We start from the raw sequence: 120,746 nt of genomic DNA on the forward strand, positions 1-120,746 counted from the left end.
ATAAAAGCTAGTTTTAGAAAAGAAAACAACAAATTATGCAAAATATTTTTGAAAAGGTTTATGTAAAGATCATAATTAAGCGTAAATGTAATGTTTTCATTAGTTTGTGAAATCATAGTTAATCAGCATAAAAAGTGTAGAAGATGTCTTGAGTGACAAATTCAATTTCCTGGCTTCCGGTAGAACTAGAAATTGATTAGATCGCTGCGATATGATCTAGAGGTGGTTCGTTAAGTACGATTCATGGGCTTTGCCATTTTATCGTTGCTCTGTTAATGTTAATGGGCCTTCGTGTGCTCTTTTGTGAACTAGAAATGGATTAGAGCCTTGGCTAATTATTACTGGGCACATTTATCCAAAATTGAAATTGAAGAACCGAATAAAAAAAACAAGGTTTGGATCTTACCAAAATTTTCCAGTAAATCATATATACGTACAACCGGAACCGAACAGAAAACTAAATAAATACCTGAATATATATGATATAATTTATAACCGAAAGAAGTGAACTAAAACCGAATAGATACTCGAATATTTATGATATAATTTATAACTAAGTGAACCGATAACCGAATGTCCATGGCTAGCTTTGGCTATGTTTATGGTTATTTTTACATTTTGTAACAAAACACAACTGCCTTTAGTGTTTTTCTAAATTAAAAATAGTACTTAATATTTGATGTGCAGCAACAATATATAAATTGTATTTTTATAATTTATATGTTAAATAGTCTTTTTTTGCTCTAGAAGCCTATAATATTTGATGTGCAGCAACAATATAAAAAGTGTAGAAGATGTTTGAGCCAGTCCCTGCAATTATATATTCAAATTTTCATAGATGTTGTTGCTTTTTTTTTTGGTCAACAAAAATTGCATTAATAAAAAGGGGAAATAGGGATTTAGCCCATAGACTGACCCATTACATGGTTTGGGTTTTCAAGAATGTATTTGGCTAAGGCATCAGATGCTGTTGCTTTAGTTGTGAAAAGTATACATTGATGATGACATGAGTCATGAGGTGTCCAAATTGGTTCTTTGATATTTCTTCGTACGAACCATAACCACTATTTAGTATTTACAAACAACTAGAGTAACTCGTTATCGTCAACGATCATAAAAAAAAAAGTATCCCAGGAATGTTCTCAAATTGTATTGTTGTTGGAATGTTTTAAATTTATTTTTCTTTAAACTTGAAATAAGGGAAGTTTCTACAAATGGACACGTAGTTAAGCTTTGCAACAACTTCCATGTAACGTAAGCTAATAGCCATGATGTAATGAATTGGATTAAAAGCAAAGAAATGTTGCTAGATAATGTAAAAAAGACAAAACAAATGTAACTTTTGAATATGGATAGTACTGGTCTATTTATATTGCTTTGTGTATTTGAGTACACAATGTTACTATAAAACAGTATGCTTCTTTCTGCATGTGGACGTATATCTATATACTACATAAAATGTTGTCGGCAAAGATTCGTGAATTTAGGCATATGCATATCTATATAATCACAAGGTCCGTATAGTATTAGACTATTAGATTGATGAGTGATGGTGGCGAGATGGAGACATCAACACAATAGTTTATTATTTTTATTAACCAAATCTTAAGCTAAGCTTTAAAGCTGAGTAATTGCGTCACACGTGCCCTCATTTAATCAAAAATTAGGGAAACACTTTCATCAAACAACCACTGCATGGTTTCACTAAAATAAGTATACAGTCTTAAATTAAATCAGAAGTTTCCCCTCTGTTTTAAATAAAAAGTTGATCACGGAAATTATATCATAGGCAGCAAGGAAACTGCCTTTTAATTATAGTTTTTGTGATCAGTAGCCATAATGTGAACGTCGGATCGAAATAAATTTACTAGATTCATTAGTTTTTTATACAATACTTCAAATCATTATTTCAATGACACCAAATGTTCAGCTGAGAATGTTAAACTGCTAGTTAAATAACAATATGTTATAGTAGTAAAAATTGAACGTGCACATACATGATTTGATGATTTCCAAGTCTTACCGGGGGGTGGGGGGGTGGGGGTCATTATATCATTTGCTAAAATGGTATCCTGAATGTAAAGATTAAGAAATGTGGTTGGTGGGTTAATCATTAAAATATTTCCATGAAAAACATAGGATGAAAAATAATTCTATATAAATACAAAAGCTGGTGATAAAACGCCAAGAATGTAATGGTACTAATATGTGATCGTTACTCAACAAAGGATACTAAGTAGGTACGTTTATTCGGTACCTATTGCGCTGTTCCTTTTGGATTCATCTCCCTGTTGATCTCTAGATATTAAATTAAACAAACTCAAATGCGACTGAGTTGTTGCTTGCAATCAATCATACAATGTGAAACACATATATGTAAAATGTCACAAGCGTACAACACATTATGATTTAGAATATTCCATCGACTTTTCATTACTTATACAACCATCGAAGTTGATACATGATAAATCAATGAACGTTAACCATCAGTCACAGTTGATCAATCAGTCAACATGAAGCTGGTTTAAGAGATACTGCTTCTTTCTTCTTCTTTTTTTGAACAACCTGCTCTTTCTTCTGTTGTAGAAAATAAATTTTATTTTATTACATGTTTAAGAAGCTGATATCAATAATGTCTTTGTTTGTTTATATTTTTTTATCAATTTAATTATGATGCTCAGAATGGAGCATATAATAAATGTTACTTTTAAAAATAAAAAGAAATTTGAAAGTTTTGGCCGGATTTATAATTAAGCAAAAGGGACTTATGGTTTTACGCTCTTGTTGGGTGCCAATGACACATACCAACTCGACAAGAAAACGACATGTGTGTTCTCACCCTCCAATGCGATGGGCCTTGTTTATTGCGTAGAAAACTACACGGTGTTCATGTTTTAAAAGGGGAGAAGACTAAGCATAAAAGGAAAGACGACAAAAATAAGTTGAAATCCAACGGCTGAAGATTCATCATCCTGTCTCGTAAAGTCAACAATATGCGGACTTTTTTCTAAAAACATGATTCTTTACTTTGGCCCCTGTACTATATATGCATCACTGTTATCCTAACCCTCTATTATAGTACCAAAAATTTACTTCATGGGGTTTGATTCGAAGGGAGAAAAATGAGTATTCTGAATTACTTTCTTCTTTATTTCTATTTTTGAGCATATTATTTCATAGGGATTGATATAAAATAGCATTAAATAAAAAAAATGAAGTAGCGTTTAATTTTCTTAAAATGCTTGTATAAAATGAAAACAGAAAAGAAAATTACAAATAGTGGAAAACGAGGGTGCCGACACGTTTTGGGTTTATAAATTGCAGTAGAAAAGTCGTAGTATCAATTGCAATGATTAAGAAAATATAGGGTGAGAATGTAAAGTTTAGAAGGAGAAAGAATGATAAAACTGTCGGTCCCTTAACCAAGGGTTAGGCTGATCAGGGTATATAGTTAGTCCCTGTGATTATGGGTTTGCAGGTCCTACATTAAACCCGAGTCGACCGTCGGTGACTCATCGAGTTTCCCTATATATATTTTCTAAAACAACAAGAAGTCTTCTATTTGTAAACAAGAAAAAAAACGAAGATAGACATTTTTGTGAGAGAGAAGAGGGAAGGCCATGGAAAGAAGATAATAACTCTCTGCTTATATTGAAATATACAGAGGAGAAAGAGAGAGATGGGAGATTCAAGCGGTTCTGTCTCCATTGATATGGAGGCATTGTCTCCTAGAGGACAGGTAAATTATCTTTACGATTTTCTTTGTTTTTTTTTTGTGTGTTTGTTAAAGAGCTTATTGGATTATGTTTAATACTTTAATGGTTTCTGCATTCTTTGGGCTGCTACTTTATTCCTCAAAAAATATTTACTCAATTATCTGGATTGTAGTTTTAGATTATGCTAAGTGTTTTTTTAGCAATTTCTTGAATCGTTTTGTAATAAAACAATGCTAGAAAATATTTCATGTTGCTTCATTACTATGTTTGGAGCTGAAACTGGAATGATCAATGATGCTTTTGTTGTGTCGGTAATAATATCCAAAACTACGAAATGTGTTGTCTCGATAATCTGATTCCACGTTTCTGCTTTACGTTTGATTTTTTTTTTTAATTTTTTTTGTTTGATTTCTACGTTGTATTTTCTTAGTGTCTTCCTCGATTCATATGCACTTTCATTTTGGAACGTGTGAGTGAATTTGTTGATATGATTCTTGTTTCTAATAGGAGATTCCAAGTATATATACAACTCTTCTTGGATCATTTTCCACATTCCTTTCCTCATTGTTTCTAATATCTCTTAAGGATTTATTTATTTATTTATCATCATTGCGAAATTCCATAATGAAGTTTTTGTTCTTCTATTGGTGGTAGTTCAGATTTTTAATAATCTCTTTTGTTTGACCAATCCGTATTTGCTGGTTATGAGTATATGATTTTAATGGGAAACTTTGCTACTTTTATTTTACTTACTTCCTAAACAAGTAATATTACTCACAATGGAAATGAAGGCTATAAGTGTGGTCTTCATCTATGCATGTTCTTACTTTTCATTTATTTCGTACCCTTTCTTGGGTTGATAGGAGCACCTTGTGGAGACTACCTATGGCCCCGTATGTGTTGCCGTTTGTGGAGATCCAGATAAACCTGCTCTTATCACATATCCTGATCTAGCTCTTAATTGTAAGTCAGATACTTCTTCATCTCTACTTATCAAATAAGCCTTAACTTCAGTTGTACACTATCCAAAATAAAACTTTTGAATTGATGCTTGTTTTTAATATTTTGTTTTGTCATGTTGCAGATATGTTCTGTTTTCAAGGATTATTGTTTTGTCCAGAAGCTAGTTCCTTGTTACTCCACAACTTCTGCATATATCACATAAGTCCTCTAGGCCATGAGGTTGGTAACTCAAGTCTCATCTTCTTACAAACTTTTTTTATTTTTCTGCTATTTTACTGTTTTAACTGCTATTCCATTTCCTTGATAATACAATTCATGTTCCTTATTACATCTATTTTTTCAAGAGTTATTGCAGTTGGGAGCTCCGGTGATCAGTGTTGATGCTCCTTTGCTCTCAGCTGATGACTTAGCTGACCAGATTATTGAAGTTCTTAACTATTTTGGGTAAGATTTCACCTCCTGCATAAGTTTTATCTAATCATTGCTTCATTAAGGTGCATATATTATTTTTATATCGTTTTCTTGTTTTTTTTCTTGTTTTTGTTCTAAATTCTTTTAACTTTATTTCTTATTGGCTCTTATCCAGACTTGGTGCAGTAATGTGTATGGGTGTCACAGCAGGAGCTTACATTCTGACCTTATTTGCTGTAAGTATTTTTTACCTACAGTAACAATACCTCTCTTACATATTATTCTATTTGATATCATACTTAACTTTTCCTTGAAACTTAAATTCTTCTAGATGAAGTACAGGCAGAGAGTTCTGGGATTAATACTCGTCTCTCCACTGTGCCAAGCGCCTTCTTGGTCAGAATGGTTGTGCAATAAGGTTTGTTTCTTCTCAAAATGATAACTTCGTTGGTTCTCACTTGTGGCTATGACCTTGGTTATCAAACATTTCCATAATTTTATGCAGGTTATGTCTAATTTACTTTACTACTATGGCATGTGTGGAGTGGTTAAGGAATTGTTACTCAAACGGTACTTCAGCAAGGTATAGTCTCAGTTCTCTCATGCACCAATTAACAAATATGGTTTTGGTTTTAAAAAGTTTTTTATGAATAGTGTTTTGCATAAGACAGTTGATAATGTTTTGACATATGATAGGAAGTTCGTGGATATGCTCAAGTTCCAGAATCAGATATTGTTCAAGAATGCAGAAGAGTTAGTAATACCTTCCTTCTGTTTTATTTTTATCAATTCTCTGATAACATTTTTTCGAAGTAAAAATTTAATTTATATGTTGTGTTCTCTACTATCCAGTTACTTTGCGAGCGGCAGAGTACAAATGTATGGAGATTCCTTGAGGCAATCAACGGGTAACTATAGTTGATCTCTGTTGTTTTTCATTTCAAGATACAAGTGTTTTCTTTTTCATTGTTACGCTGGAAGTCTTATCTTATCTTATATTCTGGTTTGGTGTGAATAAAGGAGAGTGGATCTTAGTGAAGGGTTAAGGAAACTGCAATGCAGAACTTTAATATTCATTGGTGAAAGTTCTGGTTACCACTCAGAGGCCGTTCACATGACCACCAAACTAGACAGACGATACGGCGCATTAGTCGAGGTATAATATAATACTCAATTCGTTTGAAAAAATATGTTTTGGAATGTTCAAACATATTCAAAAATATTTAAATTTAAATTATAAATACATTATTTTTAATGATTAACTATTTACCACAACTTTTAATCAAAATGTTTTGTATCATTTTGAAATGGAGAGAATACATAAATAGTATAATGTCTATTTCCTTGTTAGCGGTTTGGTTCTAAATCATAGTTATGTATATAAAATAGGTACAAGGAAGTGGGTCATTGGTGACTGAAGAACAACCTCAGGCGATGGTAATACCAATGGAATACTTTTTGATGGGATATGGCTTGTATCGTCCTACACAGAGCATAAGCCCAAGAAGTCCTTTGAGTCCAACCAGAATCTCCCCTGAGCTTCTCTCACCTGAAAATATGGGGTTGAAGCTCAAGCCGATTAAGACAAGACTCTCCTTATGACGACGCTGCCTTCTCTGCTACGGAAAATATTACAACATTATACCTGATGATACACTACGTGAATCGCCATTATTGTTTTGGAGTTTGAGCTGCTCTTGTGTTATGATTAAAGCTGTAGATATAGACAGAGATATTGATCATCTATATATAGAGAGAGCTAAGAGTTAAAAGAGGAATAAGGTAAGGGATTGATATATAGTAGAGAGAATACAGGTGTTTATGTTTTTGAGTTCTTTATAGTAGTTGTCTTCAGTGAGTTATGTCTGTACATTCGGTTGAATAATTATTTAAGGAAAAATCATTATAATATTTTATGTCAATTCCCAGTAACGGTGTTACTTTTCATGTTTTAATTGATTTTTTTTTTTTTGTGTGTTTGCCTAGTGTGCTTACATGTTGTACTAGGGAAGACTCTTTGCAGCTCACTATTCAGAAAGATTAAAGCAAGTTTTGAAAATTTCAGAATAACAAATTGAGAGATATGAATATTGATTAAATATTTTCATTACAGATTACAATGAAGGGACAGAAAAACAATACTAATTACAAGTGAGACAAATGGTGAAAAAAGGCAGAGGTTAGTGGGTTCCAGGAAACAAACAATGTTAGGGTTCCACATAGATTTTTTGTGTTTAACAAAACTTTACATGAGAAGAAAACATTGTGGTTTTAGGAGTTGTGGGATTGGCGTGACATCAGTATCATCCGTTGCTTAGCACTTTCTGATCTTACTATCTCTCCTTTCTGCTCCAAACCAAAACCAAAGCATTGTTTATTTAGTTATTATTATTACATATAAACGCAGAAATAACATAACATTCAAGACCAAGCTTTACCTCTACAGAAGTGTCTGGAGAAAACCACCTTAACAGTACTCCAAGATGCACAACCGCTGGTATCACTTTGAACACCAGAGGTGTTGTAACCTGCTCAAACCAAAACCAACTCAGCTACTTGAAAACACATATATAGAGAGTAAATGATCTGATCATACCAGGCTAAGTGCGGTTGTCCCCAGGAGAAGCAAGTAGAGTTTCCCCTGATAATGTTTCAAACCTTTTAATATACATTATACTCTTAAATACGATCCAACCAGAAGCTGTTTCGTTACTTACCTCGATAAGGTGAAGATTGGAGGCACGGCTGAGTAGTACAAAGGCAAACTCCCCTATCTGAGCCAGAGATATTCCAACCTGTGCCAATTTAACTAAGGTTAGTTGAATCACGGAAGCAAACATGATCGTAAGTATGGTTTGGAATAAATATTTTTCTTACCAGAAGAGCCGTTTTGTTGCTGTATCCAAATCCCTTGACAACTGTTGTAACTATAGTTGTCTTTATGATGATTACTAATATTACAGAAGCTAACAGTATATCCACATGTGTCCAAAGAAAATGGACATTAACCAACATCCCAATGCTGGCTAGGAAAAGAGCAGCAAATAAGTTACGGATTGGTTCTATCTGCAGCAAAAATATAAAAGCACCTGCGTCGTCAGGCTATGGAGTCTTTAAGGAGTTAACATCAGATACTTATCAACTGATTAGTATGGTCAAAACTTACTTGCTCCAACGTATGTTCAGCGAGATCAGTAGTTGATATCATGACCCCTGCGGCAAAAGAACCTAGTTCAAGACTTAACCCCAGCTTATCACTACACTGAAAAAACATAAATCCCCAAGTCAAACAGATATGTTGACAGCAGAGTTCTCATTTTTATTAGAAAATGTAGGAGAAGTAATGAACAAATGAGAATCCTGATGAACACACAAAGATAAAGTAGACTCACCCAGGCTACGAGTAGGCAAAACGCAACAGCAGCTAACTGATAGAGTTCATTTGTCTGTTCAATGAAGAAAAAAGATTAGGTTAATAATCTACAAACTTAATTTTAATGGACAGAAAATGTAGGAAAATCATGTACCTGTGATGATAAGCTGACCATTAGCTTCAGCAACCAAGGAATGCATGTCCGTGATAATATTGTCAAAACAGCCAAAAACGAAAGCAACACAACCACCCTTTTATAAAAGAAAAAAAAAAGTATGATTAACATTGATACTTAGAATGCGCTTTAGGAGCAGTTAACTTTTATGAGTCTTTTCCTCACACTTTTGCCATTGACAACACTCCCTCAAGAACACCAGAGTTTCCTCCAAGAACTGGAAGCAATGCAAACAGCAAACCCACAGCACAATCCTAAAAACATATGCTAAAATCAAAACTCCAAATCATTTTGGAAAAAGAGAGCAATACTCTAACCACTGAGTTAAATAGGCTATTTATCACGGTAAAAGAGAAGGTAAGAGGATACTTATCACATCGATTAGAGTATAAATCCAATTTTATTTCTAAGGAACAGCGAAGTCTACTTACTGCTAGGCAAAATGAATATAAGAAACTCAAAATGATATAACACTATACAGTCTAGAAAGGCAATGGACGTAACATGGTGATGAAAATAATAATCAGATACCTGAAGAATAAGGGTTCCAATAGTAACTTGGCCATGAATAGAATTAGTTGAATTTTTTTCCATGAGAAACTTCAGCACCTATAATAGTTTCAAGGCAGACACAGAAGATGAACATAAGAAAACAACAATAGTAAAAAAAAAAAATCTTACTGATAAGGTTATAAACTGAAATTACCACAGCAGTTGATGACATTGATAAAAATGCTCCAACAAATACTCCCTCTGAGTGTTTACCACCACATAACTGCAAACAAGACCAATTGAAAACATGTCACAAAGAGTATAACTGGAGAAGGTTTAGAGCGTGTATACGTGATAAAAATGACTCACCGACACTGTGATTCCACACAAGAACATGAAAAGAAGAATTTGAAGAAGGCCTCCAAGAACAGCAACTGATCTAACCACTCGAAGCTACATAGTAAGAGGGAAAGGTCCTTAAAAGAGTTGGTTATACTAAACTTTCATTTCAACACTAAGCAAACCAAAGACGTTGATCTCACCTTAGCAGTGGAGAACTCTAGACCCAATGCAAAGAGCAGAAACACCACACCAAATTGAGCTACTGTTTCAACCTACATACAAAATAAAAGCGCAAAAAAACACATGTAAGATCATAAACACATATATAAACATAAACATTCATCATCTCACCTGGACCATCTCACTGATGAAGTTCAAACCTCCAGGGCCGATGATAGATCCTGCTAGTAAATAGCCAGTTATCACCTGCATTAAGTACAAAGTGATTCACAACAGTTAGACGACCGAGACATTATATACTGAAACCTAAATTATATTAACAGAGACAGAGAGTAGAACAAAAAAAATTCGGACCGGCTGTCCAGCACAAGCAAAGGCGATACCACCACAAGTTGCAGATACAATAACAACCACCAAGTCTGATATCAATCTACATGCCACAGGAAAAGCAAAAAAAAATCAGATTACTAACTCAGAATATTAATAGAATATCATATTGAAACACGAAACTTGCCTCAAGTCTAGCTGCAATACTGGATACTTGGATTTGAAATTGGATATGATGAAGACATTGTCCTAACACAATACCAAAAAAATTGCCATGTAAGAACAAATACAACAGAACCAAACTAATATATAACTTACTTTTCGATCAATGAGAGTAGGAGTGTCTTCAGCTCTGTTATCATTGTCCAAGTTGAAAACATCATGGAGTTGAAACCGCCTAAAGAGGAAAATTAGATAACACTTTGAAACATTATAGAATGTCATATAAGAAATTTTAGAGAGATAGAACAAGAAGTAGAAACTGAATATTGTACTTGTCCTCTTTTGTCTCGTTTTTCTTTGTTGACTTTACTCTGGCTACAGTCTCCAGAACAGCCTGCTCACCACAAGCTACAAATTAGATAATCAAATATGAGAGAAATGATAGACCAGCCATTGATTATAACAAAACCTGCTGTCCAGCAACACTGTTGTTGAAGCTTCCAGGATCAGCCACTGCCAATTGTATAACCACAAGATAATATTATTTGGCCTTTCTAAAAGTAGAAGCTAACAAGAAGACAAGATCTAGACACACTTTCCATTTCAGGAAACGCATGTCTTTATTCTTGATCTTGAAGATGCATATTATTCCACATTGGACTAAGTTACGGATCCAGTTCAAGATACCTTCAGTCTGGTCGCTTTCATTGAACTCTTTCTCGAGAGCACGATCAATGATGTCAGCGAAGCTGCCTTCCTTAGGCTTACCAGTTGAAGAAGCATTGAGAGATGCTACGGAGGAGTTGGCGACGGTTTCCTCCTCTAACAGATCGGGATCAGAGAGAGAAAGAGAGAAACAGAGGAAGAGTGAGAGTAAGAGGAGAGCAGCTAGTTCAAAGAAGAGCAAGGATCTACTTCTACTTCTACTTCTTCCTTCCACCACCATGGCAGAACTGAATCTAGATTAAACCGAAAGAAGAACACCGTCGCGAGTGGTTAGGGGTGATCCAGAGTGCGCAAGTGGGGAGAGAGAGAGAAGAAAGTGACAGTGGGAAGAGCGGGGAAAGAGAGATATTGCAATGGTCAACAACTTAGTCCATACATACACAACATAACAAGAAGATGTGATCAGTATTATTATATCTTAATATATTACTACATACAATATCGGATGTTGTGTTGTTTTCTTGTAATAAACAAGTTGCAGGGACCATGTGGAAGATGAATGATAATGGGCTTCGTTGGCGATATTGATTTCGATTTCGATTTATAGGACAAAACATGATGTTACATATATATATTCAACTTTTTGGATATTGTTTGGCTAAGATGTCCACGCCATACTCAATATAACTCTTTTTATATGGTTTATTGTTTTTCTCAATTTCATACAAATATGTTCGTACTCAGTGAGAGCCTCGTCACCCGTGTGATGGCTAGTGCGTTAGCTTTTTGTATGTTCCAAAATCCAAAGACTTGTTTACTAATTTTGAAATCTACATATTTCTTTTTTTTTTACTTTGGCTTCATAGGATGATTTCGCCAAATCATTTTCGAATATAACTTGTATTTTTCTGCTACTTCAGCTCAAACACAATTGATTTTAAAATTCTTTATGAAAAAATAACAAAAAAAACATGTGTCAATCTAAAGCTACATTATCATTTTAAACTCTAGTAATTTCAACTTAATGAAACTTTTGTTAATATACAACATGGCTTGTTTCAAGCATTTTTGTTTTTCCATTGCAACTCTCTGGAAATCTTTGTTAGACTTTGCTTTCAAACTTTGGAAGGCCCCAAAATATGGAGCTTGAGCGAAAAAGAAAAAAAAAAACTTTCAGGTAATTTATTGTAATCATCTAAGCCCGAGTGAACAACATGCTCTTTTCATTGCTTAGAGTTGATTCTGTATTGATCTCGAATTTGCTAAGTATACATAAAGAGGAAAAATAAATAAAAGATGTTTGAAAAAATAAAATAAAATAAAGTAAAAAACAAATAGAAGATGTTTGCTATTTATATGGAAATGTTAATGATTATTGATCCTCATAAATCGGGAAGTAGTTAGTACCACCAATCCAAGCCAGCTTCAATGCGTCTTCGTAAAGCCTTTGGCCTTTATCATCCCTTGTGATCTTCCTTATATATAACCCTTCTCTCTTCACCACCCAAATGCACTCTTCCTCCTGATCATCGCATTCGTACCTGAATTTTCTCTCACCAGCAAAAACAGTTGCGACCTGACCATCAGGCGAGCCAAAGCCGACGAAGAACCTGCACTGAAAGTACGTGTACATGAACGGTAACTTGATGTATACCGCCTTGAACGACCAGCTTTTGGATTCTCCTGGTTTGAGAGCATGCAAGCCTAGATCGTTGGTAGTTGACCAACATTCAAACGAGAGTTGTCGGTTTCTTCCCGGGAATTTGGTTATCTCGTTTCTTACCTCAAACCGGGCTGCTGATGTGGTGTATGGAACATAGGTTGATGCAATGAGAAGGCACCATGTGAATGCGGTGGCTAAACGGAGACTTGATCCGATCTTGAACCCGGACCCCATAGCTCTCTTGAATAGTTTTGTTTTTCTTAATTTTGTTTTTGTGACTTATATGTAAACGAAAGTGGTTGTTTGTTTTGGATGTTTATGTTCGATGAGCTTTCTTTTCCCCTTTTCATCGGTTTGGTTTTGTAAGAAATCTAACTAAATAACAAACTTCTGGTAACATTTAATTTTCTTCTTTAAAAATTTGCCATGGGTTTGTAATTTTAGAATATATATATGTTGTATTTTGTAAGGGTGGTTAAATCCAGCTTTTGATTGAGGTTTTGTGAAAGGTTTTTTTCACAAAATTTATGTAATTGATAAATAATTTTTAAGGAGTTGAATATTTTTCTTTCTGTTTATAATATATAATTTTTTGGATGTGAAAAACTGAAATCAGATCGTTTCTTATTTTCTAATTGAGTTAGTCTTTTAGTCTTAGGCTCTTGGCGGAGCTACACGTACCAACGTCGAGTAAAACGCTAACACCATTTTAGGAACGCATGCATGATCTTTGGTCAAGTAGTAAAGCTAGGATGACACAAGGATGCTCCTCATTCCGATTTCTTGATTTAGCTCTGTTTTGTTTGTTTTGTTTGTTTTGTAGTGAACTCTTGTGTATGTTTTTATTAATAAATCGGCACAAGTTTGTAGGCTTAGGTAACAGATCAACATGTGACGATGAAATCTATTTGAATGGTGGAGAGTACACCATTAAGACTTATCTATTCCACGTTGTAATAGTAGTGCTTAATTATACTGAACAAGTATACACTAAATTTAATGCAACTGAGCCTAACCAACATATGATAAACTGATTATATGTGTTTGATCAAAAAAAAACTGATTATATGTTAAAACTGAAGTTTATTTTTAAAAAGTGTATATAGCAAAAATACAATACAAATTCACTTATATTTCTTTTATCCAAAACCGAACCAAACATATTGAATTCGTTTACATCACTTACAAATGAATTCATTTATCAATAATTTAATATACTGGCACTCCAAGGATCCGAATCAAGAATGGTTCTGCTTACTACGGTTCAAATCTCTCAGTTGATGCGGTGACCAAGGCGTCCACGGCTCAATTAGCTTCTCGACAGGCCTAGACAGCTCAACAATCCCTCCAAAGGGATAATACAACTCATAACCAATGAAATAAATCCCGTTACGTCTAATCGCGTACTTGCATGTCTGCCCGTCGCATAGAATAGCCGTAGTAGACAACGTCTCGATCTCAATATTCGCTGTTCCTAGCCTCGACCTGAACTCACAGTTGTGTACCATCACGCCGTTACCAAACTGAGGAACTTCGAAGCTCCAACGAAACTCGGAAGATGGTTGCGACTTGTGCCATCCGAGGTCTTTCTTTGAGGATCGGCAGTGGTAGAAAACGGAAGGTTTTTTGAAGTTGTACATTTCGTTTTTTATTAGTATGGAAAAATCAACGTCTCCTTTCTCGGCTGAGTTTCCCGCTAAAATGATTGCTTGGGACACAAGGCACCATATTATTAGGGTTTTCATTTTTTTCAGCCGTTTCTTGTTTAAAGGTCCTCTCTCTGATGTTCAATATTTAAAATGAGAAGAAAAAAATTAGAATTTATTGAAACGGTTTGGACAATTTTAGAAATCGCGTAACCGTGTGTTATAAGCTATAAATTTGCTGTCTTTGTCATAATACTAATCTGTGTGTTTGACTTAGATGTTCCTATCACAGTTGACTTGACCAATTTGTTAGTTATTCGGATTGACTCACATTCCTTCCAGATGCACAGAAATGCATTGCTAATATGTGTGTATATATTTATATAATTTTAGATTCATAATTTGTAATTATCGAAAATAATTTTGGTATATGATACAAACTTACAAATTATACAAACTATCAAGATTTTTGGATGCAACTCGTCAAGATTGGTTATCTCGATATACACAAGAATGTAGTACATACATATATTTAGTATCAGAAGCTGTTTGTATGATTAGCCTATAGCTTATATAAAGCTCTTAAAACATTAATCCCCACATGTTTTTACATTTACCAGATTTTGGGGTCAAATCTCAAACCAAAAGAAATAAAAAAGTCCGTAGGCTTATTGTATTCTTTTCATCATCTTTTTTTTCCTCTTCTGTTCATTTACCTAATAGCAACAATAATAATAGTAATTACAAAGAGGGGATTTTAATAGGGCTTCTTTTTTTTGATGTTTGTTGAGCTCCCACTTCGATTGAACTCCACAAGCTTTTTTCCCTAACCCAGCAATCTTTCTTTCCTCTCTCATCATCTTGACCGTAAAAGCAACCCAAAAGAAAAAGCAAAAGAAGAAAAATAGTGGCAATCCCTCACCAATTGGCTCTTTGAACCAGACCAGGTGATGCATCAGAAGCTTCGGTCTAAAATATCTTTACATCAAACTTTCACTTGTGTTCCCTCTGTTGCTTATGTTTAGTCCCTGTAGCCGCTTCAGACTTCGCATCAGTTGTGTAAACGATGGCCGTAAATGCGGTTCCCTGTTCAAGAAATAAATAACTCGACGTCTTAACTTAGTCCCATCCAAATGCGCTAAACTTAAGGTTCGGAGTTTATATTCGGAACATGATTCATACTATCATACAGCTCCTTGCTAGATTTTAAGGATATTTAAGGAAGTGAGACTTACATTTGCCAACAATCACGGATTATCTGTGCAACGGTTGGATCAATATCATTTGGGATTTCAAGGCGTCGATTCTGGAATCCCACAGCTCCAACGACTTGCATCGGGTTTAAACCTTTCCAAGGGATGCGTGAAGTAGCTAGTTCCCACAATATAACACCAAAGCTGTACACGTCACATCTGTGCATGCAAGCACACCAGTCAAATACTTTTATACTAAAATGTATAAGATTCTCTTAGCTTTGAAAATTTCACTCACTTCTCATTTGCTGGTTCATTCCTCAACACTTCTGGAGCCATCCACTCGGGCTGCACAGCCATTAGCAGAACATTTTCTCAAGTAAGTTACCATGTTACATTTTTTTTTGTCAAACTAACGCAGAGATATAAGGAATGGTTCTATTTGAGTTATAACTGACCGTTCCTGCAGTTGATTTTGAAGACAAATAAGTGTGGTGTTTCATGCGCGACAATCCAAAATCACAAACCTTGACGACCCAGTTTTTATCAACAAGAAGGTTTGGAGATTTTAAATCTCTATGTACTACAGTTGGGTGGCTGGTGTGCAAATAGTTCATACCCTTTGCCTGCAATACAATCAGATAGAGAACCAAGTGTCAGATGATTTATGCTAGATAGCAGTAACTTTCTAGAGTCTTCTGTTCAACCAATGAAACTCATGCATACCACATCAAGTGCCATCCGCATTCGTCTCTTCTCATCAAGCTGATGATTTGGTCGATGGAGTAATCTATACAAACTCCCCCTGCATAGTATCATGAACGTCTAACAAATTAAGTCAAGAAGAAGAATATTAGAACTATTATTACGAGAACTCAAACTAGCAGACTAAGTGATTATTTACGAATTGTAAAAGAAGAGCATGAGGATCAACCTGGGTAGGAACTCTGTCAGGATGGAGAAATTTGGCGGCCGAGTTACTGCTCCCATGAAAAGAACAACGTTTGGATGCCGCAACCTCAACATTATTTCAATCTATCAGAACAAAATAAAAAACATTCATAGTATGATTAAGCAATGCAAGTAATTCGACAGAATTAGATTTATCTATGAATAAATGATTTGGAGTTACTTCAGATTTGAACTGTGTCAATGCATCACCAGAGAAATCTTGATCCAAAAACTTCTTAACAGCCACTTCCTGAAATAAAATAAAAACACAATTAGTCCAAAAAATCCATGTATCAGACAGCATTCTCCTTCACTGGAAGGAAATGGGTGAGAGGGTTTTAGAAACCGCAGACTAAACATCATTTTCAAGAATCAGTGAACTGATACTCCAAAACATAACTTACAGTTCCATTCCACTCTGCACGGTAAACTTCTCCATATGAACCTGCAACAAATACAACACAGAGAAGGGGCACATTTTAGTATATAATAAAGTTTCCAGCTGCTAGGGAAATCTACTATTTGACAGACCAAACCTTACCAATACCAATCCGCTCGCCAATCTGAAGATCTTCCCACATAATTTCCCATTTTGCAGCCTCACCGAGAAATGGATTAATTCCTTGGTCATGTCTATCACAAACAGAGGGCTCCCCATCAGCAGTGCTCTCCATCTTTTCCGGTGAAGAAACTTTACCCGTATTATCCACATCAAAGTTTCTCCCCATCAAAAAATCTACCTCCCCTGGTTGTTGGCAAGTCTCAGCTGTTGGAAATGAGAGAGGTTCACAATTTCGTTGTCATTGTACAGTTGCTTAAAGGCACTAACCGTACCGCTAAGGAAATATTATCCCTTACCTGAGGTACAAACAGCTGGTAGTTGCAATGCTGTGGGGCTGCTTTCAGATTCAGCTAATTGATATCCAACCTATTCAGTGCGGATGAAAATAAATAAAGACTTCAGAAATAGATCAAGTGGCAGGTGGGAAAGAATTAAAAGAAACTTGTGCTCATTTAGTGAAAAAGGATATGTATCCTAAGATTACCTTTTCTGGGTAGCATGGAACAGCAGAACTGCTACTTTCTTGCCGAAATTCTTGAAGCAAACTCTTCCCTTTCAAGTTCTGTGGATTGACATCCATAAACAAATCTGGGGGAGGTGATGCACCACTTTCTAACAAGACAGCATGTAATTTCTGCGCGAATTCGGGGTTCTTTGCTGCACTTATGACATATTTCGAGACATTCTTAACTTTTACTTTCTGCGCACTTGTCGGTTTCCCAGAAAATGGCGGCAAGTTTTCACCAGATATCTGCTGTGTTTGCATTAGCTTTCCAAAGTCATGCTCAAACCTCTCCGTTTGATGTTTCTCAACAGCAAATCTGTCACTGTTCTCTTCATGGTTTCCAGTGAATAAGTTTGCCACCATACCAGAAGGTCTGGAATCTGTTTCCTCGAGGACTGAAAATGCAGGCGTTTCAGTTTCTTTCTCAAGAACAGGGCAAGAATGTTGCAACAGATCATCAGGAAACACTCTTGTATCGGTGCAAGCAACTGGAAGAAAGCTGCTTGGAACCTCGGCAGGAATTAGAGCACCAGGAGCACCCATTAAATCAATAATGTATTCACTGCAAGTAAAGAATGAATTAGGACTCTGCAAAAGTCACTACCATCACATACAAAATGAGCCCAATATCAGGAATCTAGAATATGAGCAGAAGGCAGCTGATTAGAGTAGCAAAAGAAAACCTTTTGTCATCTAGTTTAATCAAATTAACAGCCCCATCATCAGTTCCAGTGTAATAGCTGCCTTTTACCAGCATACACGGGAGATTAATCCTATCAGCAAGCACCTAGAAAAAAAAAGGAACTATTTAGATTCACCATACATCTTCTAGCAACGATCAAAAAGAGAGCTCATTGATGGAACCCTCAAAACAGAGTAACCAAGAGGTCCACGACCAAAACTAGAAACAAGTAAAAACGTGTTGTTAACTCAACGCAAACCTTGAAAAGCAAAGCCCTGTGACGTGCAAGACCAAAATTAACTCGTCCAAGTGGAATAACAGTAGTGCTCAAAGAATTCCTCAGCTCATAGCTTCGATGCATCCACTTCCTCAACGCTTCATCAGCATTTTCCACGCGGCCACCCATCTGCTCCACAACTATATTTGCAATTTTCTGAGTTAAAACACTCGACACCTGACCGCGAGCAAAGTCTGGACACTCCAAAGACAAAGCGTAGGCTCTCCTCTCCAGCTCTTGCAGCTCAGGATCGATCAACCGGTTCACCAAAATGACCTCATAATCAACATTGTCTGAAATAGAAATCGCTTGAAGATCCACGAGAAGCGGCATCTTCCCTTGTGAAAGAGAATTGGATGTGATCCCATACACGTCGTAGAAACCATCCCTGACTTTCTGATCATAGTTAATAACCTTATGTCCCTACAATAAAAAATGAAACATCAGCATGATAAGCCTAAGATTCCTAATGACAAACAACTGCGGTGCAGTTCGTAATAGTAACAAAAACATATAGATATATAGAAATAGTTTGTTACTATTATTAAGTGCGGTGCGGGCAGTTAAAAACATTTGGAGCCTAAGTATCTCAATTCCTCTAAACTACTGAGAATTGAATGATCAGATTCCCTAAACCCCCAAACTCAAATTTATTACCTAAATCCAATATTCTAAAAATAGCTAGGTGGTGGTTACGCATATTATAGAGGATTATTATTGTTTAGGCCGGCGCCTAGGCCAATTTTTTGAACGCCTAAACCGATTTTTTAAAATAGTTTCGCTCATATCCGATTTGCTGACTAGGCAGAGGCTTTGAGAACACTGCCTAAATCAAACTTCCTCTAAACCAAATGATAATCAAATGATCTCTAAACCCCTAAACTAGTCAAATACACAGTCTATACCCAATATCGTAGCGATAGAAAGTCAACGGCCGAATCCGCGTCGGTGACCGGAGCTGAAACGCCGAGGCTAATCCTCTTAGCGGCATCAAGCTGAGCCGTATCTGCATTCTCTCTCGGATCAGGATCAGACACGCTGATCGCCATAGCTAGCTGGACCTGGTACTCCTCCTCCATCAGATTGAAATCGACACCGTCCCCAGCCGCCAGATCACGCCCCGGCGGCTCGAACGGTTCCAATCTCGGCATTGTCGATGAGGCGTTGCCGAAGCCTGACGAAGAAGAGACGGAGGAAGTGGAGGCGGGGCTAGGGCTAGAGCTCGGAACAGGGCTGGGATCGATGATCGTCGTCGGTCTAGTGGAATCGTCTAGCCGGTGATGGTCGCCGAATCCGCCGCTGCTGCTGCTTCCGATGTGGAGCTTACGGAGAAGATGCTTCATCTTCGACATCGAATCGTCAACGACGGAGTGATCTGTTGTTTATTTCTCTTTCTCTCTCTAGGAACCTCCGGTTTATCTCTCTAGAGATGAACCTTCCTTTCGCTTAGTTTTTTTTTTCTCGGAAAATAAAATAACTGAACGTCCAATGAAAAAACGAAGAAAAATAAATACTTCCACAGATAAATAATAAAATAAATGGATAAATACTAGAGGTTAACGTGCGCCGACATCTTCGAAAGTAAGTAGGATTCGATTAAAAATGCGCACTCTTATTCGGCAAGCCATCTCCACTTGGTTAGAATAGCTTTGACCATTTTTACAACAAGTCCAAACTATGTAAGACTGGTATCAATAAGATTTTTAATGTCATTTCAGACCTCTTTTCTGTTTATAATTTCTGATTTTCCAACTTTTTTTTGTTGCTAAAAACAGAACAAAAAAAAGTCACTGTTGTAATCAGTAACTTATGTGTATGTGTATTCTGCAGTTAAATTGTATACAGGCTATCATGTCTTCTTTGGATACCAATTTCTTTATTTGACTAAATCTGATTTCAGAAATTTAGTTTGTTAAATATACTATTTAGTCCTCTATATATGTAAGATGATATTTAATTTTTATTTATTGTAACTTTATTTTCATGTCATGATTTCGCGATTAAATGATGATTTCTAATCAAAGCCATAGACTTCCATGTATATGTTGATTAAAAAAAAAGACTTCCATGTATTCAGTCCAATTTTCTTTCCCTGATCCAAAAAAAACTTTATCTTTTTCCTTTTAAGTTTTAGTTCAATAGCTATAGTCTTAGCTTATATCTAATCAAAGATAGCATTTTCAGTATTGATCCTGAATAATTCATCTAAGACAATAACAAAATGTCAGATTTTATAGAATCATAGACCTTCGGAAAAAATCAAATGGTCTTCGAATGTCAGCATGTGTGATCTTAGTAAAATTAAGGTTGTCAAAAATTAACAAAACTAATTAAGTTAATTCCTGTCAGATACAGTATGGATATCTGCTGATATGAGCGGTAATAATTAAACCGGTGGTATGTAAAACGTAAACTTAATGGAACAAACGGGGAAAATATGCTGAAAATTTTGGCTAACCTAAACCTTGAACTATGTGTTATGTTTGATTATTTATAAATTTTATTGAAGATCTATGAGTTCTGATACCTCCTAAGTGAAGATGAAACAACACTATATAACTAAGAATCACATTGGAGTGAGGTTAATGTATATGTTAGCCAGAAGCTGTGCATAGAACAAGTGTACAAGAGGATAGAACAAGTGTACAAAAAGTTCAAGGCCCATTGATATTTAGAAGAAAAACTACATATAAGGCCCAAACATTTTATTTCTTACTATGCCCAGAAACTCAAGTCTTATGCTAGTCCTAAAGCCCACTCGATGGAAGGGTAAGATAATGGATGGACATTAAGTGTATATTAAGTAAGTATATGCTAATCTTGGGAATTGAGAACTCGAAATTAAGGATTAACATCATTGAAATCATAGCAGCATTACCGATGAGGCAGTGAAGTAAGTACTTATTGACTTGGGATTTACTCTCTCTGAACAAAATGACTTATTCTAATTATATCAACCTTCGGATCCATAATCTAGTATTTATTACAATATCTGCACTCATTTAATTTTACCTTTTTTTAAACCTGCACTAACTTTAAATTCAAACTCATTCAATTGCGTGCACTCCTTTTTTATAAGAAAAAAAGTGAACTGCTACCACTAACCTGTCGGTGGATTACTATTTTACAATTTTTCTTTAATTTTAAAATTTTATTACACTATAATGTTACTCTTCTACCCATCATTCCTCATTTAATTATTTTCTCAATAATATATCATAACAATTATTCATATTTTACTGGAAACTTCTTTATTGAAAAACTGTATTTACTTTGGGGCAACTTTTTATGGAATAATACATTATTAATTATTTCTTACCGCCCAATAAAGATTTCACAGACTTGGCATGGAAGTCATGAACATTCACAACAACCTAAGAAAAAAAAACTGAAAACCAAAAAGCAATAAAAAAAAAGAATTCTATAATTAATGAATATCACATTTAAAGCTATTAAGATTCCATAAAAAACACTGTGTTGTCCCTCTCTCTACCTTGTCTGCTGCTCAGATCTGTCTAGGGAGAGAAAGAATCTGAGAAGAAGAAGAAGATGACTGACCGAGTCTTCCCAGCTTCCAAGCCACCAACCGCCACTAACGGAGTTCCACCAGCACCTCCTCCGGCTCCCACTGCCGTTAACGGTAACGGAACAGCAAACGGCACAGCTAACCAAAAGCCTCAAGTCTACATTCCGGCTAACCGGCCAGTTTACCGTCCGCAGCCTTACAGCCGCCGCCACCACCACCAATCACGGCCAAGCTGCCGGCGAGTTTGCTGCTGCTGCTGTTTCTGGTCGATACTCATCTTCCTCCTCCTCGCTCTCATGGCCGCGATCGCCGCCACCGCCGTGTACGTGATCTACCGCCCCCGTCCTCCGTCGTTCTCCGTCCCGTCGCTTCGTATCAGCCGCGTTAACCTCACCACCGCGTCGGACACCTCCGTCTCCCACCTCTCTTCCTTCTTCAACTTCACTCTCCTCTCGGAGAATCCCAACGGCCACCTCACCTTCTCCTACGAGCCCTTCGCCGTCACCGTCAAGTCCGCGAAGTCCGGCGAGACGGTCGCGAACGGGACGGTTCCGGCGTTCTTTAGCGATAACAAGAATAAGACGACGTTTCGGGGCGTGATCGCGACGTCCACGCCGGCGCGTGAGCTGGATCCGGAAGAAGCTCGGCGTTTGAAGTCGGATCTGGCGCGTGCGCGCGTGGGGTTTGAGATTGAGATGAGGACGAAGGTGAAACTGCGAATGGGGAAGGTGGGGAGTGAAGGAGTGGAGATCAGAGTGACGTGTCAAGGGTTCGAAGGGACAGTACCTAAAGGTAAAACTCCGACCGTAGCAACCTCGAAGAGAACTAAGTGTAAGTCTGATCTGAGCCTCAAGGTTTGGAAATGGAGTTTTTAAATTTTCACAATTGGAATTTTTATTTTTGGTTTCTTCTGGATTTTGTATTAACTTTTGGATATATCCAAAAGAAGATTTGTTTCTCAGTTTTTAGTTACGAATTTGCAGAGAAGAGTCAGTGAGAATTCACAGCTTCTAAAACCTTTCTTGGATGTTTTTGTTTTGGGAGTTTCTTATTTAAAATTATAAATGTAATATAAGGAATTTGAGTACTAAAAACCTGGAGATGGCAGTGATTGCATTAGTTGAAAACAACTAAATGCTGAGCATTGAAGTAAGATCATAATATACTAACATTGACAGAACCTTAAAAATGCAAAATAGAAAGTGACAATATTGAAGAACAGCAATTGAAGAGATGTGTTAAATGTTAGATGCTGAACCATCTGATCCACATATTATCGCCATCTAAAGAGAACGTGCATGGTCTCTTTTTGTGTTTTGGGTTCCATGATGTAATCAATAATCACACACAAGAAAAATCATATTTCACCATATTGATTAAAGGTGGGGATATATTTTCAGTGAATAAACTATTTGATCTAGCAGTTGCATGTTATATATATTCAATGTAGACTCTATTCATAAATGGTATGTAGTTTAATATTTTCAAATGTTATTTCATAACATCAACATGTGCATTGTAGTTTAACTTTACAGAAAAAAATATTTAATTTGTTATATAATTGTCAGGAAATACTTAAATTTTAAGATACTTTCAAAAAAGCCCGCGAACAAAGAAACTGATAGATGTTCGAAACCAGGCCAACACATGTCCGAAAGCTTTACGCTCGTGTTCTCTGTTAGTTACTGACATCTTTCGCTTCGCGGGGCAGCGAAGAACCAGCTTCAACTTTGCTACACAAAAGTATCGTTTAGGCTTCATCATATACGAGTATCATCATCAATCTATGGCGGAGAAGCTTGAGCCGGCGAAGGTTTTGTACTGTGGAGTTTGCTCTGTACCTGCGATTACTGCGAGTTCGGTCCTGATTTCGGCAGATGTAAGCCATGGCTCATTGAAAAAGCTCCAGATCTCTATCCTGACCTACTCAAAGGTACACGCCCAAACATGTGTTTAAATGGCTGGAAGCATGTGTATGTAAACATACACATTTGCAAGTATACATAAGGCTGTGAAGATGTGCTTAGTACACGTACGTTAGTGCTATTGCACATTGCTATTTAGAATTCCAACCATATATTAGTTGCTTAAATGGCTGGAAGCATGTGTAGTGTTTCCCTTTCACTGGGGGAATCTACAGTCGAGCTGTTAAACGTGATAGAGATCTAGAGTTACTGATTGGTGTTGATGCTTAACATGAAAATAATTCAGCATTTAAAAAAAAAAAATTTAACCATGGGATTCTCCATTATGTAGGAGGGACATCCAAGAAGGAGGAAGTGAAACGCCTTCCTGGAGGAAAACTAAAAAAAGAAAGTAAGTCTAACTTTCCCCCTCCTACACACATTTGAAAATGGACTTACTTATCAATGTTTTGCTTTTTCAATCTTATTTCATACAAACATGCTTGTTCTTGAATAGGAGAGGCAAGAAGTTATTATTGAAAAGGTTGTCCGTAACAAGCGAAAGTGTATCACCATTGTGAAAGGACTAGAACTCTTTGGTGAGTTATTTGCTTCTTTAGTAGTGTGACATCTTAGTTATTCCTCTTACTGGCTGAAACAAACCTCACTGCTTAAAATTTGTTCATCAGGGATAAAACTCAGTGACGCTTCTAAAAAGCTCGGGAAGAAGTTTGCTACTGGAGCATCAGTTGTCAAGGTATGTAGAATATGGATTACATATCAAAATATAAAGTATAGGGTATGTACTTAGATATATTAGTGATGCTGAGCTCTGGTCCAGCTTGTGACGAATGGGAACAAATATGATCAGAACGACTTATGTTTATTTTCTTTTCTTCTTGTTATGACTAGTTTTTCTATTAAAAAAATGCGTTTCAGGGACCAACTGAAAAGGAGCAAATAGATGTTCAAGGAGATATATAATCTATGATATCGTTGAATTCATTACAAGACACTTGGTCTGATGTAGCATAACTATCCTTCTTTGTTAGCTTTTCTCTGCATATTTTAAAACCTTTTTCAAAGTCCTTCCTAAAAACTATTGACTGTTACATTGCCTATATCCAGGTACCTGGAAGATCCATTTTTTTCATCGAAGATGGTAAGAAGGTTCAGGCTGGTTGATGATGATCACCTCTAGCCTGTTTTTTTTTGGGCATGGTAGGTTCATGTAGACTTGCTGGTTTACGAATCTTCCCATGTGTTTGGAGGAGATCACATCTCTACAATAACTTTAAAACATAACTTATAGTTGGATCATGGTACTATTTTCTTCCAACATCTCTGTTTCTGGTGGCTCTTTAATATTTTTAAAATGTGCCTTGAAATGGGTAATGCTTTCTTGATTCTTACACTTGAAATGATGAATGGTTTCATACACTAAGCTGATCATCAATTCTTAACAAATATTTTTAAATAATAACAAATAATATATAAACTATATTTTAATGACTTGATCAAGTTAAAATTACATAAATATTTTTTTTATCAGTTCAAGTATCATATTTCTAAAAAATTTAAATTAAAATATTTATGAATTTTATATGGTTTATAGTTTAATTTAAACAATATTATTCTTTATAAGTTATTTTGTGATAAAAAAATTTCAGAGATTTTCTAACTTAGTGGCATGCTTTAACGAAAGTTTAGAACCTAATAATGTAACCAGAAACTAAGCCAGACGATATTATTAGCTACATAAGTTAACGTAATCAGAAAGTAATCTTAATAATAATTTTTGTTTTAAATTAAGGAGATGTATACCAGAAAAGTAATTAATTTAGAACCTAATAATGTAACCAGAAACTAAGCCAGACGATATTATTAGCTGCAGTAACGATGAAACAGAGAAAATAGAAAATATTGCTTTAAATTAAGCAAATACCAGAAGAGTAGTTGAGTTTTACAACTTAATAATGTCAGAACAAGGTAAATAAGTCGTTTCCGAACATAGCTGTTTTTTATTTTTGTTTTTAGACAGAAACGTTGTTATAAATACAAGACAATTATTCCTTTTTGTAAATCACATTCACCAACCGGTGAGACATTGACTGATCTCTTGAATATTTTTTCCTTTTAATTTCTAAAAGGAAAAAATGAGTTCTCAAGTCTCATGGTGGGTTTTTGGGATGATGAGTGTTGTGTTGATTCTCAACTTGGAGTTTAGCGTTGTGGAAGGAGGAGCCTCTGAGGAGACTAAGGTATGTAATGTGTCACAATTCTGATAATAATGGAAACATAAAATCTATCGGGTGAAGGAATGATTAATATGCATTGCATATATATAGATCCACATAGTGTACCTTGGTGAAAGAGAGCATAATGACCCGGAGCTTGTAACGGCCTCGCATCTCCGCATGCTAGAATCATTACTTGGAAGGTACCAAAAAAGCCCATATATATTTAGAAGTGCAACAAAACGTTGTTGAAAATAAAATCAACTAACGGGTTTTGTGGAAATATGCATGGTTGCAGCCAAAAAGATGCAAATGAGTTCATGGTTCATAGTTATCGACATGGTTTCTCAGGCTTTGCCGCCCATCTTACGGATTCTCAAGCGAAAAAGATCTCAGGTGCGCACTTAAAAAAATGCATATCATACAAACACACATTTTAAATTTTAACTATAGTTTACGGATTTGAGTTTCTCATAAATATGTTTAGAGCATCCGGATGTAGTTCAAGTCACACCCAATACTTTCTACAAGCCTCAAACAACAAGGGCATTTGAGTACTTGGGTCTTTCTCAAAGCTCACCTAAAGGACTTCTTCATGATGCCAATATGGGTGAGGATGTCATCATCGGTATCTTGGACTCAGGTAAGTTTGCATAGAGGTCTCTCCAAGTGTATAATTTTTATTTGACACGACCTATATTTATATATATATGTATGTTGTCTGCAGGCGTGTGGCCAGAGTCGCCGTCCTTTAGTGACAAAGGGTTAGGGCCGATCCCGAAACGATGGAAAGGGACGTGTGTGGACGGTGCAAAATTCGACTCAAAGAAGCATTGCAACAAGAAGCTGATAGGAGCAAGGTATTACATGGACAGCCTCTTCAAAAACAACCGAACGGACAGCGGAATAGCAGACACCGAGTACATGTCAGCCAGGGAAGTCTTCGCTCACGGGTCCCACGTCGCCTCCACAGCAGCAGGAGCCTTCGTCCCAGATGTGAGTGACAACGGGCTTGGAGTGGGCACAGCAAGAGGCGGGGCACCTAAAGCACGTATCGCCATGTACAAAGTGTGTTGGCAAACTCAAGATGGCTCATGCGCGTCCGCAGACATACTAAAGGCCATGGACGATGCCATAGCCGACGGGGTCGACGTGATATCAATTTCTTTGGGAAGTGCGATCCCTATATCCCGTGAAATCGACATCAGTAATGTGTTCTCGTATGGAGCTTTCCACGCGGTCTCCAAGGGCATTACCGTGCTCATGGCAGGTGGCAACTTCGGACCAGATGCTTACTCCGTCCAGAACATAGCTCCATGGATTATAACAGTGGCTGCCACCAGTCTTGACCGGTGGTATCCCAAACCTTTGACACTAGGAAACAACGTGACATTATTGGTAAACAAAAAAAAAAAAAAAACTAGTCAAGTTTTACATGTAACATTATCCTAATGTGTTACTAAATTATGTAGGCACGTACACCATCCGTGGACCCTGAACTCCAAGCAGAACTCATATACGTAGACAGCTCAAAGGAGATGACCAGTGAAGCAGCAGGAAAAATTGTGCTAGGATTTACAACTGCTGAAAATGGAGAGTCTGCAACTGATTTTCTAAACAAACAAATGGAAGTTCAGGCGGCTGGTGTAATCCTTGCCGGTAGAAGAAGTGATAAGATGATAGTTTCCGAAGGTCTGATTAACCTCAACATCGACTATCAGCAAGGGACTACAATTTTGAACTACATAAAATCCACCAAGTATTATTTTATTTATTTATTTATACCACTGGTTAATTAAGTTGATCACTTTTGCTAGTTGTTTAAAGTCTCACTTGTGATTATAGTAAGCCGACCATAACAGTGAGTCCTTCAATCGCACTCACTGGACCACTTGTAGCTACTAAAGTTGCTGAATTCTCCGGCAGAGGGCCCAATTCTGTATCTCCATATGTTCTCAAGGTAATAACTTGGTTAGTCTTTCTATATAATATATAGTTTAACAACATTCTCTTTTTTTTTTGCACTGAACACCAAACGTTATGTATATAGCCCGATATCGCAGCACCTGGTGTATCCATAGTGGCAGCTTGTACCCCAGAAAAAATAAACTACGAGAACGGGTACACGGCTATGTCTGGTACTTCAATGGCAGCACCTGCCGTTGCCGGTGTGGTTGCTCTACTCAAAGCTGTGCATCCTGATTGGTCTCCTGCCATGCTTAAATCAGCCATCATCACTACAGGTAAAAATTATATTCATATGATTTTAAATCGGTACATCAACCATAATATAATAAATCTCTATACTATATGTCCTTATCCTACCATAAAATAAATTTATTCTTTTGCATATCAGATAAATATTTAAATACTTATTTAGTGATCTAATCAATTGACTCCTTACTTGGTTAAGCTTCATCAACGGATCCCTATGGAGAACCTATCTACTCAGAGGGATTATCACGGAAACTAGCTGACCCTTTTGACTTCGGGGGAGGACTGGTGAACCCAGAGAAAGCAGCAAACCCTGGTCTTGTCTATGATGCAGACGTACAAGACTACATTCGTTTTCTATGTGCTTCTAGTTATGACGAGATGTCCATCACCAAAATATCAAAGCAAACAGTCAAATGTCCGAGTCCAAGGCCATCTATGCTCGATCTCAATTTGCCGTCTATCACCATTCCGTTCCTCAAGGAAGATGTGACTCTCACTAGAACCGTCACCAACGTTGGACCCGTCGACTCTGTATATAAACTCATCGTTCAGCCTCCTATGGGTGTCAAAATCTCCGTCACGCCCCAAACATTGGTCTTTAACTCCGGAGTTAAGAAACTCAGCTACCAAGTCACTGTCTCCACAACTCACAAAGCAAATTCTATTTACTTTTTTGGGAGTTTGACTTGGACGGATGGCACTCACAACGTCGTCATCCCATTATCTATCAGGACACAGATGGTGAAGTACTTTGACCAATAAGTTTACACTATTTCCATTATCATATTGTAACTCATAATGATTTTCAGTGTACTTCAACCATTGTGTTTACATTTGTTTCTAAGGCCTTGTAAGTAAGTGCAGACCTCATAATATCAAAGTTTAAAACTTGTCTATGATGCAGATGAATTTAATACTTCAAAGTTCAAATACAACCAACGTCATCATATTCCTATCATTTGATACATCTATATTAATCATCTACTAAAATTTTGTTGATGACATGATGTCAAGAAAATAGAAATAGAAAACTCAATGTAAAAAATGCTCTCCTGCTTTAACAAATGCTTACAAGGCCATCTGACCTTTTTGCCATCATTAGTATTCATGGAGGATCATTTAAAGGTAAAATGTATATAATAAATTTCACAACAAAGTAAACCTTAAGGTAAAAACTGTAAAAATCTGCTACAATAGTTTGTCTAAATGGGAAAGAACTGAAGAGAGATTCATTACCAACAAATTCCTTCAGTGAGTAGATGTTTTCTCCCACTGAAGCTGCTTTAAACAAGTGCATGTTTCTTGTTGTAATGTTCATTCTGCTTCCACTATCCAAGCCATTCTAGAATAACACCAGCAAGCGTTCTATTAAGATTCAGAACCATCAATCCGAAATCAATAGCTAGATCAAGAAACCATTTTGAAACCTAGTAATCTAAAAAAGAGAAAATGGGGAGTGTGGCATTTTTCTCCTTATCCTTTTCAACTTTATTCCTGCGGAGGTGGTTGTGGCGGCGCAGGGGTCTACCATGTTTTCCAAGAACAACAATGAATGCTAACAAACCAAACGCCCCCAGAAGTGTCTTTAAACCCATTCCCATTTTCCTGTGAATCCCAATGACAAAAGAAGAGACAAAAAAAACTCCATAAGGTCAAAATCATACTGTGCAGTTCTCTTTGTTATATGGTATTAACTATAACATACCTGGGAGGTCTTCTTTGGCTTTCATCTGTGACTAGTTCATCATCAACTTCATCATCTATTTCTGTGACTAGTTCATCATCAACTTCATCATCTATTTCTGTCAGTTGCACATTTGGGACTTCAATGACTTCTCTGTAAGCAAGAGTTAGTCCTGTCTCAAGAATGGTGACTTTATCTCCAAAATCCACAGAAACTTCAACTTCATCCTCTGTTTCTAACACGAAATCTTCATTTGAAAAGTGCCCTTGCCAGATGTGTTTTTCACGGTACATACGAATGAGATCTGTTGCTGGATTGCGGCTCCACACATCTCCCTTGGTTTGATTCTTCAATGTGATCTTTGGAATGTATGCAGACATCACATCATCTTGTTGACTCACGTATGTTGTCCATACGGTAAACCCGACCAGAACAGAATTCAAAGTTGGTTCAGGGACAGTAAAAGAGATTGAACGTGTCCCATTCTTGAAATTGACCCACTCTGGAATGCTCGACCCCGGGACAAAAACTCCCCCATTGGCACCAACAGCCCATCCCTGTAACACAAATACCATCAATATAAATCACAACCAAGGACACATTCCTAGTCATCATAACTGAGTGAAAATGAGTAAGGTTGCTAATCAAGAGGGGCTTAGAGAATAACCTGCATGATTCTTTCTCTGTGTGAATATGGTATTCTGTTGCACATTTCCATGTGGATGACTCCAACCGTTTTCAGTTCCTCCAGCCCTGGGGTCTCAACGAGGTTGTAACAATTTGTGAGGTGCAGTGATTGCAACACCGAACACTCCAGTAAGTCTGGAGTTCTTTCCAACACAGTACAGTTTCTCGCGTATAAAGACCTCAACTTCTTTGGTAAACTAAACATGGATCGAAGTTCTGAGCAATTATCCAATTTAAGAATCTGTAGACTTGGAAGACCAGCAAAATCGGTTTGCAAGTTACGAAAGTTGTTGCCTTGAAGGTCAAGTTCCTCAAGGGAAGACAAACTCCCAAGATTTGCAGGAACCAACTCATCAGATAGATTGCAGAAACCTAAATGCAAAGTCCTTAAGCGGATTAAACCGTTTAATGAGAGCGGGCTTAACCGAGCCACTTGAGAGGTTTCATCAGAGTTGGTGTACTGTCTGTCCTTCCTTAACTCCTTGCAGCCATGAAGAGATAACTCTTTCAGTTTCTTCAGTTGATCACTCGAGGAAGGGATTTGCGTTATAGCAGTATAATCAGCTTTGAGAATTGTCAAGGACTCTAGTTCACCTAAAGCATCATCCAATCTCTCAAGTTGCGAGCATCCGGAGAGAATGAGGGTTTCTAGCAACTTCAACGTATAGAGTTCCAACGGGAGTTCACCAAGCTTGATGCAACCACTCAGATTTAATAGAATCAGGCTTCCTTGAAGAACCTTTATGGACTCGTGAACTTTAGCCAATCTTTGACAGTTTATCAGGAACAGCTTCTCAAGGTTTGGGAGATAAGAGAAGTCTGGAGTCTCTGTAAGCTGGATAGAGTGACTGAGGTCTAGGTACTTTAACTCCTTAAGGGACTCATGAGGCTTCTCCAAAAAAAAAAGAAAGAACAAAACTCAAATAATCAAACCTCGACAACTACGGATAAACATTCTAATTTCATAGTAACCTTAAAATTATAATAATATACTTTTACCTTTTGATCCCAAAGTCGTTTAAGGTTGCTGTTCTGCATGTTCATGACAACTAAACTTCTCAAATGTAAGTTTATGGGGAAAGATTCCTCAGGAAACCCAAGCCAACAAAGCCATCGTAAACCTTTTGGAAAATTTTCATAGCTTCCGTTGAGTACTACATGACTGAGTTGTAACAGTCTCAGCCTACGTAGATTTGAAAACGCTTTAACCTCCAAGTTCTCAACAGCCGTAACTTCAGCCTTCAAGCTGAGTCCTTCAATTGCATGATTTGGATGATTTGCATCTGTTCCCTGATATAGAACAAACAATTTCATTAGTTAAATGTTATTCCAAGTCTCCCTTATAAGTTTTGGTTGAGACGGAGAATGCATAGAACTTTTGTTCCTTACGGAGTAATTTTCCAATACATCTATAACATGAACCCGGTCCCACAATCTACTCCATTTCTCACGGTTCTTCACATGTTTCTTGGATGTTCCTTGGACAATATATCTTCCCATGTCTCGTAGTAAGTTATGCATCATCAGCCTGTTATCATGGATCGTAATGAGACACCTCTCCTTTAACACCTTGAGTCCTGCGACAGGCTCTAATTCGCATCCATCCAAGATGCAATCTACATAGTCTTTATCCATCCCAATGAAGAAGCAAGATATATCCAAGAATATGTCTTTCTGTAATGCGTTTAGCGCATCAAAGCTGATCTGAAGCTTTGCTTGAATGTTATCATCCGGTATTCTTTTCAACGCTTTCAACGTGCTTTTCCACTCCGAAACGCTTCTTTTGTAGAGAAAAGCACCCAAGACTTCCATAGCCAAGGGTAGTCCTCCACAGTATTCAACCAATCTTTTCGGGAACTGGAGAAACTCTTCAGGAGGTTCACTGCTTCTAAAGGCATGCCAGCTTACAAGATCAAGAGCTTCATCAGCGTTAAGTTCCTTGGGTGAATATATATTTTCTACGTCAAGCTGCTCTAACAGATGCTTGTTCTTGGTTGTAATGATTATCCTGCTTCCTGGACCAAAACAGCTCAAATATATTCCGACAGAATGAAGCTGAACTATGTCTTCAACATCATCAATTACAACAAGTACCCTTTTGTTGCGAAATCTTTGTTTCACCGCATGATCCATGTTGTTGAACGCAGCTTCATCCTTCCTTAAGATATCCGAAAGAAGCTTCTTCTGAAGATGAAGCTTCCCATCAGGTCTCTTGAAGTAATCTCTAAAGTTTTCTAGGAAACTTCTTCCTTCAAAACGATGTGAGAACTCGTTAAATGCAGCCTTGGCTAACGTTGTTTTACCAATCCCAGCCATTCCCCAGATTCCAATAATCTGAACATCATCCAAACCAAAGCACATTAGCTCTTTGATACGACCTACACGTGGTCTAATACCAACGGCATATGTTGGTAAATGCAAGTATGAACTAGGCAACACTCGGAGAATGTCTCTAGTCAATTGGTCGATCAATTCTGCATCACTATCCCCTGCACAATCCACATCATTGCTGGTTAAATATGGAGATAAGAAATCCATTTGGTGCCTAAATAGGCAACAAAAATTTCAGATATAAGCGACAAAACGAACCATTACTACTGTGATACCCTTTCAAATTTGCAATACTGGTCAAAGCTTTCCTCCACTGCTTCAACTTGCTCTCTCGATGACGGCTACGGTGTTTATGAAAGGATTCACCAAATGGTCCACTTTGTCTGCGTACATGCGACGGCTCAATTTTGTAGAAAACTGGGAAAACCAGGTGTCCGGGGTTGTTTTTCAAGCGCCGCATCATGTGCACGAGCTCATCAAGGCACCACGATGATGAAGCATAGCTCTCGGATAAAACAACAAGGTGAATTTTGGAGTTTTCAATGGCCTTCCTCAGCTCCGGGGATATGCTTTCTCCTTTTTCTAGTTCTTCATCGTCCTTGAACGTGTATATACCAGATGTCACTAGACTCTGGTAGAGATGGCTTAAGAAACCGTTGCGCACATCTGGTCCACGGAAACTTAAGAACACATCGTAGCTCCATCGCTCCCGAGTTTGTCCACTGGAATCACCCATACCTGACAAAAAAAAATTGGGGATATTGAGTGAGAGATACTCGAGACACACATAGTATATCCGATTCTACAAAGACGAATCTGAAACATCGTTTGCTTACTTGCTTTGAACCTCTTCTTCTTGGCAAGTTAGTATTCTCAGACCGCAGAACCTGACACAGACAGATCTAACAATCAAAACCAGAGGAAGTTTGAAACAAAACGGATCGGTTGAGAACATTCAGATTAGCAGGTGCATCTAAAACTAGCGTCTACTTCCGTTGACTTTGAGAAGTCACAAGTGTAAATATCAGGTTCTAATAGTTGTGCAAATGCATCGCAACGCGTGTGTACTTGGTAGGATAACCATGGTTCCTAATATTTTTAGTTACTATATTCTTCATCTCATTTTTATTTTATTTGTAAATAAAAATAAGTAATCATATCATTCATACTAAAATAAAAATTTTAAGTATATACTATAAAAAAAAAAAAAAGGTCAAGAGTATAACATATGACTTTTGGTTAAAACCAATAGATGTTTGTATTTGTATGATCATGCGAACAAGTAGAGCTTAATATTTTTATGACCATCAAGTTAATATTTTAATGATCTAACGCGGGTTCTTCTGTCGAAATATGCAAGAATAAATTAAATTCAAACACTCAGTGCAGACACGATCAAAGAGAAGCAATGAATCTCTGAAAAGGCTGTAAAGGTGAAACAGAGATACATAAATTTCAGGATTCACAGAATGACATCTCAGAGAGAATCAAAGGAGCATAGAAACTGCAAAGAAGAGATAATTTTTTCACAAAAGTCTCAGAGAAAAAAAAAAAGGAAGAGACAACAAGGCATGAAGGAGTTTACCTGGAATCATTAGAATAGGTGAGAAGAGGAAGGAGAGAAGCTCTATTACACAAAAGAAAACGGATTATTTTCAGAAAGTAAGAAAAAAAAAGAGACGTCAAAGGTTTCGATGGTTACCTGAGAATGTGGAGTTTAATCGAACAGGTGGAGTATGGGATGTGCTAAGCAACGAAAATGTGAAGTCGTGGCATCAGCGACTAGGTAGTGGTAGATTCAGCTGACGGAAAATGGACTCAGAGTCGTTAGATTACGAAGAATATTGATTCTCTTCTCCTCTCTCAGCAACAAACGCAGTAGAATCAGATCAAAGCTGAGCAGATCCGTGTGATCAATCAATCATCTGCGGATAGAGAAAAATTAACAGTTTACAGTAATGTAAAATAGCTTTTAAGTGAGAAAGGACTGTGACAAAGAATTTTCACAATGCGATCGAGATGTCTCGTTCAGAAGCTGTTGCAATTAGGAAAACGATTTAGCGATTCACCTTCGGCGGAGGCGGACTCGATTCGAATTTCGCCGGATGGAATCGTTGTGAGCTGCCTGCAAAGATTCGCCGGAGCTCCAACTGCATCTCGGGATGTGTTTCTGAATCGAGATCGGAGAAAGGAAAAGGCAGAAAGGTTACGAGAGCACATAGGTAGTCTCGAGTTGCCATGGAGATCACCGGAAACGCTGAAACTCCGATCGATATTTTGCTTGATAGTTTGTTGTTGTTCTGGTTCAGCTCAAGGTGGAGATTGTAGGTTTATGGGCCTAAATTATTTATTCCATGGCCCAAATATGAAACCAATATATTGATTTACCAATTGGGCTACTTTCCTCTAAAGCCCAATAACAGAGAATGGGAATTGTGACAACTAATTTGTTGGTTTTACATTTGCAAAATATTTTAATACGATGGATCACTCAACCGGAAGCTTATGGTCTGTCATTTACGAAGAAAAATGGAGCATGTTGTAAATGGTGATTTTGTTAGTGTAGAAACTTTCAAGGCTCAATGGAGTGGAACATCGGTACAGAGCGGACAATCAATTTTAGGTAAGCCATGTTGGGAACATCACCTTTCAATTGTCTTTAAAAAATAAATTCAGATATTAAAAGTTTAATGTCTTTTTCTATGTAAAGTCATCATCCAAATACTTTATCTTGTTCCAAGTTCAATAATGAAAAAAATGGGATTACTAGGAATGAATTAGTAACGATTAGCCTTCTAGGTGCATGCATTTGTGTGCTTGCTGTAATATTATATATATACACCGGTCAATGAAAACGAAGACACCTAATATATATTCTATATAAATCATGGCAGATATATTACTTTTGTTTAAAGAATGGTAAATATTCTACAAACTCTTGGTAAGGAGTAAAACTCATCACCATCAACAACAACAAAGGATTTCAAAACTAACTCAGAAATTTCCCACACACACACAAATAACAATATAAGAAACTTTATATTTTTGCATGTATGTAAAACAACAACAAAACATGTTGTAACTAGAATTTGAAAACCAATAACAAAACATGCTAATTAATGAAAAATGGATAAAAATATAAGCATGTGGCTTTATAAAAAAAATACAAAAAAGGCTTTAGGCGACAGATTGGCGTTGGACGAATGTAGTAGGCTCATGTGGGCTTCTTCTGTTCGCCATATCTACGCACGTCATAACTATTTCTTAAATTTTAATTTTAAATACACAGAGGAGGCTCTTTACCGATTCTTCGTTATATGATTAGAGTTTTTGTTTTGTTTCGTTTCAGTGATATTGTTTGTATCCGTATATAAAAATATCGTCACACACAACAAAAAGGTTTCACCTTTGCCACTTTTATCCATTAATGGAGGACGACAAGCAGAGAAGTAGATTCAGAAAAATCTGTGTCTTCTGCGGAAGCCACTCTGGTCACAGAGAAGTTTTCAGTGACGCTGCCATCGAACTCGGCAATGAACTCGTTCGTTCTCTTCTCTTCTTCGTATCATTGCTTCTCGTTTCGTTTTCCGATTAAAAAAACATTACCTTTTCGAAAAAGAACTCAACTTTTCCTTAAAAAACAGAGCTTTTACTCTGTTTTTAAATATCTAAAGACCAACTTTTTTAAGTTCACTTGCTTGTTCAATATGGTTTTCAGACAAATGGGTTTGTAGTTTTGTTTATGTTATGTCTATATTGAGATTTTGAGGTGTAAACAATAGAGTTTTCTTCTGTTTTCTGAATGTGTTAAGGTGAAGAGGAAGATAGACTTGGTTTATGGAGGAGGAAGTGTTGGGTTGATGGGTCTTATCTCCAGGAGAGTTTATGAAGGTGGCTTCCATGTTCTCGGGTTAGTTCTCTTACAATCTCCTTTCATTTCTAAACTTCTCTATGGGTTTCTGATTGGATTCTATGTACTTGCAGCATCATTCCCAAGGCTCTGATGCCAATTGAGGTATGTATGTTCAATGAAGTAGCAAACTTGAACTGAGTTTTGAAGTTTATCTACTGATGAATGTGTTCATATGAATTAAGTTGAGGACTAAGAGTGATGTGTAATAGTTTTTTAAGTTAGATTTGATTATTTCATGGTTTGCCTTTTACCATATCTTATGACTAGATATCTGGTGAGACTGTTGGAGATGTAAGAGTGGTTGCAGACATGCACGAACGCAAAGCTTCAATGGCGCAAGAAGCTGAGGCCTTCATCGCCCTCCCTGGTTAGAAAAAAAAAAGCCTTTACATACAGAACCAAAACAACTTTTTAATGCTATTTTTTTTTTGTTTCAGGAGGTTATGGGACGATGGAGGAACTGCTAGAGATGATAACATGGTCACAACTTGGTATCCACAAGAAAACGGTACTCTTTCAACGTTTCCTTTGCTCTCTCAAGAAGTAGTAGACGGTACTTAAGACTATGTTGATTCGTTTGGGATTTGTTTTCTTGCAGGTTGGTCTATTGAATGTTGATGGGTACTATAACAGTTTGCTTGCTTTGTTTGACACTGGCGTTGAAGAAGGTTTCATCAAACCAGGTGCACGTAATATTGTGGTGTCAGCCCCAACAGCCAAAGAGCTTATGGAGAAGATGGAGGTACATTCACCTTCTCCTTCTTCTTGTTCTGTGATTCCACCAACTTTGTTTCTAAGACATTGTTTTCATAATCTTGACAGGAATACACTCCTTCACACAAGCATGTTGCGGCGCACGAAAGCTGGAAAGTTGAAGAGCTTGGAGCTTACCCTGGACAACAAAGCAAGCCTCAATGAAAAACATTAGTATTGGTTAAGCATATGCTACTTTCATTTCAAGTTTAGACTGCAGAATCCAACAATGTGTGTATAAGAAAAACTTAAATCTTGTTGCAAATTTGAAACAGCACATTGGGTCCCTAATATGAAAGTGTTGCTGATTATGTTTCAGCTAAGTTTGGTTGTTTTTTTTTGGGATGTTCTGTATAAAGAAGTCTCAACCTTTTTTTTATTGTTTGTTTGTTATGTTAATTTTGGTTTCCCTAAAGAAAGAAAGAAGGAATCTTTATGATTGTGGGTGATGCAGAAAAGTTCCACAAGTTGTATCATAGTGAATGTCCATTAGAATAGGAGTGTGTGGTCCCTTTTGTTTGTTTCATTCGATGGCTTACAAAAAATGTGAATGATGTGTGTCATTGATGATGGGTTTCTTCCTTTTGCTAAGTAGTGCCTTTTGTGGTGGGGAATGATTTGGATATGTGTGTGTTGGATCATTTTGATTAAGCCATTGGCTATTTTTAAAGGTGATCATGATGACCTTCATGGTAATAAAAACATTACTATTTTTTAATTCACTTTTTTTTTTGAATCACAATAAAAACATTTCTATATAACGTGTTTTTAGTTAGTAATAAAAGGGTTTAACAAAGATTTGGTCAAAGATTGATGTATTCTTTAACACTTTTTAAAGTATTAAGATCCCTTCAAAATGAGTGCAACAAAAATATTAGTGTCTGCTTACCACCAACCAGGAAGCCTTTTCTAAGATATTAACAAAAGAAGAAGATAGAAACAAAACCAGCTAGACAAGTATACATCAATTAGCAAGAAAACATTATTATTGTAATGTGTAAACATAAAATAAAATTAGGAATATAGATATAAAACTTCAGTTAACAAGTTCTACTGAAGTTCTCTAAGGCAATGTATTTCATGTGATCTCCATAATTGCTTCCATTCAATCCAATATAAAAACCATTAGTCTAGACAGATTCAAATAAATTCAATCCTCACATAACTAGTATCACTTCAGCATGTCCTTGTTAATTCATCAAGCTCATCAAATTTTACTCTCATTAGTTTCTTAAGCCAATCTTTGAGTACCAATACAAAATGGGATGTCTTAAATCTTTGAGTAGTTTTAGTTTACTAATGAAATAATACATATTTTCTAAATTTTGGCAAAAAAAAACTAAAGAAAAATAATAGTATATTTTAGTGAGGGGACCCAAAAGTAAAATAAAAAGCTGAATGGGAGTGTGGCGATTATGATCAACGTGAAGGAAACGAAAAGTAGAGACGGTAAAAGACTAAAATAGTAAAAAGATGGTGTGTCACTTCATTGTCAAACATAATTGTCTCCCTCAGTTTTGACGTATGTCCTGATTTGGTACCAAATATAGGTTAAGCCACAACCTAATTTGATGTTCGGTTTCTCGTGCATTATATATCTCACTCCCATCTTTTTTCTCCCTTGAAATTGGTTAACCTGTCTTTTTCACTCTCAGTACCGACAAGTTACTCGCACATCATTATCTTTTTTTTTCTCAAAATATTATTAATTAACAGTATGTACAAAAAGAAAAGAAGAAGAGCATGCATGGACGAAAAGAAAAGAAGAAGAGCATGCATGGACGAACAAAGACATTTTAAATTTTTAAGATACATCACAAAACATTTAAGCTTGGATTTGAAAATACAACTCTGTTATGAAACTTATACTAGAGATAGAGCTGGAAAAATTTAAACCGGACTATATTTTCCAAATAGAAACTGCATCAAAATTAGAGCCACATACAATAAGAACTCATATTTCGAATTTCAGATACCAAAAGTAACATCATAAACTGATCCAAAGCTCTTGATTTTGAACTGTTCCCACAACAATTATATCAATGAGATGAACCCCTGAAAATCTGATACCTTTAGTCCACAAAATTCAGGAGAAAAACTGTGTAAAACCAAACGCGCACAGTAATATTCTTTGCGTTTTCTCAAAGGCTTAGTCTTTCTCTTTTGATGGGGTTGTTAAGAGATGGTGCAATGTTGCTGCTTGGATAACCGCACTTGGGTTTGTATCTTTCTGTACGTGAGAAGCTGTCCGCCTTGTGCTGAAACCTCTTTCTAAACTGGTCTGTCTCGAACGCCTGAATGACCGCGGAAGATGTCTGATAAGTCGTGATGAAGTCACAAGTAATACAACACCTAGCATGATAAGTAACCTGCCAAAAAAAAAAGGTTTCAAGACTCTCCCATCATCCACAAATAATTCTACAATTTGTTCTATGTTCATGCACATAATGCTATGTTCCATCTCTTCTAATACAAGAAAATGGTGAGTAAAACTTTACCATCCCAGGAGAAGTAAAAGCCGTCCAGATGGTGAAGTGGGCAATTTCTCACCAAGAGCAAACATTCCTGCAACCACACCTGTTACAATTGATGCCACTGCAGCGCAAGTGGATACTACTATTGCTCTCCCATGTTTTAGTCCCCGAGTCTGGTAAAGTAAAAAAAAAACAGAAGAAGACTAGAGTTAGATGAACTAAATATCATTGATGCTATACACAAAGGCGCATTCCTCACTCAAATGCAGATAGAGACTGAGGACATAGAAAAGCCTAGCAAGGACAAATTACCTGGTAGAAAAATCCTGTTCCACTGCAGCATATACTAATCGAAATGCACATGGGAATGAACATTGCGGAAAACCCCTGCTCCACGAATACAAAACCCATCTTTGATACTACAGATGCCATCCTGCGATTAAACGAGGTATTAACTATTGTCAGCTAAAAAGCAAGCTATGAATACAGTTCAAATATAGTTTGAAATCTCTTTTGAAATGTTTCTGCAGACACAGCACATTGTTCCGTATATATATTTCGAAAATCAACAGCAAATGTTACTGGATATATATGAGGTAACGAAAGGTAAAATATAATCAACACCAAAACGATAAGCTCTTTCCAAATACCCGAATAAAACCCCAGATTCCAAGCCATATATGATTTCTTCCACCACTTCATATTCCATCTGCACACCAAAATAAGGCTCAGTGCATTTGGTAAGAGAAATATAACGAAAATGACATTAGAGTTGATACAATCTCTTATCGCTCCAAAGTCTACACAGATAGAGAGTTTAGAGGATAATATACCAGCTCCTGCTCCCTGCGCTGGCGTTTATAGATATGAAGCCACGCATTTAGTAGTACCTTGTTGCAAAAATTCAACACCCGAGTTATCAGAAACATTACCATTAACACACCAATCAAGTGATACTATTATCCGACAAAGATGAAAAATAATATATTCTAATAATCAGACTTAGAAATGAGATATACAGGTAAATGAATACCCCAAATCAACATAAAGATCAACAGAGATGATGTGAAAAGAGAAACACTTTGATATGAAATACCATAGATGAAAGGTACCTACAAACAAGAAGGCAACAACAAGTGCTAGCCAGAGCAACTGGAAGACAGATATCAAAGACGCTACTTGCTCCTCACCACCAGCACCAACTCCTACAGCAAAAAAAAACAAATCTTCAAATTATATTTTTTTCCTACACAACACTATCCAGAAGATGATAGTGAACATGGTTATTACCTATGGTGCCAATGCCAGCCATGGTAATCCCAATCCAGTCAAACACATTCATAACTTCCTTCAAGTAAAAATGCGAAAATACGGAGAGAATAGCAAGTCCACATCCAGAGACTGGTTGAACAACAGACACCTACAGAGAGAGTACACAATCAATAATTAGCACAGCCACTAATCATTCCTATTAGGTGAAAGTATGTGAAGTGTATATGCTTACAGGGGCGAGAGAGAGTGCTCTTAGCATCAACAAAGCCCCAAAAATGTCCATGAGAAAACCTAACGCCCATGGTTTGTTACCAGCATACGCTCTTATCACCTGAAACATTTCACAAATCGATGATCAAACGTGAGATTCACCTCCACGGATCATCGGGAACAATCCAATGTGTGTTTGAATCACAATACCGATCAAAATGTTATATAACAAACCAAAGTTAAACTCCGATCCAATTCTCGAATACAAGAATCTATCACTGAATGCGAATAACTATATCTACGATTAAGAGATCGGCTAAAATCAAAGGGAGATTGAGGATCGAGGAGAGAGAGAGAGGGGACCTTGAGCTTGAGGGAGAGAGGAGGGAGGATGATAGTGCCTTTCTTCTGGAGAACTTTGCCGATATTGTTACCGGCGGTGGCGGCGAGCGTCAGGCAAATCGACTCCCACATTATCCGATCTTTCTCTCTAACCGCCCCGACGAGAAGCTCCTCCTCCGACTCGCAAATTTTAATTGAAGAAATTGATTTTGCCGATATTGCAATAAGCCCCTTGTATTTTTGTGTTGTTGACTTGACTAGCCGTAAAATATAAAAATTTGTAATTAAGCCTCTGTACAATCTTTATTATACTATTGGACGAGTGTATTATTACAAAATTTAATCTTAATATCGTTTGACTTTAATTGATCAATCTTAATATTGAGAAGGATTTTAATAAATCTCATTGAATGTTTTTGATAATCTAATTCAATTTGGTAATTGTTATTGCCATAAAACTCTTATTATACTGAAAGTCGACTTGTAGCAGAGTGACATGGGAATACTAGTATTCAGAGTCTTCCATAAGTTTTTCATGTTCAACCACCAGATGAAAACCCTCAAGAATATACTAACCACGACAAGGAATCATTTTAGTAACAGATCTCAAGTTCAATTTTGATAACCTAAAAAGGTTTCCTATGGAGAATAAATAATCCACACATAGATTGGTCTTGTTGAATAGAAACAAAGCTTTGCCATAATCTCTACTTCTTGTTAAATAATCCACACATAGATTGGTCTTGTTGAATAGAAATAAATAATCCACAGATAGATTGGTCTTGATGATGTGAAAGGATGGTTACCAAAACGATGTCAACATAACCAGCGAGAAAATGATTGAAGACACAACTATATTCAAGTCTAATGGTAAACAAGAATGGATCATATCTCATGAGCTTGCAGTAACGCAAGAGAAAGACCTATCACAATCTACTTAGAGCAATATGTTGGCAAACGAATAACACCATAGCAAAGGGACTGATTATCCACCGTACCAAGATTTGTGAAACTCAGGAAAAATATGTAAAACTAATTTGATCATGTATAGTTTGTAGCCATTCATCCATCACAGTTACATTGAAAAACACAGCACATATAGATATATATATCATCACTAGCCATAGAGGACCTGTGTATACCTCTGCTTAAGCCATCTAAAACTTTTTCTAAACGACCCTTTGACTTTTCCTTCAACACTATACATCTTATAACTCGCGACCCTTTTCTTCCTCAGCAGCTCCGGGTCCGTTATCCCCCAAGACTTCGACCTCTCTATCGACTTCTCCTTCTTGATATCGTATATGTTGTTCTCTGTAGCCGTCGCGTACGAGGCGCTGTAGCTCCTGAAGTCGCCGGTTCTTGGACCGCCGTGGTAAGGCTGGATCTGCATCCCTCCGTCTCCATACGGTTGTTGACGACCGTAGTGATCCATTGAGAAGCTTGCGAGAGTTCGAGAGAGTTTTTTCTTTTTCTTTTTTGGATACAGCTCAGAGAAAGAATAATTGAAGAGAGAAAGGAGGAGGATAATAGTGAAACATAAAGACGTGTTAGGGACGTTTATATTCGCATTTTTATTTATTTTCAGGATGTTTTTTAAATTGAGAAAAATCAAATAGAGAAACAGTATATTATAATTGTATGAAGATGTTGAAAGCATAATGCATTTGGAAAGGTTGACATTTAAAAGAGAAATAAGACTTTGTAGATAAGATTAAAATAATGGCTAATGATTTAAACGCATGTATTGCGTTGTATTATTAGTTCAAAATCTGATTAAAAATGTTTTATGTCGTGTTTCTGGTATTATATCACATACAAAATTAAAGACTGAAACTCAAAACTACTTTAAACTAAAGAATATAAAATAAAATAAAACATTGAAACTTTTTTTTTTTTGGGCAAGTGAGCGTTGACTGTTGACCGTTGATTAGAAGAATGTTCAAGGTCAAGCTGTGTGTAATAATGCTAAAGAATCCAAAATTATTTGGCGTGATGTTGGTATTCACACGTTCGTGGGAGTGTGACTACCAGCAAACAAACATACAGGACCATACACCACTTAATCAATGGCTTAATTTTCCACGAGCTATCATTTTCCCAAACATGAAGAGTTAGATTATTTTAAAAATTAAAAATATCAGAAAGTAAGTTGATAAAAGCTAGTTTCAATCACTATATATAATTAGATATAGTTTAATAGCTAGAAATTATTTTAGCTAAGACGATCTAAAAGAAGAGTAATGCTTGTAAACATTTTCATATCAGACACGACGACGCCATACACTTAATGAACTTTCATACGTGGAAGACACTATCCAAATCGTTTACACTTTTATATTCTAAGTTTCTAACACATAATAAAATTTGAGACAATCTTAGACACCGATGTTTCCAGCCTTATCTATGTTCTCAAAACTTCCATACATTTTAGTCAAAAAAATCCATAAAATATGCATAATGGATCTAGTGACAAATATACAACATTTATTCACCATACAGCAGTGAATATTTTTATGGACATATGCAGCAGTGAATATACAAATTTACGAGTTCGATACTCAAGGGTACATCTCAGCAGTGATTATTTTTATAGGACATATACAACATTTATTCACCATACATCACAATATCACATATATATAAACTCTTTGTTGTGTTCCTTGGGATACACGAAAAATGAAACAAAGGAAGAAGAAACAACAAGCCCTAGCCCAAAACATTGTAGACTGAAGATCAAATCTTTAAAACATCAAATTTACTGCTAATAGGGCTTCACTGACTTCTTCTAGGCCTTATTAAACTGAGGCCAAGCCCACTGCCTCCGTCACATTCCCGGATAAGCCATATATACCAAGAATCAAATCTCAAGCGAATCGATTTTAAAATATAGAAGAAGGGATAAATGATGAAGATGACCAGCATGGTTCTCTTGTCCACTTACGGTGTGGGGACTGGTCGGCATATTCTTTTCCGACCACGTGCCTCCCCAGGGACTCTCAACGTGATATACACGCCGAAAGTGGAAAACAGAGCTCTGAGTATTGGAGGAGAATCTTAACAGTGCTAATATTTAAATAACGACCATGTGGTCACTCATATACTTTTCTCTATTCTTTTTAATCGATCATAAAATGCTTAATTTGATTTTACCACTCTTTTTAGACTGTTAATTGGTTCTTCCTTTTGTTGAGGCTTCAACTTCAAGCAACACCGCATCCATAATGGATCCAAACTAGGAGTCAAAGTGAATATGTCCCTTCAAAATACATTATTGCATTGATTTGCCGATAGAGATAAATGAGTGACCGAGGTCAATCGATGAACAGAAGAAAGAAAATTACAATTCTATCTAGTTGGTGGGTAACACGTATATTTCGGAACTACTAGGCGCTAGTTGGACGGCAACCCCGTGTTTAGCGAGTTACCAAAAAATCAGGGAGTATTCGAAAATTATACGGAGCTCAGTTTTAAATAAAATTTAATATATTTATAATATATTTAGCTAATTTTAAACATGATGGTGACACATGTTCTTAGACATAATTATATAACTTTTTTTTATATAATTTTAAACAACTTCTTTTTGATTCGTCGAATATTTAGATTATGGTGTATTTGGTACGAACAAATTCCTTAATGAAGTTATTATGTGTTTGTTTTGGGTTTGATAGGTAATTATAATCATTTAGTAGTGAATAATGAACCGTGTCTCAACTTTACACGGACGAAAAACAAAAAAAAACAAAAAAACTTAGGCGTTCTAGATGGGAATTAGGCGGTCAACGCAAAAATTGGACAGTCAACACGGAAATTAGGCGATTTTATGCGGGTCAATACCTAGCTATATCGATTTGGACATATTCACCACGGTTAACCTCTAAATAACGTTTAGACGACCGCGTTTTTGAACAGGATAATGATATAAGAAATGCATAAAAAAAATAACAATAACAAAAGAAAACAGTGTACTAGTATATTTTATGATGCTATTGTGTGTGTTTTGCCCAAAAAGGAAAGGTGCCGAGGAAGGACAGACGTCTGCGCACTTCCATATTCGGAATTATAAACTAAGATTTATTGTGTTACAAAAACAAAAACAAAAAACTAAGATTTATTCTGTAATTACTTTTAGTGGTATATATTCTTCTTCTTGACAGAAAATAAAAACTATTATATCTTCTACTCTGGATCTGGCTGTACGCACACCAATGCTGCAGTGCATCAGGTCAGATGTCATCATTACATGTTCACACTTCTCAGCAGATCTCATCTCACTGTTGATTCGGAGATTATAAAATGTAGAAAAAATTAAAATAATAATAAAGGAAAGATAGGATAGCAAATGTTAAAATGTTAACCTTTTTTTTCTTTTCCTGAGATAGCAATTTTCTGTATAGGTAAAATAAGAAACCGTAGCTAAAAAAAACGAGAAAACCAATTAAACAATTAGAACATGTAAGAAACAGGTCTATCAAAAGATAAAAAAATTAAAGAAAAATGTAGAAGTATTAAGGATATTTTAACTCAAAACTAATTAGTAACAATGACATTATTTTTTAATATCTGATCTTCTGTCTATTCGCTGTCAGATTCTTAACATAATTATCTTATTTACTTTTTAAGTTGACTCTATTCTCATTTGTTATAGAAATCTTATAAAAACAACCTAAAAAGTTGCATATTGTATAACAATGGCAGACAAACAACTTAATTATATACGTAATGGTTTGATGGAAGATTTTTGTAACTATATAAAATATAATTTATGATGGAACAAATTTGATGGGAAAATTTAATAAAATATAGCATATCGCATGTAATTTATTTTTAAAGCATCCTTGCTTTAAGATGCTTTGGCGCCGTATTGAATTTTGGGTGTGGATGCTTTTCATGATGAGGCTCTGTTGATTTGTAATTGGTCCATCCGTTTATTTGTTCGATTAAATTGTATAAATAACAAAAAGTCATATACGCTTTGCTCTAAAATTCTTAATCTAATATATCATAATATGAGAATCAAACTTCCTCCAGTGTTTTCTGTTTGACAAAAGTTATCCATATTATATTCCAAAGTTTTGGGGACCATTAGTTATATAAATGTGAATTATTAGTTGATACGTTTGCTTACATTAAGCATTTTCATTTATTTCGGAATTCCTTAAATAATTTTCCACATGATCATTTTTATATTCTTGTGTTTTATGATTATATAATCTTACAAAACACAGTTTTAAATATAATTCAGATTATACAGTTTTAAATATAATTCAGATTTTATTTTACCATAGCTACATGGTTAATCAATTTTAAAATTAAATATTTTATTCTACATGTGTTATACATGTATTATAAATTATAATCTCGTATATACTTTTTCCGTTTTAATAGTTGATGTTTTAGAGATTTTTTTAATTCTAAGTTTAGATGTCGTTTTTAATTTTGTTATGTAAAATTTATAAACAATTAATGTTATATGACTGGTGTGATATTATAACTTTTATTTTATTATTGGTTGAATTGTGGTTAGGTAAATAACTAATGATGTTTTTGTTTTTAAAATATATAAAACTAAATATTTTTTTAATCTATATGCACAATACCATTAAAATGGAAGGAGTATAAAATATGATATACAAATAAGATATAATTGTAAATCAAATAAAAACAATGATTTTTTTAAAGGGTTTGTGTTTTTTTATTAGCAAAAGTAAAAGATGACTTCGAAAAATCGAGTAGTCGGCATCTTAATAGATAGGTAGTAATTCACGTGGTAAGAAAACGGAACAATCTTTATCAATAATTCATGAGAGAGATTTGTTTTCTCTCTTTCCTTGGCTATAAAAAGGCCCGACAGGTCTCAGTTTCCTCCCACATCCAAAGATAGAAAGATGTAAGGTCTAGAGTCTTGCTCTCAATCCCCTAATAGAGCAATGATATATATTATATATGCATATAAAAGTAGATTTATAGGTTTGAAACGATTGTTTTTCAGAAGGCAAGGTGTCCTGTCTGGTCACAGACTCTCAATGCGCAGAGTATATTGAAGGTAAGGGGAGGTGACAGAAGAGAGTGAGCACACATGGTGGCTTTCTTGCATGCTTTTTTCAATTAGGGTTTCATGCTTGAAGCTATGTGTGCTTACTCTCTCTCTGTCACCCCTTCTCTCTCTCTCTCTTGAACATGGTTAGTTATAGCTGCTAAATGATCTCGCTATCTTTAAGATTTTATACTTACACACAATAAGCACAGGGATAAAAGTAATTTGAGGTAACTATGCGTAGAAGGTTGAGTTCTGCTCTTAAGTTGGAACTTTGTCGGGAAATCGGGTTATCAAGAACTGATTCCAGACCAAAAGAGTTTGTCCCAAAAGCTCGAAATTTTCTTTTTGATAATAATAATAACAATTCGAGTTATGAGAAGTTCGCAACTCTGGTTTTAAATTCTTAAACTAATATTTTTTAAACATTTTTTTAGATCAAATATTTTGTTTCATGATTGTATATGGAGAATTTATCTCCATGTTTTATATACAAAGTGATGCAGTTGGACGGTCTACAAATGCCTATATTCGATGTTATACTGACTGTGTGCGGCCAATCAACTCGGACATACACTCAACTATTACACAAAGAGAGAGGAGTCTTGGAAGTTAATTGAGAGCCTTGTGTGACGAAACAAACAATCGGGAATGTCTTGCAAAAAGGCTCCAAAGTTGTACTGAGAAACATAAAAATATAGACAATATGGATATACTTAGTTCACTATGATATATTTTTCATAGCTTGTGTGTAAACGGTATATAACTTTAGGCCACGGGTACCCAAATGTCAACCCCTATGTTTACCTATTTGGTTGATCTCCACTAGTATATGTTTTCTATATTGGTAAATATAATTTAAAACAATATAGCCTTTTCCATAAAGAATATGAAAGACAGCTCTCAAAAACACATAAACTACATATTTCATGTTTTTTGTGCGAGCAGAAATGTGGAAGTAAATATTAATATGGTATCTTGTTAAAACTAGTATGAATTGCTTGTGATTACTATCATGCAAATAAACTCAATCAAGGAGCTTCGTAAAAGAACCAGCTGTTTAAATACTGTATAGATTGGTAAAATTTTGTTTAGGTTTTAACTAAACATATTATTTTCGAGTGTTTGTTAATGAATGTCATGAATCATGATAAGCCACCATAGTGTTTTACTTTATGCATACGATAGATATATGTGCAGAAAAACAGGTAACCTCTTCAAAAATATATATGTGACATCTGAAGAACGGGACCAAAGTTATTAGTGGATTTTACATTAGAAAACAATCAAAACACTAAATAAACAAATCATATACGATTTGAATCCAAGTCTCCAAACATAGTGCAATGAAATTTATACTATAGATAATCTATTGATGTATTAATTTTCACTCTCTCTTTTTTTTGAGAATTCCTTCAAAAGAAAAATTAAGAAAATTCTCAAGACTCGTCTTGTGTTGTCTCAGGAATCTGCAAGGGAACGGGACTGTTCTCTTCTTTCTCGTTCGGACTCTCCACTTGTTTTTCTTCGGCTTGGGACGTTACACCGTTCTCTGATGCACTCGTTGCGTCGATGCTGATGGTCTTTGCTAGTTTGTTGGATGGTTCTGGAGAGGACGAAGCGGCTAAGATGCGACTTAGACCTTCGTATGCACTCTTGGCATCCATAACTATACTAGCACCACCTGGGTAACACCGGCCAAAGCATGTGGCGCAATGTGGAAACACCACCTGTAACAACAAAGAACCACAAAAAGAACAATTTGGCAATGTGAGTTAGCCAGAGAGGTTTTCAATCTACTGAATCGTTACTGGTTGATATAAGATTGGGATGAAAATGTGAAACTGTACCTCGACGAAAGCTCGGCAAAGTGAGAGGAAGAGATTGGATTCATTGAGTCGAAGCATCCGAGTTGTGTTGTATCTTAGCAAGGAGTCAGAGACAGCCTGAAGCCCTTTGATCAATTCATGAGCAATCACATTCTTTAGACTTAGCGGGGCACAAGGACGTAGTTCGTTCAAAGCAGCAGATACACCTGTGAGACATAGCCAGAATATCCAAAAAACCATTTGCGATAATTCGAACACTCGTTATTGGTTACATCATCCATACTATTGGAACAATTGATATTGTCTCACCGTTTATGAAAACTGCAAGAGGCGGGTGTTCCATCAAGTATGATGGAGGTGTGACGTCATCTTTGCTATCGTCATTAATACCACTTGATGGGAAGCCAACAGATGGCAACGGAACCCATCGATGCGAGTCCAAAACTAACTGGAAAATAAAATATCATGAAGAAATTTAATTGGGAGATTCAATAGAGTATAACAAAGTTAAAGTTTTGCGTTTACCCACTTGGAAATTCTCAACTGCTGTGCTCATGTTCTTGGAAAACATGTTTAGAACCGCCCTGTCAAAAGTACGCAAGTTCAATACTGACGATCTTGTAAAGTTATAAGTAGAGATTATGACAAAGACTATAAGAAGAAGCGTTACTCTTCAAAAAGAGGAGGAAGCAAGCCCCGGAAGTCTAGCCCAACCCAACCAAGCCCCATTGCACAGTACTGTATTGTCATGAGAAGAAGGTAAATGCCTATCAGAGTTGCACAGAGTATTCAATAGGGAAATATATGAATTGAAAAAAAACTCAAACCATGCACTGATCCAAAATATTTGATAGAGATCCTCCTTCAGTTATCTTTGGGAGCATAATTTTCAGAGTCTTCAGGTGCGATGTTATCTGATGCATGGCCCAGCTAAACAGAAGTCCACCATCGTAATTTTCTTCGCTCCCCGATGTATCATCGGCAAAGATAGCTCGATATTGATTAACCACATCAAAGAGGTGCATTCTGTGGCAGTTTATCATGCCTTTTAAATACTCATAAGCATTTTTCTGGTCTAGATCCTCGAGAATTCCAGTGAGCCATGCCTCACGGCATCTTAAGAACTGCACAGAGAAGAACCATTCAGAAGTGAAGGGCATAGCTTCAAGACTGAATGGTTATATGTCAAAACAGTTCACCTGTAATCGCATTTCATACTCGCCAAAGACTCCTATTCGCCTTAAGTATCCAATAATCCGGAGACATTCTGGCAACTGTAATAAAGAGCAGCAATTAAAGATTGAGCCTCCTAGATTGCTAAAGCCTAACCATACTTCACCGTTTACAAACAAACTTTTATTCACACAAAACCTGTATATTTGAGCGCAGTTTCTGGAGAAGCTGTGAGAGAAGTGACTGAGTTGTCTGTCGAACCTCCGCTGCAAGTGCTTGGATCACAGGCAATCTTGACATTGAGAGAAGATTAATTCATAAAAGCTAAAGCTTGAAGTTTCCAGCATTAAATATCCAGAAGGGATAAAAATTGATCAGAAACATAACCAAAAAAACTCACTTGGGATGCATAGTTGCAAGTTTCGACACAAATGCTTCCAGGTCAAGCGCTTCGTCAAAGTTTCCGTTTCTCACGCATCTAACAAAGATACAATTCATTATGCAGAGCATTTAGATGTTGCTTAACATCACATAATTCGGTCTAGTAACTTACGTATCCATAAGCTGAGGAATCTCAAGCAAGTCAAGCAGAGTACTGTGATTTGCCAGCAAAGCCTGGTTCATCTTCCTCTTCTCCAGAATATTCTCCGCAGACTCGATAAACTCTGTGCAGCCAGACGTTAGTTTCGGGACTTCACCAATCTGCAATAGGTGAAAACACACAGAAACTCTAGCATCAAAACTTTTTCAAGGGAATAACTATTATTCTTTTCTTCCCAAGGATGACACTGCTAAAAGCCAAAGGATATGTATATAGATGTGCAAGAACCTATCTAGCTTTCTGAAAAACATGGAAGCTCAAGCTACATTCTTAAACCAATGATTTATTCACCTATTCATAACAACTATGTCCTTGTTCGTTTACGATCGACCTGCGACTAAGATTATGTTTGTTTGCGTGTCGCGCGACCTGCGACTAGACCTGCAACTAAAATCATGTTCTTTACTGCGACTTGCGACCAGTCGCGCGACAGCAAAACGAACAATAACCTCCAACTTACAATCAGTCACAGGTTGCAGATTGAGCGACATCAAAACGAACAACAACCTACGACTGGTCGCAGGTGGGCGACAGGTAAACTAACAGGACCTATAGGACCTGAAACAACGACCCCTCCCTAGTACACCAATCCAAGATTTACCAAACAATTAATTTTTCCAGTAACTAATTTCAGATCCTAGCAACGAAGCTTCCACTGTCACTAACCGTAATCAAATCCAAAACCAGAGAGATCTATATAACCACGTGAAGCAGTATAACTCAATTCGATAATATACCAGAGACTCGAGATGCTTATCGATTGAGGAAACTTCCTGGCGGATCGCGAGCAACGCATCCGCAGCGGTGATAAACGCGCGGTAGTTCCCAACCGCGACCTCTTGCATTTGCCTCTGGATCCGCTCCGCGTCCACTCGAAGCAGCTCCGGCTCCTTCAGATTCAGTAAGATTTCAGAGATCCAAAGCGCGCAGAGAGATGTCAAAAGAGAAGAGAAAAAGAGAGAGAGAGGGACCTTGTGGAGACGATCGAGAGTGAAGGAGAGGAGCTCGGAGACGTACGGTTGCTGAGAGGCGGAAGCGAGGGAGAGCAGACTCGCCGTCGTCTCCGGGGGAGACATCTCTCCGATCTCCGTTGCCATTTCCGGATCTTCCTGGCGATGATATTGAAATCTGGTAGAAGAATGTAATACAGATCGAGAAACAACACAGAGGAGATTTCACGTTAGGATCTGAAATGAATAATCATCGCTCTTTCTATTTTATTTTCACCGCGTTAATTAAAGAAAAAAAAAAAAAGAACATTACTTGAAATTTTATGGGCAAATCTCCAAAATAGCACATTTCTAATTTTATATCACAAAAATAACACTCAAAAATTAAAATGACCAAAATAGCATTTTATCTTTTGAAAAATTTAAATTTTTTTATTTTTCAAAATTTGAAATCTTATCCCCAAAACCTCATTTCTCAACTCTAAACCCTAAAACCTAAACTCTAAACCCTAAACCCTAAATTCTAAACCCTAAACCTCACCCCTTGAGTGCTATTTTTGTGACTTTTGACCTTGAGTGCTAGTTTGGGAACAAAAACTTGATTTAGTGCTATTTTAGTCTTTTTCTCAAATTTTATTAGAAAAATTGTTTTTTTAAAGCAAAAAATGATAACTATGCACTTTAGACTAATCTCATATACTTTATGTCTCATTAGATTAATTATTTTCAAAATGACAATAATGTCCTTAAAATTTTAATTTTTTAATATAATAAATAATGAATTCGTTTTTTTTGTTTTTATTTAAATCGATTTTTTTTTCAAAATACGAAAGTGAATATTCCCAAATATTTTGTTTCCATATTTTTAGGAACTGATTTTTTATCCGTATAATGCAACTAATCTATAGAAATCGGTTTTTACAGGTTTTTAGAATTATAGTAATGTGTAGATTTTGATTTCTAAAGATTTTAGATCGGTAGGTTAAGCGCGGAATGTGTATTCTAAATATGTTTAAAATACTCTTATTTACGTAGATCACATATTCTAAACATTGTAGATTCGATGAATAAGTGGATTTCGTTTTCTAATTCGTATAATGCAATTTCTACTTTATTTAAAACATAATCTGAAATTTATAATTTAAACATTTTTAGAACTGAAAAAAATACCACTAAGTTCATATAGGTATTTTATCAATAGTTACCATTTTTTCAAAAAAAAATTGCTTATAAAACTATTTATTAAATTTATTTTCAAAAATATTAAAAGGTATTATAGAGAAAACTGGCACAAAATAAATATCTATACTATATTAAAAGGGATATATAATCAACAGAGAGAGTGTCCACGTCATTAATAAAATCAGCCAATTACGAAGTTTTAAATCGCCAGGTCATATTCGCATATGTCTCGCCTAATCCCTAATTTCGTCTGAAGCGCAGAGAGTTCGTCCGATTCCATGAGACGAATCATCATCTATCTCATCTCGCTGCTGCTGAATCCGTACGAGACGATCCGTTCGATCTGTTCTCTCGAGCCAGCGTACCAACCATATTTGAAGTTCGGATCTCCACCGTTCTTCCTCGCCATGGCCTCCGTGAAGATGCGAAAGGCTAGAGACTTGGCTCTCGTGGTGATCGCGTTCGGAGATTTCTTACGTATAGTGACGATCGTGGTGGCGTTAGCGATAGTGGCGCTTAAGCCGGAGAGGAAACACGTGGTGATGATGTCGTGCTCTTAGTTCCCTTCGCGGAGAAGAATCGTTGAGTCGGTCGAGGAGGAGGAGGCATCCTAACTAATTGAGTTCTCTGTGGTTTATTATTTTTTATGTGTGAAAAGGATCTCACTTTGAGTAATAGCTCCAGCAAAAGGTACGACTTCTCTTTTGAATTTGATACTTGATCTGCTTCCATTATGGGGACTCCAAATCAACTTATATTAGGCTAACAATCTCTCTTGCCTGTTCAGTTGCTATTAGTCTTGATTTTGGAGAGTTTCTCGCCGTCAAACAGGTTAATTTGAAAACTCTGTCTCTGATTTTGAATATTGTAATTTTACTCTGCAATTTGTTTTAAAATTCCCCTTTCTCCCTGAAGTTTGATTCTTATGATGAGTTTTTCGGTGATCTGTGGGCTCTCCAAGCTCATTCCTTCTACATCCCATCACCTTAATTTGTTTAATTACTCATGTATTCTATAATTTTTTTGGGTGTTTACTCTAACGTTATTATTGTTGTTTTTATTGACTGGATTTTAGTTGCTAATAAACATACATGTTTCTTTGTTGATATTGTCCTCCGACTTCTCTTTCATCATATTATCTTAGTTATTTCTCTACAATGATTTGATTTATTCATGACTTTCCTACTTTTGTTCATCATATTCAGAAGCTGGAAAAGAAAGTTAAGCTTCTCAAGAATCACTCACATCCAAATATAGTTGTAAGCAATAAAAGCTTTTGTATTTCTTTCAATATTTGATAGACCCACCACGTTTTTGTTTCTTTTATTCTTTTGTGGGCACTAAAGGTATTTACGCACAGTGAGAGAATGAAACTTTGAACATTTTCCATATCATACTATATTCCAGAGCGTCGAAAACCATGGCGAATCCTCAAGTTCTTTTGTATGAGTTGAACGTTTATTGGTGCAAGAAAAATTGCAGTGGCCAAACGTCGGTGTCAGTGTTTTGGATAGATTCGCCAACCTCCTTTATATATGGTTCCTTTAGTTGATTGCAAGCTACTTGTATGATTAATGATTGTTAGTTAACTTTTTAGACACAGAAACCTCCTCTATAATGTATGTGTTTTTAACAACTTAGCCACTACCGACCACCACTTCCAGACTTTGGAGGTCATGTAAGTACTATTAATTATTTTGCAGGGAAGGGATAACCAGCCTGGTGATGACATGCTTGGAGCTGGAGCGGTTAAAACCAATCCTACTGATAGGTTTAACAGTGCATCGCCTGAGAAAATACCTGATGGTGATAATGCTGGAATGCTTTAAGAAAGTGCTGTCGACCCTGCTCTTCCAACTGTTCTGTCTCGATAAATCAACAGATAAGAAATTAAGAATGAACCACTAATGGAGGAGAAGGTTGAAGGGAAGAAGCCACACGTGACTTAACTTCACAGGCTTAGGAGAGCCAAAGGTCAGAATGGACAACCTCTACTCTTTCGCATTTCTGTTTTTAAATGTTTCCACTTTGACTTTGTCTACTGTTTCCTGAAATTAAACCAGCTGCTGGTTGTGTTTTAACTTTTAGTTGTAGTTGTTACAAGGGAAAGGTATTCGTTATATGTTTATAAATAAAAGTTCCTTTAAATCCTCTACACATTCTGCCTTTATGTAGTTGAATAATAAACTTTAGCAATATCTAGCACAGACTGGGAACTACCAGCAAAAACATTGATTAATTAGTTGCATTGTTTGTTATGCGTCTATGATATTTTTAGTAGTAAGAGTGCAACTAATATTGCAGCAATGCTGTATCAGTAGCGTATATGCTGCCCCACAGTATGGGTGTTTGCCAAAATGTGCCTCCCCACGTCAAATAGAAACCCAAAAACGCATCATAAATATTGATACAACAGTCTTTAATCCATTATATGGCCAGTACGGAGATTCAAGTTACATAGTAGGCTACCACTATTTCCACATGATACTATCATTTCATCTGCTGAGTTTTCTTATAGTACCAAAGCTGAGAAATGTGGCACGCCCAACAATTAGAGAAATATTACAAGCACTTAAATTAAAAAAAAAAGCAATCCCAAAAGGCTTCCAACAAATATATGAAATCCTTAACTCCCGGTTAAAAAAAAAAAAATTTCCTTAACTCCCATTTTATTAACGAGTTTATGTGTTTTTTTCATAACATACTTTCGTATCCTTCACTGCAATAGCACCATCTCTCTCACAAGATGACTAGAAACCCTTCCTCGAAGAACCGATCACTCACTCAAAGCTCCAAAAACAATCAGCGTGAAAGGATCGCCGCGAGCTATGAGAAACTATCACGTCCAACGCTACATCTAACGCTACACCTGAAGGACTGCACGAAAACAACATTAATCCCATCGTGCTTTAATCACAGGCTTACCTCCAGCCTTGAAGACTATTCCATCGGCTCATGCTAACAACAACACATACCACAATGCATTGTTGAAAGGCACAATATAGGAGGGCGAGAAAGGTAAGAAAATTAATATCATATGTATGAGAACGAGTTCACATATTTGGCGTGTATGAAGCTCTATGGGCTCAGCTTCAAGCATGTAAGAAACGAAGCTCCATTATAGGTGGCAATTTATTCTGCACCACATGTTTTCTTAACTAAAAGTCAACTACTCTTAGTAACTTACAAGAGTGTAACGTTCTACACAGAGCAAGCAACAATACACTCATTACAAATATTCACTTAGACAAACAATTGAACGAACATAACTTACAGATGAAACTACCCCTCCCCTCCAAACCCAACATCAGTCTATCAAGACACACTCCCTCCATAAGATTAACGTAATAACATGTTGCCAATATAGTTCATAAACAAAATATAACAACAAATAGAGCCAAACATGAGTCACCAAATAGGTTTAAGCTGCTATCCCAAATCATCAGAAATCTAAAAACACAACAGTTATGCTGTAAAACAAATGCACATAAGAAATTAAGCAAATTAAGCAAACCAATATGTAAAACTAGATGTAACCAAAGATATAAAACCCCGCGCGGAATAAAACATCATTTGTTGTTACATAATAAATACTATTTATTATTTATGGCATTTTTGAAACTATTTATATATTATTTTAAGATTTAACTTTTTATAATTTTATCACATTACATTTGATTTTCAATTGATTTAGCTTGGGGTGTATGTATTAATTTATTATCGTGAAAAATTAGTTATTTGTAATAATATTAAAATCTGATAATCTTAGAAATAAAATATTAGTTTACTTTACCTTAGACTTTCTTCAACTATATAAAATTGAAATAGAAATATATAAAAAAAAATTAAATCATTATTTTTTTCTTAATTTTTTAATTTAATAATTTTGTGTTTTCTAAACAAAAAAAACGTTAATGGTCTTTTCAACTCAAACCAACAAAATTTAATAAAGTTTACAATATACTTTTAGAATTAAAATAGATTACATTTATTTTTTTCAGTACAAAGTAAAATTTATAAAATTAAATATTTTAATATAAAATATTTTTAGTGTAATTTTACCCGCCCGTAGGGCGGGCCAACCCCTAGTTAGTGTAAAAGGACATAGTTATCATTTTTTTGCTCTAAAAAACAATTTTTCCAATTTTATTTTAAATTATGGTAAAAAGAAAAATTTGTCGACGAATTATGGTAAAATTTTAATTGGTGACAATTTTAACTTTTATGTCAACATCATTCATATCATCCCTGTGGCATGTATTTTGTGTTGGACATGTAAATGATTAAATTTCTCCTTGGAAATACACATGTCTTCCAAATATTTATACAGAAGTCGATTAAAAAATATAACGGGGTTGTTTAATGTACGTAAAATGATAAACGATTATCCCATTTGATGAAAAAGCAATCATATATTACACCAAAAAATGAAAAAAAAACAATAGTATATCACTAACGAATCGTTAAGCAAAAAAGATAGAGAAAATAGAAAAGAGAAGTCAAGAAAGAAGAAGAAAAGAGAGAAGTGGCATTTGATGCCGTGTAGAAATAGAAATAAGGATATGGGTTAGGATCCTGCTGCCCCTTTGGCTGTCCCTTTGGCGACGGAGGTGATGGTGGCGAGCCTTTTACATCGGAAGAAAGCGGTGAAGGTGGCGGTGTGGACTGAAAATAGTAAAATCTTGGTGGTGGCGGCTGGATGACTGTGATTAACGGTGGAGGTGAAACCGCTGGTGGAGAGTGTTTGCGAGGCGGTGGCGGTGATGATGACGGCAATGAGGGAGATGGAGGTGGTGGCGGTAGCGGAGAGGATGATGGCAATGAGGGAGATGGAGGCGGTGACGTGGAGGGAGACGGTTTGGAGGGAGGAGGAGAGCAAATGGTGGGACACGTAGAGCATTCACTGATGCAAAGAGGAGTGAGGACATCCGTTTGATCGGACGGTGATGATGCCACTAGTATGCCCATCACCATGACCATGATGATGAGTCCCATTTTGACGATCTAGAAGCTGGTGTTTGCGGTTGAATGTGTTCATTGTTTAGTTAGTTGGTCGAACATTTATAAATCACCATGTCAATATACTAGTAAAGTGTGTAAAAGGAACTGTAGATATTGTTTTAGTTTGGATATTCGTTTCCCAATGTATACTCAAAAAAAAAAACAATCTAATGAGAAGTAATCCTTTGTTTTGGTTCTGTCATTGTTCCTTTATACTTTGCTTTCAAAGTTGGCTTTGTATCAATTTTATTCTTAAGATATTGACAGCATTCAAACTTTGCTTTGAATTCGATGTTTCTCTATCTCGGAGATTGTCATGTTACCAAAATGTTGGTGGTCTAGTGGAAGTATAAACGAGTTGGTTCTTCTATTTCCGAGTTTTGGACCTAATGATGATTATGTTTTGTTTGTATGATTTTAGTTGTATTGTAGTAACGAGAGAGTTAAGTTTAATCCGAACGTTTATAATTAATAAAGCTTTTCACAGAAGAAAGAAATCGATTTTGTTCAGGGTTTTGTATGTATCACAATTCACCTGACTCTTTATCCATACCGAAGTTTCTTAACCGAACAAGCTCTGGAACTATATCCTTCCCAAGATTTGGTCTATCTTTCTTCCTCAGTTCTGCACATTTTAGACACAGCTTAGCAAAAGCCATAGCTTCTTCCACAGGCCAATCAGTCACCACCGGGTCAAGCATATCCTTAAAAGTTCCTTTACTAATCGCCCTCGACACATGATGAGCCAAACCCATTGGACTCTTCGCAGTAATGATCTGAAGCAGCATTATCCCCAACGAATACACGTCTGACTTCGTCGTTAACTTACCTGTCTGCTGGTACTCTGGGTCGATATAACAGAACGTTCCAGCAGCAGATGTCATGTGGTACTGCGTGACGGTATCAGCCACCGACGCAGGGACTAATCGAGCCAATCCAACGTCACTGATCTTGCTCACGTAGTTTCTATCCAAGAGTATGTTGGCAGGTTTTAAATCACGGTGAACAAGCGGCTCTGGCTTTGTTTGGTGAAGGAAGGAGAGTGCTGTAGCGATCTCCGCTGCTATTTGGAACCTCTTCCTCCAAGAAAGAGGCGGCGAGTTTCCTCTACGGAAGAGTCTATCCTCTAAGCTCCCATTCTCCATGAACTCATACACCAAGCATCCGTATTCCGGACACGCGCCGAGGAGAAGAACCATGTGAGGGTGTCTGATGCAACTTAGAACCTCGACTTCTTGGTTAAACTGTTTCTTTCCTTGAGCAGCATCAGCTCTCAAGACTTTAATAGCAACGGGAGTGTGATCAAGTGTACCTTCAAAGACCGGTCCATATCCACCTTCTCCTATTTGTCTGTTGCTCGCGAATCGGTTAGTAGCCTCTTCAATCTCTTCTATAGAGTATCTTCTGTACCTGACATCGTTCTGCACCAAAGCGCTAATAGCGCGGTCTTTCTCTTGTGACTCCCTTCTTGCTTTCATCTCGGCTTGTTTCCTTCTTTGTCCTTCCAAATCTGCCATCCTCTGAGATTTCTCAGCTGCTTCCATTGCAGCTCTGCACTTGGCCTTCTCCGTCTCCGCAACAGCCAGGGCTGCCTCTTCAGCACTCCTAGCTTCCTCAAATCTTAGAGTTTCTTCCAGTTTCCACTTGTTAAGCTCATTTGCCTAGATAAACATGAGAACCAGAAAGTATTATTTTTCATTTTGTTTAAATACCAGGAAGTTCGGGGCCGAAGCCCGTAATCCCCAGGCCCCCAAACCCATTTAGATGGAGCAAGAAAACATCCTCATATCAGCTAGCTCTGCTATACCTTCTGTTTTGCATCTAGTGCTTCTTTGCAGGCTGAACTGTACATGTCCATCGTTTGCTTGAGTTCAATCTTTAACCTTCTCATCTCAGCTTCAACATCTTTCTGCAAATAAGCATCCAACCATTTAATTTTTTTTTCCTAAAATAGATATTATCATAAGAATTTATTGTATCTACTCTAACATACATTTGATTGTGAAACTGATTCATCAGAAGAACTAGAAGAACCAATGGTATCAAAGTTATGAGCAGAATGATCAATGGAACCCATCATCCTAGTCCCAAAATCCGGTTCATCAAAGTTCCTTTGACCCATTGGCTGGTTAAAATCATAATTAAAGTCCAATGGACCATTGGCAGCACTTTTGTGCCTTTCTCTCACAGCATTGAAGCCATTCTCATGAGGACGATACCTCTCTGGTGTTATGTTTCTTCCATTACGCTGGCCCCTACAACAGTCTCAAGAACAACTTATTAAAGCCTTGTTGATTAAAAAAACAGCATATAAAAGAGAATAAATCATAACAATACCTAGGTAAGTGATGATCGTGGTCAGGGTCAGGTAGGTTTTGGAGATGAAACGTAGGTGCACGAGGTGGGACAAGGGTATTGGTGATAGGTCTTTGAGCTGCACGTGAGGACTGGACTTTGCCTTTAGAGATGACATAGACGGAACAAAACTCAGGGGTTGATTTTAGAACGGAAGCTGCAACGTCATGGGATTTAGTGAACTTGAGAGATCTTGCGAATGGGTTCTTTGAAGATGTTGTTCCCAACACGATGTTGTTCACTAGGTTATTGTTAGCGTAATCCAATATTGCGTTCGGAACGTCGATATCATCAAGAATGACCTCCATCATTGAAATCTAAAACACATGCAAACACAAAGATAATTAATTAACTAGTGTTTTGTAATGCATACGTTGAAATGTCTGATTGAAATAGATACATACCCCTTTTCGTGCACAATAACCCCTGTATGGAATAAAAAGCTTGTTTAATTCATCGTTAACGTTTCCTCCATCTGTAACAATTGAGCTATCCATTTCAGAAGATACACTTGTGTAATAATTTTTAAAAAAAACTTAGATACGTACGGTTTGAATTTTTAAGACGAACGTGTACTAGAATCATGTTGCGATTGTCGATCAGATTAAAGAGATGTTCGACGGCCCAACGAACAGCATAGTGACTGTTCTTGTCTTTGTCAATGGCAACCACCGTCGAGTTCACTGGTGCATGCCGATCTTCCGAAGGGAAACGAACCATGATTATATATGAATTTGATCAACAGAGAAACTCTGAAAACCCCAACAATTAATAAATATGTAAATAATAATAATATTTCAGGTGTCACCCGACATAGTTAGTATCTGGAAACAAGAAGAGAGGAGAGGAAAGCATAAAAACAATAAGAGAAAGATGGTCAAATTTTCTCTCCTCTCTTCTTCCTGTTACAATCTGGGTGGTGGTGATGCTCGAAGACTATTAACTAACTTTTTCCCTTAGAACAGTCAGAGAAAATACCGGGAGTCAATGATTTATTATCAACCGTTGTTTTAAAAAATTACTCTTTTTAAGGTGGTTCTCTGTTTCTTCCTCACTTTTTGTGGGGTTTTTAAAAAAAAATTATATAATGTAAATCCTTTTTTGTTCTTTAAAAAAATTGTTTTGTATTTTATGCAAATTTTTCATTTTGGATAGTGTGTGATCAATTATACAATAATTTCCTTTTGGAAATTAGTAGTTTTCTTAATTTTTGTTTTAATCTAAAATATTATGAAATAAATGAATTAGTTATCATACTTTCAAACTATCCAAACCAATCCTGAACCAGCTATTATCAAAAACAAAAAACAATTTCTATTACCAATAGTAGTAAATAAAATTCTTACGAATAATTTGGGTTGATATAAAAATAAATTTATATTAATTTGGTTAAAAATACAATAAACCAACTTAGAAACTATAAAAAGAATCCCTACAATCCAAGCATTTATTATATTAATATGGTTAAAATGATGGGCAATTGTCAATAATAGCACCTTTTGAAGTTTATGTCTCAAAAATAGCACTAGAAGGAGAAAGTCACAAAAATGACATTCATTAAAGGGTAAAATATCCCTAATACCCTTGGTTTAAAATTAAATAAACAAACAAAAATAAATAAAAATAAATAAAATTAAAATTAAAAAAATGAAAAAAAGATTTTTTTTTTTTTTATAGTTTCAGATTATATGTTTTCAGATTCGAAATTTTTACAATTTTTTTTCGAAATTTTTTTTTTATTATTTTTTTTCAAATTTTATTTTTATAATTTAAAAATACTTTTTAAAACTGTTTTTAAAATTTTTATTTTTTATTTTAATATTTTTTTTTTTTATAAAATTTTAAACCCTAATTCCAAAACCCACCCCTTAACTCTAAACCCTAAGGTTTGGATTAATTAACCCAAGGGATATAAATGTATATTTACCTCTTTAATGAAACCTATTTTTGTGACTTTGAGCCTTGAGTGCTACTTTGGGAACAAAAACTTGGTTTGGTGCTATCCTAGTCTTTTTCTCTAAAATGAATCTATACTATTAAAACCAAACAAAACGTAGAATTAGGACCAACTGACTAAAACCTTATCCCACTCGTCGGTTTACATCTAAACAGTGGGTCGGAAAAAAGAGTGGCTGTCACTGGTGAGCCACTAGCCAGTAGCCACTACACAAACAAGTGACGTGCTCTGAAGACCAGCAACAATTTAAAATGCGTGCCGTTTCACTGAAGTAGCCAAAAAACAACCTTGTTGGCTCATCTTACATTCCACACTATCAGAATGAAATCTCATTCAGCTATACGATCTTGCTTAGAGTATTACGTATATTAAAATGTTAAGTTTCTTCTACTGCCTCATATACATCTGTGATCTAAACAATACAATATGCATAAACCAAAGAATCAAACTGAGATTATAACATTTCCATAATCATTTTCATAAGAAAGAAGTACCCGCGAGTCCATGATGCAACAGATTATGCGAGATATCATCTCTCGCCTTCATCGCACTAACCGACCTCAATCCATTCTCAGGCAAAACCTCATCATCAACCACATCAACTATCAGCTCCGCCTCCATCTTCTCCTCTCTAATCTCACATATATTATGAAGCACACAGCACGCTCCCAACACCGTAGGCAAATCCTGAAGCTTCACCTCAGTCCTCTTCTGCAGACACGCCCACCTTCCCTTCAACCTCCCAAACGCTTCTTTACCCACTCTCTGCACCTCGCCCATCTTCTCGTTAAACGCGTGCTGCGTCCACGTCAACCCCTGCTGCGCGTACGGAACCAAAACCCAGTCCAACAACGGATGTCCCGGCCCACCAGCGACCCACGAGCCTTTTAAAAGGCCTCCGCTGTTAGCTCTTTGATACAACAGCGACTTCTCCAGCACCTGGTATTAGATCATATATATCGGTTAAGTATTTAACCGGTTGGTTTAGCTTCCTTTTACTGAACCAATGTAATATATATACAATACCGATGTAACAAACTTTAGCTAATTAAAGGTAAAGCTTTAATTGAAAACATTCAATACCTGATCATCAGACATCGACCCGGGCCACCCGATGCACAAGTCAGTAAAAACACCTTTATGATTCACAACGGCTTGGATCGTGATCGAGTAAGAAGTCTTCTGGTTCCTCTCGGTATGTCTTTTATTAAAATAAGCAGCGACACTGATCTTAGGAGCTATGATCGGGACATGAGTCGTGTACATCGAGCCGACAATATTCGGAATACCCGAAACCGCTTCGAACGTTTCTCCAACGCTTCTCAAACCTTCCTCGTGGTCTGGCCACTTGAGGTACTTCGGCATCAGAACGTCTTTGATCGCTTTGCACACCTCGAGGACGAGCTTGTGGCAAGTCGAGATCCCTAAACCGAACTTCTTGGAGACGAGACGCAGCGGCTCTCCCGTCGCTAACCGCCAGACGCAGACCGCGACTCGCTGACGCACGGGAATCGCGTTTCGCAAAGCGGTGTCTTCCTTCGCGACGGCCGAGTTCAGCTCGTCGCAGATTAAGTTAAACGTGGTTTTGGACATCCGAAACGCGTTTTTGAAGTCGTCCTCCGGGTAGTCGAAACGGCTGCGCTCTTCCCACCACGCTCTGCTCCGGTCTTTGACCCATAACCGTCTCTGCTGAACCGGTTCGGATCCGGTTACATCACGTGAGGCACGTGAGGCGGCACGTGACTTCTTACGATTGGTGGTATCTCCGTTTTCCTCATCGGGCATGGTTCTGGCTCTTTTCTGGTCCATCGAGAGCAAGGAAGTGAAGAGGCCCTTGAGGATGTTCTTGGTGTCGTGGGACGACGTCGTTTGAGTGTGGATATCTACCTCGCCGTCGAAGGCATTACAGACTTCTTCTTCTTCTTCCTCCTCGTCGATTGCTTTCTGGAAAACGGCGGCTTTCATTGGAAGTCGTGTTTGTTGTGAGTTTTGCTTCGGACAAAAGGTGTTTTACTTTGGATTGGAGGAGAAGTTTTCTTTTTCTTCTGGTTCATAAATAGAAATATCTCGACAGGTGTGAACACGCAAGTTGACTTTATACTATGATACCTCTTTTTCTTTCTTTTTCCATTAGTATTATTTTATTTCTTAATTGTTTATTACTCATTTTTATTCTTGTTACATTCTTTAGTTGTTTTAAGCTGTTTAGTGATTCAAATATTGAAGCAAACTATGTGAGTACTGTTAAATTTAAATAAAAATAAAAATTGGAAGGAAATGTCTTTGATCATGATCGGCCATACAAACCATTTCCTTCTGATTTTGCGTGCTGCGTGCTTCTATTCAAAAGCAATTTATTGACAAACGTTTTGCAACTGTTTTTGACATTATTTTAGCATGTCTGATAAAAGTACTAGACTTAGCAATTTCCTGTTGAAGGTTTGCCAAACTATATTAGCTAAGAAAATAAAATATTCATACATATACTAGGCTCTACGTGGAGTTGCTAAAATGACGAACCTAAAACAAAGTCTGTTGGAAATCAATTTTTTTTTTAAATTACATTTCATATCAATATTTTGGATAATGTTTATAAAAAAATTATGTTGAAAATATACAGTGAGCACTAAAAAGAAAAGAAAATCGTAGCAATATAGTGATGCTTAGCTGATTCTTACTATAAAAAGTAGATGCAATAATCAAATAATATGTTCTGCTACTTGACAGTGTGAACTAACTACTTTTAAAGAAGTTTTCCTGATATTATTTTATAATAATGCTTATAACTCTAACCAGTTTGTGATTCATCATATTGTGTTTGTAAATATCTCATTTGATAATCGATGTTGAGAAGAGAGGAATAAGACCTAGAACGATACACGTATGATTCCCTCTCAACAGATGTTAACGTTTGGTTTGAGGGAAAAAAGAAGTTATATACACTTGTGGAATGGGGTGTTCAGACACATCTTATAGACGAACCGGATAATGTTTAAATATAAGATCTGAAATGACTGTACCCTGAAGCTATGAGAAAAGGAGTGTGAACACGTCGAGGAAGTATCGGACATGGGTTTCTTTTTTTTTCTTGAGCAACTGGTATAGGTTTCTTTTATAATTGGCGGTGTGGAACGTTAGGTGGCTGATGGAGACTTTTGTTTCTAATAATTTTACCTTTCTTATTTTACTTTTTGAGTTTGCCAGATGAAGGCAATAGTCGTCAGGGGTACTTTAAAAAAAGAAGAAGAAAAATAGTCATCAGGGGATCTCCTAATATTTAAATATGTAGAAGATAACTAACAACTTATATAATGGCCGCTGGAGACTTTGTGTCTCATCATTTTTATTTTCGTATTTTACTTTTGAGTTTGCCAAATGAAGGCAATAGTCATCAGGGATCTCCTAGTATTTAAATATGTATTCATATCTATTAATGAAAAACACACAATAATTTTTTCGCCAAAATTTCAAAATCAAAATTTTTCCATAAATTAAATTTTTCTACAAACCGGTATTTTCTGTTTAAATCGCTGAATCAAGCTTTTCCGCTAAAGGGATAAAACAAATTTTCTTGCTAAAATCACAAAAAATCGTTAAAATTACAAATTTTATTTTCTCGTTAAAACCATAAAAATAAGGTTCTAGTCAAAAAAATTTTTTTTTACAAATTAAGTTTTTTCATCAAAATTACAAAATCAAAAAAACATTCACCAAAGGCGTCGAGGTAATCTTGAGTGTAGTTAAAGCGGCGAGGTAATCTAGAGAAAAGAAAGTCTTCATGATTATTGTGGATAATGCATCATCTGACGACAACATGTACTTTATTCTTAAAAAGCAGTTTCGAAGAGAATTAGTATGCAACCGAAAGTTTTTTATGTAAAATGTGTAGTTCATATTTTGAATTCGATTGTTCAAAATATACCGAACGTGATAGATAAAGCTTTTGAGAAAATCAGAAAAGTATCAAGTTTGTGAAAGTGAGTAAGTCTTATAGTAGTAGGTTTTTTTATATAGTTTGTAATGTACCCTATAGCCAGTCACGGTTTTTCATGGATAGTTGTTCTCAACGAATGCGGTCAATGTTTGTTCACAAATAAGAAATGGTCATCTAGTCATGGATAAATGGACATGATAACAAGTTTTGAATGGACGTAATTCTTAATGAATGCAGCCAATATTTGTCCACAAACAAAATATAGTTATCTAAACGTAGATAAATAAACATGAAGTAGACGTGTAGGTTTATATGTCATCTGATTCTTCTCAAGCAAGTGATGTGTGATGAATACATCACCGGCCGGTCCGGTAAATATAGCATCTTCTTCACATCGGAGGAGTGCGGTGAACACAGAGTTAACAATCTTGTATGTCTCGTTTGTTTGCTTTCGTTCTTGATTGGTCTTAGATCGATTCACAAATCCAAGTAGGGAATCGTAACAAGACTAATCGACAGACAATTCTATTCTAAAAAGACTAAGTTAAGGTTTATTGGAAGTATGTCTTATTGGGGAAGTCAAAACTTGTAATGTCTACGTACAGTTGATCAGTCTATTCCACATAAAAACCACCAAGTGATGCTTTCCTTCACAAAATTAAGTAATACAAGTAGTATACACATTTGAACTGAATGGTAACTGTTAGCAAAATGAATAAATAAGTTAATAAAAAGAGATATGGTTATGAATCGAACATGTTCTGATATAAATTAATAAATGAATAAATAATAATTCTAAATTTTTCATGTAAATATTTTACTAAAATCACAAAATAATATTTTTATATAAATACAAATAAAAATTTATTTTATATTCACAATAAATTTTATTTCTATTTTTTTTAAGCATTTTAACATATTTTAATAATACATAGTAAAATTATATACAAAATTAGTCATATATGACGAACAAACGAACCTCTTAAAAACAGAAATATATGAATTTTTCTTATAAGTAATAACTTTATAAAATTAATAAAGTCCTATAGTCCAAACATTATTATTAGTTTATAGAATTTTTACTTTTATTAATCTTTGAACTTTGAAAAGATAGAACACATCCTCAAACTTGGTACGTATGTTAGAACTCGCGAAGATTTTAATAAAACTGTTAACAGTTTCATAAATTACTTCGATTAGAATTTAAGGTACTTGAGACATAGCTCGTGTGAGGAACCTGAGAAGATATACCTCTGCAATACTGCTTAAATTTTTTTCCAAGTATCCCAAGCCTATAAAATACCCAAACTAATTCTCAAATGGATCCTAAGGTGATCACATGATGAAAACTGTTTAAACATCCATCTATTTTCACATTGCAATTGTTGTTGTCGTTCAATATCCATCTTATACATGCTTCCATTGTGTTACCATTCGTGATCCCATAGCTATTTCTTGTACTTCAGGACGGTAGATGCTTAAAACCGACCACGTTAATTAAAATAACAAAAAAAAAAAAATTAAAACAGAGCAGACACTTTTATTACATCTTAGATCACACAGCACGCAGTCCCTCACATTCCCATTACATTCAGACCCGAGAACCAAACACACATATCATCAACAAACTCAAGCCACTTTGACCTGAATAGTCTTTGGTTTCTTAGGCTCACGAGGAGGAAGCTTCTCAACAGTCACCTTCAAAACCCCATCATGACAAACAGCAGAGATCTTCTCCAAATCCGCATTCTCAGGCAGCTGAAACTTCCTCATAAACTTACCCATTCTCCTCTCCATCCTCACGTACTTCACGCCTTCGCTCTCCTTGTTCTCCCTCTGCCTCTCTCCACTCACCACAAGCACATTCTCGTTCTCCACCTGAACCTTGATCTCGTCTCCTTTGATCCCAGGCATGTCCACCACGAATACGTACGCGTTCGGATGCTCGATCACGTCGCCTGGTGTAGCCGCCATGGCCTTTGCGTCCCGCATGTATGCTCGAGAGGGGTTGTTGCGGCTCTTCTCGTTGTGTTCCTCGGGGACTTCGAGCATGTCTTCGAGGATTGAGATTATAGGGAACCTTCCAAAATCCATTTGTTTCACTTGTTGTGTTTGCGTTCTTTATTTCTTGATTTCTTCTTCTTTGATTTTTTTTTGTTTTTGATGGAGATTGTTTGAGACTTTGTGGGATTTAAATAGGAGTGGAGATGGATTTTTCTAGAGAGATGTAGACTGACCGAACATTGTGTCTGATATTTTTCAGTTTGGAGTTGTTCGGGAGGCATCTTGATCGTTCTGGCTTTGTGAAAAATCATAACTCGTTTGGATAAATGTGGGCCATCTCTATCTATGTTGATTTTGTATCTGTATGGGCCTTTGAATCAGTATTACTAAGGCCCATCCGTTTTCAAATAGAAAAATTAATTTGTCCGGTTTGGTTCAGTTTTGTGGAAAATATATTGGTTAATGCCTTAATGGTGATTATTAGAAAAACTATGGTTGTATTAAACGAATTCCATGAATTTTCCAAACTTTGGAATAGCTTCATTTTCAGAATTGTTTTAGTCTTCCTTGATATAACTTAGTAATATGATTTTTTTATTAAAAGTTTTGGAACTTTCGATTAAACGTAAAATTTTAGAACTTTCTATGATTTCTTTTTCTGGAGATACATTAATGCTTGAAAAAAGAAGAAGAAGAAATATCAACAGCAAAGTTACAAAAAAAAAGAATTAACAACTTGATTAGTGTTAAGGTAACTTCTTCTAATTATACTCAACCTTTTCATCACATAATAACATTGAAGTAATATGTAATGTAAATTTGTGACAAAAAAAAAAAATATGTAATGTAATTATTCAGATGAGAAGGAACAAATCATTATAAAAAAAATGCTATAGATATACATTCATTCTTACCATCTTTTCAAAATGGATACAAGTGGATAAAAGAAAAAGATTTGAAAATGATATAACACAAGGCCTTGTCAGGCTCTACTTGATTATAAGATGATCCATGGGGAGAGATTGTTGAAATGATAAAATGACAGTTAAGAGGGGTTACAAAAACATTCACAGCGAGTTCTCGTCTTTGGAGGAGACACATGGCCCAAGCCTATAAGGGTAGACTGGTCCATCAGACCATCACCCTCTCTACCTCTCTCTCTGTGAAAGAACAAGTACCGTACGCGTGTGGCGAAGAGGCCCGATCGTGCGAGGGTCACATAAAGAAGAACATAGCAATGCTTCACGTGGCAGGTCACGTGTAGGACCCCACACAGACACAGTTGAGCTTCACCGCGTGAATGAATCTTTCCTCTCTCTTTTCTTTTTTGTGTCAGCTCTTATTGTCTCTCCCTGAACAGCTGAATCTCTGACTCCCCCGTGCGAATTTTTTCTTTCACTTTAGTTTCTGTTTTTCTCTCGCACACATCCCTATAACTGAATAGTTTGTTGGATTCTATTGCAAGATTCTTTTCCATTAAACATTAATACTGTAAGATTTCAACATTGTAATTTTGCTTTTTCAACGGCATTCATTCTCCTAGAATGTGGATACTGACACAACAGTGACATTCATATAGATCCCATTAATATACAGTATGTCATGCATTATTCTTCTATTTTTGTACAAGCTAATATTGATGTCATGATGAGATCGATAACATAAAATGGAAAACATTGGCCAAAGTGTGATAAAGATATATAATGGAAATAAGAAGACATAAGTGTTGATGAAATGAGGAACAATGGAGGAACAAGAAGGGAAATGAAGCATGTGAGATAACTGAAAAAGACGCAAAACAAGTTATGTTCCTTAACCTGTCCTTGTCTAGACAACCCAATGTACAAATATGGGTGTAGCCCTGCAAGAGAGACTTTGCTTTAATTTAAGCTAAACATACAACAATATTATTGTTAACCAAGAGCTTGCTTAATTTTAAATCACATCCTTTCCCAAAACCCACCTAAGTTTGAGACCTCTCTAGACAATTTGAACAATCCGTTATGTTTTTTTTTGGTATATGGCTACATTTTTGTTTTTGATTGAATAATTTTTTTTGATCCAACAATCATGTATTATTCCCTATGGCCAAATGTAGACTATGTTAAATTATTTTCTTTTTGAGAAAGTAAACTCCTCACCACAAGACTTGAACTTCTAATTTTTTTTACTCTACTAACTAATCCAAGAGTTTTAGATACCAAAACATGTTATCTTTGTAATGTAGATGAGTGTAATTTTCATTGTAATTTTTTGAGGTACATGCATATATACCTAAAAACAATTGAAAAATGCACTTGTGCGGTGGTCCAACCGGTAAATTATACGTGAATAACACGCGCCAAGATGGCCATTTATATATAAGCCACCTCGCTCCCCCTCTATTGTGTCTCATTCGTCGTCTTCTTCTACAACTTCCGAGAAAGGAAACAAACACCAAAACAGTTTAAAGACATTAACAATCTCTTTCTTCTTTTGTCTCTTCTTCTTCCTCCTAAAATTCCAAAGTTTCTCAGACCAAACCATGCATAGATCCAAAACCCAATCTAGAAACCCGTCCTTCTCCTCCACTCTCCTCGACGAAATCTACAACTCCATCGACCCCAAAACCCAAAAAACCCAACCTTTTCTAAACTCTCTCAACACCGCCAAGAAACAGAGCATCAGCGTAAACAGAGGAAGAGATCGGCTATTCGGCTCTATGTCGTCTTCCTCCGACTCCAACTCCAGCATCTTCTCGTCTTCCGACACCGAACTAACTCACCCTAAGAAGACAACGTCCTCACGGCCCTTGTGTTTCGGTCCTTCAAAGACAACAAAACCGAGAAAAACAGAGGATAAAGCTCTGTTTCGCCAAAACAGAGCAAAAACAGAGGATAAAGCTCTGTTTCGCCAAAACAGAGCAACACGTGTGTCCGACGACTACGATTACGCCTCCGACGCTCCCAAGATCACGAGGTACGACGAGGATTGTGAGAATACAAGAACCAGAAGGTACACGAGTAAGCTCAAAACTCCAGCTTCGCCTGGTGTACGGATCGTTAACTTCATCAACTCTCTGTTCAGCAACAACGGTTCTTCTAAACAATCCTCCTCTGCGGTTAAGAGTTATCCGAGGAAGACGAGCTATGACGTTACTAAACCGACGTGTTCTTCAGCTTCTTCCTTCTCAAGGTCTTGTCTGAACAAAGCCTCCGAGAAACCATCTGACCGTATCAAACGGAGCGTCAGGTTTTCTCCGGTCAATGTGATCGTCACCGCGGAAGAAGAAGAGGAAGATTATCTGAGCAACGGTTACATAAGAAAGTCGGTGAAGAAGAATGTGGAAGATGGAGGGAGGAGATCAGTGGAGGAGATTGCTAGAGAGTTTCTGAGAGATTATCACAAGAACCATGAGAACGGTATGGTCAAGAGTAATGACTTTGAGGATTATGAAGATGATGATGATGATGTTGTAAGTGATTCGAGTTCTGATCTGTTTGAGCTGGATTTAGCTGGGAGTCATCATCATAATCTGTATGGAGACGAACTTCCTGTGTATGAAACCACTTTTGCGGGTTTGATCTTGTGAATCTTTTTTTTTTCTTTATTTTGTAACTTTTTATTAGGCTTTCGTTTTTTTTTATGTTTTAAGATCATGTGATTCTTCACATGTGTTTGGTTTTGTAACTATATGTCGTGTTATAAATTTTGCGTTTGTAAAAATTTGATTCAAAACCAAACGATAGTAATCTAGTGAATAGAGAAAGAATTTGAGGCAAAACATTAGGTTATGGATTAAAGTTCTGTCATGAACTAAATTATTATCATTTCAAATAAAGAAGTTATGTTTTAGGTCTCATTACAAAATCTTGTAATTAAACTATTCGTAAGTACTATCTCTTTACATAAACTATTGGCAAGTACTATCTCTTTAATAAATTAGTTGGATCTTGGTATAGACATATCCTAACTTAATAAAAAAAAATTGTTCCTATCATATTTCTCATAATGTCTTTTTAATCTTTTCAATTGTTGTATTAACTATTAAAAGTAGAAAATTATAAAAATAAACATTAACTATTTCTAGTTTTCTACCAGACAAAAATGGTTAGATCTAGATGTAGTTCGACATGCGTTTGTTCGGTTCATTAGCAAAGGATGGGGTGTTATCCCCCTCCATGCTGAATTTCACATGCTGTTATGTGGCCCATGATGACCATATTGCAGTTGGGATATACTTCAATGAGTCTTGAAACGGACGGTCTTAACTTGTTATTGAGATTGAAAACCCGTGACAACATCATCTTGACATCTACATATTGAAACAAATAGCCATTGTAAAAGTAGATAATTTTTGACAATGATATCGTCGAGGGGATCCGTTACGTGCAAAGCAAAATGATTTCTGGAGGATTATATGATCATTTATATATAAAGTAGTTGGTGATCCCAAAGGGAAAAAAAACAAGCTACCAACTTTCTCTTTTTCTATGGATCTATCACATGCTTTAATCAAATGCTTTAAACTCAAATTTTAATGAATGCAAACACTTTTAAATGTGAACTAATCTTTTCACCTCTTTAAACTTTAGTCATCTAGCATCTACCAGAAAAAAACTCATAGATAAGGCTTTACGGTATAATGGTAATTTAGAGTAGCACAACTAAAAAATACTTGGTCACCATTAAAAATTATGATGTGCATATAGCAACAGATCAGTGTTTCAAAATGAAAACATTGGTTAAAATTCAAGTGTTTCATGTATAATGTACGTTTATTTTTTCTTAGAAACTCTCTTAAATACTTGTCTAAACATTTGTTTTGGTCTTTCTAAATGCTTACAATACTAACATGTAGTTACTATACCAAGTAGTATACATGGTATCTTCTATATTAAAGTAGTTTTTGTATTTTGCTACAAAGGGATAATCTTACTAATCTTTTTAAATTTAATTAGTATATGTGTATAGCTTATATAAGCTTTTGTTATACTATTAACTATATATAATTATATATTTTTAAATAACTAATTCAATATTTATGCCCTGTTACAAAAAACCTAAATCAATTTTTAGAAACTAAAGAGTACAAAGGTTACATATAAAATATCAAAATGATTGAGATGACCACTCTTTCCTAACTTCTTGCATATAATTTATTTTAGTTATTTGGTAAACTTTTTACATAGTTTCGTTAGATAAAATCCAGCTTCAAATACAAAATGTCTGTAAAGTACCACAAGGATATATGTAAAATATATAAAGCGTGTTAGTTAATAAAACATGGAATCAATCATACATGAAAGTGTTTGTTGTGTATAAAAAGCAAAGAAAGAGGCAGTATCCGAGAAATTCGATATCCAAATGAGAAGCAAAGGATGATTGAAGCAGATCGTGAATGGACATATTAAAGCTTAATAAAATTGCATAACAAATAAAGAAAGTGTAGTTTTAAAATAAAGTGAAAGGGTTTGTAGCGATGGATGAACATGAAGTACTGATGCTTCCATGGGAATAGAGAAAGTGGAGAGCTTTTGCTTTACTTCTCTTTTCCACTTTGATCATCTTTAAAAGTTCCGATTACAATCTTCTCCATTACACTCTCAACAATAAACAAATATATCACACGCACGGTCGCACGTACGCATGGCCCATTTTCAGTCCATGTCAAGTCATTTTGATTTATCTTTTTATTATTGAGTTTGGTTACTTTTAGTTTAAATATTGCTCTGCAATGTTAGCTTTATCATGTAGTATGATTTTTGACGATATTTTGCTGATATCAATGTAATATCTTTGATTCGGAAATTTTGGTGGTGTGAAGAAGTTTTGAATTTCAAAGTTACATGTACTTGCTTAACCTTTATAAATTTAAAGATTTGTATCTTATATAAGTAATCTTTTCCAGTGAATAAATGTGAAAAATAAAAGAATGAATCAGCAGACTTATCAACCACAAGGGGTTTTAAGCACCAAATTGAACTGAGTATATGAAAAAAAATTTAAGTGTCAATTTTAAATTATATATGTTATTTTACGAATTAATATAAAATATATGAATCTAAGATCATATCGTTGATGATAAAATCATAATATTAATTATTAAAATTATTTATCAGATCAATGCATTTTACAATTAATTTAAGCTGAAAATAAATAAAATTTGCATTGTAATTTTAAAGTGACATTTTTTGTGTAACAAAACAAAAATGTTAGATGTCGACTCTAAATCTTAAAGTTACAATTATATTTCTAATCAAATTTATAAGACATGTTTATTTAGAAAACGAACAATTAAACTTCACACTCCAAACTCCAAACCCATGCATGTCTCATCTTCTCTAATAAATTGTATCTTGTCGCTCCTGATAATATTCTTTAACTTAAGTACTTTAATTGAAATTATTATAGATTTATCATTGAAATTGTGAGAAGAGTTATATATATATGGTTGATTTCTATATCTTGACAAATGGTACTTTTGCCATAACAACTTGCTAATAAGAAATAGTTCGATGATTATATATATTAAAGCGTATTTCTATTCTATTACGCGGATGATTAAATTATACCATTGCCCAAATCAACAACTAAGTATAGTTAACGAAGTATACAATCTTAAAACAACGATCGTGCAATGTATTTGTATACAACAATACTCCCTCTAAATCCTAATGATTGCACATAATACGTAACAAATTAAGTAAATTATGCTCTATTGAGATTATTGGATGACCGCGGATATACGCGAATAATTGTATACAGATACATACTCATTCTGCATTGATACCACATGTGACTTGTAAGCGTAATAACGCTCTTTTTTTTTTTTGGTAAAATCGTAATAACGCTCTTGTTAATTATTGAGAAAGTATTATTGCTAGTGAAACCATGAAATCAAAATTTCGAGTGTATACAATTCTTGAAACTTAATGCAGTTTTTAAAAATCTCAATGTTTTTTCTAAATCTCAATGTTTGTTTCGTCAATAGTGGTGGAGGATATTTATCAAATGTTTAAATACTGATATAGTTTAAAATAAATTGTTGTGCATGCCTGCATGGTATATGCCTCTATGTGTAGTATATATATATATATGTATTCTGATTAATTAATTATGAGTTTGAAGCTTTGATCGAACAACCTTATATTTAATAGAGTAATTAAATGAAGAGCTAATAATATTCTATATGTGCCATTAAAGAAACAAAAAAGGTTCTATCAGAGTGCTTAGCACGATCTGCATAGTTTTGTATGACTATGGCCAAAGCGACGTGTCCCTCGAGCATGAAATGAAGTTCAAAGATGACCATATGATTACTTTGCATTACTTAATACTTAGCTAATCATGCAAAGAAGATTATATATGCATGTATTAATATAATCTTCTTTTTTTTTTGAAAAATGTTTATATATATATATATATGGTGAGATTAATTTAAACAAATTCTTAATTACTACTATCATTAGTTGGAGATCTTTCGATTTTAGTGTCATCAAGTTTAATTTCGAGCATATAGTCATTAACAAACTAGGCTTTCTTCATAATTGCTATATTTATTCTAAGATCAGTGTTTTATACGAATAATGTTTGCATTGGTAATCATAAGAAGTCTTTAATGAGTCCATGTCAAAAGTATTGGTTAGAAATCATGTAGACTGTAGTAAGCTTGAAAGATTTGTGAATGTAATGCCAAATAAAAATAATAAATCTGTAACAACTTCCAATTCATTAGAACTTGGAATAATGATTTCATCTTCTAATCTAAAAGTGTAGATAAAACAGCACGAGCAACATTTGATAATAGTATCATAAATAATCGGTTTCGTATAAACCAAACCAGTTTTTCAAATTTTGTCGAGCTTGGTGAGATGGACTTGTTGAGGAAGTAGAGTGTAATCAATGTGAAGATCCTCCAACATTTTCTTAATAGCCAAAGACTGTTCAGTTCTTCTGATATTCCTCTCTCTGTATTCCTGAAACGTGATGGTGTGGTTGCTGTACAAAGCCATCTTCAGCTTGTTCATGTCCTCTATCTGCTTAACCACCACCGTGTGTATCGGTGACCAATGCTGCGGATTCTGCTCCAAGTAACTGATTGTTTCCACACAACAAACCAAATCAAGAACTCTTTCAAGATGTGATCTAGAACAGTTTCAAATGAGTGAAGGGTGATACTTACTCAGCGATTCTTTCTTTGAGATGTGCTATCTTTGAGACTGGTGTTGAAAACGCGATAGAGAACTCCACTGTTTCTCCCATATCTGGACTTCTAAAGTAGTTGCTTATCGGTTTAGTGGCCAAAACAGAGTTTGGATAATACACTTTCTCGTTGTCAAGCTTCAAGAACACCGTCGATAACAGATTCATTTCTTCAACCAGCATCTGAAAAGAACCACAAGAATGTGAAATGAAGTTACAGAGACATGTAGTAATAATGAAACGGATCTTGGGTGGTGAGGTTTACCGGGACACCGTCGACAACGCAACGATCACCTACATCATAAGGATGCATAACGAAGACAAACACAATGGATTCAAAGAGATTCTTGCAAGTGCTTCCGATTATAAAAGCCAGAGCCACGAGTTGAGTGGAGAAGAACAGCAAAACCTTAGTGGTTGCTACTTCTAGAAGCAGCAGCCAAATGACAACAGTAATCACGATCAATATCGCTGTCACAAGTTTGTTTAACTGCTTAACAGCAGTTTTCGTGTCGTTTAAGGAATGCGCTAGAGCTTTCCTGCTATTGTACACCTTAACCTGATCAAATAGCAACACACAACACACACAGGTGGTCTAAATCAAGAAACACAGACTGATAATCTCTAAGAACAAAAGAGTGTAAAAGTGCAGAGCCGGTCTAATAGCATGTTCAAGTGGAGCGGTCAAACATAATTAGAGTCTAAAAATAAAAAATAAAAAATATTTCAAAAATATATACATGGTGTAAAACTTGAAGTTTGTAAATATACTGTTAAATTTAGAGCTTATAATTTCAAAGAAACATCAAACATATAAGTAGACCTCTTGACTTAAACTATTTCATTAAATCATTAAATATAAAGTTAATATTTTTTTGAACAGAACCTAGAAATAATTTGAAACCGTAGTGTGAAAGTGTTTGAGGAGACTTTACCACCCATTCAGTGAAAGCTTTTCTGGTGATTCTCCCGGTCTCAGCAGCGCCGTCAAACAAAGGAAACACAAGATCAACCTCTTCCTTAATCATGAACCTAAGCAAATCTTCTTCCTCTATGTAACTGAAACAATAACCATTAAAGAATATTGAGCATCATATCTAAAGCATATGAAAAATATTGTTAATTAATCTCTCACCTGAAGCAAGGCTGAGCAACATTTCTAAAGACATGATAAGCAGCAGCCAAAGCCTCCATCTCACTAGTAATCTCTCCTCTATCAGCTTGCTCTTTCCCATCTCCATGTGCTTGTTCATCCAACGTGTCAGAGATCGTAGAAAGACCCGAAGTCCTAACAGCTTCCACCAAAACACGCATCGTCCAAGCAGAAACTTTCTCTCGCTTCATCTTGTGAACCTTCCCCATATCAATCACTTTCTTCTCTTTAACCTCTCCCTTCTTCACCACGCTAGCGAAACTCAACTGCCCAGTTCTCGGCTCACGCCCCACCCTCTCCGCCTCTTCGATAAGCGGAGGACCAGAGAGCGTTTGCAGAACGTACTGGTGGAAAACAGAATCTTGAATCCTGTCGAAGAAGTTCACAACGTTGAAACTCGCTGCTAGGATCTTTAACAAGAGTGTTTTCACCAGCCAAAGGAATGATCCCGTGAGAAGGGTGATAAGCGTTCTTGTTATAGCGTTGAGGATCTTCGTGGCTGCATGGGATCTATCCACGTCGTGGTTGAATAGAAACACCCATGCAACGAGTATCAAACTAAGCCATATGAAGACTTGGACGCTCTTCTTTAACCCATGCACGAAGTACAACACTTTTCTCCGTAAAAGAAAGTTTGTTTCTATGAGGAACACAACCACACGCATGAACCAGTTCGTCACCAGCATTCCGCTGAAGATAACCATCACAAGCACACACCATTTCCACACTTGTAGCCCCCAGAAGTTATGGCGTTTCACGGCATCAATGGTTAAACTAGCAACCAAAGAGCTTAAAATCACCACAAAGAAAGCTAGCTCTAACAACGCCAACGCACTTATCTTTCTCCTCATCTCTTTACTCAGCTTCACCTTTTTGTAGATCTCTTCATCTTCATCTTTCTCAACCTCAACAGCTTTACTCGGAGTTAACGGTGTTGTTGAGCCGACACTCCTTGTTGATCTGTTGTTAGGGGAAGCTCTACTAAAGGAGAAAGCAGCACCAAGTTGTTCCTTGACTTCCTCCTCTAAAATATTTGTGTCTACAGGAAGAGATGGTTCCACAAACCGGGACTTTGGTTTGGAGTAAACCGACCTTGCAAAAGACCTCCTCTGAGTTAGACCGTCGTAGCTTGGATTTGGAGGTCTAGGAGGCTTGTTTGGACTACTGACTAGCTTAGAGATTTCAGGAGAGGGGGTTTTATTGATGGGCATTGCTTTTTCAGATTCTGGTGAAGCCATCTTTGAAGAAACCCTTGATGCTTCCTCACCTGAGACATTGATAACAACATCTCTTCCTCCATTGCTACTCCTTGGCTCTGCCATTCCAGTGCTACTAGCATCCATTTGACAACAGTGGCTCTGAATTTTTTTTTCCAAAACAAGAGTAAGAACAGTGTGGAGGTGAAGAGTACCAGTTTTTTTTTTCTTAGCAAAAGAAAATAGTTCCAGTTTTTGAGCTAGACTTGTAAATATTAAGAGTTTGATTTATCAGAGGCTTGTAAAACAAAATGAGCTTATGGACAAGATACTCAGGCTCTTGCTCTTAGTTTTTGAAGAAATTAATATATCGAATATAAACACTAATTAAGTTAAGCAGAGATGTGTAACAAAGTCAATGGATTTACACAAGAAGAGTATCAAGAGGACCCATCGTTAATCCCTACTAAATCTATAAGTAAGATCTAAAAACAAATAATAAATCTATACTTCCCTAGTAAGAATAAGGTTACCAGTAGTGAGGTACAAAAAATCTTCTTCGTCTTCTGCTGTGAGTATAGCAATCAGCTCATTCTTGAGAAGAAAACCCCTGAAAAGAGCAAAAGATAAACTGAGATCTTAGGAGATAGTACACACCAGGACCAATTTTAAGGAGAATAGTTCAAACATTTGGTAGATAAGAAAGTCCTACAGATAGTAATGACCTGAACAAAAGAAGAAAAACAAATGATTGATAGCAGTGGGGAAAGGTTTGTCTCAGAAAAGGCTAAAACCCAGAAGCCAACAAAAACGAAAAGCCAAATATAATACTATAAAAAATAACAAAACATGGAAAGATGAAAGAGAAATGAGTTTGAGAAGAAGATCTTACATGAACAAACCACTTAATGAATGGAGTAGTTAATTTTACCTTTAAATGCCGCCCCAAAGAATGAGAGCGAGAGATAAGACTTTACAAGCCTACGAATAAATAAACTTTTCAGACCACTCTCTGTCTCTATCAATCATCAATTTCCATTACGTCGTTAGCTGTTTGTTTTTAATCATTCGAGTAAATTATTAACGAGTGTGTATGGCATGTCTAATATATCTATTGGGCGCCAAGAGTTCATTAATTTGACTAATTGTAGTCGTCCCTCCACCAACCAATTTTCCAAGTCGTTAAAACTGGAGACAAAATATAATTCCAACGAACCCAGCGGCTGTGGTCTATAGGGGTAAAGAGGACGGTGGTCGAAGTTAATTGATGACTCTATGTTCCCTCTTAAACTTACACACATGTTACATCAGTTGGTTTTGAACCTGAATTGTATGTCTAAGGCCCGGAATACACATGTTATATAAATAAAGAAAACACAATTCCAACGTCGTCATCGTACAAACATTACAATTAACAAACATTTTTATTTTTTATCTCCAGCAAAAAAATACTTGGTTTTTAATCGAAGTATATAACATGTTCGAATTATCATGCGATTCCTACTTTCCTAGTCCTATGTACAGTGTACTCAACTGCCTACAAAAATATATTTCCTCTGTTTTTTTTTATTGTAATTAGTTTAAGCAAAATTTGTTTGTTTCAAAATATAAATAGCTTTCATAATTTTAAGTAACTTTTACTTTTATTAGGTATAGTGTTACTAATCAAATAATATATACTTATTTATGATTAGTTTTTTTTTGAGCATTTTATGATTAGTTTAAGAGAAAAAGACCAAAATAGCACTAAATCAAGTTTTTGTTCCCAAACTAGCACTCAAGGTCAAAAGTCACAAAAATAACACTCAAGGGGTGGGGTTTAGGGTTTAGAATTTAGGGTTTAGAATTTAGAGTTTAGGTTTTAGGGTTTAGAGTTGAGAAGTAAGGTTTTGGGGATAAGATTTCAAATTTTGAAAAATAAAAAAAAATTAAATTTTTCAAAAAATAAAATGCTATTTTGGTCATTTTAGTTTTTGAGTACTATTTTTGTGATATAAACTTAGAAATGTGCTATTTTGGAGATTTGCCCTTAGTTTAACTACACCTAATTTATATATTAAATGTTACTTTTGAAAAAATTAATAATTTTTTTAATATTTGTGCATTCATCTAAAACTACTTAGAATAAAAAGAGGGAGTAAACCTTTCTTGTTAAAACTGTAGCTACGTACATCAAATGTCGAAGACTCATCGAAAAGAAAGCGGGTTTTATTAAAATGTGTTAAACGGACTTTAATAAACTAAATATTGGTACATATTAAGCCTAGTTCATACATTTAAAACTTGCAAGTAGTCTTTTTAATACTCGTCTCCATTAAACTAAATATTGTTGGACCAGACCAGACAAACAACCTGTCTCCATTAATTTCCGTTTGCACGATTTACTAAATAGCTGTTTTAATACTCTTTAATCATTCCATTAATTTTCAGCTTAGCATGTGTTGTCATGTCTGTCTAATACTACTATATACAATAATCAAATTGGTAATTAGGTCAAATGAAAACTCAAAGTAAACAGAGAATTCGATTTAAATGCAAGAAAGAAAAGGCCTATTTATCTATCTTTAGCGCCCATTGTAAGTCAATATTTTCAAGCCCATACACACTCAAATTCCTCTTACACGGTGTCACGTTGTTGAAGCCAAGATTGAGTTTTTGAGAAGAAAAACCGAGAAATTGGACTTGAATTTGAGACCCTAGAGGGTAAGTTTCACGATCAAGACGTAATTTTAGAAGAGAGCAAAGGGAAAGTCGATTCTCTTGAACTATGTAGTTACTACCACTAGCTTTCTTCTATAAATTTTATTGACATCCGCGATTTAATTGAAAATGTTATTAACATATTTTTTTGACAACATTAAAATATTTATTGTTAAAGACTGGATTTCTGCTTGCATATTTTTTTTAAACATATGGAAATACTCTTAAAAGTCAAATATGAGTCTTATCAACCGGACAAGGAAAAGTACAAATACATTGATTAGTTTGTTTCAGACAATGTGCTGTTGTATTTGGTCCAAAGGTAGCTCTGCATTTTGATCTGCAGTGATCACCACAAGCCCAAAAAGTCGCTTCACAACTCATACTCTGCTCAACTATATCAAACAAGATTTTTATAACAAAATAATTAAGATTTAAAATATATTAATACACTGAACTGCAATATATATGATATATTTGCCGATGGAGAAAGCCAATTTAAAAAAAAAAAATCATAGTAGTGTTTTGTGAACAGATTTGAATATTGTTATGAGTAAACTAGAAAGGATAATGTTATACCCAAGGCTAATATTACAACAAATTACAAGTTTACGATATTGAAGGCATGGAGCAGCGAATTTAGTTAAAATTCAAGTAATACTTTTTGGAAAAAAGTAACATAAACTGATTATATTTTATGAATAACACAAAAGATTAATGTATACCTAAACCAAGCATAACAAGGAAGATGATGGGGAACACAAGTGAAAAAGCTGCCTTAGCCATGTTAGATTTATTTTCCTCCTTCAGTTTAGTGATTAGTATACTGAATATTGATCGATCCTAAAAATTGTGAGGCTTAAAAGAGAAGATCATCATTTATATATAATGGCAGAGTTTTACCAAAAGTACTTAATTCAGTTAAAAGTTATTTAATGTCATCTTTAACTACTCGAATTATATTCATATCGATTGAGGATAAATGTATTAAAGAAACTAAATGCTAATAAAAGAAAATCTACATATAATAATAATCTTGAATAGTATTTTGGAGATACTCAAATGGAAAAGTATGTAACTGATAAATCAAGTTCACTTTATCAAACATTAAATGATAACAATGTGATAAAGTTTCTGGATACATATTAATCCACCAATTTCAAAAGATTGAAAAGTTACAAAAGAAATCTTCCGATATTTGACAATGTAATATACCTTCTTTATTTCAATGGGATTCTCACTAATTATATTTACTCTTTTCATCTTTACTTATTTCGTTTAAGTCTTTTTTAACCAAATTCTTATATATATTTGGTTCTCTTTAGTTCTATTATTTTTTATCGCTCATTTATGAACCATTTTACTTTTTAAAATGAAAATTCTCATGTCTAAGTAAATAATAATATGCAAACCCTAATTGGTGATTTCATAATGTGAAAGTCCAACCAACCAGAAAATTCGTATCTAAATATGCAAGAAAGAAGAAAGGCCCATCTCTCCATCTTTATGGACCATTTTCAAGCCCATACAAACTCAAATTCTGTTGCATGTTCAAACAAGAAAGAAAATAATAAGAACAAGTAACAGAGGTTGGGACCTTAATAGTAACCACGAGTTGTAGAACGCATTGATAGATGTTTACTTGCTTACGACTCGTTACGATGTTTGCAACATAGAAGCTGAGGAATCAAGAACGTGTCTTTTTTCTTACACTTCACCTACTAGAGGATATATTCACAAGTCAATGGTGTAAGTTCTTTAAAATCACCTTTTAATAGCACTCCATGTTTAGATATGTTGGGGATAAAAACATTAGTAAATTTGAAAGATCCAATTTTGAGCAAACAAGCAAGAAAGCACTTGATAAAAAAACTAGTAACCACAAACTCATACCATCCATCCATTATCTCTCTCTCTCTCTCACTCTCTCCCCTTGCATTTTTTTTTTTATTATTCTAGAAAGCAAACATTCACCTTCAAAGAGAAGGAGGCACATACTGTCTAGACAAACCAAACAGATCTTTACCCTCAAACGGTGATGTCCACTCCCTCCCACCGTTCCCCACTAAAGCAACTTCCTGCACTCCCATCCCATTCCCATTCATTCTCGTCCTTCCACTCATGTCTGCTTCATACTGTGAAGCCTCAGCAACATACTGTTGTTGTTCCTCTTGTCTAGGACACGCTAGCCCTCTGTCTAAACTCCAATCGATTTTGCTGTAATCATATTTCCCTACTGACCCATCAGCGCTCCAGTCTATCCCTGATGAAGACGCTGATCCATACCCGGAGAAGAGCCCAAGAGAAGCAGCTGGAGCCACGGCATGGGGCTGTTCACTTGGCCTTCCCATTATGTGTCCGTTGTTACCTTGATATTGCTGATACTGGTACATCAGGTTAGAGTTCAGATCACTAGGAGGCGGAGTTCTTACGGGTAAATAGCCGTTAGTTTGACCATTAGCAGGGTACCAACCACTCCCTCCTCCTCCTCCTCCTCCTCCACCTCCTGCTGATACTGTAAAGGATGGATTCATAGTAGAGACAGGTGGCACATTTGTGTTAGCTGACTGAGAGCGTTGTTGTTGCTGCATCACCATTACTGGTTCTCTCCCTATAGCCACCGTCACATGATGCGTTTCTTCCATTGGCCTAGGCGGCGGCGGCTGTTGATTTGACATGCGTTTCTTCTCCTCCATTGCAGCATTCTTCATCAACTGCAAATTCATGTTAATCTTATCCATTGGATTAACACTTTGGTTTACATTCTTTCTCTCTTCTTCAGGGACTTTGCTATTATTACTACTAACATCCTCTACTTTTACAGAATGGTCTTGCTTCTGTCTCCTCAACGACTCCTCCGCTCTCTCAACATCCCCTTCCGCAGTAACCACAGCCCTCTCCACATCCTGCTTGCTCCACTTATACTTCGCCTCCAACTCCAAGATTCTACCTAACTCCTCCGAGATGTCAATCTTCAAGCTCCCAAAGCTAGGATCCAGCTTCTTATCCTCAACACTCGCCCCGCCGACATCGAGCAGCCAGTTAACAGACTCCTCCAGCTTCCCTTCGTTCAGCATAAGAGCGTAAGTCGCCTTCTCGTGATGAGGAATCTCCATAGCTATAATCTTCTGAGTAAGCACCTCGAGCTTCCTCGACATGAGGAACTGACAGCACCGCTCGTGAAGCTCCTGAGCTCGCTTCTCCTTCTGACGCTGGTGCTTCCTCTCGTTCTTGAGCCGCATCTTCTCCCTCTTCTCGTTGTCAATGGTGGCTTCCTGCTTTGCTGAAGGTGGTGCTGCTGTTGTTTTCTCTTTGTGGTCTTCGGAGTCTCCAGACCAGCTACCGTTGTTGGAGACGGAATCACAGTCGTCAGACTCATCAATGCTTCTGAAACGGCCGGTGGTGTGGAGAGATGAGGAGGAGGAGGACTCAACTAAGAGAGGATTGTAAGCACCGCCTATGGAGGAGGCTTTAGTAGGTGTTGTCTTGTGTGAATCATTCACAACAACAACCTTCTTGTCTCTTGATTTGGTCTTGGCTACGTTAGACATCTTCATTATTAAAAAAAAAAAAAGAAAAAAGAGAAAAGTCAGAATCTTATCGTTAAACATCAAAAGATGAATGGTCATATGAGCTGCTACAATGTCAAAGGTAGAGACTTTTCAATGGAAAATACAGAAACAGAGTCAATACATAGCAGAGATCAATGAGCTGTAATACAGAAGATCACACAAAACGCATAGATCCATCGCAAAGAACGAATCAAATCCTATAGACAATAAAAAGAATCAAGAAAACCTAAGGACATGCGAACTGAAAGAGTAATCTAAACCGTGGAATAAGATCAGTGACGAGGGCGTTAGAGAGAGAGAGTAACCTGGGATGATTTTGATCGGAGATGTTAGATCCGGTGAGATTGAGGGCGATGAGGGACGAGAGAGGAGGTGCGTTTCGAAATCTTTAAGAAAAAATGTGAAATAGAAATTAGGGTTTGGTTTCTTTTTGACAATCAAAGAGTTGCCAAAAAACCAAACCAAAAAGTCCTTTGTAATGAATTCTGATCCTTTTTTTGATTTATTTTGTTTCTATATTGTCAGTTATTTTTTTCCTTTTCACGCTCATTTACAGTTGTTTTTGTTTGATTTCGGTTGTGGAAGAAAAAAAAACTGAATAATAAAAAAAAATAGATTTACTTGGGCAGGACTCGGACAGATGTATCCTGGTTTAGGATTGCGAGCAGACCAATTAATAATTTATCACATTATATAAAATGCACTTTACTGAAAAATAACGCTACGGACATCATACAGTTTTTTAAAATAATTTATTCAAACTACTGTTCATTTTTAGTCGACTTTTAAAAATACTGTTCATAATGTCTTATAAATAACCCTTAATTATTTTTTTTTATGATTTTCTTTTTGAACACATTTTTTATGTTTAGAACGAAATTAAGTTACTAATTATTTTTAAAATCACTGAATAAAATACCAGTGTTTTTTTTAAAACTGTATCGAAAACTAAATCAGATAATTTTTGGATCACGGTTCAATCTAGTTTGACAATGTCAAATCTGATTCAATAATTTGGTTTAAAGTAATGTTAGTAAATATTATACATAATTAAAATATAATAAATTTAAAATATAAAATATTATAAATATAAACTAATTTTATGTTTATATGGATAGTTTACAGATTTTTTTTATTGTTTTAATCAGTTTAGATTGAAACCTGCTATATAATCGGTTTATAACCAGTTATTAGATCTAACCCGACTATATAATCGGTTCGGTTTGTTAAACCAATTACTCAACTGAGGGGTAACATTGTCTACTTATTTTATTTGTTTGACCGGATCGCATCGGGTCAAAGGCAGCAGAATCTCTAAAACGACACCGTTTCATCACCGATTAATAATGGTCACACACTCGCATTGTAGTTTGTTTTTGGAATTTACGAAACGCGCTAATGAGCTTAGTAGCTTCAGTCATCCACCACGGAGTCCTCTCCCCGGCGAAACCGGATCGAATCTTCCTAAACATTCCGGCGATCCCGCCGCATCGTCTCCGAGCTCGTGGATGGACTCAGTCTCCTCTCTCTCTCCTCGCAAATCCTCCCCTCGTTACAGGTCTCCCCCTCTCTCAAAACTGCATTTTCATGTAATTTGGATTCTATCTAAATGTGCTTTTTCAGCTGCGAATCGTCGCCTCCTTCACATTGCGTGCGCCCGAGGAACTGATCAGGAAGATGATCTTTCTTCCTCTTCTTCAGGTGAATGCTTCTTCAGGAGATGAGACTCTTTACATCATTAGTATGAACTGTGATCTTAATTTGTGATGATAATGTTTTTTGTGTGTGGTATGTTAGTACAGAGAAGGAGAAGATAGATCTTCTACCACACAAAGATGAAGATGAAGGCCTGAGAGATAATAATAATAATAGACAAGAAGAGACAAACAAAACTTCCTTCAGCACTGTTGCCTTGTGTGTTAGTATCTTCTTGCATCTGATGCTAATAATATGTTTTTGCTCTGTAAACGAAACTTAATGTTGTATTCTTTCTCTCAATAGGTAAGCACTGCCGTGGCATTTGGAATCGGGATAGGTTTCAAGGAAGGTGTTGGCAAGGCGTCAGAGTTTTTTGCAGGGTGCTTTGAATATTATACATACAAGTTTGATTAGCTCTGAAGGCGATATCTATTAAGTTAAACTGTTTTTTTTTTCAAACTTCTTGCAGCTATTTGTTGGAGCAAAGCTTGTCAGTGGACAACTTGTTTGTTTTTGTACTCGTCTTCAAGTACTTCAAAGTGCCACTCATGTACCAGGTACCAGTTTATCTGCACAGAGATTTAGTTCTTGACTATAATAGAGTATTATATAATTTTGCTATGTTGGATCTATAGAATCGGGTGCTTACCTATGGTGTAGCTGGTGCAATTCTCTTTCGCTTCTCGCTCATAGTGCTAGGAACAGCCACTCTTCAGGTGACTTCTATGTTTGGACTTTGGATCAGAGCGTTTGTTATTGTATTGCTGTTTATTTTATTCTTTTTTTCTGCCTCATTTGAGATCAATTTCTAAATCCTCCCTACGATCTTTCAGAGATTTGAAGCAGTGAATCTTCTGCTTGCTGCAGTACTCTTGTATTCGTCTTTCAAGGTGCATGTTTCCTCATCTTAGCATTTATACCTGTAATACACACATGACACAACTATTAGTAAGGAACATAAAGGCTGGTCGGTCGCTTTTTCTGTGCCTAATGTCTTGTTACAGTTATTTTCAAGTGAAGAAGATGATACAGATCTATCTGACAACTTCATTGTAAAGACATGCCAGAGATTTATTCCTGTCACATGTAATATACCTCGTCTTTTTTTTTCTTTCTGTTCCCTCTAGTTACTTGCATTATATGTAGTCATGCGTCTAATTTCAGTGATAAATACTGTTTCCCATGCTTCCCATTAACTGATTTTTTTTTCCTTCTTGCTTATGTTTTAAACTGTGGGCAGCAAGTTACGATGGAAATAGGTTTTTCACAAAGAATGATGGCATTTGGAAAGTAAGTATTTCACTAAATTTATCATAGTATCTTTTGACTGGGGTTCTAATCTATCTCAAAACAATTTGGGCAGGCCACACCATTGCTTCTCACAGTAGCAGTGATCGAGCTCAGCGACATAGCATTTGCTGTATACTCCATCACCACTTTGTGAATCTTTTTTGGTTTAAAAAAAAATGAAGCGCAGCACTGATGCTTGTTGCCCATTCTCTTAGGTTGACTCAATACCAGCTGTTTTTGGCGTCACAAGGGATCCTTTTATAGTCTTGACCTCTAACCTGTTTGCAATCATAGGTACTAACTTCTTTAGTCTGTACTTGATCTTGTTGATGCTGATGCTGCCAATATTATTGGAAAATTTGATTTGAATTGAATTTTTAGTGGGAGATTTTGCATAACAGTTTATTTATTATGTTTTGGCTTCAGGATTGAGGTCTCTCTATACTTTGATTTCTGAAGGAATGGGGGAGCTGGAATATTTGCAGGTATCATTTATCACTTGTTTTATTTTTCATTCAGCTTATCTCTGTTTAATGTTCCAACAAAACTAAGTAGTCAAATGCATAAGAGAGAGAGTTCCTTAATTGTGGTCATCAGTATCTAATCTTGTCTTTTCCTTAACCAGCCATCAATAGCAGTTGTTCTTGGCTTCATCGGATTCAAGATGATCCTCGATTTCTTTGGTATAATTCATTGTTTATTCATCCAAAATTTTCTTGAACAAAATCACCACAAAAACTAAGCTATGTCAACATTTCTTCCTCATTGCAGGCTTCCATGTATCGACGGAGGCATCACTTGGTGTTGTGGCACTCTCTCTCAGCACCGGAGTTTTGTTGAGCCTAACAAACAAATCCGGCGACAGCTAACTAAGAGAATGGGGGAAGAGCTTCCAGATGTAGTCAATCAAACAGTTCATAAGAACAAAATCGCATTGTTCATTAAGTCATTCCACATATGTGTTACTGTAGATAAAACACAGCTGCAAAGCACAAGATCTTTAGACCCAAACTTAATCTATTTGTCTGTAAGAACGTTGGCTTTGATAGTCCGCCGGCTATGAAACGAATTGATTATTTTGAGACGAGTTGACTCTTGGATAATCAAAGTCATTTTGTTGCTCAATCAAGGAGCTTGAAAGTGAGGAACGAGAATGCTAAAAGTATGAGACTATTCATTTGGCTTTAGTCTTTCCATTCTCCATCATCAGACAAATAACTCTTCTAATTATCAAATAATCTCTACAAAATGCTTCTGTTTTTAGTTCAGCTTTGTGCTATGCTCTTTACTTATTTTAGCTAACCAATTGTCTCATCTCACCCTCGATCTTGTTTAGTGTCATATATCTAGCCTTTAATCATGAGATAACATCTACTTCTAACTTCATAATGTCTCTTAAAATCAATGGTAGATAGATATAACGTGACAACTTGCAATAAACAATACACAAATCTCACCAGTTCCGCACACAATGGACCGGACTCACACATTCACTTATTTAAGTAGTTATCTTGGTTAAAGAGGGACTCTTATCACGTGCAATCTTAGAGGCAAAGCAAGGTCAGACAAGCCTGGAAAGAAAAGCACAAAATGTAAGACATCTTTCCAAGTAACTACAATAAACTAATGTGTCTAGGTATTTAAGATCAGTGCTCGAGACCGAGTAATGATGAATGTTGATGTGTTTACCAGCATAGAGGCTTAAACATCGCGAACGTGGTTGAAGTCCTCCAACTTCTTGAGATTCTCCCATGCTTTCTCCAAAACCTTGGCCTCGTAGACCTTCTTGGTCTCGCCATCAGCCACCTCCACGGTGAGATGGTGCATCGTTCCCGCCACAACCTGTGTTTTCGCACCAAGGAGCCTCCTGTACTCCAGAGTCACGTTCTACACACATAACACAATCATTTTGGATGTAAATTAAAAGGAAAATGAAACTAGCCTAATAGAAAACGTACCTCCTTCTTGTTATGCTCATCGACAGCGAAACGAGCGAGACTCTCGACTTGAAGATCATTTGCATTTGCATCAATATCACGAACTCCTCCGACGATTGTTCCTCCTTGTTGATCCGCCATTATCGCCTGCTTCCTTTTTTTTTATTTTCTCGAAATATTATTTGATTCGTAGCTGTCTTCTAATCCGCTGTACTATATATATATAGAGGGAATCTTAAAGCGCGTTTTCTTATCCTTCAAGAATAGTTCTTTTCCAGTATTTGTGACTCATTATATAACACTAACCATCGAAACTATATTATATGTAAATCGAATTATACAGAGAGATTAAAACTAAAAGAAGAAACTATTGATAAAATCCATAACCAGAAAGGGGTAAGGTCAGGCCCATACCGTATAGTATGTATCGGGCCGATCAAAAGATGTCACCACGAATAAGACATTTCTTCACCTTTTTTTCTGTGTTTATTTTGTCAACATTTGATAAAATCATTGTAAACCAAAAAAAAAAAAGAAAAGCTGCCAAATTTACGTTAGACTCTCTTAAGCAAAACATCTAATATGTTTAAATTTCAAAAAAAATTCTATTATATGAATTAGCTAGGAAAATAATATTCAATCTTAAAAGAAAATTATATTTGGAGGACTTCTTCTAGCTAAAACATGTGTGGCATTATGGGATTGTCTTTTGACAAAGTAAAAAAAGAAAAATATAGGTAGTTTACAGCTCCAAGTTTAGTGTTTGCAACTAAAATTGGTGATTGACATATCTTGAACTACATTTACCAACATTTGTGAATCACCTTCGAAATCAAATGTTAGGAGTAATCTGAAAGTTGATATAGAGTGAGTATTTGGAAAAATCTATCAGTCTAAAATGGATGACTTAAAGAATGGGTAGGTCAAATTGTCTTCCCATACCATAAGTGTGCGCAAATAAATACAGAAAACAAAAACTTGTCTACTCTGTCTTTATTTTTATTTTATTTTTGTAACTGCAAGTTGGTCGAACGTGTGTCGATAATAACTTGTTTCAAAAGAGATAAAAAAAGACACCAAGTCTTAAAAGTCACTTCCGTCTCCCTCCCACTCTCTCTCTCTCTCTCTCTCTCTCTCTCCCTTAAATAAAAAACAAAGCAGAATCGGTTTCATCAGCTTAGCCACTAATTCTAATCCCACCACCATGGCAACAACAACGCCTCCCCGCCGCATAACCACCGGTTCGATCACCTCGGTCCAATCGCATTCCGCGGTTCGACCTCTATCAATGATCTCTCTAATCCGTCGACATCACCACCTCAACCTTCGTCTGCCGTCGCCAATTGCTCCTGCCTCCAGGCGGTGGTTAATCGAAGCGGTCGCGAGATCGCCCTGGGAAGGATCTGATGACGGAGGAGCTCAGGCTGATGGTAAAAAGCCAGGAGTGTGCGGTTACGCGATCAGCGGCAACGAGATCGAAGGGAGCAGTGGGGAGCTTGTGGAGGGAGATCAGCAGCATGTCAATACGATGGAGATGGTGATGTGGGCGGCGGCTACGGCGGCGTTTGGAGTCGCGAACCGCGTGATGTACAAGCTCGCGTTGGTTCCGCTCAAACAGTATCCCTTCTTCCTCGCGCAACTCTCCACCTTCGGGTAAAATGAAATCTCTGTGTTTTGCTTACTGATGTTAATTAATTTTAATTTAGAGGTCGCAACACGTTCTTAATCTTACATTTGATAAACTAATTTAAAATTCACGAACCTACGTGGCTTGCATAATTTGAGCTAGTCCTAAAGAATAGTTCCCAAGTAAAACAAACAAGTATCAATCTGTCTGTATACATTTTTTATATTGTTAGTGGAAACTTAAAATGTTGGTTATATATAGGTTTCTTTTATGTAATCACTAATGCTTGACCGGAAATTAATATTTGGTGGTTTTGAGAATTAATTTCAAATAGATTTTCTCACAATAATTTTGTTTTTTCCTTCTAAAAAAATGACCTCTAGAAATATTGGGTTTGATGTTATACGTGTTAAAAATGCAAGGGGGAGATGCGAATAAATTAAAAAAAAAAAATTGGGTCAGATTTGGCTTGCAGTCTATTTTGAGTTGGATACTTCTACTTGGAACATTATTGGAGGCGGATATCATTTCGCCACAAGCATTAAACACATATTTTATGATTATTAATTATTTGATAGTTCACTACTGATCCAAGTTAAGATTTATACCACCAATTAACTAACAGCTTATTTTCATTGTAAACCATTTGCAAGTTATATTTTACAACTCAAAATGCCTTTATATTGATAATATATTTTCTGTAAAATAAAAATAAAATTGGTAAAATTGTAAAAGAAACTTTAGATAAACTATATGGACTGATCCATATTATACAAATATAAGCAAGCTCAGTTGGTTGAATATGTTACAAAAAGAAATACTTGAATATGCGGATATGCTGCTAGAGGAAGAAAAAAACACAACGTTATAAGTTGGTGGAACCAAACTATTAGTATTTTAAAAAGGTGGTGGAACCAAATTGAATAAAGTCCATCCATACGATTATCCGCCCCTTAGCGGCTTCTAAGTAATAGTCTTATGGGGTCCCCCCCAGTGGCCTTGGACTTGATTAGTATAATTCCTTATGGTCCTAGCTTGTGAGGCTGAAAATACCAAACCAAACCAAGCCAAATTGATGGTTTATTCCCATTTTGTCACAATTTTTTCTCAAGTCGAAAGCAGTAACAAATAGAGAAGTACATACAACTATATAAACATTCTATTGCCAAAACTTAAATGGCAGCTGAAACTAAACCAAACAGAAGTGATTATGCTAACTCTTTTTGTTCTTAAACCCAAACTAAAGGGAAACCAAACCGGAATTGATTGTAAACCGACACGCGCACCCATACTATTCAAGTCTCTTTTCCTCTTAATTTCTAGTGGTTGCTGCCTGCAGGGCAAGTTTGATTAGCTTATTGCCTTGCATCCGATTCTTAACTTGTCAACAAAATGTCTAAAATTGAGGATCATAAGATAATGTTACATGTGCTTAACAGAGTGTTTAAAGTGGCTTTCTTCACTGTACATTATGTTGGGTAAATATATTCGGAATAAGTCTATAGTGGTTGCTCTGTTCTCGGTGGACCAGAAACTTTGATCAATACTCGCCATGAACTATTTGTTTTCCTATCCATTTTCCTTATTGCTTATTTGCTTAAATGATGTCTTAGAAACATCTTGTTCTATATATCAAAGGCTTTAGTTTACAGAATAAACATTTCTTCTTTTTGATATTTGGTTCATGTAGGTATGTAGCTGTATATTATTCAATCTTGTATTTTCGATATCGTGCTGGAACTGTTACAGATGAGATGCTCTCGGTGCCTAAGATGCCATTTTTAATTGCTGGCGTCTTGCAGGCTTTAGCTGCAGCTGCTGGCATGGCAGCTACAGGTATAATAACATTACTCTTTATACGAATGTCCGTCCATGCGATCCTTACTTACATTTGTTTTTGCGTTTCTATTTCTTAAATGGAATAATATAATAGCTTTGTAATTTTCATGTACAAAATGGCTTTGATGGCTTTATATTTATAGCTTTATATTCCATCGACTATATATATTCATTTCACTGTTTTTTTTTCCCTTTATTTCAGCAAATCTCTCGGGGCCATCTACTACAGTTTTATCTCAGGTTAGAGTGTGACACGCTGAAAGCCTTGATTGTCTTAAAAACATGTTTTTGCTAACTAAAATATCCGTTTGTTTCCATGCAGACATTTCTTGTCTGGCAAATCTTCTTCTCCATTATATTTCTCAGGAGGAGATATAGCGTAAACCAAATACTCGGATGCACTCTTGTAGCCCTTGGTGTAGTCGTCAGTGTGGCAAGGTAAGATCTCTGAGGTCCTCTTGGTCGACATTCCTTTTGGGATTTTCGGAACCACTAATAGTATTATTATTGCATCTCTGCAGTGGATCAGGTGCTGCTCATTCCTTAAAGGAAGCTGGAGTATTTTGGATTCTTCTTATGGTCCTTTCTTACCTTTTCCAAGGAGCAGATACAGTATTAAAGGTCCGTTAATCACAATTTGACAAGCCTTTAAACTATTGTCATTATTCTATTTAATCTCAGATTTTCTTTTTTATATAGGAAGTCATCTTTATAGATAGCCAGAAACGATTGAAGGTACATACACAATCTCAGAGTTTTCATTTATTTATTTTGTGTGCTTGAAGTTCTGAAAACTCATCTCCTCTTACTATCACAGGGAGCTTCACTCGATCTTTTTATAGTAAATTCATATGGTTCTGCCTTCCAGGTAAGTACTCTCTAAGCTCTGACTTGCATTGCAAGCAAAGTAACTTTACCTATATTGATGATATTGTGACCAATTCAGGCCATCTGCATCGCATTGCTTCTTCCATTTCTCTCAAAACTGTGGGGCATACCGTTTAACCAACTCGGTAGCTACCTAAAAGACGGCGCGGCTTGCTTTCTCAACATCGGGACAATGACAAAAGGATGTGAAGGGGCTCCGTTGTTGCCACTGTTGTTTGTGATAGCAAACATTGGCTATAACATTGCGCTTTTGAGACTACTCAAGATTTCATCGGCGGTGGTTTCATCTCTTGCATCGACAGTGTCAGTGCCCATTGCAGTGTTCTTGTTCACGTTGCCATTACCTTACCTTGGAGTTGCATCATCGCTTCCAAATGGGTTCATGGGAGGAACAATAATACTTGTATTGGGAATGCTTGTTTACAGCTGGGCACCACAAGGACCTAACGGTTCTCATACTGATTCAGTCATTCCTTCACCTCCTCCCACTTAGAGTGAGTTTGATTAGAGTTTCTGTTTTTAGTAAGAGATTTGAGAGATTTGTGAAAATATCAAACTAGAAAAAGATAATCTAAGATCTGAATATCATAAAATATTTTAATGATGTTAATTGGAAAAGTTGACATTTTTGAAAGTTGCTAGCTGGATTTTGATATTCTTATTTGGTTGATAGAATCCACTCAATCCAGTTATTCAGTTAAATGACATTTTCAATAAATTAAATAGGATTAAATTTCTTAATTACATGTCAAAAAAATCCCAATTAAGAATTTTTTTTCCATACGTCAGATAAGATGAATTAAAATTTGCAGAATGTCCATTTGTTTTCAAAAACTTGATCTTTTGATATTAAAAAGAAAATATTATATATATGGGGTAAAGTGAATTGACATTTGGAAGATAAGAACATACAGTTTTGTAACAAGTATAAATCACCAGGATTAGCTCTCAACCTTGTCCTAAATCTTTAACTTTAAATAACAACATTACAGACAAGCTTTAGTCCTAAACTTCCTCTCTATCAACAAATCCTATAACCCTTTGAACCTAAAGCCAACGAAGAGAACAAAAACATTCTATTCATAGCCATTTGACAACCAAAAACACCTAACGATTTCTTGCTCTAGAAGAAACAAAAACCAGAGGAAGAAAAAAAAATGATACTAAGAGAATAAAAACACACAAAAAAAAACCCTTTCGATCTCTCTTCCTCCTTGAGCTTGTTACCTCCTTCCTCTCCCCCACCGCAACAATGGGAAACTGTTGTTCTCAAGGACGGGACTCAGCCGATAACGCAGATGGATACACACAAGACAAGGGCATTACCGCTTCAACTGCTGAACCTTCCGTACCACAATCCAAACACGCCCCTCCTTCTCCTCCTCCCGCAACAAAGCAAGGCCCTATAGGACCTGTCTTAGGTCGACCTATGGAAGATGTAAAATCTTCATATTCTTTAGGGAAAGAGCTAGGGAGAGGACAGTTTGGTGTCACGCACCTCTGCACGCAGAAGGCAACAGGTCAGCAGTTCGCTTGCAAGACCATTGCCAAAAGGAAGCTTGTGAACAAAGAAGACATTGAGGATGTAAGAAGGGAAGTGCAGATAATGCATCACATGACCGGTCAGCCAAACATTGTTGAGCTTAAAGGAGCTTATGAGGATAAACATTCTGTGCATTTGGTCATGGAGCTTTGCGCTGGTGGAGAGTTGTTCGATAGGATTATTGCTAAAGGACATTACTCTGAGAGAGCAGCTGCTTCTTTGTTGAGAACCATTGTTCAGATTATCCATACTTGCCATTCCATGGGGGTTATTCACAGGGATTTGAAGCCTGAGAACTTTCTGTTGCTCAGCAAAGATGAGAACGCTCCTCTCAAGGCCACTGACTTTGGTTTGTCTGTTTTTTACAAGCCAGGAGATGTTTTTAAGGATATTGTGGGTAGTGCTTATTACATTGCACCAGAGGTTTTGAAAAGGAAGTATGGACCAGAAGCTGATATTTGGAGTATTGGTGTTATGTTGTATATCCTCTTATGTGGTGTTCCACCTTTCTGGGCTGGTAAACATAATCTGTCTATCTAAAAACAAATATTATAAAGATATCTAGATAGACCCGCGGGTTCAAAATTTGGGTAGTTCGGTTCAACCAAAATCTCGTTGAATTCAACCTAAAAAGTTTGGTTCAGTATTTGGATAGTTCGGTTTTCAATTTTTTTACCAAAACTAACCAAAATTTTTGGTTTCGATTATATTTTGGTTAAAGATTCGGTTAAATTTAGGTAATTTTGGTTTGTTCGGTTACTTTGGTTTGAAATTTCTCTGACTTAAATTCAAAATTTGCTTAACAATTCTTCTTTTTCACACCCGAATTACCGAACCGAAAACCATTTTTTTTATTCGGTTCGGTTCAGCGAGTGTGGTTTAGATAACAACCGCAGGCCTATATCCAGATATGATTTTTATAATATATATATTCATGTGTTGTGATTATCTGATGATCATAGAATCGGAGAATGGAATATTCAACGCCATCCTAAAGGGACATGTTGATTTCTCAAGTGATCCATGGCCATCACTCTCACCTCAGGCGAAGGATCTTGTTAAGAAGATGCTCAACTCTGATCCCAAGCAAAGACTAACTGCTGCTCAAGTTCTCAGTAAGCATATACAAAACACACAACCAAAAAAAACCCAAAGCATAACAATCTCTCTCCATGCCAATTAATGTTTGTTTTTTTAGACCATCCATGGATCAAGGAGGATGGAGAAGCACCAGATGTTCCTCTTGACAACGCGGTGATGTCAAGGCTCAAGCAATTCAAAGCAATGAACAATTTCAAGAAAGTTGCATTGCGGGTGATAGCAGGTTGCTTATCAGAGGAAGAGATCATGGGGTTGAAGGAGATGTTTAAAGGCATGGACACTGATAGCAGTGGAACAATTACACTCGAGGAGCTAAGACAAGGACTCGCTAAGCAAGGTACAAGGTTGTCAGAATACGAAGTCCAACAGTTAATGGAAGCTGTAAGTCCTTTAAATGCTAACAACAATTTTTAGCTTTTGTCATATGCTGAGCAACTTAAGGAAGGAGACTCACCATTTCTGTTTTTTGGTTTGATTCTACAGGCTGATGCTGACGGTAATGGAACAATAGACTATGGTGAGTTTATTGCAGCTACAATGCATATTAACAGACTTGACAGAGAAGAACATCTCTACTCAGCCTTCCAACACTTTGACAAAGACAACAGTGGGTATATCACAATGGAAGAGCTGGAGCAAGCTCTTAGGGAGTTTGGCATGAATGATGGCAGAGACATTAAAGAGATAATCTCCGAGGTTGATGGAGACAATGTAAGAAACAACAGCCTCCCTTCAAATTGAAACCATCATCTAAAAATCTCATTATTAATATAACCAAATTTCTGATGTAGGATGGTCGGATAAACTATGATGAGTTTGTGACAATGATGAGAAAAGGAAACCCTGATCCTATCCCAAAGAAGCGACGTGAGCTTTCATTTAAATGACCAGAGTAGAGGAAGAGAGAAGATAGAAAGAGAGCAGAACATGATTATGAGAAACTCATGCTAATCATTGAACTGGAGGAGATCTAGAAGGGAGGAGAAGGCTCAAGAAGTTTAAAAAAAAAAATCATCAAGTGAGAATTTGATTGTATGTACATTTTCTCTTCTAGTTGTTTACTACTTAAAGTGACATGGGTTTCTCAATGTACTTAAAACTTCTCTTGTATGTGTTAGTGATATTTGTTCTTACTTAATTACTGGCAAAAACGCTTGAAAACATACAAAGCTAAACACAACATCAACAATGGCAATGTTCACATTCTAGTATCTAGGCTAATCATCTTAATAGAATATCCAGATGTAATCAGGCAATGATTATCAATTAGACCACAGAGATGGATGTTACAGGAAGTTCAATGCACTGTCGTCAAAATGGAGTGAGAAGGAAGATTCTTAACTAGAGGCAATTCAACAGGAGTTATCACTGAGTAGGTAAGCTTCCTCAAGCTCATACATATCAAAAAAGGTTGGATGCGGCTATTAATTAGTAGTAGTACCCTCACGGCTCTGAGACGTAAGCTGTTCTAATTGCAATCCATCTCCTTTTCTAACCTCAGCGTTCCTAATGGATTTTCATTATTATTTATATATATAAATTCCAAGGTTTTTAATGTGATTTTATTTGTTCAAGGTGACGAATGGATGGTACAAGAAGCTGGGAGAAAGAATATGGACGCCTTGGTTCCTTAATGCATAGCATTGTTTCCCTCAGCAAAGAAGAATCAAGGTTTAGATTTTATTCATCTAGTGAAAGAGGTAGTGGAGGGAAAGGGGAGGATGGTTAAGACTGTAGAGACAGTGAGTATTGCAGAGAACACCAATGCCAACCAGTCGTTGGGAGATGGTAAACCAATGTACAATTACTTCATCAAAGTCGAGTAAGTCTGCACGTAGTTACGAAGCTTGAGTTTGTTGTTTTTTTTTTATGACACAATTAAAACACCAAACTGAAATAATAATTGAACCCCACGGGTGTCGTCCACAACCAAACAGAATCTCGTTGAAAGAGAGAGGTTACCAGATTTACACTGAAACCTGTCGTTATAAAATGATTATGCTAGGACGATCTGCCAACTATAATACTCTTTATTCTTAAGTATGATTGATAGTCATATGGATATGGATGAGGGTATTCACGTCACGTGTGTTCAAATTATGCAAGGTCCACCAGAGGACGTTGATACTAATTTTGGATCATTAAACTAATTCTAAGAAAATTTACTGGTTCGTACGTACCCTATGAACTTATATTTCCAATTCATTATTATGTTTATAGAACATGTATAACTTTGTGGATAATGGACATGCATGAATCACGACGGAACGTCACCCCCACACTCTCCTGAATTATGCTAAAATTGGCTCAGTATGATTTATCTATTCAGATATCACCGAGTGTCTCCACTCAAAGTCAGACTCGTAGTACTATGTTGAACCACCTTTAGTTTATTTGTATTGTTCATTTCGTCACCCAAATTTTATAAATTAGTTATTTCTTTTTTTTTTTGTCGACTATAAATTAGTTATTTCTAACGAATGATTGTTTCAGTTTCATTAATAAAAATCTGATATCCAGATACTTTCGACTCCCTATGCAAAGCGGTCGATATTAGAACATTATTATGTTCAAGAAAAAATAATGGAAGATTCAAAAATAGTTCTAAAAAGTGTCTAAGAAGTGCATAAATTAATTAAAAAAGGAAAAAAAAGTGTAAGAGTTTCTCATCTGAAACTATGTTTTTTTTTTTTTTTGAAAAACTCAGATCTTCACATATGTTAAATTGTCTGTAACTGATATTTTTATTAATCCCCTTAAATCTATTAGTGAAACGTTCAGAAAAAAAAAATCTATTTCTGAGATATTTAATGGATTTTTCACACATGCTAATGGTCTTACCAACTATAAACGTCCACTGCTGGCTTTCTGTTTAAATACTCGGCTTCTCATAAACATCATGAATATTTAGTCTAGTCTTTGACCACGATTTACCTTATATAGTAAGTAAATGGATTATTTTTCCCATTGTGAAATCTTCTGAAACCAAAGATGAACTGGTATCATTATCAACCCTCGAGAGACACGAAAATGGACCCTTGTTGTGCATGTGACACTTCAGCTTTTTCCCATGCCACAAATGCATATAACAAAACAACTCATTGACCAGAACACAGTGCTTCCACTACGTATCACACCCAAAATCGGCCACTCCGCCACCAGAATGGTATTGACGATCTTTCCATAATTGCGTCTTCTTCTTCTTTTTGGTCAGCTTTATGATGACTGCCAATATTTACCTAGCTCATCAGTCAAAATCCTAAACAAAAAATGATAAAAATGTAGTTGAACAAATGTTTCAAAAAAAAAATTAGTTGAACAAATTGATTATGCTAAAGGATTCTTTACTTTCTCAAAGGTTTGCGTTAAAATAACATTATAAGTAAGGATAGAATTATAAAATCATACAAATAACTCTACTTATTATGTCATAGATAAAGATTAACTAACAGAGAGAGAGGTTATGAGTCTTGATTTGATTTAAGCATTTAACCAAATCCTTGTGAAGCAATAGTTTTATTTACATCATGCATGGGGTCTTTTAGAAAAGCCCTTATTTAAAAAGGTAATTTTAACGTGAACCTTCTAAAAAGTAAACAATAACAAAGAGAGACTTTGAGTCTTGATCTGATTTAAACCCTTTTATAGACCACATCCTTACAATTTAACCGACTCAATGGTCGCCTTTCCATCATGGGGTCTTTCAAAAAAAGTCTTCAAGTAGTCCGAGTACACAACCTTTCTATACCGAGCCATCTCATTGTTTTCTAACACCTCTGGTAACGGCTGGATAACCGAATCACGAATTGGTTCGCAGAAAACCGGAATAGAAACCCGGCTACAAGATTTATTGACCAGCACACAATGCTCCACGCTCCTATACCCATCATTGCTCATTATCTGTAACACGTCTCCAATATTAACTACAATTGCTCCAGGAATTGGAGGGACATGAATCCATTTATCCCCGTCCTCGGTGGCTCGAGCGTAGAGGCTGCTCAAGACACCGTCCTCTTGTAGGAGGAGAGTGAGGGTGTTGATGTCTGAGTGGCGACCAGTTCCTATTGCGAGGCTTGGCTCTGGACATTCTGGATAGTAGTTGAAATTCATTCTCATTGTTCCCATTAGTGTTTGTTGACTAGACTCGTTGATGGTTGAGTTTAGATTGTTGATGAGTATATTTAAGATCTTATTGGCGATTGGTTTCATCCTCTTGAAATGGTCTGTCACTTGTTCCCTATACAAAATTAAGAAACCATCTTACAATAGTTTACATATAACCATGGTCGAATTTTAAATTTTATGAGAAACATAAACATTTTTAGGTCAATTTAGTAAAAAAAAAAACTTTTAGGAATCTATATTTATATTTTTTTTTGCTAAACAGATATATTTATAATTTTTAAAACTTGGAAATCAACACAAATATTTTATCCGGTTGTACCTAGAACCGGCTGTGCATATAACTATTTTTAAGTTGTTATTATATTACAAAGATATATTGAAATTTTAACTATTTAGGTGATGATTGTTTAGTAGTTTTTGGTTTTAGTTTTTAGTTTTTAGTTTTTGGATTTTAGTTTTTAGATTTTAGATTTTGGTTTTTGATTTTCAGTTTTTGTTTTTAATTTTTCAGCTTTTGGTTTTAGTTTTTAGATTTTGATTTTAGTTTTTGGTTTCGCAGTATTTTTTAGTTTTTCAAAAAATAATTATATATTACTTTAAAATAATACAGCAAAATATCAATTAAAAATATTTAGAAGTTACCATAAAAATTTATCAAAATATCATGATTTTATTTAAAAATAAAATACAGTAACATGTTTCTAGTTATTATATTATTATAAAAAAATATACTATAATAAAATGTAAATCATAAAATAGATATAAGTTGCAAAAATTAAAATATTTTAAAATAATAAACTACTTAGAAATTTTCGTATATAAATTATATTTTATTTTAAAACTTGAATGACAATTGTTTCATGATATAAATGATTAGTTTTATGTGTAATCTTGAGTGGATGAAAAATGATATCTGGAAAAATTAATAATTATTAAAATATTTAAAATTATATATTTTCACAATTAAAATGATTCGCAATTTATCATGTTTAAAAAAATTAACATATTTTACTAAAAATATAAATAATAAATAATAAATTTTTTTATGACTAATACACAATATTTATAAACTAAAAATACATTTTTACTTTGTGTTTAAAAAAAATACATTTATTCTAGAGCATATACATTTAATCAATGTTGATAAATGTTATATTAATATTATCAAAAAGCTAAAAAAAAATATAAGAAGTTACGTGCTCTTCTACAAAAACTAGAAAAATATGGATTTTGGTTTTTCACTTAAAAGTTGATACATCATGTAAAAACTGGTTTCCCTAGTTTATAGGAAAACTCTTTTCCTAAAATCTTGATTGGCTGTAGAAAGAGTTTTTGTTTCCCATAATTTTAGGGAATCAGCTTTTTAGAAATCTTGATTGGCTAAGAAAATGGTTTTTGAAAAACAAAAACCAAAAACCATTCTAAAAACTAAAAACAATCAACACCTTAGTTTTACTTAACCTAAACTGATAAAACCAAACCGTAAACCGAACTGTTGTTGGTTACAGATGAACTGTACTTACTTGCAGACAGGAGGCCACGCCGCGTCGAAGCCATGTTGTTGAGGAAGAAACTCAAACTTGATATAGTCTCTCCACTCCAACACACTCTCTTTGTAAGGACTAAAGCTAGTGGTCAGCCACGCCGTCTCCGACACCGAACTTCCTTTCCAGTACCTACTTCGCTCCTCCACTGGAAACTGGTAGAACCCACGGGCCGCCGCAACTAAAGCCTTCAACTCCACCGGAGCTATCCCGTGGTTGACTATCTGAAACAACCCGAGCTTAGCCGCTGCATCGCAGATCTCGCTAGCCACTTGCGGGTCATTCCAGTTGGAAACGTCGATGACAGGAATTTGTGAGGATGACGAGAGGATTTTGTCGGAAGTGAGGCGTTTTTGAGGAGGTTGAATGTATGGAGAAGGAAGTGTGGTTAGTTTTAGAGAGTCAACGAGCCCTTTAACTCCGTTTCGTTGGTTCACCACGAACTCTCTCACGTCAGTGGTTGAAGTCATGGCTAAGATAGCTAGTAAATGAAAATACTTAATATGTATACTTTCTTTTATACATGAAATTGATCTAAAAGATCGACATGAATTCGTTCACCTAAAACTTACTCAGATTGGCAATAGAAAAATATGTCCAAAAACAAAATGTCATGTTGGCCTACCACATCACCTAACGCTGTCAATGTCATTTTCCGTTCCAAATTGGGTTAAACTCAAACCACTCACAAACGCACAAGGTCCACTGTCTTGATAGAACACCTCCAAAAGCATTCTATCCATTGAAATTCTAAATATAAATATGTATATGTATATATTGTATATGTATATATAGTTGTGGGATCCACTAGATTTTACACTATTTAGTGAACCCTACAACTACATACACATATACAATATACACATACACATATTCATATTTAGAATTCCAATAGATAGAACTCTCTATTGGAAGTACTCTTAGATAACTCTAGCTACAGACCACAAACTCAGACATCCGCATCTAGAAGTTGTCAAAAGAATCTTTCATCAAAGATATTAATACTATAATGGAAAATCTCGTGCCAAAATCTCTCATGGATCTCTCGTGATTTTTAAAGACTCTCCTACTATAATATTAATATATATAGTAAGAAATTCTATTTGAAAAACTCCTGTAATGATGATCTCTTAAGAGCACTTTCAACACAGGTTCTTAAGAAAGGTTTTTTTTTTTTAAAATCCAAAAAATAAATTAAAAAGAAAAAACATAATAGTAACCGGTTTTTAAAAGATAATTTTTAGAATTGGTAAAAACCTCTAACGTGTTCGTTTTTTATTAGCTCTTCTTGTGTATCTCTCTTTCTCTCGTCTCTTTTTCTCTTTGTCGTCTCTTTCTCTCTTTTGTATTTGTATGGTAAATCAATTCTTGTACACATGTCCCAAACCTTAATTCTCTCTTCTTCGTCATGTTTGATTTCGTGGGTATCATTTCAATTTAGGGATTTTGATGTTCTGATTTGGGAATTTAGGTTTCTTCAAATTTAGAAATCAATCTAAGAAAAAAAGATATTCACACATCTAATCTTTCTTCAGAACCCATGAGTGGTTTTATACCATTAGACATAACAAAATATTATAACTCTAAAAATTTTTTTATTTACAAAATTTTAAAAAATTATAATAAAATAATGATAAGTATTTATTAGAGGTTTTTACCATTGGAGACGGTCCAACTCTCTAGTTTCTACCGACCCCAGCTACAGCGAAATGACAACATTATTGGGTTACTAGCACCAGGCCCGTCTCATTCATTTAGAAGGCCTGCTGCATGTTCAAGAACAATATAAAACAATTTGAAAAAATGAGTCAATGACCATAAGCTAAACGTTTAATGGGATCAGAGTGAAAAACTTACAAATCCCACTCGCCGCTTGTTCTTGCAGGTTTCACAACAACCCGGTACAAACATCAAGGCTATATATTAGTAAACCAAATATATTTTCTGCATCCTTATCCTGTAACAGCATCAAGAAACAATCAGAAACTTTTTACAGGATTTCTTCAAAAATTCACTCGTAAAATATTAATGATTAAAAATGATGGTGGACATCATACACGTCCTTGTTCAATGTATATGACTTTCTGAATAGAAGTACCATCAGTTCTGGTTTTCTGAAACTCCAACCCTTGAGGAAACTTAAGTAGTATGATTACTGTTTCAGTGAAGTTGATCCTGGTAGAGTTGTGAGGAACTTGAATGAACTTGGCCTTCTGTGCAGAGAGAGAAAACTATAGTTCTGGTCAGTCTATTTGATGCAGACGAGATGTTTATCAGGAATTTACTCTGCCATTTCGAGAAGCTTTAATACTCGTAACTATATTTGTATAGGCTCTGCCTCTGAGTTGTTATATGATCTTTCGAGAAGAGGACAATCATGTGATTGATGCGGACATGTTTATAAAAAGCAAGACTTCGTATTCAGACTCGGTCAAGGAGGCTATGGGTAATGCCTATGTTGTTAAGAAATGTTTAGAGCTTGGATACAGCACATGGTTGTTTAAAAGTAATGCACTTTTGGTGGATGAAGGTCTACTCCATGACAGAATCAGATCAGGATATGGCTTCTATGAAAGCTCTGGAGTTTTGATTGTTCAGTCTTCATTGGTCACTCAGAAGCTATGAAGCAATGAGCTTATTCATCTAGTGAAAGAGGTAGTGAAGGGAAAGGGGAAGATAGTTAAGACTGTAGAGACAATGAGTATTGAAAATCGTTGGGAGATGGCAAACCGGCCGGTGGTGTATTGGTCACATGAGGTTGGTTCTAATATCATTTGGACAAAGCTTGAACTTGTGGCTCATTGATGATGATCTATCTTGCAAGGCTGTGGTTTGTCATAACTCATTACGTTAGAAAAAGAGAAAGAAGAGTTATTGGCATTTTCTGGTGATGGCATGGCAATGATACACACGGAGCTTTGTGAGGGATTGAGTTATTTATTTTTATTTAGGTTCATGCAGTTGTATGTATACCTGATAAGAGATGCGAGACTGATCATTATTGTATAGATTCTAAAAGCAACACAAGCAATGGAACTCGTTTTTGATCAATAGGAAGAATATACAGTTTGTTTATTAGACCAATCTAAACGCATTGTCGAATGAAACTAGCATCATAATGTTTATTAAGCATGAGAGTCACTTCGCTACTGGTCCTAAAAAGTTCCAAAAAGACGAGTAGTTTTGATATACCTTGTTCATTTTGGAAAAACTGCAAGGGACAAAAATACAATGTACAGTATCACCTTTTCCAGGTGTACAATTACTTCATCAAAGTCAAGTAAGTCTGCACACAATTCGAAGCTTGAGTTTGTTGTTGTTTTTTACACAATTAAAACACCAAACTGAAGTAAATAATTGAACCTACGGGTCCACAACTAAACAAAATCTCGATGAAAGAAAAAGGTTACCAGATCCCAATCCAGATCACACTAACCTGTCGTTTTAAAAAAAAGATTATGCAAGGACGATCTGCCACTAAAATATTCTTCACTTTTTCTTTCTTCTTTCAAGTATGATTGATAGTCATGGGTGAGGGTATCCACGTCACGTGTGTTCAATTATGCAAGGTCCACCTGAAGATGTTAATACTATTTTTAAATTTTGTATCATTAAACTAATTGTAAGAAAATTATAGTTCGTACCCTATGAACTTATATTTCTAATTCATTATTATGTTTATAGAATATATAACTTTGTGGGCGATGGACATGCATGAATCACGACGGAGAGTCTCCCACACTCTCCTGAATTATGCTATATGATATATCTATTCAGATATCACCGTGGCTCTCCACTCAAAGTCAGACTCGTAGTACCATGTTGAACAACCTTTAATTTTTTTTTTATTATGTTAAGGAATAAAAACACATTTCTAAAAGATGCCAGAGGAGTGAAAAGGGCAAAAATTTAGTCTAGGTTAGGCTTCGCATCTTACCAACTATCAACCTCCACACTTGGCTTCCTGTTTGATCATTGTAGACGTCATAGATATTGGTTGCATGGTTGTACTCAAGAGGTAAGCAAGATTTGAGAATGTGTTAAAATATTCTCCTCTAGGTTTAAATCTCTTTAAAAACAAAATCACAGTTATACGAGTAGTCTGAACTTGGGATGCGACTCATATAATTTACATAATATTCCAGTAACTGGAAATCTAATTATCATGCATTAGTCGGAAAACATTCAAAAATTAGGTTATGCAGTTTTACTCGGGTTTACATACAGTTCTGTAATCCTTCGAAAAATGATCACTTTCTAGCACTACTTGAGTTTATAGCGAAATTAATTGGATCAGCCGATATAGTATATAAAAAGACGTCATGAATATTAGTCTAGTTTATAACCATAGTCTACCATAAATAAAATGTAAAATGTTTATTTTCTATGATGAAATGTTCTGAAACTGAAGATGAATTAGTATTATCAACCCTAGATAGAAAAGTTGGACCCATCTTGTTCTTGTGCATGTGACATTTCAGCTTTTTCCCATGGCATAAATGCATATGACTGAACAAATCATTGACCATGCCACCACACTGCAGTGCCAGTACAGTGCTACCAATATGTATCACGCCCAAACTCGACCACTCCGCCACCAAAATGGTAATGACAATTTTAAACCTTTAATCAAATCGTTATTATTTAATCGACTCAATAGTTTTCTTAACATCATGGGGTTTTCCAACAAAGCCCTTCATGTCCTTATTTTAAATGTTATTTTAACGAGAACCTTTGAAAAGGTAAACAACAATAATAAAAAGAAAGATAGATTCTGAGTCTTGATCTGATTTAAACCCTTTTATAAACCACATCCTTATAATTTAATCGACTCAATAGTCGTCTTTCCATCATGGGGTCTTTCAAAAAAATCCTTCAAGTAGTCCGAGTACACAACCTTTCTATACCGAGCCATCTCATTGTTCTCTAACACCTCTGGTAACGGCTCAATAGCCGAATCATTAACCGGTCCACAGAAAACTGGAATAGAAACTCGGCTACAAGATCTATTAACCAGCACACAATGCTCCACGCTCCTGTACCTATCATTGCTCATTATCTGTAACACGTCTCCAATATTAACCACAATTGCTCCCGGAATCGGAGGGACATGAATCCATTTATCCCCGTCCTCGGTGGCTCGAGCGTAGAGGCTGCTCAAGATACCGTCCTCTTGTAGGAGGAGAGTGAGGGTGTTGATGTCTGAGTGGCGACCAGTTCCAATTGCGAGGGTTGGCTCAGGACATTCCGGATAGTAGTTAAAATTCATTCTCATTGTTCCCATCAGTGTTTGGTTACTAGAGTCGTCGATGGTTGAGTTTAGATTGTTCATAAGTATGGTTAAGATCTTATTGGCGATTGGTTTCATCCTCTTGAAATGGTCTGTCACCTGTTCCCTAAAGAAAATTATAAAACCATCTTATAGTATATTAGTTTACGTATAACTGCTTTTACGTTGTTATTTTAGTATACAAAGATATATTGATAACCATAACTATTTTATTTTATTTTGCATGTCGGCTATAACTATAACTATTTAACTATACTTTTACGTTTTAATGGGCAAATGATAATTGATGTAAGAAATGAGCAAATGAAAATAAAATTATATTAAAAAAAGAGAAAAAGACTAGAATAGCACTAAACCAAGTTTTTGTTCCCGAAGTAGCACTCAAGGCTCAAAGTCACAAAAATAGGTTTCATTAAAGAGGTAAATATACACTTATACCCCTTGGGTTAATTAATCCAAACCTTAGGGTTTAGAGTTAAGGGGTGGGGTTTTGGAATTAGGGTTTAAAATTTTATAAAAAATAAATACTAAAATAAAAAATAAAAATTTTAAAAACAGTTTCAAAAAATATTTTTAAATTATAAAAAGAAAATTTGAAAAAAAAATAAAAAAAATTCGAAAAAAGAAGTTTCAAAAAAAAATTTATAAAAATTTTGAATCTGAAAACATGAAATCTGAAACTATAAAAAAAATTTCTTTATTTTTTTTATTTTTTTTATTTTTATTTTTATTTTTATTTTATTTATTTTTATTTATTTTTATTTATTTATTTAATTTTAAACCAAGGGTATTAGAGATATTTTACTTTTTAATGAATGTCATTTTTGTGACTTTCTCCTTCTAGTGCTATTTTTGAGACATAAACTTCAAAAGATGCTATTATTGACAATTGCCCTTAAAAAAATCATAAGGAGGAAATTTTCTTAAATAACATTGCTTAAAAACTAAAATGACAAAAAAAATTCAAACGTAGCTAAATTTTTATTCTAATGTCACCTCGTAAATACTGAACTCTAAAATTTTTTGACCAGTAAATTTAAAATAAAAACTAACTTTTAATTATTTTATTTTAAGATTTTTTTACTTACGTCCTTATTTTAGAACAATATTGTAAAGTGTTTTCAGCTCAAAAAAAAAATATTGTAAAGTATTTTTTTAAGTAATAATCTAAACTCAAAAAAAACAGTAAACAGAACTGTTGTTGGTTACAGATGAACTGTACTTACCTGCAGACAGGAGGCCACGTGGCATCATAACCATGCCGTTGAGGAAGAAACTCAAACTTGAGGAAGTCTCTCCACTCCAAAATACTCTCTTTGTAAGGATTAAAGCTAGTGGTCAGCCACGCCGTTTCCGACACCGAACTTCCTCTCCAGTACCTTCTCCTCTCTTCCGCTGGCAATTCAAAAAACCCACGCGCCGCCGCAATCAAAGCCTTCAACTCCCCCGGAACTATCCCGTGGTTCACTATCTGAAACAACCCGTGCTTAGCCGCTGCATGGCAGATCTCACTAGCCACTTGCGGGTCATTCCAGTTAGACACGTCGATGACAGGAATTTGCGAAGGTGATGAGAGGATTTTGTCGGAAGTGAGGCGTTCTTGAGAAGGTTGAATGTATGGAGAAGGAAGTGCGGTTAGTTTCAGAGAGTCGACGAGACCTTTTACTCCGTTTCTCTGGTTCACCACGAACTCTCTCACGTCATTGGTTGGAGTCATGGTTTAGTGAGTGAATGAAAATATTTATTGTATGTATGCTTTCTTTTATACATGAAAATGACCTAAAAGTTACTATGGTCATTCACCTAAAAGTTTACTCAGATTGGCAATAAAGAAAAACATGTCCATAAAGAAACAAATCATGTTAGCCACCACATCATTTAACTAGGGGACAACCCACTCAAACCACCGATTAGGACATAATTTGAGAGATATATTTTAAAAAAATTTGTTAGTATTTATATGTAAAGAAAAGTTCTATAATAGTAATATTTTTAACAATTTCTAGCATTTTTGTGAATTTTTAATTAATAAATTTATCGAATACGTGTATTGTTAAATAAAACTGATTTTATGTATTACAATTTTGACTAACGTCACTATATAGTTAGCTTCTTGAAATCTTCACTAATTATTACTGGAGTTAGATTAATTTATAAAGTTTTAATGTAATTATTATTATAAATATGTACGATATGATAACAGATTAAAAAAATATATAAAAAGCATGTTATTTAAATTTGGCTTAGAGCATTCTAAAATGTTGGACCGGCACTTCACCTAACGTGGTCAATGTCATTTTCAATTTATCATATATTGGGTTAAAGTACAACCAATCACCAACCACAAGACCCACTGTCTTGATTGTTTTAGACTGTTCTTGACTTCTTGTGACAGACCCCATGTTTTTTTTAATGCATTTGTTGGGTTCCACATATTACCACATGCTTTTTTAATTACAATGCCACAAAATTCGCTAGAGATGGAATGAGACTGAAAATGGTTGGAGAATATTGTTGCCAGTCATACAAGACCCCACAAAGAACAGGTTTCAATAAAGGAGAAACCTACACCGTGTCTTCTCACTCTAACTTTGTTTTACCATCTCAAGAAGAGAGAAAAAAGGAGGCATTCGTTGGTGCTAAAAAAAACTCCAAAAGGCCGTCAAGCAAGAATTGGTAGTGGAGGAATAACTGAATAAAATTGGAATCTCATAAAGGCATATCAAGAAACCCATGATATGTTATTGTCGCTGCAGAGTGGGAAGCAAGCAGTCATAAACCTTTACTAGCCGTTGTGTCACCGTTAATTTGTACGACGTTTGCTGCTGTGGCTTTCCTAACTCGATCAGATCTTGTTTCACTCTGTTTATACAAACACATCAGATTAGTTGTTTTCAGCTAAACGTTTAAAGGGATTAGAGTGCAATACTTACAGATCCCACTCGCCGCTTGTTCTTGCAGGTTTCTCAACAACCCGGTACAAACGCTCAAGGCTGTATATTAGCAAACCAAATACATTTTCTGCATCCTTATCCTGTACCAGCATCAAAACATTTTTACATGATTTCTTCAGAGACCCATTCATAAAATACTAATGATTGAAAATAAAAGTACAAATAAAATGGTGGACATCTTACACGTCCTTGTTCAATGTAGCTCTGATACTGCATAATCCTCTTTTCAATTTCAACGACAAGTAGCCTCCTGTGGATACGTGCAATTCTTCCACGTCCTTGAGCTCTGCTATCCTACTCACACCAGTGAAATCAAACGGAATAAAGATACACAGTAGCTGCATTACTGATTGTGCGCAACGAATCTCTACACATATATGTATCACTATCAAATTTGGTTTGGGCTTGAATTATCAGAATTCTCACCTGTTTAAGCCATGTTCGAAGCAACGTGAGCATACCAAGACTGAGAAAGAAAGCAGGTAATGCAGCTAGAATGGCAAAGTTTATTTCATTTGCACGAAGTATCTGATCCAGTTCAAGCATCGCTCTGCAGGATAAGATTATTCAGTTATATATAAAATGATACTACAGTTAACTTATAGCTAACGGTTAGCTGAAATTACGTTTCTATATCCAGTTTAAGCTTCTGGACCTGAAAAAACAATTTTGATGTGATCAGAATCTCACAAACAGTAATATACAGCTTCATGCTAAGAACTTAAATTACCTGGATAAGCAAACCACGTGCAAGCTCTCCGTTCAGGAGGTTATGAATAGGGTGCACGAGTTCCTTTTCGTAACTGCAATAAGAAGGCAATGTTCAAATATATACTCATCTCATTGTGGTGGAACTTTGATCTTGCGGTAACTATCGAAGGAAATCAATTCAATATGCCTTTAGCTTCCTAAAAAGGAACAATGTTCAGAGTTGTACCGGTTCATAACAACTTCAAGCATCTCCTGATCAGATGCATTATCTGGGATCTTTTCACGCGTATCCTGCTCGCAGAAATTCCTCAGCATTCTGCATAGCAAATAGAAAATTAGGAGTACTAAAAGAATGATAAAAGATATTTTTGGTTACTGTTATTTGAAACCCTAGATAGGTGAACTATATAAGAATATAACAAGTGAATTGCTATAATGAAAAGGGAACTATGCATGCACATATATGATAACAAGTAAGTGCAACCAGGATGAAAAGCATCAAGGAAATGTATATCGACCTGTGCAGTGAGTCTTGCGTCAGCTGCACTTCTTCAGTTTCCATAACACCCTTGTGCCTTTTCCGGAAAGTATCAAAAAGCTCATCCCTAATGGCAAGCAGCTACAAGATAAATAAACCAATTCAAAAAATTTCAGGCAAACAAAAGACAAGTAACAGACTAAGCACACGTCTATTTTGGGTAAGAACCACACTGAGAGTCGCATTGAACATCATTTTACTCTATTCACAATCCTTTAATAGACTTTTATGCAACAAGCCATTTGGATCAGGATGAAAAGTTACTAACTGCATTTAAATTCTGAGAAGGATAAAAACAAACCGGTTGCTCAACATGATCACTGAAGAAGCTCATTGTTGCTTCTTTTGCATCATGAATCCAATTATCGATGTCAGAACTCCCCATCAAACTACTATGACGCAGTAGCCATATAGAAAAAACCGAAAGCCCAACTGCACCACATGTGTATCGGACCCAGTACAGTGTCATCCTCCTTGGCTTCCGATGCTTGCCTACCTATAAAAAATAGGGAAATGAATTCAAATGAAGGCTATTTATTATTACATGATGATTTCTGTTAATTAACTAGAGCCACACCACCTACCATAACTGATAAGTACGAGTTAAGTTTCTCCAAATTCTTATGAACTAGGTTGATAGCGTCCGTGAGTTCACAATCGGTCCACTGAGATCCTTCTTCATTAATTTCAGGCAGTCGATCAAACACTAGTGGCATTGAGTAACTTCCATCAATAGAAGAATCAGACTGTCAACAACAAACACGAGTAACATAAGAGTCAGGGCCATCACAAATGAAGGCAGTGCCAACAATCAGTGTGTGTTACCTCACGCACAGCATGTAAATGGCTGAAAGAACCCTCCAAATTCGAAAACAATCGATTGATAACAGCTAACAAAGACGGCAGTGACTTCTCTGGATTCTTCAAAAGATCTTCCCCACGTTTATCCAATTCAACATAAAGCTAGAGAAACACATAGAAAGTAGTAACATTAGTCAATACTATAACTTTATAATGATAAAAAAAAGGAATGAAATTTTCAAGATAACCTGAGCAAGAAACGAAGCAAGCGAAGATCTCAACTCCATCAATACTCTCATCCTATCAGACATGTGAGACGAAGACGACTGACAAAGATGCTGCATCGCTGAATCCTCACTGAGACTTTTGCGGACGAAGTTCTTACTCTCATTCACAAAAGCTACTGGTCCCCTCTCGAAGATCATAAAGTAAGCTTTTCGAGCATTAGAGCCCTGTAGTCAATACAATAAAGATCCAAAAAGATCTTCACTAACATAATAATCAAGTGTAAATAAACCAGGGCTTGTGGCAAAAGTTCAATACAGCCATGGTTCGAGTCCTAGGCACTAAACAATTAATATTTCGGCATCGCCAGGGACAGAGGAACCGACACGTGGCAACATTTGACTAGTTTGGAAACTTCGTAGAGCCAAATTCAAAAACAAAATCACGGCCAGGGTTCCGGGCACTGGAGAATTAACATTTCGGCACTACACGTGGCAACTAGTTTGGACCAGTTCCGTAGAGCCAAATTCAAAAAAAAAATTAAAAAAAAATCAAGTGTAAATGTTAGTGTTGATTCACCTCAGCTCTAGACTGCCAGAAATCTAAACTTTTCTGGATATCGTGCAAGTTCGAGAGAACGTCAGCCATTATCTCCTCCAACACCGCATAGATCCTCGACGTATCCGATGAGATGTTGCTGAAGATAATCAAATGCTCAAAACTCAAATTAAGAAACTACTTATTAGAAGTTACTTAAACAACATATAGAGGAGATGAATCTTACGGAGAGGAGCATGGGAACTCGGAAGGTAGAGGGAGAGGGAATGATACACGTCGTGATTTGGTGAACGTTTGGCGAAAGAGATTGGAGAATTTTCCGAGAATAATTGAGTTCGAAGTGGGAATCAAGGAAGCGACGCGGTTCCAGAGGTAACTGGAATAGAGAGGAACTATCTCTCCGATGTTAGACGGCGTCGTCGACGGTGGAGACTCGTTCGCCGGAGGTTGAGAATCCATTAGAGTCGGCGGCGGCTGATTTCGATCAAAGAATCAGTAAAGAGAGATATTCGGGAATTTAAAAATGAATATACATATGGATCCTTATTGGGCTGTTATTGGGTTAAGAGGACATACAAATACTGGGCCGATGGATATTATTTTATCGGTAAGAGTAGACCAACTCGCATTTGGAAAATTTTTGGGTCGGGTTTAGGGTTGATTTGAATTGATAAATTTTGCATATGTAAAGAATGGATGGGAGAGGAGGGAGTTGGTAAGCTTGACAAAAAAGGTATTGTGATGTAAATTAATGCAACTTTGTGTGTATAAATTCTCCACAATTGATATTCATATTTGAAAGTTTGGAGGCCATAGCCATTTATTAAGACTTTTAATAATAAGAAATCATAATTTGGAAGTTTATATTGACACTACAAGAAAACACAACATTAACGACGGCGAAATTCGTAGTAAGTTCGTCGTAAAATCAGTTTTACGAGGAACTAGCGAGGAAACACGTTTCGTCGTTATTTGTTCGTCGTAACGCATATTTCCTTGCTAATTCGTCGTAAACTAACGAGAAAATATTTCCTCGTAAAGACGAAGCAAAGTATTCGTCGTAAAAACCACGTAACCCTTCCACGTAAGGGGGACGCTACATTTCCTCGTAAATACCTTGAAAACATTTCCTCGTAAATAACACGTAAATGTTTCCACGTCAAATACTCGTTAATCTTTCCTCGTAGTGTTGACGTAAATATTTTACTCGTTAATTCCTCGTAAAATTTCCACGTAAGGTTGTCGTAATTTAGCTACGAATTTACTTTAAGTTTATATTTTCCAGATTAAAAAAAACAATGTATTTAATTATTTAATAAAAATCTAATTTAAAAAGAATATTAAATACGAAAATAATTTATACATAAATAATTTTTGAATTTATAATACAACCAACGAAAAAAAAAAAAAAACTAAGGGTCGTTCATCCCCGGTAGAATTCCTCACTCCTCCTCTCTACATCCGCGTCGGCATGTGTGACGGATGATGATTCGCCTAAAATTAACATCAACAATAATTAACAAATTCTATAAATCTAACTAAGTTCTCTACATTAACCACCTAATCAACACTAATTAACATAAAATCCGTAAAACTATCTAAATTTCCTACACTAACCACCTAATCTACCTAAACTAATCAAATTAGAGAGGAAATAGAGAGCGTACCATAGCTACAAAAGGGAGAGGAAGTTGAGACGAAATGGGAAGTGAGAACTCGTGTGTATATATAGGAAATTATGAAATGTCGTAAATTCCTCGTAAAGTTACGAGGAACTCGTGAGGCCCGTGTTTTTATTTACGAGGAACTCGCGAGGTCCATGTTTCGTTTCCTCGTAACATCGTCGTTAATTTACGAGGAATTAGCGAGGCCCGCTTTTATTTTTACGAGGAATGAACGAGGCCCGCATTTTTTTATTACGAGGTCTTTGCGACGATTTCTGCTTACGTGGAATTAACGAGTGCCACGTTCTTTATTTTTAAGAATCGTCGTAAGTTCCTCGTTAATTTACGAGGAAATAACTACGTTTATGTTTAAATCCCTAAAATCCGAAACCCCAAACCCCTTCTTCCTTATCTTCCTTATCTTCTACTTCATATATTCCAAACCCCAACCCCATCCTCCCTTTAACCTCAATCTCTTCTATCCATTCCAAACCCCAAATTCTGAAACCACAATTCCTTAACTAATAATCTCAATCTCTTCTTTCTAATTCAAACCCCATTACAAAAATTAAATTATATAAATAGATTTCCATGATTAAATCCATCAAATCACATGCATTAAATCTGTAAATCAATCATATTAAAACACAAATACATCAATCAGATACATCGACATTCTCGTCATTACTAGAAACATCATCATTTTCATTAAACTCGTCTTCAACAGCTTCGTCCGTGGCATCGTCAGTAATATCTTCGTACTCATGATTATGCGGATCAATGAGAAGGATGTCATCAATTTGTTGTTCAGGTACCTCAACTTCATCTATCTGTTCTTCTTGCAATGGTGGTTCTTCTCCACTGATGATTTGTCCACGAGGTGTAACTTTGATCACGGCAAACCAATTTATTCCCGTTTCGTTTCCTCGTTACATCGTCGTTAATTTACGAGGAATTAGCGAGGCCCGCTTTTATTTTTACGAGGAATGAACGAGGCCATCGTTTTTTTTATTATGAGGTCTTTACGACGATTTCTGCTTACGTGGAATTAACGAGTGCTGCGTTCTTTATTTTTAAGAATCGTCGTAAGTTCCTCGTTAATTTACGAGGAAATAACTATGTTTACGTTTAAATCCCTAAAATCCGAAACCCCAAACCCCAACCCCAACCCCATCCTCCCTTTAACCTCAATCTCTTCTATCCATTCTAAACCCCAAATTCTAAAACCACAATTCCTTAACTAATAATCTCAATCTCTTCTTTCTAATTCAAACCCCATTACATAAAATTAAATTATATAAATAGATTTTCATGATTAAATCCATCAAATCACATGGATTAAGTCTGAAAATCAGTCATATTAAAACACAAATACATCAGTCAGATACATCGACATTTTCGTCATCACCAGAAACATCATCATTTTCATTACTCGTGATTATGTGGAATTTAGTAAGGTAGCCGAAACAAAAAACGTGTTACAATTACAAAGTGGGTGGACTCGAAAATTCTTCGTTAAGTAAATGTAAACTATTTCCTCGTAAAGAAGATGCTACTTTTACGTCGAGCTTACGAGGAAACAGTTTTTCCTCGTAAAAACGAAGTTACCTTGCGTGGTTTTTACGAGGAAATCGTTTCCTCGTTATTTTACGACGAACTAACGTTGATTGTAAATTTCCTTGTAAGATTCTCGTAAAGTCAACGTAAATTTACGAGGACCAGTTTTCCTCGTTAATTTTCATCGTTAATCTTGTGTTTTCTTGTAGTGTGATGTATATAATCTAAAAAAAATTGAGGATCAAAGTTAATGTTTTATTGTGAACGATATCGTGGTGGTTCAGTGGTTTTCACTGAAGGAAGTGTCGCCATGTTGGTCTAGGCCAGGGGTCAATTCCTTTTAAGTGCGAAATTATTAGTTCCACATGTTACTACGCAGTAGGTCTATTGCTTACAGCCCATTTAAAAATCCGAAAGAAGATCCATTTGTGGACTACACCTCACATCCAGGGATTAGATCTGATTTTTTAATAGAGTGAAGTGGTAATTTTATGTTATCACAATCCATCCAAAAGATTAGAATAAGATGTAAAGTGGTAATTTTTCAGTGCCCCCCATTCCCTTTTTAACATGTGTGCAGTCCACCATACCTCCAGTTATATACTAGCATTTAAATAAAGAGAAGTTACAGTTTACTAATTTTGGTTTAGTACCAAGGGGAATGAATCTCTCTTTAATTAGCAAATCCATGCACTTCTTAATTTATATACGTGGATTCTTTGGCTTCCCATGGTCACGTTGTCCTTGCACATGTCCTTTCACTTTTATCAAACAGTTTTATAATTTTGTTTTGTTGGATAAAAACTTCGGCATAGACTTATTTCTGATGCAGACTGACACTGGCGCCGATTACATCTCTTTACTCTTTTTTGATGAAATTTACGTCTCTTTATGATCTACAATTTTATTTGTTATTTTGTCAGAATGATATATATTTTTACTGAATGGATTTTGATCGTGAACAATTTCCTCACTCATGGGGAGAAAAAGGTTATGCTTTGTATCAATGTTTTAAAAATTGTAAGGTGATGGTTAGACACTTCATAGAGAATTATTGTTTAGACGGGTGTTTATGGCAATTTTTTAAACTAGACCAATTTTTTAGTAAATCGGTTTTAAAAATCGTTTAGTTCATATCCGATTTGTCGACTAGGCGGGACTAACCATATTTTAGAACACCGTTCATATAATTTTATTATACACTTGACGAAGTCTAAACAACTTTTTTGTCAGGATGTACTCAAGACCCATCTGGACTCCTATATCGTTCGGGCAGCTTTAAAGCCCGCTTGCAATCGTTTCAACGACCGTGCACCAACTTGTTGGTGTGGGGGATCAAAATATAGTCAATGGTTTTATGATTTATGACATGTTAGTCTAAGTGAATTACTGTACTTTGTTTCGTATAACTGTTTCATTCGATTTTCTGGTGTTAATCGTCAGTGTTATAATCCTCAAAAAATAAACAAGGAGTTGAGAAAAGAAGCAATCAGTGTCATAACGTTAAAATTTCAAGAAAACTATCAGTAGCGCTCCGTTCAACATGGTTACAGTGAACGCACAAATCGATTGATTAAAACTTCAAAAGAATTGTTACGCCAGACCTTAAATATCTTGTGTTATGATTATACAACATCTTGTGTAATAATTCTTCTGTTTGTAAAATATCTTATGGTAAATGAATGAACTGTTTTTTTTCCTTAAATGAATGAACTATACGAGTAGTCTTTTCTATTTATCAGGAACTATATACGGGTGGTTTTTTTTGTCGTCTACCCATCTAGACTAGATCAAGTATATACGGATGGTTTATATATATTTTTTCTGCGTATAATCCTCATAGTTTTTTTCTGTTGCTAAAAGTATAATCTACATAGCTGGTGTCTTATATTCTAAATTTTGAATTATTTAACTTTCAGTGGCAAACATGTTACATTCTTTTGTTTGAGCACCTCTCACATGTTGTTACATAATGTTCGTACTTCTCTTTAGATTATATAGGTATACGTATCCTCACCAGCTTAAAACTTTTATGGTTAATTGGTTATGGATCGCTAATTTAATGTGTGATGCTGTACAAGCAGAGATGCTAATCATCATGCATCCATAATGGCCACCAACGAGAAACCATATGTATATGTCTGCAGCATGTACAAATAAATTTGGTTTTATTCTTATAAGATTCATCTTCTACCAGCTAATCAACATGCTCATCAATATTATACAAATGTAACCCACAGACATATATTAATAGAAAGATTTGCACCATATACTATATCATTTTCTTGCGAGGGTGGGCGAATATAACCTTCTAAACTTCAAAAAGCCTAAACCCTATAAAGCCTACGGCGCAGGCGAATATATTAACAGTTTTCTAAAGGGTGGAGCCTTTGAAGGATTTTTTTTTTTTTTTTTTTTGCTTTTTTGGCTTGTTCCTATACAAATCAATTCCTAAACATATAAGAGTTCTATTATTTTTTTTTTGTTAACAATAGTTCTATTATTTTTTTTCGAAATGTTTTGAATTCACAATCGAGTTAAGAAATACACTCATATACAAATAATTTGTTTCACCAAGTGTTTTCATGCTTACCAAACACACACATTCAAATTTTAGAAATCTCGTTTCCTATTAAAGTATACGTGTAAATTTAAATATTTATGGAAATGAATTCTTTTCAAACAAGTAAATATGTTCTGATCTTACCATTTTAGTGGCGAAATATATGATTTGACATAATGGGTATTGGTATGAACTTATTCAATTGCATAGTTGTTTTGTAAAAAAGAAAGAGAGACTTTGAGTTTGACTTTTTGATCTTACATAATCCTTTATAGACAACATATTTAAATTGTAACATCCAGATATTTCAAATAAAAATGGAATTCGAACCAGTGGCGGAGGCAGCCGAAAATTTTAGAGGGGTCACATTGATAACATATGTATTTTGCAGGGGTCAATAAGTTATATTCATCATATTTCTTTTTGGAAATACAAGTAAAAAATTTTGTTTTCAAAAAATCACATGGGTCATGTGACCCCCCTCAGATCACACTGGCTCCGCCACTGATTCGAACAAACTATCCATACGTCTAATCTTGCACATAAAAAAAAATCCATACGTCTATCATAAAAGGAAAAACAAGGGATCGACCACACATATACAGTATACAGTGGACACCACCAAC

The 120,746-nt window shown here is 35.8% G+C and overlaps 27 protein-coding genes and 2 long non-coding RNA genes across 36 annotated transcripts; 10 read left to right on the forward strand and 19 right to left on the reverse strand.

Annotated features, from left to right (window-relative positions):
• The first annotated feature begins 3,360 nt into the window (after positions 1-3,360).
• On the forward strand, positions 3,361-7,012 carry LOC106383660 (protein NDL2). Its single transcript, XM_013823737.3, has 11 exons — positions 3,361-3,739; positions 4,580-4,679; positions 4,801-4,898; positions 5,035-5,123; positions 5,266-5,326; positions 5,422-5,508; positions 5,596-5,673; positions 5,787-5,843; positions 5,943-5,998; positions 6,111-6,246; positions 6,480-7,012. The coding sequence occupies exons 1-11, from the start codon at positions 3,680-3,682 to the stop codon at positions 6,690-6,692; spliced, it is 1,035 nt and encodes a 344-aa protein (XP_013679191.1). The 5' UTR covers positions 3,361-3,679; the 3' UTR covers positions 6,693-7,012.
• Positions 7,013-7,157: 145 nt separating this feature from the next.
• On the reverse strand, positions 7,158-11,343 carry LOC106383655 (K(+) efflux antiporter 6-like). The gene is made up of 20 exons (XM_048747795.1): positions 10,829-11,343; positions 10,611-10,654; positions 10,474-10,535; positions 10,298-10,376; positions 10,167-10,228; positions 10,007-10,082; positions 9,824-9,898; positions 9,673-9,744; positions 9,500-9,583; positions 9,345-9,413; positions 9,170-9,247; positions 8,804-8,892; positions 8,618-8,714; positions 8,483-8,536; positions 8,257-8,352; positions 7,968-8,156; positions 7,808-7,885; positions 7,687-7,731; positions 7,529-7,618; positions 7,158-7,436 (listed from the first exon to the last, which is right to left on the reverse strand). The coding sequence occupies exons 1-20, from the start codon at positions 11,085-11,087 to the stop codon at positions 7,362-7,364; spliced, it is 1,773 nt and encodes a 590-aa protein (XP_048603752.1). The 5' UTR covers positions 11,088-11,343; the 3' UTR covers positions 7,158-7,361.
• Positions 11,344-11,493: 150 nt separating this feature from the next.
• On the reverse strand, positions 11,494-13,016 carry LOC106406435 (S-protein homolog 13-like). The gene has a single exon (XM_048747802.1). The coding sequence runs from the start codon at positions 12,702-12,704 to the stop codon at positions 12,180-12,182; it is 525 nt and encodes a 174-aa protein (XP_048603759.1). The 5' UTR covers positions 12,705-13,016; the 3' UTR covers positions 11,494-12,179.
• Positions 13,017-13,683: 667 nt separating this feature from the next.
• On the reverse strand, positions 13,684-14,522 carry LOC106406442. The gene has a single exon (XM_048747807.1). It carries the CDS (start codon positions 14,213-14,215, stop codon positions 13,709-13,711), a length of 507 nt encoding a protein of 168 aa, XP_048603764.1. The 5' UTR covers positions 14,216-14,522; the 3' UTR covers positions 13,684-13,708.
• A 125-nt stretch (positions 14,523-14,647) lies between these two features.
• LOC106383668 (probable serine/threonine-protein kinase SIS8) lies at positions 14,648-19,779 on the reverse strand. Its single transcript, XM_013823744.3, has 14 exons — positions 19,192-19,779; positions 18,269-18,709; positions 18,011-18,114; positions 17,307-17,889; positions 17,119-17,188; positions 16,802-17,026; positions 16,665-16,705; positions 16,442-16,510; positions 16,244-16,344; positions 16,036-16,114; positions 15,768-15,935; positions 15,608-15,657; positions 15,352-15,528; positions 14,648-15,202 (listed from the first exon to the last, which is right to left on the reverse strand). The coding sequence occupies exons 1-14, from the start codon at positions 19,636-19,638 to the stop codon at positions 15,097-15,099; spliced, it is 2,661 nt and encodes an 886-aa protein (XP_013679198.1). The 5' UTR covers positions 19,639-19,779; the 3' UTR covers positions 14,648-15,096.
• A 1,874-nt stretch (positions 19,780-21,653) lies between these two features.
• On the forward strand, positions 21,654-22,947 carry LOC106379236 (NDR1/HIN1-like protein 6). The gene has a single exon (XM_048747815.1). The coding sequence runs from the start codon at positions 21,836-21,838 to the stop codon at positions 22,685-22,687; it is 852 nt and encodes a 283-aa protein (XP_048603772.1). The 5' UTR covers positions 21,654-21,835; the 3' UTR covers positions 22,688-22,947.
• Positions 22,948-23,598: 651 nt separating this feature from the next.
• On the forward strand, positions 23,599-24,901 carry LOC106406450 (density-regulated protein homolog). Its single transcript, XM_048761066.1, has 4 exons — positions 23,599-23,745; positions 24,234-24,315; positions 24,406-24,473; positions 24,845-24,901. Exons 1-4 carry the CDS (start codon positions 23,599-23,601, stop codon positions 24,899-24,901), a joined length of 354 nt encoding a protein of 117 aa, XP_048617023.1.
• Positions 24,902-25,823: 922 nt separating this feature from the next.
• LOC106383706 (subtilisin-like protease SBT3.11) lies at positions 25,824-29,099 on the forward strand. Its single transcript, XM_013823778.3, has 9 exons — positions 25,824-25,977; positions 26,065-26,156; positions 26,252-26,349; positions 26,441-26,596; positions 26,681-27,351; positions 27,426-27,712; positions 27,799-27,913; positions 28,004-28,196; positions 28,367-29,099. The coding sequence occupies exons 1-9, from the start codon at positions 25,873-25,875 to the stop codon at positions 28,930-28,932; spliced, it is 2,283 nt and encodes a 760-aa protein (XP_013679232.2). The 5' UTR covers positions 25,824-25,872; the 3' UTR covers positions 28,933-29,099.
• Positions 29,100-29,202: 103 nt separating this feature from the next.
• LOC106383685 (disease resistance protein RUN1) lies at positions 29,203-35,190 on the reverse strand. 3 transcript variants are annotated; one of them, XM_022698680.2, is made up of 11 exons: positions 34,942-35,190; positions 34,575-34,797; positions 34,458-34,499; positions 33,709-33,759; positions 33,131-33,610; positions 31,931-33,030; positions 31,541-31,831; positions 30,522-31,430; positions 29,876-30,411; positions 29,598-29,775; positions 29,203-29,512 (listed from the first exon to the last, which is right to left on the reverse strand). In XM_022698680.2, the coding sequence occupies exons 5-10, from the start codon at positions 33,606-33,608 to the stop codon at positions 29,598-29,600; spliced, it is 3,492 nt and encodes a 1,163-aa protein (XP_022554401.1). In that variant the 5' UTR covers positions 33,609-33,610; positions 33,709-33,759; positions 34,458-34,499; positions 34,575-34,797; positions 34,942-35,190; the 3' UTR covers positions 29,203-29,512. The 3 variants fall into 3 exon arrangements, with proteins under 3 accessions (XP_022554401.1, XP_022554399.1, XP_022554403.1); XM_022698678.2 differs by having other exon boundaries at positions 29,203-29,775; positions 34,880-35,169; XM_022698682.2 differs by lacking the exons at positions 33,709-33,759; positions 34,458-34,499; positions 34,575-34,797; positions 34,942-35,190 and having other exon boundaries at positions 29,203-29,775; positions 33,148-33,285.
• Positions 35,191-36,153: 963 nt separating this feature from the next.
• LOC106416273 (cytokinin riboside 5'-monophosphate phosphoribohydrolase LOG8) lies at positions 36,154-37,937 on the forward strand. The gene is made up of 7 exons (XM_013857135.3): positions 36,154-36,413; positions 36,685-36,782; positions 36,857-36,887; positions 37,053-37,152; positions 37,223-37,293; positions 37,384-37,527; positions 37,608-37,937. Exons 1-7 carry the CDS (start codon positions 36,300-36,302, stop codon positions 37,701-37,703), a joined length of 654 nt encoding a protein of 217 aa, XP_013712589.1. The 5' UTR covers positions 36,154-36,299; the 3' UTR covers positions 37,704-37,937.
• A 1,488-nt stretch (positions 37,938-39,425) lies between these two features.
• LOC106383716 (probable magnesium transporter NIPA9) lies at positions 39,426-42,067 on the reverse strand. Its single transcript, XM_013823784.3, has 9 exons — positions 41,858-42,067; positions 41,517-41,615; positions 41,303-41,432; positions 41,129-41,217; positions 40,846-40,902; positions 40,663-40,721; positions 40,325-40,445; positions 40,037-40,185; positions 39,426-39,907 (listed from the first exon to the last, which is right to left on the reverse strand). The coding sequence occupies exons 1-9, from the start codon at positions 41,966-41,968 to the stop codon at positions 39,688-39,690; spliced, it is 1,035 nt and encodes a 344-aa protein (XP_013679238.1). The 5' UTR covers positions 41,969-42,067; the 3' UTR covers positions 39,426-39,687.
• A 792-nt stretch (positions 42,068-42,859) lies between these two features.
• On the reverse strand, positions 42,860-43,709 carry LOC106383724. Its single transcript, XM_013823789.3, has one exon. The coding sequence runs from the start codon at positions 43,494-43,496 to the stop codon at positions 42,954-42,956; it is 543 nt and encodes a 180-aa protein (XP_013679243.2). The 5' UTR covers positions 43,497-43,709; the 3' UTR covers positions 42,860-42,953.
• A 5,381-nt stretch (positions 43,710-49,090) lies between these two features.
• On the reverse strand, positions 49,091-52,712 carry LOC106380814 (conserved oligomeric Golgi complex subunit 8). Its single transcript, XM_013820645.3, has 12 exons — positions 52,451-52,712; positions 52,217-52,369; positions 51,432-51,580; positions 51,279-51,356; positions 51,077-51,170; positions 50,905-50,979; positions 50,533-50,829; positions 50,376-50,443; positions 50,235-50,289; positions 50,015-50,153; positions 49,727-49,911; positions 49,091-49,606 (listed from the first exon to the last, which is right to left on the reverse strand). The coding sequence occupies exons 1-12, from the start codon at positions 52,574-52,576 to the stop codon at positions 49,316-49,318; spliced, it is 1,710 nt and encodes a 569-aa protein (XP_013676099.2). The 5' UTR covers positions 52,577-52,712; the 3' UTR covers positions 49,091-49,315.
• A 1,015-nt stretch (positions 52,713-53,727) lies between these two features.
• LOC125581802 lies at positions 53,728-55,761 on the forward strand. Of its 2 annotated transcripts, XR_007319527.1 has the most exons (3): positions 53,735-54,301; positions 54,399-54,442; positions 54,817-55,761. It is a non-coding gene; the product is annotated as an uncharacterized LOC125581802 (long non-coding RNA). The 2 variants fall into 2 exon arrangements; XR_007319528.1 differs by having other exon boundaries at positions 53,728-54,301; positions 54,399-55,761.
• A 2,215-nt stretch (positions 55,762-57,976) lies between these two features.
• LOC106416290 (proline-rich receptor-like protein kinase PERK9) lies at positions 57,977-58,782 on the reverse strand. Its single transcript, XM_048747828.1, has one exon. It carries the CDS (start codon positions 58,604-58,606, stop codon positions 58,064-58,066), a length of 543 nt encoding a protein of 180 aa, XP_048603785.1. The 5' UTR covers positions 58,607-58,782; the 3' UTR covers positions 57,977-58,063.
• Positions 58,783-59,055: 273 nt separating this feature from the next.
• On the reverse strand, positions 59,056-61,919 carry LOC106416301 (U-box domain-containing protein 34-like). 2 transcript variants are annotated; one of them, XM_013857161.3, is made up of 6 exons: positions 61,516-61,919; positions 61,372-61,442; positions 60,950-61,284; positions 60,606-60,867; positions 60,420-60,521; positions 59,056-60,273 (listed from the first exon to the last, which is right to left on the reverse strand). In XM_013857161.3, the coding sequence occupies exons 1-6, from the start codon at positions 61,685-61,687 to the stop codon at positions 59,137-59,139; spliced, it is 2,079 nt and encodes a 692-aa protein (XP_013712615.1). In that variant the 5' UTR covers positions 61,688-61,919; the 3' UTR covers positions 59,056-59,136. The 2 variants fall into 2 exon arrangements, with proteins under 2 accessions (XP_013712615.1, XP_022554442.1); XM_022698721.2 differs by having other exon boundaries at positions 61,372-61,393; positions 61,516-61,641.
• A 1,248-nt stretch (positions 61,920-63,167) lies between these two features.
• LOC106383757 (protein ALP1-like) lies at positions 63,168-64,975 on the reverse strand. The gene is made up of 2 exons (XM_013823820.3): positions 64,008-64,975; positions 63,168-63,863 (listed from the first exon to the last, which is right to left on the reverse strand). The coding sequence occupies exons 1-2, from the start codon at positions 64,887-64,889 to the stop codon at positions 63,402-63,404; spliced, it is 1,344 nt and encodes a 447-aa protein (XP_013679274.1). The 5' UTR covers positions 64,890-64,975; the 3' UTR covers positions 63,168-63,401.
• A 3,401-nt stretch (positions 64,976-68,376) lies between these two features.
• Positions 68,377-69,126, reverse strand: LOC106416308 (17.6 kDa class II heat shock protein-like). The gene has a single exon (XM_013857170.3). It carries the CDS (start codon positions 68,950-68,952, stop codon positions 68,488-68,490), a length of 465 nt encoding a protein of 154 aa, XP_013712624.1. The 5' UTR covers positions 68,953-69,126; the 3' UTR covers positions 68,377-68,487.
• Positions 69,127-71,064: 1,938 nt separating this feature from the next.
• On the forward strand, positions 71,065-72,703 carry LOC106383766 (protein BIG GRAIN 1-like D). The gene has a single exon (XM_013823826.3). It carries the CDS (start codon positions 71,387-71,389, stop codon positions 72,431-72,433), a length of 1,047 nt encoding a protein of 348 aa, XP_013679280.1. The 5' UTR covers positions 71,065-71,386; the 3' UTR covers positions 72,434-72,703.
• A 3,805-nt stretch (positions 72,704-76,508) lies between these two features.
• Positions 76,509-80,273, reverse strand: LOC106383774 (mechanosensitive ion channel protein 10). 3 transcript variants are annotated; one of them, XM_013823841.3, is made up of 7 exons: positions 80,121-80,273; positions 79,929-80,005; positions 78,182-79,557; positions 77,982-78,105; positions 77,312-77,605; positions 77,027-77,229; positions 76,509-76,938 (listed from the first exon to the last, which is right to left on the reverse strand). In XM_013823841.3, the coding sequence occupies exons 3-7, from the start codon at positions 79,540-79,542 to the stop codon at positions 76,692-76,694; spliced, it is 2,229 nt and encodes a 742-aa protein (XP_013679295.2). In that variant the 5' UTR covers positions 79,543-79,557; positions 79,929-80,005; positions 80,121-80,273; the 3' UTR covers positions 76,509-76,691. The 3 variants fall into 3 exon arrangements, with proteins under 3 accessions (XP_013679295.2, XP_048603813.1, XP_013679289.2); XM_048747856.1 differs by having other exon boundaries at positions 80,108-80,126; XM_013823835.3 differs by lacking the exon at positions 80,121-80,273 and having other exon boundaries at positions 79,929-80,091.
• Positions 80,274-82,213: 1,940 nt separating this feature from the next.
• LOC106383792 lies at positions 82,214-86,204 on the reverse strand. Its single transcript, XM_013823853.3, has 3 exons — positions 85,973-86,204; positions 82,821-85,646; positions 82,214-82,490 (listed from the first exon to the last, which is right to left on the reverse strand). Exon 2 carries the CDS (start codon positions 85,644-85,646, stop codon positions 84,072-84,074), a length of 1,575 nt encoding a protein of 524 aa, XP_013679307.2. The 5' UTR covers positions 85,973-86,204; the 3' UTR covers positions 82,214-82,490; positions 82,821-84,071.
• A 795-nt stretch (positions 86,205-86,999) lies between these two features.
• Positions 87,000-89,742, forward strand: LOC106383803 (thylakoid membrane protein TERC, chloroplastic-like). Its single transcript, XM_013823862.3, has 14 exons — positions 87,000-87,225; positions 87,291-87,368; positions 87,470-87,585; positions 87,669-87,745; positions 87,835-87,922; positions 88,001-88,081; positions 88,199-88,255; positions 88,370-88,451; positions 88,606-88,655; positions 88,729-88,785; positions 88,871-88,949; positions 89,082-89,140; positions 89,281-89,338; positions 89,427-89,742. The coding sequence occupies exons 1-14, from the start codon at positions 87,066-87,068 to the stop codon at positions 89,522-89,524; spliced, it is 1,140 nt and encodes a 379-aa protein (XP_013679316.1). The 5' UTR covers positions 87,000-87,065; the 3' UTR covers positions 89,525-89,742.
• Positions 89,743-90,033: 291 nt separating this feature from the next.
• On the reverse strand, positions 90,034-90,877 carry LOC106383811 (cysteine proteinase inhibitor 1). The gene is made up of 3 exons (XM_013823871.3): positions 90,614-90,877; positions 90,345-90,542; positions 90,034-90,226 (listed from the first exon to the last, which is right to left on the reverse strand). Exons 1-2 carry the CDS (start codon positions 90,731-90,733, stop codon positions 90,357-90,359), a joined length of 306 nt encoding a protein of 101 aa, XP_013679325.1. The 5' UTR covers positions 90,734-90,877; the 3' UTR covers positions 90,034-90,226; positions 90,345-90,356.
• A 709-nt stretch (positions 90,878-91,586) lies between these two features.
• Positions 91,587-95,580, forward strand: LOC106383820 (protein CLT3, chloroplastic). The gene is made up of 8 exons (XM_013823880.3): positions 91,587-92,245; positions 93,910-94,055; positions 94,261-94,298; positions 94,381-94,496; positions 94,580-94,679; positions 94,758-94,793; positions 94,876-94,926; positions 95,005-95,580. Exons 1-8 carry the CDS (start codon positions 91,797-91,799, stop codon positions 95,437-95,439), a joined length of 1,371 nt encoding a protein of 456 aa, XP_013679334.1. The 5' UTR covers positions 91,587-91,796; the 3' UTR covers positions 95,440-95,580.
• A 433-nt stretch (positions 95,581-96,013) lies between these two features.
• LOC125581833 lies at positions 96,014-96,683 on the reverse strand. The gene is made up of 2 exons (XR_007319580.1): positions 96,445-96,683; positions 96,014-96,373 (listed from the first exon to the last, which is right to left on the reverse strand). It is a non-coding gene; the product is annotated as an uncharacterized LOC125581833 (long non-coding RNA).
• Positions 96,199-99,061, forward strand: LOC106406480 (calcium-dependent protein kinase 17-like). Its single transcript, XM_013847157.3, has 5 exons — positions 96,199-97,006; positions 97,452-97,604; positions 97,688-97,971; positions 98,074-98,301; positions 98,382-99,061. The coding sequence occupies exons 1-5, from the start codon at positions 96,199-96,201 to the stop codon at positions 98,475-98,477; spliced, it is 1,569 nt and encodes a 522-aa protein (XP_013702611.2). The 3' UTR covers positions 98,478-99,061.
• A 2,003-nt stretch (positions 99,062-101,064) lies between these two features.
• LOC106383829 (bi-functional coumaroyl CoA and feruloyl CoA ortho-hydroxylase F6H2-2-1) lies at positions 101,065-103,981 on the reverse strand. The gene is made up of 2 exons (XM_013823887.3): positions 103,239-103,981; positions 101,065-101,827 (listed from the first exon to the last, which is right to left on the reverse strand). Exons 1-2 carry the CDS (start codon positions 103,727-103,729, stop codon positions 101,248-101,250), a joined length of 1,071 nt encoding a protein of 356 aa, XP_013679341.1. The 5' UTR covers positions 103,730-103,981; the 3' UTR covers positions 101,065-101,247.
• Positions 103,982-107,889: 3,908 nt separating this feature from the next.
• On the reverse strand, positions 107,890-110,298 carry LOC106416325 (feruloyl CoA ortho-hydroxylase F6H1-2). The gene is made up of 2 exons (XM_013857187.3): positions 109,776-110,298; positions 107,890-108,655 (listed from the first exon to the last, which is right to left on the reverse strand). The coding sequence occupies exons 1-2, from the start codon at positions 110,264-110,266 to the stop codon at positions 108,076-108,078; spliced, it is 1,071 nt and encodes a 356-aa protein (XP_013712641.1). The 5' UTR covers positions 110,267-110,298; the 3' UTR covers positions 107,890-108,075.
• A 737-nt stretch (positions 110,299-111,035) lies between these two features.
• On the reverse strand, positions 111,036-114,845 carry BNAA02G01210D (protein DGS1, mitochondrial). Of its 2 annotated transcripts, none has more exons than XM_022698744.2 (14): positions 114,563-114,845; positions 114,358-114,475; positions 113,802-114,005; positions 113,587-113,715; positions 113,337-113,498; positions 113,054-113,248; positions 112,733-112,833; positions 112,441-112,530; positions 112,234-112,306; positions 112,130-112,158; positions 111,930-112,053; positions 111,687-111,797; positions 111,483-111,583; positions 111,036-111,411 (listed from the first exon to the last, which is right to left on the reverse strand). In XM_022698744.2, exons 1-14 carry the CDS (start codon positions 114,793-114,795, stop codon positions 111,291-111,293), a joined length of 1,791 nt encoding a protein of 596 aa, XP_022554465.1. In that variant the 5' UTR covers positions 114,796-114,845; the 3' UTR covers positions 111,036-111,290. The 2 variants fall into 2 exon arrangements, with proteins under 2 accessions (XP_022554465.1, XP_013679350.1); XM_013823896.3 differs by having other exon boundaries at positions 113,578-113,715.
• Positions 114,846-120,746: the final 5,901 nt, after the last annotated feature.

Source organism: Brassica napus, chromosome A2, assembly GCF_020379485.1.
Source record: "Brassica napus cultivar Da-Ae chromosome A2, Da-Ae, whole genome shotgun sequence".
Lineage (NCBI taxonomy): Eukaryota > Viridiplantae > Streptophyta > Magnoliopsida > Brassicales > Brassicaceae > Brassica > Brassica napus.

Bases quoted from the DNA above. Each gene is read 5' to 3' on its own strand.
- LOC106416301 (XM_013857161.3), bottom strand. From the start codon at position 61,687: ATGGTTCGTTTCCCTTCGGAAGATCGGCATGCACCAGTGAACTCGACG. The intron at 60,522-60,605 runs GTATGTTAGAGT...GCTTATTTGCAG, and splicing joins AATCAGTTTCACAATCAAAT to AAAGATGTTGAAGCTGAGAT. The intron at 60,274-60,419 runs GTATAGCAGAGC...ATGTTTATCTAG, and splicing joins CACTAGATGCAAAACAGAAG to GCAAATGAGCTTAACAAGTG.
- LOC106416325 (XM_013857187.3), bottom strand. From the start codon at position 110,266: ATGACTCCAACCAATGACGTGAGAGAGTTCGTGGTGAACCAGAGAAAC. The intron at 108,656-109,775 runs GTAAGTACAGTT...AATTTTCTTTAG, and splicing joins ACGTGGCCTCCTGTCTGCAG to GGAACAGGTGACAGACCATT.
- LOC106383820 (XM_013823880.3), top strand. From the start codon at position 91,797: ATGGCAACAACAACGCCTCCCCGCCGCATAACCACCGGTTCGATCACC. The intron at 94,680-94,757 runs GTCCGTTAATCA...TTTTTTATATAG, and splicing joins GAGCAGATACAGTATTAAAG to GAAGTCATCTTTATAGATAG. The intron at 94,794-94,875 runs GTACATACACAA...TTACTATCACAG, and splicing joins ATAGCCAGAAACGATTGAAG to GGAGCTTCACTCGATCTTTT.
- LOC106383685 (XM_022698680.2), bottom strand. From the start codon at position 33,608: ATGGGTGATTCCAGTGGACAAACTCGGGAGCGATGGAGCTACGATGTG. The intron at 31,832-31,930 runs GTAAGGAACAAA...GTTCTATATCAG, and splicing joins ATGTATTGGAAAATTACTCC to GGAACAGATGCAAATCATCC. The intron at 30,412-30,521 runs GTTATTCTCTAA...TTTGTGTTACAG, and splicing joins ACAGAGAAAGAATCATGCAG to GGATGGGCTGTTGGTGCCAA.
- LOC106380814 (XM_013820645.3), bottom strand. From the start codon at position 52,576: ATGGCAACGGAGATCGGAGAGATGTCTCCCCCGGAGACGACGGCGAGT. The intron at 51,581-52,216 runs GTATATTATCGA...CACCTATTGCAG, and splicing joins ATAAGCATCTCGAGTCTCTG to ATTGGTGAAGTCCCGAAACT. The intron at 50,444-50,532 runs GTTTGAGTTTTT...ATGACAATACAG, and splicing joins ATATTTTGGATCAGTGCATG to TACTGTGCAATGGGGCTTGG.
- LOC106406442 (XM_048747807.1), bottom strand. From the start codon at position 14,215: ATGAAAACCCTAATAATATGGTGCCTTGTGTCCCAAGCAATCATTTTA.
- BNAA02G01210D (XM_013823896.3), bottom strand. From the start codon at position 114,795: ATGGATTCTCAACCTCCGGCGAACGAGTCTCCACCGTCGACGACGCCG. The intron at 113,716-113,801 runs GTTATCTTGAAA...GTGTTTCTCTAG, and splicing joins TTGCTTCGTTTCTTGCTCAG to CTTTATGTTGAATTGGATAA. The intron at 112,054-112,129 runs GTAATTTCAGCT...CTTATCCTGCAG, and splicing joins CTTAAACTGGATATAGAAAC to AGCGATGCTTGAACTGGATC.
- LOC106383774 (XM_013823841.3), bottom strand. From the start codon at position 79,542: ATGGATGCTAGTAGCACTGGAATGGCAGAGCCAAGGAGTAGCAATGGA. The intron at 78,106-78,181 runs GTGAGAGATTAA...TTATTGTTTCAG, and splicing joins GTTGCTCAGCCTTGCTTCAG to TTACATAGAGGAAGAAGATT. The intron at 77,230-77,311 runs GTAAACCTCACC...GGTTCTTTTCAG, and splicing joins GCGTTGTCGACGGTGTCCCG to ATGCTGGTTGAAGAAATGAA.
- LOC106383706 (XM_013823778.3), top strand. From the start codon at position 25,873: ATGAGTTCTCAAGTCTCATGGTGGGTTTTTGGGATGATGAGTGTTGTG. The intron at 25,978-26,064 runs GTATGTAATGTG...GCATATATATAG, and splicing joins GAGCCTCTGAGGAGACTAAG to ATCCACATAGTGTACCTTGG. The intron at 28,197-28,366 runs GTAAAAATTATA...TACTTGGTTAAG, and splicing joins ATCAGCCATCATCACTACAG to CTTCATCAACGGATCCCTAT.
- LOC106383716 (XM_013823784.3), bottom strand. From the start codon at position 41,968: ATGTGGGAGTCGATTTGCCTGACGCTCGCCGCCACCGCCGGTAACAAT. The intron at 41,218-41,302 runs GTAATAACCATG...TTTTTGCTGTAG, and splicing joins GGCTGGCATTGGCACCATAG to GAGTTGGTGCTGGTGGTGAG. The intron at 40,903-41,128 runs GTAGGTACCTTT...TTTTGCAACAAG, and splicing joins TTGTTGTTGCCTTCTTGTTT to GTACTACTAAATGCGTGGCT.
- LOC106379236 (XM_048747815.1), top strand. From the start codon at position 21,836: ATGACTGACCGAGTCTTCCCAGCTTCCAAGCCACCAACCGCCACTAAC.
- LOC106383655 (XM_048747795.1), bottom strand. From the start codon at position 11,087: ATGGTGGTGGAAGGAAGAAGTAGAAGTAGAAGTAGATCCTTGCTCTTC. The intron at 10,536-10,610 runs GTTTTGTTATAA...TGTGGTGAGCAG, and splicing joins ACAGTGTTGCTGGACAGCAG to GCTGTTCTGGAGACTGTAGC. The intron at 8,893-9,169 runs GTATCTGATTAT...ATATGTTTTTAG, and splicing joins TTGGAACCCTTATTCTTCAG to GATTGTGCTGTGGGTTTGCT.
- LOC106383766 (XM_013823826.3), top strand. From the start codon at position 71,387: ATGCATAGATCCAAAACCCAATCTAGAAACCCGTCCTTCTCCTCCACT.
- LOC106383724 (XM_013823789.3), bottom strand. From the start codon at position 43,496: ATGCTTTCAACATCTTCATACAATTATAATATACTGTTTCTCTATTTG.
- LOC106383668 (XM_013823744.3), bottom strand. From the start codon at position 19,638: ATGTCGAAGATGAAGCATCTTCTCCGTAAGCTCCACATCGGAAGCAGC. The intron at 18,710-19,191 runs GTATAGACTGTG...TTTTTATTGTAG, and splicing joins TTCTATCGCTACGATATTGG to GGACATAAGGTTATTAACTA. The intron at 18,115-18,268 runs GTTTGCGTTGAG...TTTTTTTTCTAG, and splicing joins ACAGGGCTTTGCTTTTCAAG to GTGCTTGCTGATAGGATTAA.
- LOC106383803 (XM_013823862.3), top strand. From the start codon at position 87,066: ATGAGCTTAGTAGCTTCAGTCATCCACCACGGAGTCCTCTCCCCGGCG. The intron at 87,369-87,469 runs GTGAATGCTTCT...ATGTTAGTACAG, and splicing joins TCTTTCTTCCTCTTCTTCAG to AGAAGGAGAAGATAGATCTT. The intron at 87,923-88,000 runs GTACCAGTTTAT...TTGGATCTATAG, and splicing joins AAGTGCCACTCATGTACCAG to AATCGGGTGCTTACCTATGG.
- LOC106383757 (XM_013823820.3), bottom strand. From the start codon at position 64,889: ATGAAAGCCGCCGTTTTCCAGAAAGCAATCGACGAGGAGGAAGAAGAA. The intron at 63,864-64,007 runs GTATTGAATGTT...ATCTAATACCAG, and splicing joins GGTCGATGTCTGATGATCAG to GTGCTGGAGAAGTCGCTGTT.
- LOC106383660 (XM_013823737.3), top strand. From the start codon at position 3,680: ATGGGAGATTCAAGCGGTTCTGTCTCCATTGATATGGAGGCATTGTCT. The intron at 4,680-4,800 runs GTAAGTCAGATA...GTCATGTTGCAG, and splicing joins TCCTGATCTAGCTCTTAATT to ATATGTTCTGTTTTCAAGGA. The intron at 5,124-5,265 runs GTAAGATTTCAC...GCTCTTATCCAG, and splicing joins GAAGTTCTTAACTATTTTGG to ACTTGGTGCAGTAATGTGTA.
- LOC106406480 (XM_013847157.3), top strand. From the start codon at position 96,199: ATGGGAAACTGTTGTTCTCAAGGACGGGACTCAGCCGATAACGCAGAT. The intron at 97,605-97,687 runs GTAAGCATATAC...TTGTTTTTTTAG, and splicing joins AACTGCTGCTCAAGTTCTCA to ACCATCCATGGATCAAGGAG. The intron at 97,972-98,073 runs GTAAGTCCTTTA...TTGATTCTACAG, and splicing joins TCCAACAGTTAATGGAAGCT to GCTGATGCTGACGGTAATGG.
- LOC106416290 (XM_048747828.1), bottom strand. From the start codon at position 58,606: ATGGGACTCATCATCATGGTCATGGTGATGGGCATACTAGTGGCATCA.
- LOC106383829 (XM_013823887.3), bottom strand. From the start codon at position 103,729: ATGACTTCAACCACTGACGTGAGAGAGTTCGTGGTGAACCAACGAAAC. The intron at 101,828-103,238 runs GTAAGTACAGTT...AATTTTGTATAG, and splicing joins GCGTGGCCTCCTGTCTGCAA to GGAACAAGTGACAGACCATT.
- LOC106383792 (XM_013823853.3), bottom strand. From the start codon at position 85,646: ATGTCTAACGTAGCCAAGACCAAATCAAGAGACAAGAAGGTTGTTGTT.
- LOC106416273 (XM_013857135.3), top strand. From the start codon at position 36,300: ATGGAGGACGACAAGCAGAGAAGTAGATTCAGAAAAATCTGTGTCTTC. The intron at 36,414-36,684 runs GTTCGTTCTCTT...GAATGTGTTAAG, and splicing joins TCGAACTCGGCAATGAACTC to GTGAAGAGGAAGATAGACTT. The intron at 37,528-37,607 runs GTACATTCACCT...TAATCTTGACAG, and splicing joins AGCTTATGGAGAAGATGGAG to GAATACACTCCTTCACACAA.
- LOC106383811 (XM_013823871.3), bottom strand. From the start codon at position 90,733: ATGGCGGATCAACAAGGAGGAACAATCGTCGGAGGAGTTCGTGATATT. The intron at 90,543-90,613 runs GTACGTTTTCTA...TTATGTGTGTAG, and splicing joins ATGAGCATAACAAGAAGGAG to AACGTGACTCTGGAGTACAG.
- LOC106406435 (XM_048747802.1), bottom strand. From the start codon at position 12,704: ATGGGGTCCGGGTTCAAGATCGGATCAAGTCTCCGTTTAGCCACCGCA.
- LOC106416308 (XM_013857170.3), bottom strand. From the start codon at position 68,952: ATGGATTTTGGAAGGTTCCCTATAATCTCAATCCTCGAAGACATGCTC.
- LOC106406450 (XM_048761066.1), top strand. From the start codon at position 23,599: ATGGCGGAGAAGCTTGAGCCGGCGAAGGTTTTGTACTGTGGAGTTTGC. The intron at 24,316-24,405 runs GTGAGTTATTTG...TTTGTTCATCAG, and splicing joins GAAAGGACTAGAACTCTTTG to GGATAAAACTCAGTGACGCT. The intron at 24,474-24,844 runs GTATGTAGAATA...GCCTATATCCAG, and splicing joins CTGGAGCATCAGTTGTCAAG to GTACCTGGAAGATCCATTTT.